Genomic DNA, 126,941 nt, shown 5'->3' with positions numbered 1-126,941 from the left:
TCTTGCTTTTTTCGGTTCAAGGCTTCATAAGCTCTTTTTATGTTGTATGGTGTACTTATCCCAAACCATCATCTTTGAATGTTGCAAGACTTTCGCCTTGTATGTAGATCGGGGTAATTACATTCATTGCATTCCTAGTCTGAATCACAATCTGATTGTATGGGTGGTTACCTGGCACTGTAGGGTTGCCACCCGTCCTTTAAAATACGGAATCGTGCCGCAGTTGAGAATGAAATTGCGCGTCCCGTTTTGAATCAATACGGGACGGGATTTGTCCCGTATTTTTTTTTATCATTTTTTTTAAGCAGCGTCTCATGCAAATCATCCCACACGCATTTTATGAAGATGCCTCCTTTCCTACTTATGATTGGGTAATACTTGATGTCATCGTTAGTTTGATTGGTCTTTTTAACTGTCCAGTGAGGAGGGCGGGTCTTTTAAGTACCAGTCTGCAAACTGTTGGCACTGAGATGTGTCACCCGCTGCAGTATGCGTCCTTATTTTTTTGTATTAAAAGTGGTAACCCTACATGGCAGGTAACACTTAAGTTTGGTCATGAAGTCGTCTAAAATCCGCTACGTGCCCTCTTTTAATTGCGAGAAGCAGATATATATAGCCAAATTCTCGCGGTTCGTTGCGGCGAAGTACGGCTTTTAATTTTTAATAAGAAAAGAAAACCTTTTTATACGGATCGAAAATATACCAATAACAATTTGTTAAGGATCTGTTTTTTTGTGAAACTCGCTTTTCACAGCTGTCGCGCTACGGCGTGTGTTTAGTTTATTTGACAGTATGTAGATCGTGGTAATTACATTCATGGCATTCGTTTTCTGAATCACAATCTGACTGTATGGGTGGTTACCTGCCAGGTAACGCTTTTGGTTGGTCAGGAAGTCGCCTTACATCCGCCACGTGCCCTCTTTCTGTTTCCAGAAGCTGATCATAGAATGGTTTTAATAGTTTACTTTCAAATAATGCAAAGAGTATGCGACATGTGTTTCTCCCTAATTCTGGGCTCACCAGGCATACACACTCACTGCATCACCTCTCGTGAATCGAATCTCTATCGTCAGCGCCAGAGTGAAGCCCCTAACGTTGCGGTCAGCAAGTCGGCTAACATCCGCCATGTGCCGTCTTTTCAGTTGCGAGAAGCAGATCATAGAATGGTTGAAACTGTTGCCCCTAACATTGCGCCACGGCGTGTGGTTCGTTTATACCTCGTGTCTTCTCATTAAACTTTTATCTCGCGAATATGTTATTGCAATCCGCAGCGGGAGCGTTTCTATAAACTTAATTTAAACTTACGTTTTACACCATGCTTTGTTCCCTTATGAACATGCTTGTATGCTTCACTCGCTCCCTTCTGAATTGTTTAATGAATTTTTTGCTCTTCGCTGTTTGCGGCTCTTCCGTCATTTCTCCCTACTTCGTTCTTTTATCTCGCGAATATGTTATTGCAATCCTTAACGGGAGCGTTTTCAATAAACTGATTGAAAATAGTTTTGCATTTACCTTTTAGTAAAAGGCGAGCTTTTAAGCCTGAGAAAATCACCCCGTAAATGCACACGTTTAATTGCACGTGTTAATATGTATGCTTACACAGTATTAAAAGACAGTCAAAAATTAACGTCATTTACCTTCGTTCCCCGCGTTTGACTCGTGCTGTAAATCTCTTCCTTGTTTTAGTTCACGTGATTACGTAGGAGGCGTGATGACGCGATACGTGACTCCGCCTCCTCCATTACAGTATATGGACAAAAAATATATTCCAGTTATGACCATTACGCGTAGAATTTCGAAATGAAACCTGCCTAACTTTTGTAAGTAAGCTGTAAGGAATGAGCCTGCCAAATTTCAGCCTTCCACCTACATGGGAAGTTCGAGAATTAGTGATGAGTGAGTCAGTCAGTCAGTGAGTCAGTGAGGGCTTTGCCTTTTATTAATATGTATAGATATATATATATATATATATACACATATACAGTACATATATTCACACATACATAAACTATAGAAACACACACCTATATAAGTGTACATTGTACGTTACTATCCATATTACCCATTCCACCTCCCAATTCTCATTTCCATAGCAGGCAAATAAAAAGAAATCCTATAGTAGAGTGCATACAAATTTAAATACTTTGTCTTTGAGATAGCGCTTATTAAGTAGTCGGGGTCAGTTATTGGACGTAATCTCGACACCCTGGAGGTAGTAGTGAAGGTGAGAATTAAAGTAAAACTGAGTGCCTTTATGAACAATGTTACACATACTCTCTCTGACACAATAACACTGAGGTCTTTCAATCTACAAATTATTCAGCAGAAGTGTGTCAGGAAATGTCTTTACAATGCCTCATGGTGACTGCTGTGTTTTCATTAGCCAAGTCAGAGGTTGTTGTTTGTTATAATATTTGTATATGTATTGAACTTCTGTAAAAAAGGACAGAGCCGCCTGTACTTCCTTAGAAGACTGGCATCCTTCAACATCTGCAGTAAGATGCTGCAGATGTTCTATCAGATGGTTGTGGCGAGTGCCCTCTTCTACGCAGTGGTGTGCTGGGGAGGCAGCATTAAGAAGAAGGATGCCTCACGCCTGGACAAACTGGTGAAGAAGGCAGGCTCTATTGTTGGCATAGAGCTGGACGGTTTGACATCCGTAGCAGAGCAACGGGCACTCAGCAGGCTCCTATCAATTATGGAGAATCCACTACATCCATTAAACAGTGTCATCTCCAGACAGAGGAGCAGTTTCAGTGACAGACTGCTGTCACTGTCCTGCTCCACTGACAGACTGAGAAGATCATTCCTCCCCCAAACTATGCGACTCTTCAATTCCACCAGAGGGGGTAAACGTTGAACATTATTCAAGTTATTGTCTTTTTTTTTCCTGCATTTTTTTATTACTCTTTAATTTAATATTTTTTGCTGCTGGAGTATGTGAATTTCCCCCTGGGATTAATAAAGTATCTATCTATCTATCTATCTATCTATCTATCTATCTATCTATCTAAAAAGCTATTTTCCCTTGGGCCAAATAAAGCCCTATCTACAGTATCTATTTCAATTTCCATTTACATCATATATAAAATAAGAGTGTAAGTGACTATATACAGACAACACAAACAATTATTGGACAATGATTAATATAATTCTGCAATGATTATTATATTATAAAGTAATGCATTTGAATTTCATGCTAACTTGCAGTATATGCATATTTGAATTATTCAATAGTAATAGGGCTGTCATTTCAAATGCATGTAATTGAAAGAATCTGCACTCCCCAAGGAAAGGTTAGTTCTTATAGTAACTGACATGAATGATTTATACTGCTAAAGATTCTTGCCTTATTTGGATGCTTTTCTCTTTGAGATTATTTTCCATGAAAGTACAGCCTTACATCTTACCATTGTTCTTCTCTGTTTAAAATGATTCAGTTGTATTACATCACCTAAGTATATACTGCATATCGGATAAACATAAGTTAAAAATAGTGCTATAAATTATAGACTACTCTTTCATTGCTGTACTTGTAAGCACTAATTTGATATACTTTACTTCTTAAAGTGTAAATATTTATAAACATATTACCTTTAATAGGAAATATAAATGTTCAACCATGACAGGTAGACAGAAAATGTTTTTTATACTAATCCATGTATTTACAGTATATTATAAATCTTATTTTCTCAGAATCACTGGCTCATTACCCTGTTAAATGTCTATTTTTTATTATTTATTTTACTTTAAAAGTTCTGTGATGTACTACTGAAAATTTAGCTAGAGACTTCCACAAATCCCAGTAAGCCTTCTACAAAATGGGTCTCAAACTGGGAGCCAAGAGACTGCACTGGTTGCGGTTTTTCTTCAAGTAGTTTTATTTTTTATTTTTATTGGTAGTCAATTACTGCCATGAATGGAACACACTTCTCTGCCTTAAATTTAAGTGCCTTACTTTTTTAAGATTTCAAACACATAACTGCTTTTTTCTATACTTAACTGCCAGTTAATACAAAGATGTAATGGTCACCAACAGCTAATGGGTCTGCTTGCACCCTATACTTTGGATTCCTATAAAATATGTGCAAAGAAAAAAGTGAAAGAACAAGAAATATTGTCCATAAACCATTTGAACAATACGCTCTGAACATGAAAATCGAAAATACTTGAAATTTCTGTTGTGTCAAAATGAGAGCACTAAAAACCATGGAATAAATATATTTTATTAATGGTAAATACTGGCTTCTATTTAAGAATGTGTTTGGAATGAAATTGTACAGCCTTGGCAACTCTGCAGGACCTGATTTTAAAACCCTTTTCTATAGAATACAGTAATAAGCACTAAGGTGTACTTAAATAACCTAATCTTCATTCAGTCTGTTTTATTAGTGACAAAGTGAAGACTGGCTCTGTTTTAGCCGGCCAACAAAGCTTTATTTTATTTAGTACCTTTCTATAATAAACACCATTTCAAGGTGAGGTACATTTAAAGAGGTTCAATACAATTACTTACATATATGTGCATTTTTGCTTTGAAAAATATCTAGGCAGTTGAAGTGTTACATAGTGAGCTGGATGGAAATCAGGACTGATGTGGCAACCTTACATTTGAAAATCTTAGCCACTAGACTTAATAGCTTAAAGGTGGAAATTGAAGAACTTATCCTCAAGAATGCATTGTCTAAAACCATGAACACAAAGCAAAACAAGACATTTACTGTAAAAATGAAAGAACACAGTGGCGGCTCTGCTGCCTCACAGTATGGAGACCAGGATTTGTCTCTTGGGACCTCCCTACATGGAGTTTGCATGTTCTCCCCGTGTCTGTGTGTGTTTCCTCACATAGTCCAAAGGCATGCACTGGCGTCCTGTCCAGGGTTGGTCCCTGCCTTGCGCCCTATGCAAGCTGAGATAGGCTCCTGCAACTCTCTAAGCAGGTTAACAAAATGATTGACTGACTGACTTTCATCATGAATTTGAGGTGTTGTCAAATATAACCTTGCTTGGATGATAAAGTATTAATGTAAATGCTTACACCTGTTCATACCAGTGTAACCCTGGATGGGATTCCAATTCACAGAAGTATTCATGTCCCTGTGTTGTTAAAGTAAACCAGATACTACTATTCAACATATAGTGTTAAGGGAAATACAATAAAGAATAACTTTATCATTACCATACATGATTCAGTCTTTATGAATTGTGTATGGAATTTCATTTATTTTGGCAAAAATGCTAAACTGTTTTGGTATTCTGCCAGATTTTTGGAAGATGACTTATTAAGAAATATTACCTATATACACATATTAATCATTTGAGGATACTATAGTCTGACAAATAAAGTATAATTACTGAGTTTAACAGATTTTTGCATAGAAATTTTGAAATTTTAATAAAACCAAATAGAATTGTACAAAAAACCCACTTTCCTTCAGATGGTATGTTCAGTTTTCTAAAACTAAATGACAACATGAACAGAGCATACTGTGACATGTATAGCCATCAATCTAAGACCTAGATTTCAGAAAGCAGAGAATTAATCCCTTTTGATCTGCTGCTCTCCCAGACATAACTAATCACAAAAAGCAGAGAGAGAAACAAAAAAAAACACATTAAAAAGCAACTGTTCTGAAAGAGAGGTACATACTGTAGATCTCTGTGTTTGTGTGAATGTGGAGCAATGAAAGTGAGGGTAATAAAAGCCCACACTGTTATGCACAAAGCCGATGCTATCTGAGTCAAAAGCTGCAGGGCTACAGTATGTGATGAAATGAAAAATCTGCAAAGTTTATAATATCTTTAAAAGAGGCCATACTGTTTAAAAATCATGAGTCATTTATTACAGAACACTTTAAAAGACATATGATACAGAATGAAAATAATGAATACATATATAATTAAATTCAACTTCACATTAGATCATCCATAGGTTAATGTCTTCTGTCATATTCTACTGTTCCCATAAAGACGCAGAAAATATTCTGTATAAGAATTTAATGTGCTACTTGACAGAGTAAAGAAAATAAAAATATAAAAACAATTATGATGAACAACAATTCCAAAATGCACAAAAAAGTATTGTTCCTTCCTTACTTTAATGGAAAATAATTAAGGCTGGGAATTGATAGAAAAAAATTAACTAATTAACTGCATAAATGTATGCAATTAATCACGGTTAATTGTATCTAACATTAAAACGTAATTATAAAATTAATACATAAATCATGAAATAAATACACACCAAATCACAAAATGAATGTAGAATCAACATAAGGGAATTAAAAAAAAATAATGGTATACTTTATACTAAAACAATGACCTTAAAGCTGAACTTTTAACAAAATATTACTTGACTAAGTAGAACCTGAATTTGAATGTCTTCCTAAAAGGCAAGTTGAAAAGAAGGCAATAAGAAAATGAGGCCAAAGCATTAATTCTCAGATTGGCATAGCATATGAGACACAGACATGTCAAAGTAAAAATTAAACAATCAAAACAACTGTTGACTTTGAATGTACTGCTAAAGACTGATTTAACTGAAAGAATACAAATCTCTTAAATAGGCATACATTAAAACTTGTGCTAAAACTCCGTAAATACTATCCTCAATTGTTCATCACTATCAAGGACTTGATAATTATAATCTACACAAGTGCTTTTCAACTGGTGCACCATGTAAATAACTGTGTAGTGCCCCTGGGTCCAGACCCAAGACAGACATGCTGCTCAGGTGGTCGGGACCTGTCCAAGGAGGATGGGACTTCCTGGAGAAGCCAACATAAAAGCAGCTCCATGATCACCGTTTTGCAAACACGGCACTTAGAGAGCACTTTACCAGCCAGGAGACGTGTTGGGGGTCCATCTGCCTAGGTGCAAATTCATCAGAGGGCCACTGGGCAAAGGAGTTGGGTCAGTAGAGTAAGGCAGGGAGAAGACTGCCTGTATGAGTGGCAAAGGGACAAAGCAGCAGGGTAATGCATCCAAAATCGTCATTTGGACAGTTTAGCACATCCAAGAGATTTAATGCTTTTTTGGTTGGTAGAATCGTGGTGTGCCTTGAGATTTTTTGGGTTACAAAAAGTGTGCCACCACAGAAAAATGCTTGGAAAACACTGCTCTGCCTAAACCTTTGCTCCTGGCAAACTAAAAAAAAAGATCACCATAGCTGCTATCTCACTTAAAAACTGACACCGTGCATTACTTGGATGGTTATGTTGCATTCTTTGCATAAATTAGCGAAGATACTGCAAACTGGAATCAAGGGCAGGGATAATCATTACACTTCTGTTTTTGTAGAATTTTGTCATTATAATAGGGCAGTCAGCATTGTAGGCTACCTGTTGAGTTAAATACAGAGGTACTAGAGACTTATTTTCATTTTAGTGCCACTCGACGTAAACGTATTTAGCACTTATGTGATATGACATTGATTCAATATTCTTAAAGAAAACTGAAATAAAAAACAAAAAAAGAGAGAGCATAATATTTACCTTCTCAACTTTTCTCTAGCACTGCACCAGGACTGCCATAACCCACCCAGTCCTCACCCCCTACCTACCACACCTCTGCACCTATAAATCAAAAAAATAAACTCCAGTGCTATGTATTGACATGTGGCGCATCTTTGGGAACTGCATAATATGAAATTTTAAACCTTTAAATTAAAAGTTTATGAATTTTTGAAGGTAGTATATAAATATTTTACTGGATGTGTAATTCTTTAGGTACACACTTAACTTGTATTATTGTTTTGTAATGTTAAAAAAAAAAATTACATAAAATTGACACCCTGACCAAAGCACTGCTTGAGGCATTTGCCACATTGCAGGCCTGGGATGCGATAGTATTTTTTAAAGCATTAAACAGGCCACATTAATCGCAAAAATGAACGTGTTAACTTTCCTGGGCCTAAAAATAATATATTTTAACATTTCGATGAGTAAATCCTAGGAACACTCACCAAGGCTTTCTAACATAACATGCATGTACAATAAATGACATTGGTCTTTATGGAGCTTTCACACACTCTCTTTGACTACATGACTACTTTGACTTGCATGTTAGCTTAAAAGGAGACTCTAAACTGCCCTGGTATGAACAAGTACTGGATGTGTATGTAATTCTTTAGGTACACATTTAACTTATTTGTATTATTGTTTCGTAATGTTAAAAAAAAAAATTACATAAAAATGCCACCCCGTTTTTCAGATTGATTCAGATAGATAGATAGATAGAACTATTCACTTGTTACAATAGTATGAGTTAATATTGCTCTGTCCAGTTTTTATTTAGTAGACAAGTTTAATGTATTATTGTTATGTTTAAGGAAACATATGTATTGGCTTTTAAAATGTCATTATGTTTCCTGTGTTTTACCAGTAGAACCCCAAGAGCCAGGACCACCCCTTCTATCACTACTAAGGATAGCCCAAAGCCCATAAAATGAGACTCAGCAGTAAGTTCCATGCGGTTCATTGTTGAGTGTAGTATTGAGTTTACTTCTATAAGTACTGCTTTTTTCTTTGATAGCTGGTTTTGTGATTGTTGCTCTGTCTCTGCATTTTGCCTCTGGTTTGTGGATTAGGACTTTTATGCAACTACTATTTTGCTCCTTGAGCTTTTGTGCTATTTTTCACTTTTTTTGCTTTTTGTTAAAGTAAAACCCTCTTTTATTAAAAAATCTGTCTTGAAATACCTTGTAGTTAAGAGTTTTAACGGTTTCACTCCCAGCTTCCCAAGGCCGTGCTCTCCTGGGATGAGACATATTTCTGTCCTGCATTATGTGGATATTTTTAGGGCCTCAACTGTTTTTCTTATTTTTGTGCCAGAATCACAAAAACCCAGACATGGTGAAAAGTTTGACTCCTCCAAAAAAGCCCTAAATGCCAGACTACGGTCCTCCCAAACCTACCCAGAAAAGGCCTCAACTGGGGCTACCTGACCCTAATACATTATTTGCTGGCTTCAGCCTAAATGGACCTATAAAGGGTTTTGAATTTAAAAGGTTCAAAAAAAGTAAAAAAAAAAAACCTACAAATGTCCCAAAATATGTCAATAAACATAAGCCACAGAATAAACTGTAATTTAACAGTAGTGTGTTGTTTACATACAGTACAGGGTCACTGGTACTCACAGCAGTAGATTTAAGGACAGATTCTGTCCACAAGTTGCAAGGTAGCTGAACAGTCAGTTGTAAGAATTCAGTTATTGTGTATATATATATATATATATATATATATATATATATATATATATATATATATATACAGTATGTATATAATTTTTATTTATTTACTTTTTTTGGGTATTTTTGTCAATTGTTGTGTGGAGATATGCAATTAAGAATTTCATTGTACTATATACACATGACAATAAATTTGATTTGATTTTTAGAAATATACATTGTATGCTGTATTTCAGTATGGTTCAATAAAGTTTAACATGACTACATTTAATGTTTTTTTTCACCAATTCAAGATAGATTCAAATTCAAGTCAACAGTTAATGAATCAAGTATCACTTTGAAACCTTGTAAATACTGTTTTACTTTACTTAAATATGATTAGTTTTGTCTGCTGGGTAACTGAGGACAGGGTAGAGATGTGTCTGTGCATGTGCCCTATTACAGACTGGCATCAGCTCCCGGCTTGATGCCAGTATTGCGCTGACTGCTATTGGGAAAGGTTCTGACTCTCTGGAACTCTGTAACAGAAAAACCAGGGTCAAGTAATACAAGAAGATAAACGGGAGAGTACCATTTAAGGTATCATTTTTATACCTTATAAGCTTCTCTATAATAAATATATTTAGATATTACTATTTAGTTTAATATGTTAATTGTGTTTTCCGGTAGCATTATACGGTATAATACAGACTGATTAGTCTTAAGATCAGCTGAGCTGACTAATTTCAGTTTTTACAGTGTATGTGACAGTACAGTAGCACCCTGAGCCAGTGACAGATCAAATGCATATATTTTTGGAGATATTAAGTGCTTGCCAAAAATATTACCCTGATTATTATGCAAAGGGTTTCCATCTGATACAACAAAGAGAGCTATAAGTGAATTACGATAACAAAATGCATTAAGAGTGTGAAAACACCAATTCAATAAGGTATTAAGCAGGAGCAAATCCAGAACATACACTAGGCTTTAGTGAGGCAAACACCTGTTTACATCTATCAAAGGTTAAATATAATGCTATATATTTGCATCTAGTATTAGGTACTATAAATTGTTCTATTATTACTTTAACAAAGCTTAAAAGTATGCAGGTATACCATGTTATAAAACAAATTTGTTTTGTTCCAGTTTGGACAGCACAGCTCGGGGATAACTGATTCATCGCCTAGTAGCTAAGCTTTTGAAAGAACATACAGAGAGCGCAGTTCACAATTTTAAGTGACATTTTTAACAAACTTGTGGGAAAATTTCAATTTTGCTTGTTCCATCAACAGCTGATTAGCAATACACCGTGGAGGAACATGGTTATTGGTAAAAAATATGCAGCGCACCACATAAAATATAGGATACATGCAATTATACTGTCATGTCCACTTTCAATGCACATACTGAGTAGTCAGTATAAATGAGTAACCTTCTTTGAATTTCTATTTCATACCAGTGCCAGAAATAAATTAGACTGTTATTAATAATAATAAAACACTCAACTGCCAAAGTGAAGTACATAATATTTAAAAAAAACATGTAAATAGCAATTGTTTTGAAAATACCAAGTACTGTATAATCCATGAAACACACATAAGTATTGATACAGCAAGTCCGAACAGATCGGAATTGTGTTGAGCAGTGGTTGTCCCCAAGAGTGAGTTAATTAAACAGGTTAGATCACTAACTAAAGTAAGTACAAAAGACAGATGGAAAAAATAAAACTACCAAAATTTGGTCTAAACATTGTATGAGCAATGCCCCTTAAGAATGTAAAGTAATTTTCTAACCCACTTAATCTAAATCAGTCTTGTGGGGTTGAGGCTATCCCATATAGCTTAGGGTGCAAGGCAGGGACAAATTCTGTACAGGGTGGCAGTCCATCACAGGGCAAACACACACTAACCACCCACCCACATTAGGGCCAATTCGGCACTGGCAATTCTCCTGCAGACATGGGGAGAACATGCAAACTATATGCCCGAAGGACCTGGGACACGAACCCTGGTCTCCTTGCTGTGAGGCCACATCGCTACCACAAAACTACCATTGCGCCGGTCCCCTTAATAATGTGCAAAAAAGAAAAAAAAAATCAAATGTACAATGCAGCCTAAACGTTTCTTTTGCTGGCATACAATTTACAGTACAGTACTTCTTTCTTCATCAACTTCAAAAAAACACCATAAAGTCAATGTGTTAAAGAAACCACATTAGTTTATTTTAATGTAGAAATCAGTCGTACGGCAAACCAAACCATGGACTACAGCCTTCAACAAAGGAATCTGTAACTTTAGCTGGACACTAGAAACCACTGACCAATGTTCACTGAAGAGCGTGCTGTCTTACTGAGCCCAGAATCCGGTTACTAAATGTAAGCATAAACTGAAACCAGCGTGTCGTCAGAAGTTCATGCGAACAGAACGAAGAAAGAATCGAACTCGCTCTTTAGCAAACGGGGAGGTGGGACCTCAGTTATTTGGCAGGGGTCCACTTCCAAACTCCTGTCACCAGTTAGGGCACCATCACGATTCGTCCCGTTCAGTCCGCCACAAAATTAACTAGTTCTCGTTTACATATTTTATTGTAAATCATCCGTATCGATACAGCAACCTAATGAGTGTACATTCTGGACATTTTAAAGATTGGTTTTCCGAAGTTAATCAGTTAATGAAAGCAAAACTCTCAGGCTCCCCTAATCACATACGCCCAGAAATTCCAATGTCAACACGGGTATGAGACACGTACGTACGTGTGTGCGGGCGCGCGCTCGCTCGCTCTCACTGTTTGCTCCGCGCGGCCGTCACATCGACGAAGCAGGTTCGATTCGAACGCCTGCATGAGTTTCTCATTGGAGCGGCTGAATGGGCTGATCGACGCTGGGCGGAGAGGAGTTTTTTTTTTTATTATTACTGCAAGCACGAGTTTGCTACCAAGAAGGAGGTGAAATAAGACAGAAGATTTAGGTGAGTAGACTATATTTTTACGTATATAATTGTTTCTGGGATGGTTTGGCTGTTAATAAACCATTAAAAGCCAGTGGGCTTGTGCGGTTTTTCTATTGTTAGTGTAGCGTTCATGGGAGCTTTTCCTAGAAGTATCATGGCAATATTGCCGGAGTGTAAGCTTAAGGTAGCGGGACCGTTTTACTGTTATTTGACAGCGGTTCACAAATCAACAAATGACAAGTCCACGTACATAATTCACATGTAATCTCTTGTTACAGTGGCCTCTGCCGTGGGCATCAGTCGGCGTTTTCATTGTTGATTTTGATGCAACATAATAAGAAAGGAGAAAAACGAAAACAGGTCGAGGATTCATGTCGCACGTTTGATAGCCTTCACGGCTGCTACGTTAACGGAAGCTAACAGGTTTTGCTTATTTTTGGGGGGGGGGGGGGGGGGGTGTCATCGACATCGCTCATGTGCCTGCAATGCAGTTTAATGAGTAATTTCACACGGCATGTACGTCACATTATATTTGTGAAGTCATTTATTATAGAAAAAGGTTTCTGCTGCACTATAGTTGGCTCCTCGGTACTGATGTTGCAAGCAGAATTCTGACTTTGCGAAGCTGCTTTTCGATTTAGGGGTCGAGATCTATGCACCCCTTTCTAATAGTCTGCTTCGTTAACTTCGTTTGTTCGTGAGTTCGCATGATGAACCACCAAAAGTGTAGTGTTATGTGGGCTTTTAAAAAATCCATTGCGAAAACCTTCATTCGAAATCGAACGGCTGAAATGCACAGGTATTTGTAAGCTTGTAATTATTCGCTCATTCAATCCCGCACAATGGTAATCAAAATTGTAAAAATACTAATAACATTGTATTTATCAGACATACAATAGACTACGATGTAAGTATTATACAATGCAGCAGTCATCACAGCTAAGGGATGTCATGAGGTTGCCGTTCAGTAGTCTTGCTGTGTAAGGAATTAACGCCTTTTCAAGTTAAGATATGTGTTTGATTGAAGGCAAGTTTACAAAAGAACGCGTTAAATATGTCCTTCTAAAGGCGGAGGTGTGAGGTTTTATAATAGTTTACTGGTTAGCAGAAGAGATGAGCGTCTGTATTTGAATCATTCTGCTTGAAGCTGCGGACTACGCAAATGTGGTGAAACTTCTTTTTCAGCACAGACATGCGCCGTGTTCAACTCTGTAAAGCCACACGTCTGTATAAATGGAGAAATGTACATTTCGTTGGTTTAGATTAATTATGTTCGACGTTGAAACTTGTGAAGCCTTTTTTTAAACACACTTTCGCCGTACACTTTAGCCAGTCCGGTGTGTTCTGCTACCTCACTCGAGTGGGATTTTGCGTTTTAACTTTTCATGTTCTCGTGTAGGTGGAGTTTCTCCCGTTTCCACCTGCATCATGAAGGCGTCTATGTTATGTTGGTTGTCTTTTTGACAAGATCTAATAGTATGCTATCGTGGACATCTGGTTGCTTCTTCTCGTGTCAAGTTCAGGCGGTGAGGTCCCAAGCTCCCTAGCAAGTGCAAGGACCAGTAATAACATGCACCATAACAAAACCGCTTACAAAGCAACCAGTGATTTTAAAACTGGTAGCGCCTTGAGTAAACTGTTAGTGTATTTGAAGTAGATTCAAAAATTGAGATTTGAGAGACGTGGCAGTAATACAAGACCTGACATCAAGAATTACCGTATAATGATGTTCTGTGCAAACACTAGTTTTGAGATCGATAGCTGTAGTAAATTAGAAGAACATGGCAGACCTCATTGTCAACGCCATTATGCCTCTCTGTACCCAGGTAGTAGAAGAGGTGGATTGAGTGGGTTTGTATGCCACATCAAACCAAAAGGGACACACTATATTAAGTAGCCAAGTTAAACAAATAGGTGCACATTTATTGTAATGTATAAATGCATACAATGAAAGGCTCACTTCCATGTATCGTCAGAATAGTAAAGAATAATAAATTGTAACGTATATTTTCAATTTTGTTATTTACACACCCTCTGAAAAAATAATGGTTCTTTAATGGCATTTTATGGTTCTTTACTGGTTATGGTTCCTTGTAAAACTATTGCTTGACAAAGAACCATTTCGATCTGGGAAGAGTTTTTTGCTTATGTTTGCTTAAAACATTTTGAATATATAGACAAAAAAAGAAAAATCTCTGTCTGGTAGGCTAAATAGCAGGATCCTGAAAGATTTAAGAAAACCTGGACTTAATCTGTGTTACGTGTGTGCAGCAAGATTACCTTTAAAACCGTCAACCTATTGGTATTTCACAAATGTGTTCCATCTATTTGTGGTTATTTACTGTATGGCACCTTTTACTGATCAAAATAAAGCTTCTTTATGGACCTTTCATGTGGAATGACCTTTTGGGAGCCAAAAATAGTTCCTCTATGGCTTCGCTCTGAAGATCTACTCTGGTACCTTTATTTTTAAGAGTCCATACACACTCACTGACAAGCCACAACATTAAAACCACCTGCCTAACATGTATAGGTCGCCCTTGTACTGCCAGAACAGCTCTGAACCCAGACCCATCAAAACATGGACTCCACAAGACCTCTGAAGTTGTCCTGTGGTATCAGGCATCAAGATTGTAACAACAGATTCTTTTAAGTTGCAAGGTGGGGTCTATATGGATTAGATTGAGATCTGGGGGATTTGGAGGCTAAGTGAACACTTCAAACTCTTTGCCATGTGACTTAAACCATTCCTGAGCAAGGGTGCATTATCCTGCTGAAAAAGGCTTCTGCAAACAAGGATTATCGTTGCCATGAAAGGGTGTTCGTGGCCTGCATCAATATTTAGGTAGGTGGTACATGTTTTCCTAGTAGAAAATTGCCAAGCGCATCACACTGCCTCTGCTGGCTTGCCTTTGTCCCTTAGTGTATCCTACTGACATCTTTTTTGCAGGTAAACAACACACATGCATATGGTCATCCACCTGATCTAAAAGAAAATGTGATTCATCAGACCAGGGCATCTTCTTCTATTAATTACTCCTTGGTATCCAGTTCTAACACATGCCCATTGTAGGCACTTTCAGCAATGGACAGGGTTCAACATGAGCACTCTGACTGGCCTGCAACTACACAACACCATATGCAACAAGCTGTGATGCACGAGGTGTTCTTATACCTTTCTCTCATGGCCAGCAATTTGTGCTGCAATAGCTCTTCTATGGGTTTGGACCGGATGGGCTAGCCATTGCACCTTATGTGCATCATTGAGCCTTGAACCAGTGGAAGGCACATGGGTGCTCAACAGTTGTCTTTCTGTGGACTACTTTTTGCATGTACAACCACCACTTCATACTGGGAACACCCCACAAGACTTGTTTTGGAGATGCTCTTACTCAGTTGTCTAACCATAACAATTTGGTCCTTATCAAAGTCACTCAGATCCTAACACTGGCCCATTTTTCTGGTTTCCAACATATCGCCTTCAAGAACTGACTGTTCACTCACTGCCTAATATGCCTCACTCCTTGAAAGGTACCATTGTAACAGGATAATCAAAGTGTTCACTTCACCTGTCTGTGCTTTTAATGTTGTGGCTTATTGGTGTGTGTAGGTAGGTATATAGATAGGTATATATAGAGGTACCAAACAAGAACACCTGTGGTATTTACTTTGACTCCCTATTCTTTAACCTCATGACCTGTGGAAAGAACCTGTCCTTGAATCTGTTGGTGCAAATGCCAATGGCCCTGTACCGTTTGCCAGAAGAGTGAAGTGAGAAAAGCAATTGTGTAGGATGGCTGAGGCCTTTGATGATAATGTTTGCAATAGTAAGGCAGAGTGTGTTATGTGCTAAATGTCCTGAACAGAATGCAGCTTGGTGCTCGTAACATTCTGTGCCACCTTCACTACCCTCTTCAGGGCCTACAGTCTTGAGCCCTACACAAATAGATGTTAGTGAGTACAGTTGGAGAAATATGGTCTTTCCTCATATACCTAAAAGTTGTGGCACTCCCTTTATTAATTGAGTTCAAGCTTTGTCTGATCACTTGTCAGTTGGTGAAGAAGTAGCACAGAAGGGGGTTTAACACACTTACCCTGTGGGCGCCTATGTTGAGGGTTAGTGGGGAGGAGGATACATGTTCATGTCCACACATGTTGAAGTCTGCCAGCTTGGAAGGTGATGCTCTCTTGTGTTACCAACAAATAAATACAAGTGACCAATCTGTATGCATCGATTAAGTTAACATTCATATCAGTGGACTATGACAACAAAACAATACCTGCCAACCAGGCAGATACAACAGGAACTATGCAAACTCCAGTAGCACATGTATAGAATGGGCACAGGATTTGAGCGTGGGATAGTGGATTTGTTAGGTAGCTTCAAAAACCACTGTGCCACAATGCTGCCATCTAATTATTATAATTAAAATTTTGTTTTATTTTCTTTAAAATGGGCAAAAATAAAACATTGTTTAGTCAATCACTGTGTATTTGTTAAAATGTCTTTGACAGTATACTTTGATCATGATGGAATTGGTGAACTGCTATGGGGGGTAGTATGTGCTGTTTGCCATCACTTTTAATGGAGAGAGGTTTAGTACTTGTTTGCTGTTCTCTCACTTTTGCAAACTATTAAGAGAAAAACCTGTAGAGACCAATGAAAAATGTTTAAATTGTTCATTGCCTAGTTATATCAAAATTTCCATGTCAAATGGTAGAAACTTAGTGTTTGTTACATGTTGTGCTAACCCAGTGCTTTTTGCTTTATCTTTTTACTTCAAATATGCCTTGAGTAAGAGCCGTTGTGTACGGGATGGTCCTGAATTCAGTATTGGCTTATTTAATTTAGACTTTCTGACATCGGTCACAAGGCAGGAATTTGACATGGACCAGATACCAGCCCATCACCATGCCCATACAAAGACACACCAGTGCTTACACTGGGCACTTGAAATTTAGCTAGTCAAAAACCATAATTAAGGATACATTATTTTATTTCACTAAAGAGAAGATCTATAAAATTAATCTTTTAATTCCCACATTAAAAGCCTGTAGATCTATTTTAGCGGACGTATTCAACTTATATGAGAACTGTACCGTTGCTTATAGAGCTACCATTGGAGCTGTCACATTTATTGATACACATATATTTTTTTTTCGGAATGTGACTTCATAAAATCAATTGTAACCTGCAACAGTATGAAAGTGTGATCTGCATACTGTCATTAGGGCTTTTAGCACTACCATGTTGGGGTAAATACAGTCCTCTTTATTAAAGTTTCTGTTAAATGCCAGATGCAAATTTAAATGCATGTTGTTTTTCTCATTTGATACATTACTGTCATCATGAATGTTTGTCTGACTGACTGACAACACAATGAAACCTTAGGAAACAAAGTTCCTAATTGGACATTTTTTTTACAATTTGATGCATATTCTTGAAACAAGATTGTCAGGAAAGTTTAGTTTTTGTTTGGGTCTGTGTATTTTACAAAGTTTTGACATCTTAAACATTCCCATTTTAAAAAGCATTGGCTAATGTCAAAATTGTCTTAATTATCAAACAAGTATTCTCAAGGATTACTGAATGATATCTTTGAAGTTTTTTTTTTTTTTTTTTTTTAAGTCTTAATTGTGAACAATACTTGTTCTCCACTTACTGGAGAGAAAATGTGACTGAATAAATTTAGAATATATACATTCTAACTTTAATCAGGTAGTCCATGAGGGTTGTATCATTTTGTATACACCCTACACCAGGCTATTCAATTACAAATTCAGTTGAGCCGATTTTCAAACCAACAAATTTAGCTGGGCTAGACATTTTCAGTGGCCTGTAAGAAGCAGGTGATTACAAATTTTAAACCAACACAAATGAATGTTTTGAGAAATGAGTTTTGTTTATTCATTGTTTCCCTTTTACTTTTGGTCACAAATGACACAGACACATAGAAAATCCATTAAAACAATAAAACTGTCTCGCTTAAAATTGTCCAAAATGTTTCCTGGGCAAGATCCAACCTGCGAACGCTGCAATCAAGTTCCAGCCTCACTGGTCACATGTTTTGGGCCTGCACCAAATTAACATCATTCTGGACCAAAAATTTTAAATGCCTTTCAGACAGCCTTGGTGTCACAATCCCTCCTAACCCATTAACAGCTGTGTTTGGTCTAACCCATTAACAGCTGTGTTTGGTGTACTTCCAGATGGGCTTAAAGTGGAGAAGGACAAACAAACTGTGATTGCCTTTACTACACTATTGGCACACAAACTTATCTTGCTAAACTGGAAGAATACTAACTTTCCTCTTTTAAGTCAGTGGGTAACTGATGTTATACAGTGCATCTGGAAAGTATTCACAGCGCATCACTTTTTCCACATTTTGTTATGTTACAGCCTTATTCCAAAATGGATTAAATTAATTTTTTTCCTCAGAATTCTACACACAACATCCCATAATGACAACGTGTAAAAAGTTACTTGAGGTTTTTGCAAATTTATTAAAAATAAAAATACTGAGAAATCACATGTACATAAGTATTCACAGCCTTTGCTCAATACTTTGTCGATGCACCTTTGGCAGCAATTACAACCTCAAATCTTTTTGAATATGATGCCACAAGCTTGGCACACCTATCCTTGGCCAGTTTCGCCCATTCCTCTTTGCAGCATCTCCCAAGCTCCATCAGGTTGGATGGGAGGCGTCGGTGCACAGCCTTTTTAAGATCTCTCCAGAGATGTTCAATCAGATTCAAGTCTGGGCTCTGGCTGGGCCACTCAAGGACATTCACAGAGTTGTCCTGAAGCCACGCCTTTGATATCTTGGCTGTATGCTTAGGGTCGTTGTCCTGCTGAAAGATGAACCGTCGCCCCAGTCTGAGGTCAAGAGCGCTCTGGAGCAGGTTTTCATCCAGGATGTCTCTGTACATTGCTGCAGTCATCTTTCCCTTTATCCTGACTAGTCTCCCAGTCCCTGCCGCTGAGAAACATCCCCACAGCATGATGCTGCCACCACCATGCTTCACTGTAGGGATGGTATTGGCCTGGTGATGAGCAGTGCCTGGTTTCCTCCAAATGTGATGCCTGGCATTCACACCAAAGAGTTCAATCTTTGTCTCATCAGACCAGAGAATTTTGTTTCTCATGGTCTGAGAGTCCTTCAGGTGCCTTTTGGCAAACTCCAGGCGGGCTGCCATGTGTCTTTTACTAAGAAGTGGCTTCCGTCTGGCCACTCTGCCATACAGGCCTGATTGGTGGATTGCTGCAGAGATGGTTGTCCTTCTGGAAGGTTCTCTTCTCTCCACAGAGGACCTCTGGAGCTCTGACAGTGTGACCATCGGGTTCTTGGTCACCTCCCTGACTAAGGCCCTTCTCCCTCGATCGCTCAGTTTAGATGGCCAGCTAGCTCTAGGAAAAGTCCTGGTGGTTTCGAACTTCTTCCACTTACGGATGATGGAGGCCACTGTGCTCATTGGGACCTTCAAAGCAGCAGAAATTTTTCTGTAACCTTCCCCAGATTTGTGCCTCGAGACAATCCTGTCTCGGAGGTCTACAGACAATTCCTTTGACTTCATGCTTGGTTTGTGCTCTGACATGAGCTGTCAACTGTGGGACCTTATATAGACAGGTGTGTGCCTTTCCAAATCCTGTCCAATCAACTGAATTTACCTCAGGTGGACTCCAATGAAGCTGCAGAAACATCTCAAGGATGATCAGGGGAAACAGGATGCACCTGAGCTCAATTTTGGACTTCATGGCAAAGGCTGTGAATACTTATGTACATGTGCTTTCTCAATTTTTTTATTTTTAATAAATTTGCAAAAACCTCAAGTAAACTTTTTTCACGTTGTCATTATGGGGTGTTGTGTGTAGAATTCGGAGGAAAAAAATGAATTGAATCCATTTTGGAATAAGGCTGTAACATAACAAAATGTGGAAAAAGTGATGCGCTGTGAATACTTTCCAGATGCACCGTATATTATTTGAAATTGGAAAAAATAAAATTCTCACTTGGAGGATCTGTGCAGAAATTTTTCAACACCTGACAGGATCTAATCAATAACATTCTAGAATAAGCATTTAAAGAACTGAGGAAGCAGATTCTCTCCCCATTTTCTTTTTCTTCTCCATTTATCTATATTCACTTATTAATTTATCTATTTACTTATTTTTACTAGATTTAAGTTTTATTCTGCTGCCCATGCTCTCTTTCTCAGGGGTGGGGTTTGATTTGTTTTCAATCCTATTCTTGTAAAATGGATCTATTTGTATGGAATGTTGTGTGATTTCAATAAAATCAATAATAAAAAAAAAAACATTAACTGAACAGAATCTGAGGGAGCAGCAATACTTTTTTTCACTTTTGAAATAAAAAAAAAAAAAAAAAACATTTTGGTCACATATGACCCAGGCAAATCACAAATTGCATTTTATAGAATACAAAAGAACTATCAGTGCACAAACCCATAAGAAGTGATAATAGTAACTAGCACACATGACTATAACATCTACTGCACACTGAGGGAACATAGGTTCGTTTTAAACTGGCACATGTGTGATTAGGCATTTGGTCACATATGACCCAGGCAAATCACAAATTGCATTTTATAGAATACAAAAGAACTATCGGTGCACAAACCCATAAGAAGTGATAATAGTAACTAGCACACATGACTATAACATCTACTGCACACTGAGGGAACATAGGTTCGTTTTAAACTGGCACATGTGTGATTAGGCATGGCTTTGTTACACATCCTACATTATGTTGATATTGTGATTTGTCTCGCTACTGCATGGGCTGTGTTTGGGGTGGGGTGAGGGTGGCTAGTATTGGGGGAAAACCCTTTGAGATGACTCAGGGCACCTCCCTAGGCAGTGCTGAGACAGGATCAGAGTGAGAAAGGAGCTAATGGTAAAAGAGCAAGAAGAGGCAGAAAAGTGGAACGCTACCTTTCAGAGTGGTAGGGCATCATTTAGAAGCTGCTCCTGTGTATCTTATTCAACACGCCGTCACAATATCCTAGACTAACTACTACCACCACTTCTAGACACATAACAAAGCTCTGCGTCGTGGGTTGATAGGCTTTATGGAGTGTTGCATTCTTGGTCTGTACTACTGTAAGAATTTATGTAGGAATTTCTGAAGGCTCGCAAAATGTGTGTGTTCTCAGTTTTTCTCTTTGTTTCTGGCAGGACTATGGGGTGGGCTTCTGGGCCTTTGAATAGGCTGGCCCTATGCTGAAATCCATTGTTGTGACAGTATATTGGGGACAAATCCCCCTCCGTGTCACGTGTGAATTTGAAGTCCTGCTGGGAATCTAAAATTATGTTTATAACATTCATGCAATAGGAGTGCAGTTTGGGGGGAAAAAGTGAAAGTTAAGATATATTTATATAGCTTTTAAACACCATCACAGTAAAAATGTCCTAAAGTGCTATTTATCAGACCTAGAGTCAAAAATGGCCTTCAGTAAACTATTTTTTAAAACTCCTTAAGGAACAGAGGCAGATCTACAGTACTTAGTTATCATTAGGTTCTCTTCTCTGTATGCACATAGTGATGAGCTGATTGTTAGTGCACACATTTCTAAACAAACTTTCCTTGGGTGAGCCTTACTTGTGTAACATAGAAAAGCTGGGCCATTAAGACTTTTTTTCTGTGTAGTAACCACAACAGTGCAATAGTAATTGGGAAGTTATCTTGAGAAAAATAAGAATAAGCATTTTTCTGAAGAACAATATTTATGAGTATTCAGGCAAAGCTGACTCGACTTTAGCATCTGTATGTTTTAGTTTTGGTGTATCCTGTGTAGATGTTTGGAGACCTGCAAGGACATTGCTGGCATACAGAATTTTTAAACAAACACATATACAAGTCTGCCAAGCATGAAAGATATTTCAGCTGGTGATGCTTACCTTTAGATGTTCTTGGATATGGAAAACTGTTGGCATTGATATCGTTTTTTTTTTTCTTTTTCTTTTTATTATTAAGTGGAGAATCCACATGAGTTTGGTAAATATGACTTTCCTTTTGTTAGTGCATGTCATACTGGACTTTATTTTCAACTCTTGTTTTTGATGCACAGTGCTGATTGCATTATATGTCGAGTGGTAATTCATTATGACGTTTTCATCTACAAGGAAAACATGGTCTAGCAGCATGCAGGCCCATGCACAGAAATTGTGCTTTTTTGCTTCCTCAAAGAATATACATGTAAAATGTACTTAATATTTTTGTTTTTAATACTGTACAGTCTACAAAGCCTTCCCTTTTGGTTCATGTGTCAAATGTATATTGGAGTGTAATTTTTAAATGTTATTTTTATGTTAAAATCTCTCAAATGGAAATTGGTAGTAAAGCTCATCCTCCCCTGTAGTATCTTGTAATAGTCTAACTTGTTAATGTGTTGTATCCAGGGAGCCCAGAATTAACAACCATCTGTTAATTTCTAAAGCTATATTTTCTATTCAAGGTGTGGAGGCGTCAAAGCTCCTCTTGACAGCAGTCCTCGCTGAACAGCCAACCAGCTTTTTGCTATGTACACTCAGTTGCTGCTCACTTGAACTTGTTAGTTTATGGTCATTTAGAAAAACTAGAAAAATAAAAAGCTGCCCCTTAGTAATTGCAAAGGGTGTAGATGTTAGAACACTAGGATACATTGTGGATTTTGAAAAGTACATAGAGCTATAACAGTTAACGGAATAAAGTTAAAGTACTTGGGTTGTAGAGCATGATGCAAGTGTCTAGAAACTTGAACTAAAGGTAAAAAAAAAAAAAAAAAATCACTAAATATTGTCATAAAATGTGACTGTGATCTTCCAGTATATTAGGGACGTGTCTGAATGTAACTTTGGGGATTATAGTATAGTACAGTGTTTTTCAAAGACTGTTATTGATTATGACTATGGCTGTAATTCTTTATCCTAAGAAATTCTTAATTTTAAATAGACTCCATTCTGAATAAAACAAACAATTGTTTATCTTATTGCTACTTTTAGGAATTACATTTGTATGAAACAATCAGTGTTTTGCTGGAGTTTAAGGTTGTGTCTTATTATTGGTTATTAGGTAGAATTAATGCTAAAATGCTTCTCTTCTTCATTTATTATTGTTTGCACATACATCTTTTCATTGTCGCCATATATGTTCAATTAAGGAAACAATTTTTTGTGCCTGTACTCATTATGTTGCATATATTTTAACCTTTGAAGCCATAAATAAGCAAGTGGGTTGGCCATATCAATTGTGATAATGCCCATTTTTCTTTTTGAATCTCCTATTTCTGAAAAAGTGGTTATTGTGGTATGGTCACAATAACACTGGGAATGAGCAAAGAACTCCCAGACTTTTTCAAAATACAATGCGTCCCCCACACAGCTTGCCATGCACAAAGAAGAATTTAAGTTTTGATCTGTCGGCTGGAGCTGAATTCAGCAAAGGGATCATGCAGTCCTTTACTAGTTGCACACAATTCAAAAAATTAATGGCCAAGTTCATGGAAGTCTTGATAAATATTATGGAACTACACAAATTGATAGATGGATATACTTAATCCAATAAAATTATTTAATGTATTATGATGCTTTTAGAGGTTAAGTGGGAAATTAATGGCGAAGCCCTGAAGCTCATCTTCACACAGTGGGTCATGAGAGCCTAGAAGTTATCACCCATTTATGTAGCTGAAGTGGGTGATATATCATCTTGTTTAAAGTGACCAACCATAACAAATGATAGTGAGCAAAAGGAAAGTACCATGTAGTTTGTCTCATTAACAATGCTGATGCTTGTATAAACATTCTCAAACTTATTCTAAAAATAGTGAAACTGTCTAGTTGAGCTACCGCAACCAATTTGATGGTGCTGATAATAACTTGTTTTTTTTATTGACTAAATAGCTTGTCATGTCCCACATACTGTACACCCATGTCCCTTCACTGAGAGGGATCATACAAATGGAAAAAGTGTAAGCCAGAACAAAGGCCGTGTATGACACAGATGCTCAAAAGTATTTGAACAGTTAAATATGAGGTCTTTTAGTTTGCGGCAAAATATGCAAAGCTGAACTCCTTTGTCATGTAAACACAACAGGGATGCAAGAGCAACTTAAGAGAAATCACTTTGGACCCATGAGGGCTCAGCATGCTGTAATAGTATTGCTAGAGGTGAAATGAAAAACAAGCAGTAAAACAAGCTTATCATTGTCTTAAAGTCCTACAAAGGTCCAGTTTTCAAGAATCTGATCTTACCCCATCACTGCCACAATAAAGCTTTTTGAGCCATAGACAATAGAATAATGTTAATTCTGCAATCTGAAATAACTTGGTTAATAACATTCATCATATTATTCAATTTATTAATGAACAAATTCAAAAGACTGCATTTAATTGAAAGTAACAGCATAAAATTACAAGATGCCGTGTACTACGAGTCTTATGAATACTGTATGTGATCAACTTGGGCCTTGTTCATTGTTAGCTTCTTTTAGACATCTATCTCCAAGCAAGAGGATGGGTGTTAAAAAAAACTTACTACCCCTGAGTATTAGGATGAGTATGAAGTTGCCTTGCTGAGTTCTGTGAATGTCTTTCTTTAAAACTTGGTGTTATTCACCAGGTAAAATTATCTTGGCGAAACAACACAGGCATAATATAGAGAACTATATAATTAAGAACCTTAAACTAATATTGTTCACACATATATTATAACACCATACATGGTTGTTTCAGTTTCAAATGTATTTAGAGACAGTCCTAGCTAATTAATATATTGCCTGCTTTTACTATGTAAGTGTTGACAGTTATTAATCCTTGTTAATGACCTCCGGTGCTCCGGTGAGTTAAAAACCTGGTATGTGCTTCTTTGTTTACTGCTACAAATTTCCCTTCATCTTTTTGTCGTCTTATTTCGCAAGGTTTCAAACACATAGATATCTTCAAGTTTTAGAATTTTTTCATTTGTAAGCCAGTGTGCAGATGCTAGTCCTCCAGAGCCTCATCTCTTTTTACTGCTTGTCTACACTTCCTATTTTCTTACATGGCTCTCTTTTCAATTTTGAAAGCAGCCGAGAGATGGAGTACACTGAGGATCCTTAGATAAACTTTGAGGAATGAAGTCCTTGCATAGAGCAGTCCATTTCGAAGAAAGAAAATTATTTATTAATTGAATGCCAGTAACGCTAGGTACCACCTTGGTCATGCTGTCAAAGTATTACATGTATAACTACCACCTTAACACAATCAGAACAGTGTATATTTTAGCCAGCCATATAACTTCCAAGATGAGAACCATTCTTAGCCTGGAGCATGTGGATATAATGAATTTTTGGCATTATAATTTAAAGCAAGAGTATTTTACCTCCATAGCCCAGTATTTGGGCCGTTTTTGAAGGTCATTTTTTAATATTTCTGTATTAAGAAAATATTTCTTTGGTTTTTAAGAGAGATTAAAAAACCTGTTATAGCAGCACCTCTATCAGACTTTGAAAGTAATTTCACCTCCTTGGAGTTAACCTTGAGGCACTTGTGTGCTTTGAACACTATAACAAAAATGGTTGCATCTGAGTATCTCTTGGAATAAGCTATTATGATCCAATGTACAGCTTTGAGCCCGATTAACACTCAAGACAGCATGCTCTTAATAGCTAGTAGATAAAATATCATTCTGGTACAAAAATTAAATCATGAAGATGTCTGTGTGATTTGCCACTTTATGGTAACTCACCCGTATTCATAATTAAGGTGGAGTCTTTAACCAGAATACACAGTAGCATGTAAACTACAAGCTGTAAATCCAGTTTTAGGACAAACTGAAGCTGAACAATTAGGTAAATCAAGTGCCAGTGATCACAATGTGAACATAGTTGGTAATGTTGACATAGATGATGAAACTGATGCATCCGGCGCTATATGCAACCTTATCATTGTGATATGCATGGTGAAATCGGACACTATCCATTGTCCTATGGTAGATAACACAAGGGCCGCATCGATTGTGTGGATCAGACACTGACCTTTTACCCTTTCATGTGGAATCAACTTTAAATGTAAGAAATGTGCACAAAGAAACACACTTTCTACTGTCCCAGTTAGTGTCGGGCCAAGCCTTGGTGACTGTTTCAAAATATGTCACACAAAGGATGTGCACTTAATCTTCATCAGTACAGCAATGCACACTAGATGTAACCTTTCCTACTGTATTTATGTTTATGTATTGGTATTTACATGCTTCTGTTAAGTAAAATATTTTTTCTTGTTGAAAAAAATTAATTGCTTTTGGTTTGTTTATTCCAAGGGAGGACATAACATTAAGGAGTTAATCTTATGCTTTTTAAAACAATCAAGTGAATCAAAATTAAACAACTAATTTGTAATCAACAAATTAAATGTATTAAAGTTCTACTGAAACCTATTATTGCACTATATACATTTTGACATTTGTTGACCAAAGAGACTAGATGGTTTGATTAGATTGTTGTTCATTTCTGATGTTCTTAATGAAACCTATTATTTATTCAAAACTACCTTTCACATAGTTGGACTTGTGCACTTTATTTTTTATGAGGTGGACATGTGCACTTTATTTTCTGTAATCATTTTAATTAAATCAAAATAAAAGTAATACATCCCAACTCACCTGATCCCAACCTAAGCTTATTCCTTAAAAATACTTTAGGATAACCCAGTTGCCCAAGATGAGAAGGAAAAATAAAGTATAGTCATACCACACCAGTAAAGTGAAAAGTATCAATAACAAAAGGTTTTAGGGTTGCAGCAAACCAGGATTTCAGAAATCGGACAACAGTAATACAACATTCAGTAAAATTGCTGTAGACACTGTTATTCTGTGATGTAGGTAATTCTACATGGATTCAAATATAAAAGGGGGAAACTGCCAGTTGTTAACAGTAAAACACTGGAACATTCCAGTGGCAGACAAGAATTAATTTAGCTGCCAACATTTACATTGATGGGTATTTGAGGTAACAGCAGATCTCAGTTTTACGTAGAAAAGGAAAAGTTGAATTAGGGAACTTTAAAAATTGTAGAGTGTAATGACACAAGTCCTGTGACATTAATCAGATTCCATAGTGCAATGCTTCTCAATACTGAAGCAATACATAGGGTTGGCCATCTATTGAGAAGCAGGCTTATGGAATGTGGGAGTGAGTGGGTGTGTGCAAGGACTGATCAGGACCGATTCATTTACTGTGACATTCTGTAAGCGATGAAGCAGAACTTCAGGTAAATAGTTTTATAGGGGGGTCTGTAACTCTTAAACAGTGCTGGATCTGGTCCTTGTCTTAAAAGTAAAGTAATTAATCTATGTTAATTCTAGGGTTTAAATTGCCAGAGGAAGTAGAGACAGATCATATGAAAGTGTGGTTGCTTCCAAAATTAGAAAATTGGCTTGGATGGGAGCCTATCCAGTCATGGGACCTTTTTAACGCTCCTAGAATCAATACTTTAAGTTTAGCCAAAGACATAAAGAGCATATAAAAGAGACTGCCCTTCCTCATTGAGACGGAAGGAATGATTTGATATTGGAGGTAGACGTATTAGGGGTGTCGGTAAATAGTTTATAGTCGTAATGTAAACTTTCCTTATTGATTATTTGAAATAGAGCTAGATTTCTTTTGGTTAGATGGTATTGGGGTGAAAGAAGAATTCTTCTTGATTCTGAAAGCACATTATTTGGCTTGGAACACTAAAACATACCAAGGAGTCATAGTATGGTGAATTAAGAACTCTGTTCCCTCGACCTAAAAAGCAGTTGATATCCAATCTTGTGTTGGTAATTAAAAGTTAATGACTTTTGTTGACCACTAGAGGGCATGCCATTTCCAGGAATGAGAGCTATGATTCCAGCTCCTTTAGTCTTTGGAGTTTACTATCTCTTTTTATTCACATTTAGCACACTCTACAATAAAATCCCAAATAAAACCCAGATAGCACTAGCATTATCTATTGCACCAATATTAAACACAAACTTTTCTAGTTCTAGTTTTTCACAAAATTCCTCCACCCCCTAACAAGTGTTAGGTTTTACCGCTGAGGATGGGACATTAGAAATGATACTTGCACATGTAAGTGATTAAATTTTTTGCCTCATAGTACAGATGAAACCAACAAAGCATCTAAAACGTATAGAGTAAATGTATATGAGATGAATATATAATCAATATGGATCAGTTAAATTAAGATCTTCAGCAAAATTACATAAAGCATATGTGGAGTAAGGAGTGCATTTGCCAATAGGTGGCAGGGCTCTGTCTAACAAAAAAAAATTATTGCAGCATCCATACCAACCAGAACCTCTCAATCGGAGAATTTAAGCTAATGGTTGGTGAGGTGGAGGACAAAAGAAGAGACAATACAGGGTTATAGCTCTATGCAGAGATGAAAAGTAATTTACAACCACTCGGCTTCACCTCCAGGTAACAAAGCAACCCAGGTCATTGCTGCCCAATTATAAGCCTTTAATTTCTAGGCTATGTTGTATGAGAATAAGAAGGCCACATTTTTTTAGAATGAGCAGAGGAAGTTCCTGCAATCAGGTGATGACGATGATGTAACAGAGGACATCAGCAGCTAATGTATGTGACTTCTATTTTATATGCTACAAAAGTATGATGGCTATGAAAAAGATGTAGCAGGCATATACACAATTTTGAAAGTATATGAAATCTAACAAGCAAATAACAGCATAAAAGTTGATGAAAAGGAATGCACACTGCAACTGTCCATCCACAGTGATGGTGATGATGCCATGAGGCTTCTACCCCTCACCCCAAGGACCCATTGAAACAGTAAGCATTGCAAAAGAACCCAGTTGAACAGAGTGTACATAAGATGGAATATAACACAGAAATGTATGACATCCTGTAAGAGATAGGAAAGTGTGCAGTCTGAGGCAGGCATTAAAGGCTGTAGAAATAACCAGGATAATTGTCTTCCTGTGCCAGCCATAATTGAACTAAAGTCAAAGGAGAAAGCAAAATCAAGACCCTTTCGAAAGTAACATTTTGTACCTAATAAGATGCCTTCCTAACAAAGCAGGCGGTTTGAAAACCTCAAAAATTTGATGATGCCACGAGCCCTCAGCTTCATTTACATGGTCAGTATATAAGCAATGAATCTGTGTAATTTTGGGGCTCTATTTGTCCTAGAGAAGAGCTCATATTATTGTTCTTAGCATCATCCATAAGGTCCACCGTTATTTAGTTGTTTTTTCTGGCTCTGGCCGCTTTCATTTTTAAGTTGGTAACCTCTTAATGGATTCATCTTTGAGTCATGACATGATTCAGTTGAGTACAGAGCTTGGATACCTCAAATACAGTTGAAGTCAGAATTTTACACACACTTGTGGTGAATTCTTTAAAACTCGCTTTATAACCCCTCCACAGATTTTATACTAACAAATATACATTTGGCATATCATTTAAGACATCTGCTTTGTGCAGGGGAAAAGTACTTTTCCCCCCCACAATATTCAGTTGTATTTTACTTTTTATTGATACATCACAGTTTCAGTGGGTCACAAGTTTACATACACTTTGTTAATATTTTGTTAGCATTGCATTTAAATTGTTTAAATTGAGCCAAACATTTTGGGTTGCCTTCCACAAGCTTCTTAAAATAAGTTGCTGGAATTTTGGCCCCTTCCTCCTGACAGAACTGGTATAACTGGGACTTGTTTGTAGGCCTCCTTGCTCATACACGCTTTTTCAGTTCTGCCCAGAAATTTTCAATTGGATTGAGGTCAGGGCTATGTGATGGCCATTCCAATACCTTGACCTTGTTGTCTTTAAGCCATTTGGAGGTATGCTTAGGGTCATTGTCCATACGGGAGACCCATTTGCGACAGAGCCTCGGCTCTTCAGATGTTGCTGCAGTATATCTACATACAGTGCATCCGGAAAGTATTCATAGCGCATCACTTTTTCCACATTTTGTTATGTTACAGCCTTATTCCAAAATGGATTAAATTAATTTTTTTCCTCCGAATTCTACACACAACACCCCATAATGACAACGTGAAAAAATGTTTACTTGAGGTTTTTGCAAATTTATTAAAAATAAAAAAAACTGAGAAATCACATGTACATAAGTATTCACAGCCTTTGCTCAATACTTTGTCGATGCACCTTTGGCAGCAATTACAGCCTCAAGTCTTTTTGAATATGATGCCACAAGCTTGGCACACCTATCCTTGGCCAGTTTCGCCCATTCCTCTTTGCAGCACCTCTCAAGCTCCATCAGGTTGGATGGGAAGCGTCGGTGCACAGCCATTTTAAGATCTCTCCAGAGATCCATATTACTAACCGAGAATGGTAAACCAGATATGGACGCAGGGACCTGCCTGTGGACGCAGGAGACATAGTGCGCAGGCGCCACACAAAGCCCCCCTCCCCAGAGTGAAACGGGAGAGACTACGAACCGTCTGACATGCCGCAAGCAGGATAAAGCGAGGTCAGAAATAAAAGACAGAGTAGGAAACAAAGTAAAACGTCATAAAGAGGTTAAACAACGGGGCCAAACACATGGAGAGCAGGTTACAGGAGTCAGACCCACGTCCCAGAGTGAAACGGGACAGACTACGGAGTACACACACTAACATAAATAAGAAATGAGGCAATGCGCCCATAAACTCAAAAACGAAACAGCGCGATCCACCATCAGGAGTAATGGCTGAAAAACAACACAGCTCAACTAACGCGCGATCCACCAAGAACGAAGGAGTTCCGGCTCAAAAACGAAACAGCTCCACTAACAGAAATAAGAAATGAGGCAATGTGCCCATAGCACACAAAAAAGAGGAGTCAGACCCACGCCCCAGAGTGAAATGGGACAGACTACGGAGTACACTCACTAACATAAATAAGAAATGAGGCAACGCGCCCATAGCACACAAAAAAAGAGGAGTCAGACCCACGCCCCCGAGTGAAACGGGACAGACTACGGAGTCCACAAAGGGTCACATATCAAGCCCGAGATTACGGCTTAAAACCGAAAGAGCTCCACTGACAGAAATAAGAAATGAGGCAATGCGCCCATAGGCAACGACACCACCATACAAAACACAGGAGTCAGCCCCCCGACCCAGAGTGAAACGGTACAGACTACGGACTCCACAAAGGTTGACAAATCAAGCCCGAGATAGTACGGAAATCGCCAGATACTACGAAAGGCGCCTTCTCCTACAACACGCAACTGAAATAAACGTCCACACTACACAGCAGAATCCACGCACTTCTGAAAAAAAACGCAAGCAAACACCCGACATCATACAGAAACCCCACAAATACGGACAGTACAACATATTTGAATCACATTATCCCCGCCCCAGAGTGAAACGGGACAGACTACGGAGTCCACAAAGGTTCACAAATCAAGCCCGACATAGTACGGAAAACGAATTGTACTACGGAAATCGCCAGATACTACGAAAGGCGTATTCGCCTACAGCGCGCAACTGAAATAAACGTACACACTACACAGCAGAATCCACGCACTTCTGAAAAAAACGCAAGCAAACACCCGACATCATACAGAAACCCCACAAATGCGGACAATACAACATATTTGAATCACATTATCCACGCCCCAGAGTGAAACGGGACAGACTACGGAGTCCACGTAGGTTCACAAATCAAGCCTGAGATACTAAGGAAAGCGAATTGTAGTACGGAAATCGCCAGATACTACGAAAGGCGTATTCGCCTACAACGCACAACTGAAATACAGTGATCCCTCGCTATATCGCGCTTCGCCTTTCGCGGCTTCACTATATCGCGGATTTTATATGTAAGCATATTTAAATATATATCGCAGATTTTTTGCTGGTTCGCGGATTTCTGAGGACAATGGGTCTTTTAATTTCTGGTACATGCTTCCTCAGTTGGTTTGCCCAGTTGATTTCATACAAGGGACGCTATTGGCAGATGGCTGAGAAGCTACCCAACTTACTTTTCTCTGTGTCTCTTGCGCTGACTTTCTCTGATCCTGACGTAGGGGGTGTGAGCAGGGGGGCTGTTCGCACACCTAGACGATACGGACGCTCGTCTAAAAATGCTGAAAGATTATCTTCACGTTGCTACCTTCTGTGTGCAGCCTGCTTCATGAAGCGACATGCTGCACGGTGCTTCACATACTTAAAAGCTCAAAGGGCACGTATTGATTTTTCACTGTTTCATTTTTCTCTGTCTCTCTCTCTCCCTGCTCCTGACGGAGGGGGTGTGAGCTGCCGCCTTCAACAGCTTTGTACCGGCGGTGCTTTGCATACTTAAAAACCAAACAGCCCTATTCATTTGTTTGCTTTGCTCTCTGTTTCTGACAGCCTGTGCTCCTGACACGCACTCCTTTGAAGGGAAAGATATGTTTGCATTCTTTTAATTGTGAGACAGAACTGTCATCTCTGTCTTGTCATGGAGCACAGTTTAAACTTTTGAAAAAGAGACAAATGTTTGTTTGCATTGTTTGAATAACGTTCCTGTCTCTCTACAACCTCCTGTGTTTCTGCGCAAATCTGTGACCCAAACATGACAATATAAAAATAACCATATAAACATATGGTTTCTATTTCGCGGATTTTCTTATTTCTCGGGTGGCTCTGGAACGCAACCCCCGCGATGGAGGAGGGATTACTGTAAACGTCCACACTACGCAGCAGAATCCACGCTCTTCTAAGAAACCGCAAGCAAACACCCGACATCATACAGAAACCCGACAAATACGGACAAAACAACATATTTGAATCACATTACAGTAATACAATATTAACAGTACAACCACAGATGACACAGGCGCAACACGTAATGGGTAATAAGAATAAACGAACGATCCGTATTACACGTACGTCATCCTCATATGTACAAACTACACAGCATAGGTGAATCTCATTACAGTGATGCATTATTAACAGTACAGCCACAGAAAACACTCCATATTAACAGTAAGTGCAATCATCCATATTACCCATATTACTAACGGTAAACAGCAGGCACGGGTTCAAAACACCGGGGGTAGGCGAAAGACAGAGTAGACAACAAAGTAAAACGTCATAAAGAGATTATAATGCAAGGAGACAAACACATGCAGAGCAGGTTACAGATAATGAAAACTGGAATTCAAAAGACTCAAACAAAAACGTGGGCACGAAACACATTAAGAGCAAGAAACAGAAAATGAAAGCAGAAATAAACGACAGTGTCAAACAAAGAACGTAAACATTGCATGAGCGCAAAAAAAGAGAAATTATTACTCTGAGAAATAACTAAACGGCGAATACTGATCGAATATATGGACACAGGTGATATGTCAGATGTATGTAAATATTGTAAGGCTGTTTTACCTCACATGCATTTATTGCTTACTTTCCAAAACAAATTAATAACTGCTGATGATGTGGATCGCTTTGTCTGTGCTGTAATTCCAAAACCTATCCTGAATTATGGTACACAGTCATTAAACACATGTCTCACGGACCTCATTTAAAGGATTCAGCACATTGGGACTCAAAGGATTCCAAATATTGTTTTTACGTAAGTTCTGAAATAAAAGTGAAATTAATGAAGTAGCAACAATCTTAAAGGTGTGTATCCGTAACACCAAACACAGGGGGTTGGCGAGCGAAGCCTGGTCTTTCAAGTCTGGGCTCTGGCTGGGCCACTCAAGGACATTCACAGAGTTGTTCTGAAGCCACTCCTTTGATATCTTGGCTGTGTGCTTAGGGTCGTTGTCCTGCTGAAAGATGAACCGTCGCCCCAGTCTGAGGTCAAGAGCACTCTGGAGCAGGTTTTCATCCAGGATGTCTCTGTACATTGCTGCAGTCATCTTTCCCTTTATCCTGACTAGTCTTCCAGTCCCTGCCGCTGAAAAACATCCTTCACTGCAGGGATGGTATTGGCCTGGTGATGAGCCTGGTTTCCTCCAAACATGACGCCTGGCATTCACACCAAAGAGTTCAATCTTTGTCTCATCAGACCAGAGAATTTTCTTTATCATGGTCTGAGAGTCCTTTAGGTGCTTTTTGGCAAACTCCAGGCGGGCTGCCATGTGCCTTTTAATTAGAAGTGGTTTCTGTCTGGCCATTCTACCATACAGGCCTGATTGGTGGATTGCTGCAGAGATGGTTGTCCTTCTGGAAGGTTCTCCTCTTTCCACAGAGGACCTCTGGAGCTCTGACAGTGACCATCGGGTTCTTGGTCACCTCCCTGACTAAGGCCCTTCTCCCCTGATCGCTCAGTTTAGATGGCCGGCCAGCTCTAGGAAGAGTCCTGGTGGTTTTGAACTTCTTCCACTTATGGATGATGGAGGCCACTGTGCTCATTGGGACCTTCAAAGCAGCAGAAATTTTTCTGTAACCTTCCCCAGATTTGTCCCTCGAGACAATCCTTTCTCAGAGGTCTACAGACCATTCCTTTGACTTCATGCTTGGTTTGTGCTCTGACATGAGCTGTCAACTGTGGGACCTTATATAGACCGGTGTGTGCCTTTCCAAATCATGTCCAATCAACTGAATTTACCACAGGTGGACTCCAATTAAGCTGCAGAAACATCTCAAGGATGATCAGGGGAAACGGGATGTACCTGAGCTCAATTTTGAGCTTCATGGCAAAGGCTGTGAATACTTATGTACATGTGCTTTCTCAATTTTTTTATTTTTAATCTGTAAAAATCTCAAGTAAACGTTTTTCACGTTGTCATTATGGGGTGTTGTGTGTAGAATTCTGAGGGAAAAAAATGAATTTATTCCATTTTGGAATAAGGCTGTAACATAACAAAATGTGGAAAAAGTGATGCGCTGTGAATACTTTCCGGATACACTGTAATTGTCCTTCCCCATAATACTATCTATTTTCTGAACTGCACCAGTTCCTCCTACAGTAAAGCATCCCCACAACATGATGCTTTAACCCTCATGCTTGACAATTGGGATGGTGATCTTTTCCTCCAAACATAACGATGATCATTATAGCCAAACAGTCCGATCTTGGATTCATCAGACCAGAGGACAGTTTCTCCGGAAGGTATGATCTTTGTCCCCATGTGCCAATGCAAACCACAGTCTGGCTTTTTTATGGCAATTGGGAGAAGTGGCCTCTTCCTTGCTAAGCTTCCTTTCTGGTTGTATGGATATAGGACTAGTTTTACTGTGCATATAGATACTTGGCTACCTGTTTCCTCCAGCATCTTAACGAGGTCCTTTGCTGCTGTTCTGGAATTGAGTTGTACTTTTCCTACCAAAGTACCGGTACATACTTCTCTGTGAGACAGGATGTGTCTCCTTCCTGAACGGTATGACGACTGTGTGGTCCAGTGCCGTTTATACTCGCGTATTAATGTTTGTGTAAATGAACCTTTTTCATCAAATTCTAGTATGCCTCCATGTTGTCACTAGATTTTGATGATGGTTGCTGTAGGTACTTTGGCAAATTAAGTAGTAGCTTATTTCAACTTAAGTTAGGTCAAAGAGTCAAATAATTGACCCAGTTTGTCATGGGAATGCAGAGTTCAGACTCTAGCCATCCATCATCATGCATACACAGTGATAACCTGATAGCACTACTTCATAATAAAATATATTAAGGAGCTATTACAACAACAACATTTATTTATATAGCACATTTTCATACAAATAATGTAGCTCAAAGTGCTTTACAGGATGAAGAAAGAAAAAGATAAAAATATTAAAATTAAGCAATACTAATTAACATAGAATAAAAGTAAGGTCCAATGGCCAGGGAGGACAGGGGGAAAAAAAAAAAAAAAACAATATGCTGGGGTTCCAGGCCATGAGACTGCCCAGCCCACACTAGGCATTCTACCTAACATAAATGATCTCAGTCAGTCCTCATGGTTTTCAGCCTCCATTTGGAAGAATTAGACAATTGTCATGTGGACTTCTAGCTTTCATTTCATGAATGTATGGACTGCATGGTGCTTTGATCGGGGGGTGGTGGCACAGATCACCACCACAGAAAAACGGAAAAAGAACAGCAGATAAAGTAGGGGTTAGTATGGATTTTGGAGCCACAAAAAATGCATATACAGAATATCAAGTTTAAATAAAATGACGGTTTGAGAAAGCCCTATTAAAATATGGGGTTTTAGCAGTTTTTTTTTTAAAGTGCTCCCCCGTATTAGCCTGGCCAGTTTCTATCGGTAAACTATTCCAGATTTTAGGTGCATAACAGCAGAAGGCTGCCTCACCACTTCTTTTAAGTTTAGCTCTTGGAATTAGAAGCAGACACTCATTTGAAGATCTAAGGTTATGATTTGGAGTGTAAAGTGAAAGGCATTACAAAATATAGGATGGAGCGAGATTATTTAAGGCTTTGTAAACCATAAGCAATTTTTTAAAGTCAATTCTAAATGACACGGGTAACTAATGCCATTGACTTCAAAACTGGAGACGTGCTTTTCCTAATTTAAGATTCTAGCAGCTGCATTCTGCACTAGTTGCAATCAATTGATGTTTTTTTTGGGGGGTATTGTCTTTTTTGGGTAGTCCTGAGAGGAGTGCGTTACAGCAATGCTGTCCTAGTAGTCTGATTAATATGTGATTTAAAATTTAGGTCAGAGTCAATAATTACCCCTAAATTCATTACCTCTGTCTTGACTTTTAAGCCTAATGGATAAAATCTTTCTAATACCCTCATTATATCCATTTTTACCAACCACTAAGATATCTGTTTTCTCCTTATTTAGTTTGAGAAAATTACTACTCACCCATTCAGAAACACAAGTAAGACATTGGGTCAGTGAACCAAGAGAGTCTGGTCATCAGGCACTCTTGATAAATACAGTTATGTGTCATCAGCATAGCTGTGGTAGAACTTTATTACTTGGTCTATATTCAGAGGTTGACTTTCAGCATGGAAATGCAGGAATAATACCCTTTATTTAAAAACCTGCTTGGTTTAACCTTAATAAAGCTGGGGAAATCCTACTGTCCTTTTAACTCAAAAGCAGACATAGTAAGGTTTTCATTATTACCAATTATTATAATTCGTAAGTTTAGAAAATAAAAAATGTATTCACTAATGGTTTGCGGACATAAAGTCTGATTAACTGTGTGTTGCATTTTATGTTAGAAATGATAGCAAGATCACAGCTATGATAAGAAAACTGCACATTCACATTCATACTCATACTTTGAAATGTAATTGAAATTGGTTTAGTTGTCCGTCCATCTATTTGTTTTTACCTGCTTATCCAATTCAAGGAGCCTATCTCTATGGCACTGCATTCAAAATGAAATAATTAGTTTTTAAATACAAATGTAAATTGCTGTAGCAAGTATTTATAGAAAAATAATTCGATCAATTGCATATAAATAATTTTTCAGTCATTAAAAGTAATAATTTTTTACAAACCGTTCATTTAGCCACAATTTCAGTCTTCAAAAGCAGAACAAATGCAAAGTGAACAATTGGCAACCAGTGAATTTTAGAAGTGGTGCACACCAGTCTCTCTAACTGATTGTTGTCAGAGAAATTGCCATACGAAATTGTAATAATGAAGGAGGTTAGGACACTTTATAATGGTTTTGCAGAAAAGGTCATTGTTTCTTAGGAGGCCATACATTTCAGAGATAGAACAGTCTCAGATGAACTTTGTCGACCATAATGTGTTGACTTCCTGTGTTAAGAGTGTTATAAATAGTGGTGATGTGACCTAATCCTGCCACCAACCCCCAAGTTTTCCCTGTAATTTGGAGGACTTGCTTGTAGTGCTGGATGCAGATTAATGTCATACCCAGGACGAAGCAAATGCAGGTTAAGGGCCATGCTCAATGGTCCAACTTAGAGTAGAGTCAATTCTGGCATTTACGGGATATCACAGTATAATTAAGTATGAATGCCAGCTGTGTATCAGGTTTTTTTTCCCCAATTTCAATAGAGTATAGTGAGTATTTAGTACCTGAAGTTGACTGTTAGGTTACTGTTATTTGTTAGGTATTGCATTGTTCCTACTTTAGTATTATTGAAATTTCACATTGAATTGTAGTTTTTTCCCCCAATAGTAAAAATTAAAACATGCCATTAACAAAATTCATTTTGTTAACTAAAATAGAAATTGCTGGTATATTCATATAAAGATCTTTGCCATACTGTTAGGTTGGGGTAATCTACATCCCCATAAGCTCTCATCACACCAATTAACAGTAAGCTTAGACAAGAGCTTTATTTTTGAGCCCCTACGTCAGTACATGTGTCTTGTTTGCCATCAGATCACTGATCCCCTCTGGCATCTTTATCTTGCAAAATTCAGCCATAAAAATTTAGATGTTAAGTAAATTATGCAGCCACATGTAATCCAGGAAAAAAATATTCACTGTGAACTGGCTGAATTGAAACAAAGTACTTGGCATTAGAATCATAAGACTTTGAAGTGATAGAAGACACCCTTCAATAATACAGTAGCAGAGGTGGATTGTGTTACATTTACTTTGTTTCTTGTGCTTAAGTAAGATAGTTTCTGGAAAAATGTTACTTTTCAGAATAGTTTTTGGCAAGAATAGTTTTTATTTTATCTTGAGCAAATTTGTAAATATGAAGTTTCACAAATTTTTTTAACTGTGTGTAATCTCTTTTACTGCAAAGGTCAATAGCTATTTTGCAAATTGCAGTTTTAACAAACTTAACTTAAAAAGCGCTAAAACTCATAAGCTTATCCTTTGAAGAGTCCATTTTAGTAGTTTGCAAATTAAAACCATGGAAGATTTGTCAAGTAGTTTCAGTAGAAACTGTGGCCTCAGATTCACTCAATATTTAGAGGGGCAGAGTTGTTACATTTGTATGCCAAAGGGTGTATGAGCATCAGCATCTGGGCAATATGAGCTGCACCTCTAGTTTATGAACACACTTGCCTTGCATATGCTTTTCTTTTGTAGTGTAGCTGGCCCTGAACTTCCTTAATTTTTTTTTTTTTTTTTTCGCGAAAAGTAAAGTTTTGAAGGCTTGACTTTGATTAGGACTGCTGTTCGATTTAAAAAATTTAACTGCATGATTAATCTGTGTAGCATCTACTTTATCAGACTGAGCATGCAGCATAACCTGTGGTCCATGTTTTGGTAGAGGACCAGCATATGCATGTACAGTAGGTTATATGTTAAAGTAAGGACATACAATTAATTAATTAAACAACAACATGTCTGCTTTGAGAGAAGTCTGAATGAGGTATAAGGAATTGAGTGATTACATTCTGTGAACATAAGTAACACTTCAAATAAAATTTTGATAAACTTAATATGCAACACCTCTAAATAAAGTTTACAAAAACGCATAACATTTTCAAGCATTTAAAGTAATGACTCCGAAGTATTCATACTGCTGCCTATGTGATGATATATTGCATTACAAACGTACCAATGCAAAGGTGAATCTTGAAGTCTTTTTCAGTTGTGAAACTGCTCAGCTTTGAAACATTTCTACCTTTGTCTGAGGTAGCACACTGTTCTCATTGTTCTTTTTGTCCCCACCAACCCTGCATTTCCCTCAGTTCACATACAGTATACCGTATATTAACGCTTTGCCACCATTTGCTGCATCTGTCAGCCAACAAAATGTGCAGGTTACTGTTTTCTGCTCGTGGTCTTACATTTTAAATCTAGACCAAAAAACTGATAAAGCACCCTTAATTTTAACAGTTTCATTATTTTCCCACCTTTCCTGTCTTGATCATTATATTCATATTTGTATTGACCTATTCGAAAAGGGAATAGAACGCCTTTGTGCTTTTATTGACTGCTGTAACCTCTTGACGTATCTGAAATGGATGTCTGAACCAACGAAAATCAATAACTCTGAACATCAAATTTCCATATGTAAGCAAGATGAACATTTTCAGAATTTTACAATATAATTGGAGCTTATAAATGGCAAAACTAATGCATATGCAGTATGTGTGTGTAATTAATAAATACCGCTTTTAAAACAGCTTTTTTAGTTAAGGTGTTTTTTTCCTTTGCTTATGGCATACATTTGTTTGCACCAGAAACCTATAGCTAATTTTGTAACAGTGTATTTTTTGTATATAAAAAAGCTCTCCCAATTTGACAACTGGGAAAAAACATGAATCAAAAACCTTTAAACTTTCCAGACATCTCGATTTCTAAGTAGCAAATGTTCAGGTTTCAGAAAATTTCCTCTATATTTCAGATTTAGATTTAAGACAATAATATTAATTTGAAAATATATATTTTTTTGTCTTGGCACTGTCTTTCCTGAGGGAAGGACATGTTCTCTGGTAGCAGTGACTGGTGTGATTCGGGATTTTATATAAACAACAGCCGGTGTAAGGAAACATTGTGTAGCATATTCCTAATAATTTGAACGGTAAACCATTTAGCACACCATTGCCTTTCAGGTATAATGTTGTAGAGGTGTGTATACTTGGAATATTACAATAAATGTGGGGCTAACATAAGATTCGATAGATTTTGTTGCTTTCAAATTATGACTGCAACTTTAGCATACTTGAGTAGCAACATCCCTAAGGTGAAAGGTTGTCACATTCAGTATGTAGACAAGGAGTGAATTGAAGTGATAAGCCAGACTTTGTCTGAGAAAGATTTTTGTAAAAACAATACTAATGTGCAGTTTTCTAAATATGTGCAATATCACGACTTGTATTGATACTGATATACATGAACATTCTGTGCTTCAGAGTGAATACATTTTTAAGGTTTAGAGCTTGCTTTTATATATATATATATATATATATATATATATATATATATATATATATATATAAATATGTGTGTGTGTGTGAAAACTATTGAAGGCTAGATGAAAACTATTGCTTACAATATAGGTTGTTTGATTTATTTTGTGTCCGTACAGTTGCAGATATTAAGGAAGAGAGGATAGGGTTAGAAAGCTTAAGCAGTACCATCTCTCTGTCTCCCTCTCCGCCCCCACCACCGAAGTCCACAATGAGTTCATTTGTTTTAGTGATGTTCAGGGCCAGAATATTGTCTTATTCTGCCACACTACACTTGTATGCTTCTGTGTACTGAGTTCAAGATCACAGTCCTAGTATATGTACACAATTCTTTTGACGTACATAAATTACTCTTATTTACCAGAGGCTGTTTACCCAGAAGAGCTGCTATGGATGTGCATGCTAATTAATTAAATGTGGGGTACAATGTCCATATATGCTTCAAATAATAATCTGGGCCTTCTGTTAGGGTGACTCCATTGTACATGTACATCAAACAGTTTTGATTTAGTATGAAGTATAAAGATCAAGCGCTTGCTATGCAGATACAAGGTTTTCATGACACACAACACAAGTGCGTTATCATAAGCCTTGTTTGAGATTGCATTAAACATGTACAATCTAGTTTGCTAGCCTAGGAGTGTCAGTTGATGGATGTATACAACTGCGATTTTTATTCCCTTCTGTTTAACTGTATATGCTTCTGTCAAGGAATTCTTTATTTCAGCCACCACAGAAACCAAGTTGTGACTATTTTCATTTTATTTAGTAAATTTTAGTAGTTTTTTTTTCCCTCCCCAGAAGGTAAATTTATATGAGTGAAGTATATGGTAATTAAAAAGAAACAAAAAGCTTTTTTGTTTACAGGTTTATGGATACATTTACTTTTGTCTGTGTTAATTAGTGTTTATTATATTGCAGAAATGTATGACTTGTCAGTGGGAGTCAGTGTTATTTGGAGCGACAAGGTAGAGGGCATGAGAGAGGGAGGACAGTGAGAGCAAGGTATATGAATTTACTTTGCTAGCACCATTGTGGTGGCAGGTTACAGTAGTGAAAAATATATAATTTTTGCAAAAAAAAAAACAAAGATTTTTTTTCTCCTCAAAACATGAATGTGTAGTACAAAGATTGTGTACTAAAATTATATAGTCTTCAGGCTCCTCTTCAATGTATTACTGATCGAGGCCTTTTACACTGAAGTCAGATATTGAGTTACAAAATTTTTCATTCTAATTTTGGTAAGAATGCTACAGGAGTGGGAATTTTGATTCACAAAGCAAAATTGCCTAGTGATACCATGCTACTGTATGTAATTCTGTAATTGCAAAAAAAAAATTTAATTTTTGGCCACACCAGAAACATGTCAACATGTCATGTCTAGAGTATTGCAAGAATGTCCATCTAGTATACTGTATGAGGTTTGCCAGATTTGTATTGAATGTACATATTGCTTTGAAAGTATCAGTTTATTTACATAGTGCTCTAATAGATGTTAACCTCAGCAAAATTTTGCCTGATGTATTAATGTAAACCCTGCGTCACATTGAAGATAAAAACAATAAGTATGATGATCTTTATGCTCCACTCTATTGTTTTTAGTAAATCGTACTCCTGCAGTGATTTTTTGCTTGTCATCAGTTTAATCACCTGTGTGCTGAACAGAATGACAAGCAAGTCTTTCTCTAGCCAGACATATTAATTCTTAAAGTTTGAAAAAAGCATACATGAGATTTTGTGCCTAATGGTTGTGAGAAAATCAGTACCAACAATCTCTGCAAACCCTCACCTGTTTCCAGTATGATTCAAACAACCATATATTTTCGAAGTGTATGTATTTTTGTTTGCCAAAAAAAAAAGACTTATCAGGAAAAAAAAAACAGTAAATCTATGCGTTTACATACAACCTTGATTTTTCTCAATATTTTCAGCACACAATGTGAATTTAACAAAATACTGTATATGCAAGCTACAATACTACGGAAATTTGTTTTTTCACACTTTACTCCACTTTAAAGGCAAATTTATTGAATTCAGTTTTTTACACAACTAAAATGAAAAAAAAAGATTTTCTTAGTGAATCTGTTCCAGTTGTATAATGTAACATTCTCAGTGACTCTGACCATCTACTCTGTGACTCGCTCTAACAAAATCAAATGGATTTGATTTTTGTCTTAAGTCATATGTGTGCGTGGTATTTTCAACAGAAGTAACAATCAACATACTGTATGTTTACCCGGAAGAGTAATGCAGCAAGGAGGAATAAGCAATGCAGGTGTTTTGGACCTCACTTCTGTTAGCATTTTGTGTTTTACCTACCATGGCAGTAGAAAAAGGAAAAAAAAAAAAAGTCCAAAATTATAGCTGAACTCAAATGTACCTTTAAACCCCTTACACAGGCTCCAGCATTTTCAGGCAGTATGTTATTAGCTGTCAGAGGAGGAGGCAAGCTCCTGATACTTTGGAAATGTGAAACTGTGCTGGAAAGTCATTATGCAGACCATAACTTGACATGTCCAGCAATTTCTAGTCATGTAAGCTGACATGGACTAGCAGTGTGATCAGAAACCGCAGTTGTTTCAGATCCTCTTAACTTGTGTATTGTGACGTCAGCTTAAGGTGGTCAGACATTTTCTGTTACTGTGGACAGAACCATAATAAAATGTAAACCTTTGCTTGTTATTGCAACATTAATATGTCATCCATTTGGGGTTCTTTGTGTGCTTTCCTTGCTTTCATCAAAATTTATGTGTATAACATAACACTCCAATGACTTCAAAAACAAAATTTGCACCACAAATTCAGTGTTTGCTAATGTATTTATAGCAGTGAAGCAGGCTGTTTTTAGCTGTTCTATTAATTGTGCATCCTTGTGTAGCTGAGCAGCTGCTAACCCATTTGATATATCATCGGTCTGCCTTGTGTTTTAATTTCAATTCAGATAAGCCACAATAGTCTTACCAGTATGTTTTAAAACGTAACATTCTCAAACCTGGCTAATCCAATTTGGTTTGCAGGGTGCTGAATCCTATCCTGGAAACATCACTTGCAAAGAAGGAATCAGCCCTCGAATGGCATTGGTCTATCATAGTTCATTTATCAATTAACTCATTAAGAAAATTGTAGTGAAATTATTAATTGGATTGTTTCTGCACATTGGCCTATATTTGGGATGTGAGTGAAGTGTGATAAGCAAATCTCCCAGCCCTTCCAACAAATTATAGTTATGAAGTTTATGTTGAGAAAAGTTTAAGTACCGTTTCAATTTCTTTCATTTTTCATCATCCACTCTTGCTGCCATTTTTCAAGATTGCATAGATATTTAGTGATAAATGCACCAACTGCACAAGTCTGTCATAGACTAGTGAACAAAGGCACACAGCTTTTGTTTTCCTGTCTCCATGAGAGCTTGGCATGGTTGTTTTCCTGTTAGCAATAGTGTGTTCCAGCCGAGCTGTTATTTTGCTGTTGTTGGCAGGGTTTGTTTATGGCTGAGGTAGCCAGTCTGACCAAATAATTGGGTGATGTTATGCATTTCATGGCAGAAGCTCTCGATTGAGATCAAGATCAAGATTCAGTGTAGAGTGGTTTGTGATTTTTTTTTTTTTTTTTTTTTTTTTTTTTTTTGCATGACAGACAATCCTATCATTTTATATACAGTATAGATTCCCTAAATTTCTGTTTAATTAATCCAAAACTTTGTTGCAATTCAGGCTTCAATGTACATAATTTTTACAGGGTCATCACATTAATAGGTGAACTTCAATGTTCAGTTTACTTTTGAATGTACAGTACATCCAACTGCAATCAATATTGTGTTACTCTGGATATTGCTGTTTAACCTTAGTTGGATAACTGCTTTGTTCATAAATAAAACATGTATTTCTGCCCATTGAGGAAAGTACCCTTTTTGTTTTCAAATGCTGGATGACCACAGAGCTACCCTTTTAATTGTGAAAGTTAATTGGTGCATAATTCTTTCAATATCTAAACCTTTGCTGTTAGTTGTGCTAGAAAACAGATTTTTTCTTCATGAGGAGGTAAATATTTTCTGTGCACGTAAGTTTAGGCGATCAGGTAACAAAGAGAACCAACTTTTTCAATGTGTTCTTGATATGCCTGTTGCACATTCTGGGAACTTTGCACAGAATTGAAAAAATAAATGTTTAACTTGCCTGTAATTGGTTAAAGAGAATGCATACATTGATACTGTCAAGAGCCCAAACACTGTCTTAGTGATTCCAACTGTATGTCCATGAGCCTGCTTAATCCACCACGGGGTAAAGGAGAATGAAAGTCCATCCTGTGTACATTGAATTCAAGGCAAAAATGATCTTTCTTTAATATGAACTGAAGCACTTGCAAGTATTTTATGTTTCACATATTGAACAATTAGAATGCACTATTTTATTGTGGTGATCACCAAGTGATTCAAAATAATTCATTAGCATGCAATTTTAATCAATGAGACTTGCAAAAAATCTTATCGAATACCTGTCATATTAATCCCAGAGCTGTGGTGTTGACACATATCTTTTCACAAACCTTTCAAATTTTATGAGTTAATTTTATTTGTTAATCTGAAAGGATTAAAAAATCCTTTTAGCATTTACCAATTGGAAAAGGGCAAGTCAAATTTGCAGTTTTGGGAAGATTAACTACTCAAATTAGTTTGCAACTTATTTAGTACAAACTAAACTATTGAGCCCATTTTATACAGAATAAAATACACAATGAGAATGTCTAATAAACACTTAATGTATACGTTGCGCAATAGATGCATTATTACTGTTCCCTCTGGGAGAGCCTGCCTGTTTACCATTTCTGGTGCAAAGTTATTAATAAGATGAGGCAGTTTTTGAGTTTCTACCCCTGTGCCTTTTTAGTAAGCGTTTGCCATTTAACCCACTACCCTCAACTCTTGTTAGTTTGGTTACTGCCAAAAATAAAAAATCTTAAAACTGAAACTTGAAAATAAACTTAATATTGCAGAAAAATTAAGTTTTTTTTTTTTTTTTTAAATTTCATTTGATATACTTTAATTCCAGAAGGGAAATGTCTTTTCGTATAAACTTTGGAGGTCCGAGTGCAGGGTTAGCTGTATTTATTTATTAAACATTGTTACTGAAACAATAAATCATATTCATATGATTTTTTTTTAAGTTACATGAATTAGTATACTGCATTAAAAATTTTTAACATCACTTTACTATTTCCTATAATTTAAAACCTAGTCCAAATAGGCTTATGGTGGCTCAATAGCTTTAATAGATGGCAGAGAACAATACATAAATGGCATTGATTGATATATTGTGTTAATTGTGGTGGGACTTTGACTGACTATTGTTTAAATTCTTCATATGGAAAGCAGATCTGGACCTTTTATTAATGTTTTACTGTTATTTCACTGAAGTGATGCTGCTGTCCATGCAGGCCTGAGCACCAGACCCTTGCAGCTGTTTTTTTTGACAAGTTGCGAATATGAAAATTGTCACATGGTGAGAATAAAGACTCTGATGGCTACCTACATCTGTAACATCTGAGAATGTAGGAGACTCTGAAGGATATATTAAATATTCTCATATTCTCTGTAGCACGACAATCACTGCCACATTAAGAGCTCCATTATGCTCTATTGAAAGAGCTGCCCATCCGAAAATGAAAATGGAGATGGTCAAAGATCAAGAGTGAGAATAATATTTACAAACTCCTCCGAGAATTGAAGGGACAATGATCAAGAGCATGATTAAAAGTAAGGTGGAAATGTTTCAAACTGAATTGTGAACTGGATTTGTACATTCTACTGCTCAGGGAAATAAGTTTTACATCATCCTGCCCGACTCCGCAACAGATATGATTGACTCTGTACCAGTATCTTAATGATGAATTATTTTCAATGCTGGTGACTTAAAATGAGAAAACACACTTCTGTCTGCAAGTCCCATTCATGAACACTACAAGCTGAACCTGCTTTATTCACATGTTAATCACTTTAAATCTAAACCTACAATCTGAGCAAGTCTCGCCTTATTTTAATAATCTCTTATTCAAATCCAAGCCAAAAGTTCTTATGTGTCTTTGTTTGTTTGGGTGTGGTAGTTGTTTTTTATTATAATATTATATATCATTTTAATTTTTTTTTTTTGAGTTTTTGTAAAATTTTAATTTCTCCCTGGGGATAAATACAGTATAGTATAATCCAGTAGTTCCCAAACTCAGTCCTGGGGACTCCCTGAGGCTGCAGGTTTTTTGCTTCAACCAACTTCCATTGTTCTTTGGACTCCTAGCCTAATTAAGTGAGTCATTATTTCCCAGATTCTGTGTTTTGAAATTAATGTAGAAATTACAAAACTAAGTTTGCTAGATGTTTATTAAAATGTACTAAGCAGTTCCAGGGGGAATATGTAGGTTTTTTTTTATTTGTTAACAGTATTTTCATCCCAATTTTCATTCTGCTTTTCCAGGTGTTCTGGTTATGTAATTGAATATTTACTAATTAGTGGGTCTGACTCCAAAGTAGTTGCAGGTTTCATCATCCTGGGTGTCTGCTGTTCTTGTTGGTAATTGTCACTATTCGTGTTAAATGAAGGGAGCAAACTACACAGGCAAAGGAGAAAAAATTAGGAAAACAACAAAAGAGAGTTAAGCATTAATAGCTTTAGAATGCAGAATATGAGGATTGAAAAAAGACCAGCTAATTGAATAAGATCAACTGTTATCAGTTATTATTATTGATTGTGAATCTGGTTGTAATAAAGACCTGCAGCCACAGGAGGTCCCCGGGACCAGGTTTGGGAACCACTCATGTAATCTAAATATAGTCTCCTCCTTTTCAACTGTAGTAACAATGCCACACTAGTCAGTTCACCACTAACTGCCAACATATCAAAAATAAAGTGAAATTGCATTTATGGTTTTTTATGGCAAAATGACCAATATTAGCAAAAAATACAATCGGTATTAGTCCATAAAAGGGGAAAAGAAAATGTGCTAAGTTCTTCACCTAGCAATTAATATTAGTAAAAACACAAATAATTCATTTCAATTATCCAAATAAGTAAGAACTTGAAATAGAACTAATTCATTGTACAGTATAATGAGAACACCAAAGGTGACACTAATTTCAATTTTAAGATGCACAGAAGCAAAAGTGGCTCTTCAGGCACAAGTAAACTATAACATCAACTCAGTCTTTGTCGTACATTTTAGCACTAAACAATTCTTTGACAACAGCACAAGCTGTAGTTTTGCTCTTTATTTGCTATTTGCAGCACAGTCATCCTCATTGCACACTATAGAAACAATAAACCTTAGTCCTTATTACTTGTCCTGTGGCTTCGATATTCTGCCCATATGTCAACTGCAGTTCCACTTCTTAACTCATCCTGCGTTTATGTTAATTTGGGTAGCTGCACCTTTCTGCTCTTTATGATAATGTTCAGATAATGCAGCAGTGAGGTTGTTTTAAGTGTAATGTAAATATAGAGTACATATTTTTTCACTTTGTGCTTATAGAGAATCCATTACATAATTCTGTTCCTGTTCTATTCAGACTTGTTTTACTTGTAAAAATTAAAAACAAAGAGTTTGAGCAGAAGACATAAAATGGTGCATAAGCGGCTTGCCTCCACTGGAGTTTTGACTAATTTTTACTGGGGATCTGAGCAGTTGTCGGACTAGTATTAAAGTAATCTCACTCAAGGTAAATTGATCCATAATTGAAGTTGCACAGAATGTTTTTCTGTTTTAAAGATAGACTAGTTTAAACTTTTCACCAGTGCTTTTCAAAAGGAGATCTTAAAATTTCTGAACTTTTGTACAGTTATGGCCAATAGTTTTGAGAATGACACAAGTATTGGTTTTCAACAATTTGCTGCTTCAGTGTTTTTAGATCTTTAGAACATTTTGGTGACTAACAATGCCTTTTGCAGCATGATGGAGCACCGTGTCATAAGGCAAAAGTGATAACTAAGTGGGAACAAAACATCGAAATTTTAGGTTCATGGCCAGGAAACTCCCCAGACCTTAATCCCAATGGGAACTTGTGGTCAGTCCTCAAGAGGCAGGTGATCAAACAAAAACCCACAAATTCTGACAAACTCCAAGCATTGATTATGCAAGAATGCGCTGCCATCAGTCAGGATTAGGCCCAGAAGTTGATTGACAGCATGCCAGGGAGAATTGCAAAGATCTTGAAAAAGAAGGGCCAACAGTGCAAATATTGACTCTTTGCATAAACTTATAAATGTAATTGTCAATAAAAGCCTCAGTTTTTTCATATAGATAGATGGACAAATAGACAGATGGACAGAACCATCACAGCTGGCATTTTTCACAATATTATGTGCAATTGCACATAACAAGACAAAATAATATTGATAATATTACAAGTTCATACCAGTGGAAAATTATATAACTAATGAACAAAGGAATGGTAGGGAATGCAATGGGAGGATAGTGTATAAATCACCACTACCAGTCAGTACTTGGGTAGATTCAATCTCATATGTAAACAACGCAAGACTTACAGCTGAAGTCAGAGGTTTATGTACACTGGGGTGATTTCTTCAAATCTTACTTTATAACCCCTCCATAGATTTTATACTAACAAAATATAAATTTGGCATATCATTTAAGGTATCTACTTTGTGCAGGTCAAAATATTTTTTTCCATCACTGTTCCCAGACAGATTACTTAACTTTTTTTTGACTATATCATAATTTCAGTGGGTCACAAGTTTAAATACACTTTGTAAACTGTGCCTTTTAAACAGCTTGGAAAATTCCAAAAAATTACATCAAGCCTTTGAGCAATTAGACAATTAGCTCCTGGTAGCCGGTTAGCATAAATGGAGTCAACATGTGGAAGTTTAAGACTACTATCAAACTCTCCACGTCTTTGCTTGACATAATAGGAAAATCAAAAGAATTCAGCCAAGACCTCAGAAAAATAAATTGTGGACCTCCACATATCTGGTTCATCCTCAGGAACAATTTCCAAATGCTGCAAGGTTGGGGCGGAGTGGTGGCTCTGAGGCTAAGGATCTGCACTGGTATCCCGAAGGTTGCCGGTTCGAATCCCCGTCAATGCCAAAAAGAAATTCTACTCTGCTGGGCCCTTGAGCAAGGCCCTTAACCTTCAATTGCTCCAGGGGAGCTGTACAATGGGTAATCCTGCGCTCAGACCCCAAGGGGTATGCGAAAACTAACAAATTCCTAATAAAAGAAATTGTATAAGGCGAAATAAAGAACAAAAAAACAAGGTTCCACATTCCTCTCTAAAAGCACCACACAGCCGTTATACCACTTAGTAAGGAGGAGAATTCTGTCTCCTAGAGAAGAATATACTTTGGCAGGAAAAGTTCAAATCAATCCCAGAACAACAGCAAAGGACCTTGTGAAGATGCTGGAGGAAATAGGTAGACAAGTATCTAATTCCACAGTAAAACTAACCATGTATCCACAGGACCAGAGAGGCTGTTTAGCAAGGAAGAAGCCACTTCTGCCAAGCTGCCATAAAAAAGCCAGACTGCAGTTGGCAATGGCACATGGGGACAAAGACCTTACCTTCTGGGGAAATATCGCCTGGTCTGATGAATACAAGATTTGATTGTTTGGCCATTGTTATGTTTGGAGGAAAAGGGGCAAAGCTTGCAAGCTAGAGGACACCATTTCAATCTTCAAACATGGGTGTGGGAGCTTTGTTTTGTTTCGGTGCTTTGCTGCAGGAGGGATTGCTGCACTTCACAAAATAGATGGAGTCATGAGGAAAAATTATGTAGATATAATGCAGCAACATCTCAAGAGCTCAGCAAGGAAGTTGAAGCTCATTCACAAATGGGTCTTCAAGATGGAGAATGATTCCAAGCATACCTTCAAAGCTGTGGCAATATAGCTTAAAGACAACAAGGTCAAGATATTGGAGTTTCATCACAAAGCCCTGACTTCAATCTGAATGAAAATTTCTGGGCAGAACCGAAAAAGCATGTGTGAGCATGGAGGCCTACAAACCTGTTCCAGTTACACCAGTTTTCTGTGGAGGAATGGGCCGACAACTTGCTGTAAGAAGCTTGTGGAAGGCTACCCAAAATGTTTGGCTCATTTTAAACAATTTAAAGGCAATGCTAACAAATATTAACAAAGTGTATGTAAACTTGTGACCCACTGGAATTGTGATGTAGTCAATAAAAAGTGAAATACTCAGACTGTGAACATTGTTGGAAAAAGTACTTTTGCCCTGGACCAAGTAGATGTCTTAAACGGTATGCCAAATTTATAGTTTATTAGTATAAAATCTGTGGCGGGATTATAAACTGATTTTTTTTTTTTAAATTCATCCTGAGTATGTAAACTTTCTTTCATTTAAAAAAAAAAAAAAAAAAGAATGTATTCAGTTGGCTGACCTCATCAATTTAGGGAGGTTGTTCCAAAATCTGGGTGCTGTGGATATGAAGGCTCTGTCACTTATAGAACCTTCTTTTAGGTCATCCACATTGCACTCTGTGGGTTATCTCTGAACCTTGATTGTTTATCTTGGGCTGCCACTGATCCTAGATATTTAAACTTTCTCTTTTCTGGTGCTACAAAACATAATATTATTATCAAAAAACCATGCATCAGGGAAATTGGTCTTTTATCCCACAAGTCAACATATCCATTACTGCATCAAAGCAAAAGATCCCAGGTGCAGAATTACTTTAACTGTCGATCTTAACTCTTACCCTAACAATGCTTTTCACTGAAATCCACCCTCCCTCATACATATGTCATGGACCTCCAGAACTCTATGTGGCATTCTATCAGATCATAAAATTGGTCTGAGCAACAAATCCTAAACTAAAAAAGTGTGTGGGTTACAAAGGTTGACAGAGTTTTTTGCTGGATCGCGAACATTGAAGTTTAATTTGTATTGAGAACCAAACCTCTCTGTATCAAAGGTAATGTAGTTATGCTTTAAACGACTTGTTAATTGTCTCATTGCTGGCCATTTGTACCTTATATGCAATTTAACAGAATTTAACTTGCATTCAGATTTTTAATGTGAAACACTTCAATCCAAATTGTTGCTGATCCCTCAAATTTTGTTACATATTTCTTACATTTGCAGAAGTAATTATGTTTTACATTTGTTTTCTCAGCCTTACAATTTTGGTTAAGTTTATTCAAGTGATTGCCTTTAGTCCCCTTTTCCAGATGTCAACTACTAAACCACTTATGTTCATTTACTACCACAGAAGAACAATATATAGGTTGCAGTAAACTGGTAGTGGATCTTTAATTTATTTTTAATTTCATTTGTTGTGTGGAAGAAACAAAGCCTTACTCTTTGGTTGTCCTGGAGAAAATCTACAGAGGTCATGCACTCCAGAAAAGTGTGGATGAGATAATGCACAGAGTGTTACAGGTGGCGTTTATAGCCCACAAGGGAGTCTTCATATATACCTGAAGCTCATAGTTTTGCAAGGGTTGCACTTGATATTTACGCATCCTTAAAATGTCCCTTAGCTGTTTGTTTACAACACTGCAAGGTGTGCCGGAAAAGAAAAAGGTAAATAACTGACCAAATCCATATTACTAACCAAGAATAAACCGGATATGGACGCAGGGACATGGCGATGGGACCATGAGACGTACCCATAGACCCGCAAGCGAAGTCGTATCCACCGCGAACGAAGGAGTCACGGACCAAGAACGAAAGAGCTTAACTAACGTGAATGAGAAATGAAGCAACAAATTGTGAGTGGCCATATTGTGAGTGGCACTACTGCGGAGTGAAGTTAGGAATAATGTGCTGCTTGGGATTGTACAAACCGCTGAACGCTTTACACCAAATTCAAACACAATACAGCTCAACGATACAAACACGAGCCCACCTGGATAAGATCAATGAACGCAGGCGCCTACAATGCGCGTCTGAAACTGCGTAAGCAAAGCAGGCACGTGTTCAAAACAAACGAGCTCGACTGACGGATATACAAACACGAGCCCGCCTGGATAAAATCAATGAACGCAGGCGCCTACAACGCGCATCTGAAATGCCGCGGGCAAAGCGGGCACGGATCCAAAACGAACAAGCTCGACTAATGTATTTCAGGATACCCAACGCCGGGGGTAGGCGAGCAGGGGGCGGAGCCCCCTTGTAATTGAGATTACACAAAAAAACTTGCACAAAAAGATTCAAATGATTTACTTAAAAATAAAAAAATGAGATTTCAGTATGCAACCAATTTTGATTAAACATGTACACAAACACCTGCCCTGCACATAGGCTTAGTTTGCTAATGTCCATCATATTCTCTGATATTTCATATGCAGGACAATTCTGATATATCGGTAATTACCATATATGTAAAAGATCTGCCTTATACTCAAGGGATTATGCAATCTGGTTTTATTCTTTGCAGTGGATACATTTTTGAAGAACTGTGTATTTACAGACTGAGAAAGGTGATCTGGTCTTCCCCTAAGACCTTGCAGTTCATAACAAAAGCAAGCTTCAAACCACAAGATGTAGACATGATTAAGAGATTGTATAAAAATTGATCCAGAAAATAACTAAAATAAGTAGCTCAATGCTTGTGTATCAAATTGCCTTTTCAGTTTACCATGCTTTGTTCCCTTTTTCAGGTATCTGTTTCCTATAAAGACCAAGGCTATTATGATTTCCATCCCGAAGTATTATGAGGGGAAGAATGTCCTCATTACTGGGGCTACAGGTTTTATGGGCAAAGTTCTTCTGGAAAAGCTACTCCGATCGTGTCCTAATGTGAAAGCAGTTTATGTGCTGGTCAGACCGAAGGCGGGACAGGACCCTGAGCAACGTATACAAGAGATGGTGACTTGCAAGGTACAAGTTCATGTTTCACAGAAACCAAGAATTTTCTTGTTTTCCATATACTAGGAATATAATACATATAAATTGAGCAGCAAGGCTTCCTCTACTAAAAGTAACAGTTTATTCTGCATCAGATTTGTAACTTTATTTTCTTTTTATTGAAAAGTGTAGTATTAAATACAACTTTTATCACTTACTTGGGTGCTAGTAGTAGTACTTTTTATTTTCATAGTTGTTTTAAATAGTTGTATTTTTCTTGACACTATCTATAAAAATTGTCCATATTTCAATGTAATGTTTTAAATAACAGGCATTTTCTAGGGCATTTTATTCACTTTTTCTAGACACTAAGTATTTTTATAGAGTCTTTCATTTTGAACACTAAGTTGTTTTAAAAAATGTAATAAGAATGCAATATAAAGAAACGCATAACAACAAGACATGCTACAGTGCAAGTGAAATTAGTTAAAAAGTTGGTAGATTATGCAGTCATCCTGGTTTCAAATAAGTTACTGAATTTATTGAGAAAGCTGTTTCTCTGCAAGCACTGAACAAACAGCACCTCAGACCTGGCATCAGTATGCTGGTATAAAAGATCCAGGTTTAAACCAAATAAATTCCAATTCATGGAACAAGTGTGTACTTTCAGGGTTATTAAAGCCACTTTTTAGATGGAACTAGGTGATTTCATAAAATACAGAAACGGCGAGGAATAATGCATGCCAAAATTAAGACTCTCAATTCAGACAAGCTCATTCGGCACAAAGATTTGAAAGTCCTCTTTCGTTTACAAGTGTTTTAGTGGAAACCAACTCCCATAATGCATCATACACAAAAAAGTGGTGAGAGAAGGGTGCATGAGTGTTTGTGTCATTACCAGTTTACACATTTTATAACAATCATTGCAGTGTATTGTCCTATCCTGAAGTACATGACGCATGTCATTAGTAAACTTGGAGTATTCCACTTTTTATCTATGTTGATTTTTAAGATGAAAAAACAAACATAATTATTACCAATAATGACTGTTTAACTTATATTTCATGTGAATAGTTTTTAATATTGTCATAGAAATTTAACCATTGTAATAATCTGAATTATTCATTGATTTAATTAAAAGCTAACTGTTAATTAAAAAAAGACAATCACATATTACCAGTTTAGTTAAAGAGAAACACATTTATTTGTATATTTTGAGTGTTTTAACTTCAATGAGGTAATATGACCTTGTTACTGTTTTCAAGTGTTACTCTGAATTTTCTGAATTATATTGCAGATGTCTTGGAAAATGTAGCTTGACACCTGCAGAATATAAATTTTCAACAACAGAGTAACAATGATTTTACTAATTTCAGAATAGAGCAGATGTTGAACCACTTGGTAAGATGTTTCTAAAATATCATGATTGAATTGATTTAGCCATACAGAATCTTGAAAGAGCCCTTGAGTTACTGTATTCCCAGCCCAGAACTTTCACTATTGAGTTTGACCCCAGAATAATTTGCAGTGGTAGCAAAGACTACCCCAATGTAAATGTGACTATAGACCAGCTTGAATTCCTTTTAGAATATGATTTTACTGTTCCTCAAATAGCACAGATGCTGGGAGTAAGTGTTAAAAGAATCCACAAAAGAACGGGAGAGTATGGGCTTTCAATCAGCAACACGTACAGTCATATATCCAATAATTAATTATTTGAGAAAGTTAAAGTCTTTGTCATAGAATATCCAGATTCATGCTATAAAAAAATACCAGGCTTCCTTCGAAGTGTTAGAATAAGGTCATTGTTTTTACTCGGAATGTTTTTTTTTATTATTATTATTTACACTAGTTAATGAAAAATACATGCATTTTTGTGGGGTCTCAGCATTAAATACGGTTCAGCAAAAGTATTATAGTTTCCCATCACCTTTAGCACTGTGGCACATTGATGATAAACATAAATGAATTCAGTAAGTAGCCTGTATTCTTAATGTTTAGTGTTGTACGGCATTTATTGAATCATAGGCTATGTAATTTTAATAATACTATGTTATCAGAATAAAATTTTAGAATATGGCATTATCAAATGGTTGTTATCTTTGTGCTGGGTGGAGGATTATAATCCATGGATGTATCGATGGATCCAGTAAAAAAATAATTTATTTTGAAGCCATCAATAACGAGGCTTCTATAGTTCTAATTTTATTGAGGCTGTGAACACATTTGCTTTCCCATCTAGTGTCAGAAGTGACGAAGGTTTAGACAATGTCGAAGTTGCTAGGTTTATGGTAAAGCACCCTCTTTGTGGCCCAAGTAGTTTAACATTTCTTACTTACTATAAATTGTTTTGATTTTCAGTTTGTTCTGTTAAAAAAGTGGCCGTCATATTGCAGGCAGAAGTGTTCACAATCGGAGGATAGAGCATTTATATAGAGAGACGTGGTGTACAATTACCAGTTTACTATTCAGCATTCCAGTACCTCCAAAAAATGCAAGCTCTCTAGACCCTGCTGATAAGCTTCATCTCATGTGCCTGAACAATGTCATTATCCCAAGACTCACTCTACACCATGTGATCTTTGCTAGGGGTTGGGATAAGCAACCCCCCTTTCCTCAGAGCAAATGTAATCAGCAGAGCAGCTTTGGGTTAAAGGCCTTCTTTCCAATTACAATAACCATGCAACCACAACTGAAATGTTGGAACCTGGAATTTTTTTTTCACAATTGCATGTAAAACTAATACCATTTGAATTTTTTTTTTAACTGCAGAAAACATAAAAAGTGTAGTTACTTTTTTCTTTCACTTTTTTTAAAGATGGATTTCACATAATATGGAATGTTTCACAATTCCTTGTCAGGAAATAGATGCAGCAGTAGAAATCCCAAAATGTCGTGTTTCTCCCCTCTCACAGACCGTAGACCCAATGAGAGGGAGCACCTGTTTTGGTGTTATTTTTCTTGAAGCAGGTAGTGTTGTTAAAAAATATATATTAAAAGCAAAAATTAATTCAAGAAACAAAATGTGTTTATTCCAGTTTTGTAACTTGTCCAAATATGCAAATTCATAAGAAACCTGTCCTTGCGGGACGGGCCGCTTGCACCTGACGGGTCTCTGCTGGCGGAGGGGCAGTGTGGCAGGAGGCTGGGGGCCAGACCCAGCTGGGACACCTGGAGGGACCGGGAGGCAGTCTGTACGTCCACCGGGCCTCAAGGGAGCAAACGCCATGGATAAGGAGAGGACCACGGGGACGGAGCAAGGAGGCTCAAACCCAGTGGGGCCTGTGGCCACCGCCAGGGGCACCCCGAGCATCATGGAGCCCGGGAGATCTGCACTTCCATCACACCTGGGCAGGTGGAGGAAGGACCTTCCAGGGAAGCCTGGAGTGCTTCCGGGTGCTAGTGCGGCACTTCTGCCACACCAGGAAGTGCCGCCGGAAGATCATCAACAAGTACCTTGAGCACATCCGGGTGAATATAAAAGGGGCCATCTTCCTACAGTCTGGGGCTATAGTCGGGAGCTGGAGGTGGACGAGCTCCAGCGACAGGAGGAAGAGAGGCGGCCCACAGACATTAGAGAAGCCCATGTGTAGGGGTGTTTGGTGCAGGAGCACTGTGTGTTGTGTGGGACTTTTGAGTTTATTAAACGTGTGTTTTATAAAGTGCTGGTGTTTGTCTAATGGTGTTCAGGCGACCTCTCACAAATATATATGTATATATAACTAGGGGGTTTCACCCCCTGCTCGCTTCGCTTGCCAGCCCCCGTGTTTGGTTTTCCGGATACACACTTTTAAGATTTTGTTTTCTTTGAATTGTTGCAATTTCATTAGTTTTCAGAACTTCTGTAAAAACAATATTTGTAATCTTGCAAGTCCCAATATGCTGAATCTTTTTAATGAGGTCAGGATAGGTTTCTCTGGTTGGAATTTCAGCGCAGACAAAACGATCTATATCATCAGCAGTTAATAATTTTTTTTTTTTACAAAGTAAAAAAAGTAAGTAGAGTTCTGCATTGGACTCCTGTCTGTAAAGTCGTGCTATTTTCCTCTCACAGTTCCAAAAGTACATGGGGTTACCAAGGTGATACCCCAGCTTTTGTCTAGGTTTTTGTATAAGGGCCAGACATAACGTTTTTGACTCCTGGGGTAAATTGAGCTTTTTGAATAAGCAGACAGATAAATATATATACACTAACAAAGTAACCAATAAATGCATGTGCGGTATACTCCGTTTTTGAAATTCTCAAGATTCTTTATTTGTCACATGCATAGTTATACAGGACAACACGCAGTGAAATGCATCCTGATCCGCTTATCAAAAACTGTGCAAAGTTAGAAGAATATCAGTTAAATTAACAAAAAGTCATAGATCGAAAGATAGCAGTATAGTAGAACATAATAAATAAGTAAAATTATGTGAATAAAGTAGAATTCAGTGTTAAGGTGCAATAGTGTAGTAATTATTGGGCAAAGCCAAAGTTAAAGTTAGACTGGTGCATAGTTAAATGAGTCAGTTTGTTTGTTTGTGCCACTGCAATCTTTACTTTCTTTTTTTTGTATTTTCTAATTTTCCTACTTTCATATCCTTTAATTTTCTCCACATGTGTATAGCGCCGTTTTTTTTTTTTTTAGCCTTTCTAATTTCACTGGTTTCATAGTCTCTAACCTGCTCTGCATGTGTTTAGCGTCAACGTTTGTACACATCATGAAGTTCTACTTTGTCATTTTACTCATTGTCTTTTAATTCTGAGCCGTACAGTACAATACATAGAACAGAATAAATCCTCAATACAGTATAAAAATAAAAATTCTAGAAGTACGGAGTAGAATTTCACATTAGATGATATCACATAATATGATCTGGATTTGTTTTAAGTCCTGGAGACCTCATTCATCAAGCTGCCTCCCCCATTGTGCCATTCCACGTCTGAAATAGCGCTAATCCGATGAAAGGACCCCTCATTCCCACCCATTACCTTAGGCAGGCAATCTACAATTTAAAGAGATTGTTATTTTCTTGTGAATTGTTACATATGCATTATTTTCACTTTTACTTTAAAAACTTTTGTAAAAAAAATACTTGTTCCTCTATTTCCTGCCCCGCACGAGGATACATCTCTTTCTTCCCGGACGTATAATACTGCTCGTGTTGTGAAGGGTGTTGCGGCTGAATGAACGCTAAGGATATGCCTTTGGATCATTTACTGTCTTTTTGCTGCTTGCTAGCTGCCTCTTCTGCCTGTTGCATGTCGTTGTTTTAAGAGCTCTGAGCACACGATGTTTGCCTGCCAAAAGCAATCCAACAACTGCTAGCATAGAGGTCTGTTGACTTGTTTTAAATGATAGCTCACTGCCTGGTCTCGCGTGACATTGTAAAAGCAATACCTGTCTTTTATTTCTGGCCATGGGCGTGGTTGAATTCTTTCTTGCAGGATGTATAACGCTGCTCGCGTTCGGTTGGGGTAACTGCTATCGCAGCTTTCTCCGCATGTGTATTGCGCCGTTTTTTTTTTTTTTTAAGCCTTTCTAATTTCCCTGGTTTCATAGTCTCTAACCTGCTCTGCATGTGTTTAGTGTCAATGTTTGTAAACGTCTTTATGAAGTTCCACTTTCTTTTACTCATTGTCTTTTAATTCTGAGCTGGATTGGACATGCTTTTTTTCAATTCCACTTGTTCCGGGCTGATAATTTCTTTCCGTATTTTCCGAATTTGCACCTCGATTATTCTTTTTTGCTCTTTTTTTCTGTCCAACGCATTTGAGTCTCTTTTCACCGCGCCCGATTGGACGTGCTTTTTTTTCCATTTCACTTGTTCCGGGCTGATCATCACGTTCCTTATTTTCTAAATTTGCACCTAGATTATTTTTCTTTTTAGCATTTTTTTCTCTCCATCGCTTTTGGGTCTCTGTTCTCCACGCTTTTCTTTCTTCTTCGTTTAATCGTCGACGTTTTATTTCTACCCTATTCATTTCTACCGTATTGACCTTATACACTTTATATGCACTGAGAGCCCTGGAGCTGTGTGTGCTGCGTGACTGCCTTTACACTACTGATTTGTTTTTTTTTTTGATATTGCTTGTAAGTAAGGTGTGTCTTGCAAGACTCTCGTTCTATGTTTTCGTGAGAGACACCGTTGCAGGTCTCTTTCGTCTCGCGGGTCTTTAAATTATCTTTCGAGAAGATCACGTATTGTAGACTATCAGGACAGGGGACAGGATTTCTTTTTATAATAGAGATATATATAATATAATATATAAAGTACGTTTCATCAGGTGTACACACCTTTTCTTGCTTCTCCTTACGGGGTAATCGGACCTCAGATATCGGCACATGAAACAAAGCCTCTGACGTTACACCACAGCGGCTGGTTCGCTTACTTGACAAGTTGAAGGTTGGAGTATTATATCCATAAACCTGATCACAATCTTATTATTTGGGAGGTTACCTACCAGGTAATGCTTGTGGTTGGTCAGCCAGTCAGCAAACATCTCACACTCCCTCTCAGTTGCGAGAAGCAGATCATAGACATGTTGTACAGTATTTGCCAAATAATACAAGAGTATGTTACACTTGTTTCACCCTAATTGGGGCTCACCAGGAAGAAAAAAAAAAAAAAAAACAACTGACTTGGCAGTCACAGTGAGGCATTATTCAGGCACATTTCTTTTGGTATAAAGGATCACCAGTAGCATATTATGACACTTTTGCTAAATAATTTGTTTGCTGACAGTACTCAGTGTTAGTGTGTCAAGAGAGAAGATGTGCGGCATTGTTCATAATGTCACTTAGTTTTGTTTTAATTCTCCCCTTTGCTACTACCTCTAGCGGCTCCAGAGATCCATAACTGAGCCTGCCCTTTGAATTAACTTGTTAATTTGGTGGGCTAAGTTCAAATCGAGCATCAGAATGAGTAAGAGAGGTGATTTAAGTGACTTTGAATGTGGCATGGCGATTGGTGCCGTTAGAGCTGATCTGAGTATTTCAGAAACTGATGATCTACTGAGATTTTCATGATAAGCCATTTCTAGGGTTTACAGAGGATGGTCAGTAAAAAGGAACATATCCAGTGAGTGGCAGTTCTCTGGGCGAAAGTGCCTTGTTGATGGCAGAGATCAGAGGAAAAGGCCAAAGTGGTTCAAGCGGAAAGAAAGGCAACAGTAACGCAGATAACTAATTGTTAGGTAGAGGTATGCAAAAGAGCACCTCTTAACACAGAATACCACAAACCTGGAAGCAGATGGTCTACAGCAGTTGGAGGCCATACCTCGTGCCCCTCCTTTCAGCTAAGAATAGGCAAGTGAGGCAACAGTTTGCATGGACTCAACAAAATTGGGCAATAGAAGATTGGAAACCATTGACTCTTTATTTTTGCTGCTGGAAACCTTTGACTCTTTATTTTTGCTGCGACATTCGAATGGTAGGTTCAGAATTTGGTGTCAACAACATGAAAGCATGGATCTGTCCTGCCCTGTAGCAACGATTCAGGCTGGTAGTTGTGTGGGGGATATTTTCTTGGCACAGTTTGGGCTCCTTTAGTACTAATTGAGAATTATTTAAATTCCACAGCCTATCTGACCATGTCCATCTATCTTAATGCAGTAAACCCATCTTTTGATGTGTACTTCTAGCAGAATAACGTGCCATGTCACAAAGCTCAAATCATCTCAAACTGTTTTCTTGAACATAACATTGAGTTCACTGTACTTAAATGGCCTCCACAGTCACCAGATCTCAGACCAATGGAGTACTTTTTGGATGTGGTGGAATGTGAGATTTGCATCATGGATCTGCAACCAACAAATCTGCAGCAACTGGGTGATACTATCATGTCAGTGTGGACCAAAATCCCTGAGAAATGTTTTCAGCACCTTGTTGAAACTATGACACAAGGAATTACGGTACTTCTGAAGCAAAAGGGGGTCCAACCCGGTACGAGCAAGAAGTATCTAACAAAGTGGCCAGTGAGTGTTTGTGAAGAAACAACAAAACCCAGATAAAGCTTTGGGGATCCACCCCATTTACTTGAAAAAATGGCAAAAACAAAACATTTCAGAGTAGTCTTAACAGTCCAAAATATAACTGAATGATGAAGTGGGATGATTTGGCGATTTTGTAGTGGTTTGGCAGGAAGGGGCGTGTTTTGAGAACCGTAACCAGAAGTGAGATGAGGCAGGTTTTCCTTCTGAGGGTCTGTAGAGGAAAGAGAGAAGCTGTTAGTGTACATCGCCACCCCCTGATTCAGTGTATCAGTACATTAATTTAAGCCCATTGATAGTGTGTGACTATGTATATGTGTATATGTACAATGAGTGAATATCCATATTACTAACCAAGAATGGTAAACCGGAAGGCACGGACGCAGGTACACGGCGATGGACCCAGGAGACATAGTGCGCAGGCGCCTACAGCGCGCGTCTCATAAACCGCAAGCGAAGTCTGATCCACCGCGAACGAAGGAGTCACGGCTCAAAAACGAAAGAGCTCAACTGACGTAAATAAGACGTGAAGCAACAACGCGCCCATAGCTAATGACTAATGACACACCCACACAGAAAAGAGGATTCTGCACTGCACCCCAGAGTCAAACGGAAGACACTACGGAGTCCGCAAAGGTCCACAAAGATAGTACAGAAGGCGCGAGAAAGTACAGAAGCGTGTTGTAGGCGCCTGCGCCTTTTGAACTAAACGTCCAGGACCCAGGAGACATAGTGCGCAGGCGCCTACAGAGCGTGTCTCATAAACCGCAAGCGAAGTCTGATCCACCGCGAACGAAGGAGTCATGGCTCAAAAACGAAAGAGCTCAACTAACGTAAATAAGACATGAAGCAACAACGCGCCCATAGCTAACGACTAACGACACAGCCACACAGAAAAGAGGATTCTGCACTGCACCCCAGAGTCAAACGGAAGACACTACGGAGTCCGCAAAGGTCCACAAAGATAGTACGGAAGGCGCGAGAAAGTACAAAAGGCGCAGGCGCCTACAACGCGCTTCTGAACTAAACGTCCAGGACCCAGGAGACATAGTGTGCAGGCGCCTACAGCGCGCGTCTCATAAACCGCAAGCGAAGTCTGATCCACCGCGAACGAAGGAGTCATGGCTCAAAAACGAAAGAGCTCAACTAACATAAATAAGACATGAAGCATCAACGCGCCCATAGCTAACAGCCACACAGAGAAGAGGATTCTGCACTGCACCCCAGAGTCAAACGGAAGACACTACGGTGTCCGCAAAGGTCCACAAAGATAGTACGAAAGGCACAGGCGCCTACAACGCGCTTCTGAACTAAACGTCCACACTACACAGCATGGTCCGGGTAATAAGAATAAACGAACTCTCCGTATTAAACGTACAGCATCCTCACACATCCAAACCATATAGCATATGTGAATCACATTACAGTGATGCATTATTAACAGTAAAACCACAGAAAACGCTCCGTATTAACAGTAAGTGCAATTATCCATATTACTAACGGTAGACAACGGATAACTAATGGAGTCACGGTCACGGCTCCAAAACAATCCAGCTCAACTAACGGAGCTACAAAAACAAACAAACAAGGAATGATAGAGGACATATGGATATAAGCTACATGGAAACGATGATTCCTGCATCAACTGTGAAGCCTATGCACTTAAAGACATTCAGTTGGCTAATGCTACTTGGATATACGTTAGATAACTTCAATTTACCAAATGTTCCAGATTTATTACCAACTCTACATTCAACACCAATAAATCTGCAAGAAGAACAACATATTGCGCAAACTATGCTTTCCAGTTTAAATGCCTTACAATCTGCTGCTTTTAATAAGATTGTTCTTTCCACAGAAGACGACAGCCCGATACCCAAATGCTACTTTCTTGACGGCCCTGGGGGAAGCGGAAAGACATACCTTTATGAAACACTTATACTTATATTTCTTTACTGCAAAACAACAGTTAATTATCGCATCAGCTACAACCGGAGTAGCAGCTAATTTGTTGATAAATGGTCGCACATGTCACTCCTTATTCAAACTTCCAGTCCCAATCACGGAAACCTCGGTATCAACTATGAAAATGAACAGTAACAATGCACAACAAATCCGTCTTGCAAAACTGTTGATTTTAGACGAATGTACAATGGCATCCAGTCATTTACTCAACACCATTGATAAACTTCTCCAAATGTTAATGAATAATAATATTCCATTTGGAGGAAAAGTACTGTTATTAGGAGGAGATTTTCGATAATGATTAGCTATTGTTCCACATGCCATGCGTTCAGCTATTGTTCAGTCCAGTTTGAAATACGCAGACAATTGGCATTACTTTGAGACAATACATTTGGTACAAAACATGCGATGTCCAGATCCAGAATATACCAATTGGTTATTGCAACTAGGAGATGGAAACCTTACCAATACATATGGACTTCACCCAGATATTATTCAGATCCCTCAAGCCTTTATCTGCGACGACTTAGTGACGGAGGTGTTTGGAACAGCAATCACATTAGACCAGATACCACTGTTAACACAACGGGCTATATTATGTCCAAAGAATATTGACGTTGATCGCATAAATAACCAGGTCATTGCGTTACTTCCTGGAGAAAGCCGCCTCTTTCTAAGTAATGACAATGTTGATTCTGAAGACGAGAATGAGCATCTTAATTTCCCCTTAGAATATTTAAACACTATTAACCCAGCCGGATTACCACAACACAGTCTTAACCTTAAAATTGGGACAATAGGCATGCTATTAAGAAACCTTAATACTAAACAAGGTTTATGCAACGGTACACGTTTAGTCCTCAACACCATGACGGACAATGTTATTGAAGCAAAAGTACTTACAGGATCACATTCTAACAATACTGTTTTGATTCCTAGAGTTGACCTTACAAGTTCTGACCTGGAATTACCTTTTACACTTAAATGACGCCAATTTCCCATTAAACCTGCATTTGCCATGACAATCAAAAAATCCCAAGGACAAACCATGGACAGAGTTGGCATATACCTCTCTGAGCCTGTATTTGGACATGGACAACTTTATGTAGCCTTCTCAAGAGTTCGGCGTTCATCTGACATTAAAGTTAAAGTTATAGATACTCCATACCAAGGAAAACTCATTCAAGGACAACACACCATCTTTACTACAAATGTTGTGTATAAAGAAATATTCCAATAAATCTTTCTAATGTGCCATGCTATGGGTTCTTTACTTCCTTTGTTCGTCATGTACACCTTTACACTCCAATATATCTCATACATACATCAATGTATTTCGGGTTACCCAAGACCAGGGGTTGGCGATACTGTATAGAGAGTGAGTGTGTGTTTGTGTTTTGATCATTGAGTATATGGTTAATTCAATCTGTAGTCACAAAAACAGGGAATGCAAGATAAAGGTATTTGAGTTTGCTTCAGTGAGGAAAATGCCCATGTTAAGTTTTCCTCCGGAGAAATAATAATGTATAAGGATTGTTAAATAACCAAGTAACCAAGAACCAGTTACTTCATGACATTTTAACCATCCATATGTCTCCAAAGTTTCATGATCATTCAACAGCCTAGAGATATTTTGTACATATAAATGATAGGTATTGTTTAGCAGAAATTATTTTTATGTGGTGAATGAAATGAAATTTACAAATTTTCAATATTTAGAAAATTTTAAGGTCAAGATGGTAACTTCACACATCCATTAATTGTTGTAAGTACTGTTGTGAAATTCTGTCCTCCTTCTTGGAGTTCTGCTCTTGGCAGAGATCGCTTACTAGGTGGATGGTGAATAGAGTGTATGTGGGGATTGGGGGTACAACAAGTTGAGTATAATTTTAATGGCTTTATTTTTCTGTCAGTAGAGTAGAAAAGTGGAGTGAAACCACTGTGGAGAGTTATTAAATATTGATTTTTAGGATCGGTGCACATCAGTGTCTTACCTGTTTTTTATCCCCAGTAGAGAGAATGTTTTATGAAATCCTGATGAAGATGATCAAAACACCCTTCATTAGTACTAATGTTTTCTTGCAGGCCCTCACCATGCCAGGAAATAACATTCCTTGTTTTAGTTATTAAACTGAACTTTACTTTCTCCCCAAAATTCTATCTTCAACTCCTAAAAGCAGAACATCCATCCATCCATCCATCCATTTTCCAACCCGCTGAATCCGAACACAGGGTCACGGGGGTCTGCTGGAGCCAATCCCAGCCAACACAGGGCACAAGGCAGGAAACAATCCTGGGCAGGGTGCCAACCCACCACAGGACACACACAAACACACCCACACACCAAGCACACACTAGGGCCAATTTAGAATCGCCAATCCACCTAACCTGCATGTCTTTGGACGGTGGAGGAAACCGGAGCGCCCGGAGGAAACCCACGCAGACACGGGGAGAACATGCAAACTCCACGCAGGGAGGACCCGGGAATTGAACCCAGGTCCCCAGATCTCCCAACTGCGAGGCAGCAGCGCTACCCACTGCGCCACCGTGCCGCCCAGCAGAACATCCAAAAGCATACAAATACAATGTATTCACTTTTTTTTTTTTTTTTTTTTTTTTTACACCTTTTTGTTACTACTTATCTACTTGTTTAACCATCTGCTAAGGACTATGAGCCATTAGTTTACACATGCATTTTTTATGCTATGTTACATGATATTTTTACTGTAGCCTTCATATCCATTATCATGAAGGTGAAAAGGGCTAACGATTAGCTGAATAAGATTAAAACTCCTTCACCATGGACTTGCACTTGGTATTTTTCTTTCTTGCTACACACAGTTTGCTTGGACATCCAAGGTAGTAAGACTGCATTACTATTTGTTTTTCAAATCTTATGCAATCATCATCATACTGTTACAAATGAAAGGTGGACATTGTGCACTTCAAATTTGAAGGTTTTTCAGTGGAAGATTTCAGTAGTTTGTGGAAGATGAGTAGCTGGGATCAAAATTTGGTGTGTGTTCTTATTGGTCATTTGGAGACGAGAGTGTAGTGATGTTTATTGATACATAGTTTCCTCTTGAATTTATAAACAAATAAAACATTTGTTGTTTAAATAGGTGCTCAAAACACTACACCCATAATATTTTTTTACACTATGAACTTGTTTTGGATATGGTATTGTGGCAAATTTCATTGTACTGCTGTTTTTAAATTGTAATTGTGAACACTGTCTGTGAGGCACACTTTTGCTGAAACAGTGCAGCTCTGCATAGTGCAAGGGGTTGTGAATTTGGTAATTGGGGAGTACGTTTTTGTAGTAGGGAATAATTTATTTTAAAAATGCATTACTTGGGATTTCACAAAAAAAAAAAAGCAGAAGCCGCTAACGATTTATGCAGATGAAGCATATGTAGCAGGCACGACTGCTGTTCTTTGTCTAGGTGGCCTAAAAATTTAGGTATATTTGTCCAACAAGTCAAGTTGTGGATCAAAGAGAGTATTCATTACAGCTGGCATAATTGTAAACCCATTACTTTACTATGCTGTTTTCCTTGCTAGTAAAGAGAGAGCTTTTCCTGAGAGAGACTGAGTTCTGAACTTTTATAATGGCTCAAGGATGCACAACACTGATTTAGAGGGAATCAGAATATATAGAAATTCAAATATAACAAGTATTGCAAAGTTGATGGTATGTGAAGGCATCTCATTATCCACTCAAATCTCACCATGCAAGTTTGCATCAACATGCAGATATAATAGTGTTACTACTTTTTTAATTAATATATGTTTACTTCTCTGACACTGTCATTATATATTGCACACATTATAGATAGATACTTTATTAATCCCAAGGGGAAATTCACATACTCCGTCAGCAGCATACTGATAAAAAAAACAATTATTAAATTAAAGAGTGATAAAAATGCAGGTATAACAGACAGTAACTTTGTATAATATTGACGTTTACCCCTCATCCCCCAGGTGGAATTGAAGAGTCGCATAGTGGGGGGGGGGGGAAACGATCTCCTCAGTCTGTCAGTGGAGTAGGACAATGACAGCAGTCTGTTGCTGAAGCTGCTCCTCCGTCTGGAGATGATACTGTTCAGTGGATGCAGTGGATTCTCCATGATTGACAGGAGCCTGCTCAGCACCCGTCTTTCAGCCATGGATGTCAAACTGTTAAGCTCCGTGCCTACAATAGAGCCTGCCTTCCTCACCAGTTTGTCCATTATGGTACTATTATGCTACTGTAGCTACTTAGGGCTGCAACTAATGATTATTTTGGTAGTCGACTAATCGTTCAGTTTTTTTTCCCGATTAGTCTCAATTATTTCATGACTGACTATTTTGATGCCTTTAACCTGTGGTTGCACATCCTGTTCTGGGCTCCAGTGCATGTCTTACCTCATCTGCTCACTTCTGTCCACCTGTGAATGTCACCCTGATGTCTCTGCATTAACACGATTAAAATTAATAATAATCAAATTAAAATAACAACCAGTGAAACATGAATTTGAAAATACAGTAATCCCTCCTCCATCGCGGGGGTTGCGTTCCAGAGCCACCCGCGAAATAAGAAAATCCGCGAAGTAGAAACCATATGTTTATATGGTTATTTTTATATTGTCATGCTTGGATCACAGATTTGTGCAGAAACACAGGAGGTTGTAGAGAGACAGGAACATTATTCAAACACTGCAAACAAACATTTGTCTCTTTTTCAAAAGTTTAAACTGTGCTCCATGACAAGACAGAGATGACAGTTCTGTCTCACAATTAAAAGAATGCAAACATATCTTCCTTTTCAAAGGAGTGCGCGTCAGGAGAGAGAGAGAAAACAAAGCAAGCAGTCAAAAAAAAATCAATAGGGCTGTTTGGCTTTTAAGTATGCGAAGCACCGCCGGTACAAAGCTGTTGAAGGCGGCAGCTCACACCCCCTCCGTCAGGAGCAGGGAGAGAGAGAGAGCCAGAGAAAAACAAAGTCAAAAATCAATACGTGCCCTTTGAGCTTTTAAGTATGCGAAGCACCGTGCAGCATGTCCTTCAGGAAGCAGCTGCACACAGAAGGTAGCAACGTCCCTATCGTGTAGGTGTGCGAACAGCCCCCCTGCTCACAACCCCCTACGTCAGCGCAAGAGAGAGAGAGAGAGAGAAAGTAAGTTGGGTAGCTTCTCAGCCATCTGCCAATAGCGTCCCTTGTATGAAATCAACTGGGCAAACCAACTGAGGAAGCATGTACCAGAAATTAAAAGACCCATTGTCCGCAGAAACCCGCGAAGCAGCGAAAAATCCGCGATATATATTTAAATATGCTTACATATAAAATCCGCGATGGAGTGAAGCCGCGAAAGGCGAAGCGCGATATAACGAGGGATCACTGTAATCAGATTTGTATATTAGTGTGACCATCACAATAAAAAAGAAATACATTAAACAATACAAATTAAAGGGCACATAGTCTTTAAACAAAAAGAATGCTGTTAACTTAACCAAAAATGGCCACTGGTGTGTCGTAAAGTCCACAAGTTTAAATAAAGCTTCAATTCAAATAAAATAAAACAATAATGTACAGTTTATAAAAGATTCAGTTCATATATTCCTGATTGCAGTGCAGGAACGTGAGCATTTCGACATGCTCTGGTGTGAGGCTGGCTCTCTTATTTGAGACAATGTTCCCAGCTACTGAGAAGAGACGCTCAGAGAGAGTAGAGGTAGCAGGAATACACAAGAATGATTTTGCAGACAGAGAAAGATGTTTTAATCATCACACTCTGAAGGAAAAGTGTTGTAGTTTATCACATCATGTACTATATTATGCCAAAATAACAGACTAAAATATGTAACAAGCTAATTACTGATATACTCCAAAACACAAGTTACCTAACGTTAGTTAGAGATGGTTTACTATTCCTATGATCTCAAATATTATACGAAAAAAACTAGGACAGCTCAGCTACTCCTATTCACTCGTTTACTATAGCTCCAAACTAGTTAGCAAACATAACTGAAATTATATTCACTTAACCCTTAAACAGCCGGAAGCGGCTATAGTCTGTTCCCAATGCAATTTGCCAGCATGCTGGAGCCGAGTATATTTGGAAAAGTACATTCGTTGAACGCCGCAACCGGCTAGAGTCGGTTTCCAGTGCAATTTGGAAGCACGCCGAAGCCAAGTATATGTGGCAACGTACATTCATTGAATTTCACAACTGGCCAAAGTTGTTTCTTAGTGCAATTTGCCAGCATGCCGGAGCCAAGTATATTCAGCGATGTATATTCATTGAATACTGCAACCGGCTATAGTTGTTTCTCAGTGCAATTTGCCAGCACACAGGGGGCGAGTATATTTGGTGATGTACATTCATTGAACCCCGCAACTGGCTATATTTGCTTCACAGAGCAATTTGCCAGCACAACGGAGCTGATCAGTCAGTGCCGTATATTCGTTGAACAGCCAGCTCAAGACCACTGCTGGCCCTGGCAGAACTGTAGCACCACTGTCTCTGGGATAGCATTTACCATCATCAGCATTTACCGCTGTGTGTTTGCGTGCAGCCAGTTCAAGCGCAGTTGGCTCGGTGATTTACTGAATTTCATCAATGGTTTCAGTTGCACCTTGAACATATAATAATAGATTGTTGCAGTACTTTTTTTTTTTTTTAATATAGTTTTTACAGTTCATTTGCAGTGTGTAAAATGATCAGTGTTGCAGTAATTATGATGCTCTTTGCATTTAAAAAAAATTGTGTTCCATTAAAATTTCATATTTTCTTTGTGAATTGTGACATTTACTTAAAGTGCAGTTAAAAAGTATTTGGCATCCAGGGGTGCCTTAAGGGTTAACTATCATTGTCGAAACCTTGATATACACATTATAGTACAAGCATCAACGTTAACACATGACACTAACTTTACTCGCTAATACTTACCTTTCAAGAGACGGCGGCATCACAACTCCAGGATGCTTGCGTTTCAGATGCTCATGCATCGTGGTGGTGCTGCCGTGAAAAGAAAGCTCCGCTTTGCATACTCTGCATTCAGCTTTTTTTTTCTTTTTCGGTGAAGTGCTCCCACACTTTAGAATGTTTCTGTCTCATTCTCCTTCCCCCTCCTCTATCTAACTTGCCATTGCAACCACGTTTATTTTCCTCTACATTCTTCTCCTCAGACGTTCTTCTTCGTTGGTAGTACTGTGTGCAGTCTTGACAAACAATAACAAACAATACTGCCCCCAGACGTTCATGTAGTGAATTGCAGTTACAAAAACCAATGTGATTATTTGTGACTGGAGCCTCTATTGAAGGGTTCTGTTTATGATATGTGAACAATAAAAAATCTGTGTCAACGATTTTTTGTAGTCGACATCGTCGATTACGTTGACTAATCGTTGCAGCCTTATAGCTACTATCAAGCTTTTCTGTAGCTGTCTGGTACGGTAATACATTCATATGCAGGCACTGTAATGCTAAAAATAGACCATTAATGTTAAATAGACTGGGTTTTTAAAGATATAATGTAGGGCTGGGCGGTATGACCAATATTATATCCATCCATCCTCTTCCGCTTATCCGAGATCAGGTCGCGGGGGCAGCAGCTTGGCAGAGATGCCCAGACTTCCCTCTCACTTCTTCTAGCTCTTCCGGGGGAATCCCGAGGCGTTCCCAGGCCAGCCAGGAGACATAGTCCCTCCAGTGTGTCCTGGGTCTTCCCCAGGGCCTCCTCCCAGTTAGACGTGCCCGGAACACCTCACCAGGGAGGCGTCCTGATCAAATGCCTGAGCCACCTCATCTGACTCCTCTCGATGCAAAGGAGCAGCAGCTCTTCTCTGAGACCCTCCCGGATGACTGAGCTTCTCACTCTATCTTTAAGGGAAAGCCCAGACACCCTGTGGAGGAAACTCATGTTAGGCGCTTGTATTTGCGATCTTGTTCTTTCGGTCACTACCCATAGCTCATGACCATAGGTGAGGGTAGGAACGTAGATCGACTGGTAAATTGAGAGCTTTGCCTTACGGCTCAGCTCCTTTTTCACCACGACAGACCAATGCAGAGCCCGCATCACTGCCGACGCCGCACCGATCCGCCTGTCGATCTCACACTCCATTCTTCCCTCAGTCGTGGACAAGACCCCGAGATACTTGAACTCCTCCACTTTGGGCAGGATCTCGCCCCCAACCCTGAGAGGGCACTCCACCCTTTTCCAGCTGAGGACCATGGTCTCGGATTTGGAGGTGCTGATTCCCATCCCAGCCGCTTCACACTCAGCTGTGAACTGATCCAGAGAGAGCTGAAGATCACGGCCTAATGAAGGAAACAGGACAACATCATCTGCAAAAAGCAGTGACCCAATCCTGAGTCCACCAAACCAGATCCCCTCAACACCCTGGCTGCATCTAGAAATTCTGTCCATAAAAGTTATGAACAGATTCGGTGACACAGGGCAGCCCTGGTGGAGTCCAACTCTCACTGGAAATGGGTTCGACTTACTGCTGGCAATGCGGACCAAGCTCTGACATTATCAGGGGGTCCGGTACCCCATACTCCCGGAGCACCCCCCACAAGATTCCCGGAGGGACACGGTTGAACACCTTTTCCAAGTCCACAAAACACATGTAGACTGGTTGGGCAAACTCCCATGCATCCTCCTGGACCCTGCTAAGGGTGTAGAGCTGGTCCACTGGTCCGCAACCAGGACGAAAACCACACTGTTCCTCCTGAATCCGAGGTTCGACTATCTGACGGACCCTCCTCTCCAGGACCCCCGAATAGACTTTTCCAGGGAGGCTGAGGAGTGTGATCCCTCTGTAGTTGGAGCACACCCTCCAAAATTATATATATTTTCAGAATTATATCAGTTTCACGGTATTCAACGGTATTTTTTTCCCCCATGCATGAGTGGATGTTAAACACATTTTCCACTGTAATTATTGCAGTAGACTGGCTAAGAATAACCTGTTCCACAGTCATAAGAATTGTACATTGTACAAAAAAAAATTTTAATGTGCACAAAATAAAGTGATAGTTTTCATGGGGGTGGCACTAGTAAAGAGAAGGAATCACCTTGCAGCTCGAACCTTTTTATTGAACAAATTTTGCAAACAACTTAAACTATAATTTTGACAACATATTTTAACCATCCAAAGAAGCATTTAGACTTAGTAAAATATCCAGAGGTGCTTATCAAAAGTTGTATTGCACTGAACATGTCTTAGAAAAGGAATAATGAGTAAATATTTTTTGTAAACCAACTACACTTTCTGTTAATGTTACCAATCTCTGTCCACTGACACGTTAGCTATATGGATTGTAATGGCGTTGGTTATCTCGATCCACCACCTGCATTTTTTGTTGTAGGCAGTACCTCTAGCAAATGCGTCTACAAGTAACATCTGACTTGAGTGTCCTCTAGCTTTTTCAGTTTTACCTGAGGCCGTGGAGGGTGCCAATCTTAGTTCCATACATTTATGGTACTCCAAAGCATGTTTGCGGCTAAGGTGGTGCAGCAAATTGCTTGTGTTTCCGCCTCCAGTGACAACTTTAGCTCCACAGCATTTGCAGTAGATAGTTGTTTGGTCCACATCCGACCTTTTAAAACCAAAATCTCCAGACAACAGCCATGGCTCCTTTTTTCGGCAAAAGTTCTTCTGTGTCATCATGTTCAACTTTATCGTGTGCTACAGCTTCAGTTTCAGAATGTTCTCTGCCCATTTTCACCGCTCAATACCTCCACTAACACATGTACTCCGTTGCATGCGTGTTTAGCGGTGTAGCAGTGAAAAAGGTCCCCCCTTAAACATTTTCCCGCTACACCACGTTCTGAACGTTGTTTAGGCTATTTAAACTGGTATTGCGGTATCATCATAAAAATAAAAAACGATTTTTGGTATGAACTGGTATACCTCCCAGCACTAATATAATGTATACTTATTGTGAGATTTACTTAAGTTTAAATAATGCTCATTTACAAAACATTGTTTATATTAGTGACTTTGCTTGGGGGGGGGGGGGGGGTGCTGAATGGTTATCAGAATGACACCATGCCTCCTCATATGTAACAGTACATTTGTTTGCGTAATACTGTATTTAACAAGTTTAAGGCATGGATAACCCTATCCTGGCCATGGTGCAACTGTGATAAATACCTCTCCTGAGCCCGTGTTGTCATCCGAAATAAATTTTTTGAATTAAGAGTAACTACCAGCCCATTTTTGTCAAGCAAACACCATATCAGTTTTGCACCACATACTTCTTCTATTAATTGGCAATGTTGTTTGTTTGTTTTTTTTTTTGGTAATTAACAATTCATGCTGGTTACATATCAGTAGTTAATTTAACAGATGATTCAAGCCACTACATCTTCCATTCAGTGGATCACCTGCTATTTCCTCTTGCTGTGGACCAAGACTTGCATGTCTCTTTACTGTTAATCACACTCCTGATTCATGGAAAAAAAAGCAGACTGAAGCCATATACAGTAATATTTGATCATTTTACTCAATAATTAAATGACCAAGTGTAATATTTTTGTCTCATTTGTTTAACTGGTTTCTCTTTATCTACTTTTAGGACTTGAGTGAAAATCTGATGATGTTTTAGGGCATATTTGTGCAGAAATATAGAAAATTCTAAAGGGTTCACAAGCTTTCAAGCACAACTGTAGTTGAACACTGTACTACTCTCCCAAAACTACTAACTCTGTCTGTTATAATATCAAACTTAAAGCCTTCATTAAATTTCCTCAGTGTAATTTCTGGTTGTTTAAGAATTAATCTTAGTGTTGTTAATGAAGGATACATGATATCTTATTTTACAGTAGCAATTGGCAGAGATTTACTGTATGTTTTAATTTTATTTTGTAGTGCTTTATAATTCAAAGGTATTTTTATTTTTTGAAAACTATATTATTTGAAACTTATATATGTCCATTGATATTTCATAGCTGTTTGACAGACTGAGAGAGGAGCAGCTATGTTTTAAGGAGAAGATCATACCTGTCAGCAGTGAGTTGACACAATCAGAACTGGGCTTAAGCAGAGAGGATCAAGAACAATTAGGGGAGCATATAAACATTGTCTTCCACTGTGCAGCTACTGTGAGATTCAATGAACCACTCAAGTAAGTAACTTTTGTAGCTATCTTCAATTGACCTACTTTAGAGATACAGTAGTCTGTATGACTTTATTGTTGCTCTGATAGCACAGGTCATTCTCAAAATATTGCAGCTATAAAAAGATCACTAAACAAGTTTTTGTCAGGTCTGGCCAGCGTCCAAGAAAAACTGCTTTAATAGCTTTAAAACCATGCTAAAAAATAAACTATCAACAGTTGCACTAGCACCAAGAAAACAGCCTGAGAGATCAGCATGCTCAGCTCTAGAGTTAATTAGATTTGAATCTCGGGTACTGCTAATAACCAGCACTGTTGAGGTGGGAGAACTGTGTTTGGATGATGACAGTGGCCTAGCTTCCGTGTGCCATATCGGAGTTGGACTAGATGTGAGCATTATTTTGCAATGTTAGTGAGTGCAAATGGAATAAAAGAACCTCTAATGGAAGATTGTCTAATTGTTCTAATCTAGACGAGAACAGGCCATTCTGCCCAACAAAGCTTGCCCGTCCAGTCCATTTATTTCTTCCAAAAATAAAGATCAAGGCCAGTTTTGAAAGTCCCAAAAGTCTTACTGTCTGTCACACTACTTTATAGCTTATTCCAAGTGTCTATCATTCTTTTTTGTAAAGAAAAACTTCCTAATGTTTGTGCAAAATTTACCCTTAACAAGTTTCTTGATGAACTCATTTTAAAAATCTTTCCTCATAATTCAACCAATGTAGCCCTGGAATCTCCAGTGCGCAGTGACTTCCTAAAAATATATGGAAGGGTATATATATATGTACCCGCTAGCCTCCTTATGAACTTGAGGGTAAATGTCTGGTCCTGGTGATTTGTTTGATTCCAGCCTATTTACTCTGAACAGCACTTCTCCCTGTACAATTTCCAAATCCCTCAATACCTCCTTAGTAGTCCCATTTACCACTGGGAGGTTACCCACTTGCTCACTTGTGAAGACCTCAGAAAAATATAAGCTATGGGGATCCACTATTTCATTGTCTGTATCTTTTAATTCCCCTTTACTATTTCTGATGTATTTCATTTACTCCTTGACTGTTCTTTTACTACTAAAATACTGAAAGAATCCCTTAGGGTCTTCTTTTGCCTTATCTGCTATATTCATCTCCAACTGTCTTTTAGCCTTCTGGATGGTTGCTCTCATGTTCTTAAACGCTCTATATTTCACTTTGCAGTGATTAGTCTTATATGCCTTATAAAACAGTTTCTTCCTTTGCAGCTTCTTTTTTAAATCTTTATTAATCCACTGTGGAGTTAGTATTTGTTTTTTTTTTTTTGTTTTTTTTTTAATTTCCTATTAATTCCAAATTTAGGTATGTACAGTGGTGTGAAAAACTATTTGCCCCCTTCCTGATTTCTTATTCTTTTGCATGTTTGTCACACAAAATGTTTCTGATCATCAAACACATTTAACCATTAGTCAAATATAACACAAGTAAACACAAAATGCAGTTTTTAAATGATGGTGTTTATTATTTAGGGAGAAAAAAAATCCAAACTTACATGGCCCTGTGTGAAAAAGTAATTGCCCCCTTGTTAAAAAATAACCTAACTGTGGTGTATCACACCTGAGTTCAACTTCCGTAGCCACCCCCAGGCCTGATTACTGCCACACCTGTTTCAATCAAGAAATCACTTAAATAGGAGCTGCCTGACACAGAGAAGTAGACCAAAAGCACCTCAAAAGCTAGACATCATGCCAAGATCCAAAAAAATTCAGGAACAAATGAGAACAGAAGTAATTGAGATCTATCAGTCTGGTAAAGGTTATAAAGCCATTTCTAAAGCTTTGGGACTCCAGTGAACCACAGTGAGAGCCATTATCCACAAATGGCAAAAACATGGAACAGTGGTGAACCTTCCCAGGAGTGGCCGGTCCGACCAAAATTACCCCAAGAGCGCAGAGACGACTCATCCGAGAGGTCACAAAAGACCCCAGGACAACGTCTAAAGAACTGCAGGCCTCACTTGCCTCAATTAAGGTCAGTGTTCACGACTCCACCATAAGAAAGAGACTGGGCAAAAAACGGCCTGCATGGCAGATTTCCAAGACGCAAACCACTGTTAAGCAAAAAGAACATTAGGGCTCGTCTCAATTTTGCTAAGAAACATCTCAATGATTGCCAAGACTTTTGGGAAAATACCTTGTGGACTGATGAGTCAAAAGTTGAACTTTTTGGAAGGCAAATGTCCCGTTACATCTGGCGTAAAAGGAACACAGCATTTCAGAAAAAGAACATCATACCAACAGTAAAATATGGTGGTGGTAGTGTGATGGTCTGGGGTTGTTTTGCTGCTTCAGGACCTGGAAGGCTTGCTGTGATAGATGGAACCATGAATTCTACTGTCTACCAAAAAATCCTGAAGGAGAATGTCCGGCCATCTGTTCGTCAACTCAAGCTGAAGCGATCTTGAGTGCTGCAACAGGACAATGACCCAAAACACACCAGCAAATCCACCTCTGAATGGCTGAAGAAAAACAAAATGAAGACTTTGGAGTGGCCTAGTCAAAGTCCTGACCTGAATCCAATTGAGATGCTATGGCATGACCTTAAAAAGGCGGTTCATGCTAGAAAACCCTCAAATAAAGCTGAATTACAACAATTTTGCAAAGATGAGTGGGCCAAAATTCCTCCAGAGCGCTGTAAAAGACTCATTGCAAGTTATCGCAAACGCTTGATTGCAATTATTGCTGCTAAGGGTGGCCCAACCAGTTATTAGGTTCAGGGGGCAATTACTTTTTCACACAGGGCCATGTAGGTTTGGATTTTTTTTTCTCCCTAAATAATAAAAACCACCATTTACAAACTGCATTTTGTGTTTACTTGTGTTATATTTGACTAATGGTTAAATGTGTTTGATGATCAGAAACATTTTGTGTGACAAACATGCAAAAAAATAAGAAATCAGGAAGGGGGCAAATAGTTTTTCACACCACCATCTGTTCTGCATTACATGTAAAACATGTTTAAACCTATTCCATTGCTCCTCGACTGTCTCCACAATTAAAAGTTTATCCCAGTATATCCTCCTTAGACTTAGAAAAGTGATTTTGAACTCCTTACATGGACTTGCAATGCTAATAGTTGTGATTCTAAGATTATTTTTAATAATGGGAGATTATTAGTAACATTCTTGTTTGAGTATAATAAAGAGTCTATTGTCTTTAATTTTAATGTTGTTTTAATGTATTTTTGATTCAGGGATGCAGTGCAACTAAATGTTCTCGCCACACAGCAGCTTCTAGCACTGGCTCACAGAATGAAAAATCTTGAGGTGTTCATACATGTTTCAACTGCATATGCAAACTGCAATCGTAGTCTTATTGAAGAAGTTGTTTACCCTCCACCAGTGGACCATAAGAAGCTCATTGACTCTTTAGAGTAAGTTGTTTAGTGAATGTTTATTTTTATTTATCTCTTTTGATTCTAAATAATTTTGTCAGTAGTATTCAGAGTATTGAAATAGTGTGAGATCAAAAAGATGATAAGATCACAAAATTTACTTTTTTATTTTATTACTTTGAAAACTCTTAATTTCACTAGGCTTGTGAGCATTCTTAGCTTAATAAGAAGTGGTTTTGATTAACTTTACCTCAGGGAAAGTGGACAAAATTTGTTTAGTAAGAGGCACACTAGTACAGCTATTTGATATGACCGGGCAAACTTCACAAGGTCAAATTGGCACCCAAATAATATAAAATCTAACCACACTGAAAAAGATCACAGAGAAACATGGATCATTTGTAGGGTAACCAATTATTTCACACTTCTAGTGGCATATTTTGATCAACAACACATCAGGGTCACCGTGGACTGGAACTTCTATGTTTTGGACATCCAAACCTGAATTTCAGCACAGGAGGAAATGTTGTACCATGTAATTGTGTTGCTCCGGCTCTTAATGCTGTGGATAGAGTAGTGTTTTTGTCACACAACTTGGAAGTTTCCTCAGTAGAATTTTACAATTGTTTTATTTTTTTCTGATATCTTTGTGCAATATTGGACAGAACTTGAAGTTAGTCATTTCTATAGGTTTGAGTTTTTTTTTGTATATTTTTGCAATATTTAACAATTTGTTTAGAAATACTGCATTTTTTACCTGTGCAGTATTTAACCAGAACTTAGGATTTTTACAGTATAGTGCAGTATGTTAAGTGTTGATTGTATGCTGCATAATTCACCTTACAGTAGAGCAGTTCATGCCAATATCCATTTCAAACTAGGGCTGTGTGATATGTTGAGTCTTAACTGTGTCCTGTTAGCATTCCCTACTAAATTACTGGAGATAGCTAGAGATATAATAATCTAACAAACATTTTACAATTAAAGATAGCTGATGTGACTATTAGTATACTAGCTAGTACTTGCCAAATGTGTGTATGAATGTAGCAAGACTATTCTTGTATCCTCCTGAAAACTATTGATCCCAGTGTTTGGTTATTTTACTACCAAGTGCTTATCTATGCAATGTATATGTTTAAAAGCTTAACAATTCCACACCCTGGAAAGTTTAAACAATTTAACAGAGATACATTTGAACTGGTACTTTGTTCAGGGTTAGTTCTTGCTTTGTGCCTGATACTGCTGAGATTGTCTCCGAGATCAACAACTGTGGTTTAGACAAAGCTGGTACAGGTGATGACCTTATTGATAAATTAGCAAATGAAGTATTATGAAAAACTATTGCCAATTTTTAATTTATTTAACTGAGGAAAAGAGGAGGTGCTATAATGTGTGGGATTAACAATAACATTCCTTATGTCTTCTGCAGAGGTGAAATACTGTAGCCAAACGTGTAATAATTTCTTGGTTTAACTGTCTGGCATGTGTACAAGTAATAAAGTTCTGACTTTATAAAACTACATTAGTGCCTCGTCCATTTGTCCATGCATTTTCTAAACCCATGTATTGTACTAGGTCATGGAAAGTTGAATCCCATTGCAGATGCAATGAGTACATGCCTCAAAATTCTGGTTTAAATTACTATTCTCATCCTCCTTGATTTGAGTGCAGCCTTTGACACTATTTGTCACACTACTCTTTTCAATAGATTATCTTCGATTGGCATTACCCACACTAAACTAGATTGGTTCAGATCCTACCTCTCAGGCCGCACTCAGTTTGTTCAGCTTAAAACGTTCACATCCCAAACCACCGCTGTTACTTCAGGTGTGCCCCATGGCTCTGTCCTGGGGCCCCTCCTTTTCATTATTTACCTCCTTCCCCTTGGAAATATCTTTCGTAAATGTAAAATTAGCTTCCACTGTTATGCTGATGACACCCAGCCCTATCTCACTAGCAAACCTACTGTTTCCTTTCCACCCTCCTCGCTTATTGATTGCATAGCAGAAATCAAATCCTAGTTTTCTTCAAATTTTCTTAAATAGTGACAAAACTGAGGTTCTTCTCATTGGTACAAAATCAACATTATCCAAAACTGATAATTTTTCATTTATTATTGATAATTCCTCCCCTTCCCCACAGGTTAAGAGTCTGGGTGTCATCCTTGATAATACTTTATCCTTTCAGTCCCACATCAATAACATCTCCCGGTCTGCATATTTCCACTTGCGTAACATTAATCGTATTCGCCCCTCCCTCACTCCCCACACCACTGCTATCCTCGTTCATAGCCTTGTCACTTCTCGTCTGTAGATAGATAGATAGATAGATAGATAGATAGATAGATAGATAGATAGATAGATAGATAGATAGATACTTTATTAATCCCAATGGGAAATTCACATTCTTCAGCAGCAGCATACTGATACAATAAATAATATTAAATTAAAGAATGATAATAATGCAGGTGAAAAACAGACAATAACTATGTATAATGTTAAATATTAACGTTTACCCCCCCTGGTGGAATTAAAGAGTCGCATAGTTTGGGGGAGGAACGATCTCCTCAATCTGTCAGTGGAGGAGGACAGTGACAGCAGTCTGTCGCTGAAGCTGCTCTTCTGTCTGGAGATGATACTATTAAGTGGATGCAGTGGATTTTCCATAATTGATAGGAGCCTGCTGAGCGCCCTTCGCTCTGCCACAGATGTTAAACTGTCCAGCTCCATGCCAACAATAGAGCTTGCCTTCCTCACCAGTTTGTCCAGACGTGAGGCATCTTTCCTCTTAATGCTGCCTCCCCAGCACACCACTGCGTAGAAGAGGGCGCTCGCCACAACTGTCTTATAGAACATCTGCAGCATCTTATTGCAGATGTTGAAGGACGCCAGCCTTCTAAGGTAGTATTATTGCAGTTCCCTTTTCTTTGGTCTTTCTCTCAAATCTCTTTATAAGTTTCTATTGGTCTAGAATTCAGCTGCTCGCATCATTACTAGAACCCCCTCTATTCACCATATCACTGTCGTTTTGCAGCAGCTTCACTGGCTTCCAGTTAAGTTCCGCATTCAATTCAAAATTCTTAAAGCTATCCACAACCTTGCCCCTCCATAACTGTCTGACCTCCTCCATGTTGCCATTCCCTCCCGCACCCTTAGATCCTCTTCCTCCATCCATTTGACTGTCCCCTTCATCCGTCTTACCACCAGCTTTGGAACTCCCTACCATCTGAGCTTAGAAATATTGAATCATTTTCACTTTTCAAATCTAAACTTAAATCTCATTTGTTTATGACTGTTTTTTCTCTTTGATTACAATTGCTCTGTCTGATTTAAATTTTTGTATTTTAGCTTTGTTTATAATCTGTGTTTTATCTATTGACTGTGGAAGATTGTGGGTTTGCTTCCCATTTCCTCCCCGTGTGGATAGCGCTTTGAGTACTGAGAAAAGCGCTATATAAATGTAATGAATTATTATTGTTCGGTGCCCTTGAGTGTTTAGAAAGGCGACTACAAATAAATAAAATGTATTATTATTAAAAAAAAATCTCTGGATGAGGCAATTCTACTCTAGAGCACAAGTATGCTGTGGCACCCGGATGGGGCTCATGCCCAGCCGGGACGCACAGGAAGACAGGAGGAGGGCTCATTCCTTCTCCAGACCGCGATGGGGTGTCCGCCCTGGTTGTATTGGGGGCCACGGGTACAGGGCTTAGAAGCCCAACCCTGTAGGGGCCCGTGGTCACCGCCAGGGACATCCCCCTGCCTGAAGGACCCTGGACCCCAGTACTTCCGCCACATCAGGAAGTGCTGGGGGGAAGAAGAGAGGGAACACCCGGAGTGCTTCCGGGAGGACAGCCGGCATTTCCGCCACACTGGGGCGTGTCCGCGGGATTGCCGGTGCACACCTGGAACACATCCGGGTATGGATAAAAGGGGCCACCTCCCTCCATTCAATGGCTGGAGTCAGGTGGAAGCAGGACAAGGTGCAAGAAAGAGAGAAGGAGGCGGTCCGAAGAGACAGAGTGGTTGGCCTGGACTTTGGGGAAGACTGGGGTTTGTGGCACTTGGACTTTGTAAATAGTAGTATAAATAAACGTGTGTTGGGTGACATGAGCGTGTCTGCCTGTCTGTATCCGAGCCAGTCTCCACAATGCACACATCCATTTGTCTCAAACATTGCCTATAAAGAGGTGAAAATCAACATAAAATGTCATATTTTCCCTTCAGCCTTCTCCTAGTCATCTATACATTGTAAAACTCCTGAAGGAGGCAACCAAGGGGCACCATAACTACCCTGCCAGACCAACTCAGCTTGTTCTTAACCCATCCAGGGAAGCCACAGTACTCGCCTTGTCATGGAGAGTGAACCAAACAGTCCATGCAAAGGAAACTTTTGATTGCTTATATTCATGGTCCTATTGTTTTTTTGTCACTACACAATGCTCATGGCCATAGGTGAGGATGGAAATATCGACTAAGCAGTCAGTCAACAGCTTTGACTTAGCTCCCACTTTACCACCATAGTCCAGGACAACCTTCATAAAACAGCTGTTGCTGCCACAATTTATCAGTCTCCTGATCACCTGTACCCTCACTTATGAAGGAGACCTTTTGTTGTTGGAATTTGTCCACTTGGAGCTGCTGCTTCCATACTTGCTAGGAACATTCCCTTACTTTACAGGATAGGACCATAACTTCCAACTTAGTGGTGCTGATTCTCATAGCAACAGCTTTACACTCCACTGTGTTCCAGCGTGCATTGGAGATTGCATTCTGATGTGGCCAAGTTAGTAACCTCTGCAGAGAGCAAAGAAGGTAACACTTGTGATATCAAACTACAGAACCACTAAATTTTGTTTCTACCTTTCTTGCCTCTAATATCGCATTACACTTGACCCTCACCCTTTGCCTTGTGGAAGGTCAGCTAAGATGAATGTAACATAGCTTTTTTTGGGTAAACTGATGAAGCTATCGAGGTCCACTAGCCAAAGAGCACTTTCCCAAGAAGACTTCCCCCAGCATCTCTGTTGCTGCTGAGGGTTTTCTTCTGAAGATAAAACCCTGTGATTTGATGTTTAAATAAGCTTACTATCTCCACTACATGTCATGAAAGGTGGGCATCCAGTTTTAAAAATTTCTGCTCCAATACTCAGGGGAAAAAAATGTAAGTTACAAAGAATAACCAGGATACAGCTCATAGTACTTTATGGCTGCCTCCATGTAGCTATATCAAACATAAAATTGGGGGATACAACCAAACCACCATTGGGAAAACCCAGTGTATGATGGTCCTAATGGAAAGTCTGGTTAGGTAGTAGGAAAGATAAAGCAGAGGATAAGAAAAGTGAAGGAGAGAGTATGAAGTTTGTGACTTGGGAGTATAACAGGAAAGATGGATGAAGTGATAGAAGTGCTGAATAAGAGGAGAGTAGATGTGTGCTGTGTATGTACTGTTGGCTGAAGAAGTGGGGGGAGACGTGTCCGGAGGCAGGAGGAGAGGAAAGAGAGTGGAACTGAGGGTAGGAACTTTGAATGTTGGCAGTATGACAGGTAAGGGGAGAGAGTTAGCAGATATGATGGAGAGAAGGAAGGTTGATATATTGTGTGTGCAAGAGACAAAATGGAAGGGGAGTAAGGCCAGGTGGACCGGAGGTGGATTCAAATTGTTCTATCATGGTGTGGATCGGAAGAGAAATGGAGTAGGGTTTATTCTGAAGGAACAGTATGTCAAGAGAGTTTTGGAGGTGAAAAGAGTATCAGACAGAATAATGATTGTGAAGCTGGAAATTGGAGGTGTGATGATGAATGCTGTTAGTGCACAGTGTTCTCCCTAGCGTCTTTTAGCCGGGCGCTCCGCCCGGCCAATTTAGCTGAGCGCCCGGCTGTCATCTCGCATGATATTGTGAGATGACAGCTGCAAATCTAAAGGCACAGGCAGATCTAATGATCTGCAGAGATGGCAAGGGATGAGCAGGCAGGTGTGCAAATATTTTAGAAGCACGATTGTAAGTGACGAGGGGAGAGGCGCAGGACGGGATGTTGCCGATCACTCGATGCTAAAGCTAATAATGGGGATGAAGCAGAGCAGAATTCACAAGCAAAGAGTATGGGGAGGTGAGCTTTCGAGAAGGGGGTGTAGATGGTAATAGTGGCGGCAGAGCAGCTTAATACAGTAGCAAGGAGTATGGAGAGGTGGGCGGGCAAGAGGGGGCTTGAGAAAGGAAAAAAAACATTAACTGTAATGATTATAAGTATTTAAACCACAATACCAAGTACTGTACTTTGCATTAATCATGCTGCAGAGAGCTATATGATTTTTACTTCTATATGATTTGTTTTTCATATATGTAGAAAAACAATTAAGGTTGTGCACAGTTTAAGGGACTAATTTGCATTCTTTATGAGAAAATGCTGATCTCTTGATACTAACAGAGAACACCCTGTGATATTATAAATCAATGTGATAGTTTTATGAATTCTTGCTTAAAATTATAAGAAACATGTCCCTTATGGATTAATAAATAAGGATTTATTAATCTAACCAGACTAAATCTAATGAAGATATTAAAGCTATAAGAATGTAATTTCTTTATAACTAATGTACTGAACTATAAGAAACTGCATTAAACTGGTCTTGTGTGTGTGAGCTGATATGGGTGTATTCCTTAGGAATGCAAGTGCCTGATAACTCTTTATTTTGCAAAGAAACTGTGCACTCCTCCATGTAATAAATCAGGATGTAACCCTAACATACAGCAATCTATGTATGACCTCAAAATGAACTGCCATGTTTTTTCTCTTTGGCTAATGAACAAGCCAGGTAATAATTTTTTCTTTTAAGCAGACTCTGTTCTAACCTATCAGTGGCACTGAGTGGGGGGGGGGGCTGGGGATTGTGGGAGTCAGTCTCTTTGATTCACCAGGAATAAAGAAATTGCTTTTTATTTTAAATTGGTGTTTGTCTCTCGTTGTTTTCTGATTTCAGCATCCACAGGCTGTACATGCTAATAGCGGGAACAGAGCAGCAGTTCACATGCAAAGAGGTTGTGGAGGTGGGCAGGCGAGAGTAGGACTGATAAAATAAAAAAAGACTAGTGGAACCAGCCCGTCAGATATCAGATCAAGGGTGTCAGGAAGTGACGTCTCTGTTCTCAGTGTCAGTACAGTCTGTGTAGTGCTGCTAAGCATACAGCTGCTCTGTTCTTGTTCAGTACATAGAAAACCAATATATATATACATATATATATATATATATATATATATATATATATATATATATATATATATATATATATATATATATATATATAAATATTTGGACCTGCGTCCATATTGCAAAAAGTGGATTTAATAAAAATTTAATAAAAATATTCTGGCACAAGTGTCAAACCTTAAAAAAGGAAGTCATATTGAGCATTGGAAAATAATAATAATTAACTAATAAAAATAGTGCACATTTAATTTTCCCCACCACCAAATTTCCCTGTCCTGCCCCACCCAGCTACTTTTTCATGCAACCTGTTTGGGGAAAAAAATTCTGGGGAGAACACTGGTGCATATACCCCTCAAGTTGGATGTGCAATGGATGAGAAAGATTTTTGTAGTGAGTTGGATGAAGTGATGAACAGTGTACCCAAGGGACAGAAAGTGGTGATTAGAGCGGATTTCAGTGGACATGTTGGTGAAGGGAACCGAGGAGACGAGGAGGAGATGGGTAGGTATGGTGTCAAGGAGAGGAATGAAGAAGGTCAGAGGATAGTGGATTTTGCCAAAAGGATGGACATGGCTGTGGTAATTACGTAATTTAAGAAGGGGGAGGAATATAGGGTGACGTACAAGAGTGGAGGAAGATGCACACAGGTTGATTACATCGTATGCAGAAGAGTCAATCTGAAGGAGATTGAAGACTGCAAAGTGGTGGCAGGGGAAAGTGTAGTTAAGCAGCTTAGGGTGGTGGTCTGTAGGATGACATTGAAGATCAAGAAGAGGAAGAGAGTAAGGGCAGAGCCAAGGATCAAATGGTGGAAGTTGAAAAAAGTTGAGTTTAGGGAGAAGGTGAGACAGGCACTGGGTGGTAGTGAAGAATTACCAGACAGTTGGGCAACTGCAGCAGAAGCAGTAAGGGTGACAGCAAGAAGGGTGTTTGGCGTGACATCTGGACAGAGGAAGGAGGAAAAGGAAACCTGGTGGTGGATTGGGGAAGTACAGGAGAGTATACAGAGGAAGAGGATGGCAAAGAAGAAGTGGGATAGTCAGAGAGATGCAGAAAGTAGACAAGAGGAGAAGGAGATCAGACACAAGGTGAAGAGAGAGGTGGCGAAGGCTAAAGAAAAGGCTTATCATGAGTTGTATGAGAGGTTAGACACTAAGGAGGGAGAATAGGACCTGTACCTATTGGCTGGACAGAGGCAGCGAGCTGGGAAAGATGTGCAGCAGGCTAGGGTGATAAAGTATAAAGATGGAAATGTACTCACAAGCGAGGAGAGTGTGTTGAGCAAATGGAAAGAGTACTTTGAGTGGCTGATGAATGAAGAGAACGAGAGAGAGAAGAGGTTGGATGATGTGGAGATAGTGAATCAGGAAGTGCAACGGATTAGCAAGGAGGAAGTGAGGACAGCTATGAAGAGGATGAAGAATGGAAAAGCCGTTGGTCCAGATGACATACCTGTGGAAGCATGGAGGTGTTTAGGAGAGATGGCAGTGGAGTTTTTAACCAGATTGTTTAATAGAATCTTGGAAAGTGAGAGGATGCCTGAAGAGTGGAGAAGTATACTTGTGCCAATATTTAAGAATAAGGGGGATGTGCAGGACTGTAATAACTACAGGGGGATAAAATTGATGAGCCACAGCATGATGTTATGGGAAAGAGTAGTGGAAGCTAGGTTAAGAAGTGAGGTGATGATTAGTGAGCAGCAGTATGGTTTCATACCAAGGAAGAGCACTGCAGATGCAATGTTTGCTCAGAGGATGTTGATGGAGAAGTTTAGAGAAAGCCAGAGGGAGTTGCATTGCGTTTTTGTGGACCTGGAGAAAGCGTATGACCGGGTGCCTCGAGAGGATCTGTGGTATTGTATGAGGAAGTCAGCAGAGAAGTATGTAAGAGTTGTACATAGAGTAGTATGACCGTGGTGAGGTCTGCGGTAGGAGTGACGGATGCATTCAAGCTGGAGGTGGGATTATATCAGGGATCTGCTCTGAGCCCTTTCTTATTTGCAGTGGTGATGGACAGGTTGACAGACGAGATTAGACAGGAGTCCCCGTGGACTATGATGTTTGCTGAAGACATTGTGATCTGTAGCGAGAGTAGGGAATGGGTTGAGGAGATCCTAGAGAGGTGGAGATATGCTCTAGAAGGGAGAGGAATGAAGGTCAGTAGGAACAAGACAGAATACATGTGTGTAAATGAGAGGGAGGTCAGTGGAATGGTGAGGAGCCAAGGAGTAGAGTTGGCGAAGATGGATGAGTTTAAATACTTGGTATCAACAGTACAGAGGATTGTGGAAGAGAGGTGAAAAAGAGAGTGCAGGCAGGGTGGAATGGATGGAGAGGAAGAGTGTCAGGAGTGATATGTGACAGACAGATATCAGCAAGAGTGAAAGGGAAGGTCTACAGGATGGTAGTGAGACCAGGTATGTTATATGGGTTGGAGACGGTGGCACTGACCAGAAAGCAGGTGACAGAGCTGGAGGTAGAAGAGTTAAAGATGCTAAGATTTGCATTGGGTATGACAGGGTGAATAGGATTAGAATTGAGTACATTAGAGGGTCAGCTGAAGTTGGAAGGTTGGGAAACAGTCAGAGAGTCGATATTGCAATGGTTTGAACATGTGCAGAGTAGAGATGCTGAGTATATTGGGAGAAGGATGCTAAGGATAGAGCTGCCAGGCAAGAGAAAAAGAGTAAGGCCTAAGAGAAGGGTTATGGATGTGGTGAGAGAGGACATGCAGGTGATGGGTGTAACAGAACAAGATACAGAGAACAGAAAGATATGGAAGACGATGATCCACTGTGGCGGCCCCTAATGGGAGCAGCCTAAAGAAGAAGAGGAGTGAAGATGCATGCTGTGTGTAGCAGACAAGGTGCTACTGGAATTTACCTGTCTGTTTGAGATACTGATCTGGATTAATTGATTACCATTTTTATTATGTTAGGGAACTATTAGTAACTTTAGCAAAAGAAACTAACTACTACTGGTTTTTATTTTCTAGGTGGATGGATGACAAGTTAATTAATGAAATTACACCAAAGCTCATTGGCGATAGACCCAACACCTATACATACACAAAAGCTTTGGCAGAGCATGTTGTCCAGCAGGAATGTGGAAACCTAAATGTTGCCATTATAAGGCCTTCCATTGTTGGGGCAAGTTGGAAGGAACCATTTCCTGTGAGTTGCATATTTTAATTGTGACAGGGGAAGTTTTACAGGTATTTTACATTATAAAAGAGATTAAAATGTCTAGAATTCTTCAGCCGTTTACAGGTGTTTTTATTCCTCTACTTATTACTGGAAAGATGATGGTTTACCAAAGGAAAGTGTCAAATATAAGAATATAAGGAAGTTGTTAATCAAATAATTGCATTGTGCATAAGCACAATTTATTTAAGTAATGAGAGTAATGTCTTATTTTTCATCTTCATATAATTTTAAAGACAGAATTATTGTTCTAGACTAATTTGCATTGTTCTGTGGCTCAAGATAAAAAAACTTTCTTTGAGCCGTTGAATGATTAGTGTTTCACTGTTTATTCAGTTGTTTCTGTTGCACAAAACTGTTCAATAAACTGGAATAATTTAATTTGTATAAGAGATTATTAAAACTGCTTTGTATTAGAAATTAATCACCGAGTTATTTCTTGTTTATAGAAAAATTATTATGCTTGAAGGAAATGCACAAAATATTGCTTGATATGTAGTTAATTCTGATTGAAAACTTTAATCATGCAATTTATTGCAATTGCAATTTTTTAATCGAATAGCAGTCCTAGAATATATGCATGTTTGTTTGTGCCCTATGCATTGCCAACAACAGTCTTAAAATTAATTCCCATTTATTTTTATTCTTGTACATGCAGGGCTGGATTGATAATTTTAATGGACCCAGTGGAATCTTCATTGCTGTGAGTTTTTTTAAATGTATTGTAAGTTTCTAATACAGGATAAAGATTTATGAACTGGTTAACCAAAAGAATACATAAGCATAAAAAAAGCAATAAATACTATTTAGAATGTGAAATTGAAAAAATACAGTACTGTGGAAAAGTTTGATTTTTAGTAATCAATAAACTTTATGGAAAATGCAGTAAGAAGAAAAACCTTAATAAATATTTGGTGTGATCAACCTTTGCCTTAGAAGTAGCTGCAAGTCTCTTAGATCCACTTACTTGCAGCTTCTGAAGGTACTCACAAGGTCGGTTGTTTCAAGCTTCATGGAGAACTTTGCCACAGTCCCACTGTAGACTTTGGCTTTGGTCTTATTAAAATTTTAGTTTTGTTTTGAGTGAACAGTGGAAATTAACACAGTATTTTAGTGTGTACAGAAATGGTCACCAGCACAAATTGCATGGAGATATTGTTGTCTTCCCTTGCTGAAATTGTCATGTTAGAACGATTTATTAAGTGAGGTCCTTCCAGTCATGCAGCAAATAATTTCTGCCATACCTATTTAACATACAGTGCATCCAGAAAGTATTCACAGCGCATCACTTTTTCCACATTTTGTTATGTTACAGCCTTATTCCAAAATTGATTAAATTCATTTTTTTCCTCAGAATTCTACACACAACACCCCATAATGACAACGTGAAAAAAGTTTACTTGAGGTTTTTTCAAATTTATTAAAAATAAAAAAATTGAGAAAGCACATGTACATAAGTATTCACAGCCTTTGCCATGAAGCTCAAAATTGAGCTCAGGTGCATCCTGTTTCCCCTGATCATCCCTGAGATGTTTCTGCAGCTTAATTGGAGTCAACCTGTGGTAAATTCAGTTGATTGGACATGATTTGGAAAGGCACACACCTGTCTATATAAGGTCCCACAGTTGACAGTTCATGTCAGAGCACAAACCAAGCATGAAGTCAAAGGAATTGTCTGTAGACCTCTGAGACAGGATTGTCTCTAGGCACATATCTGGGGAAGGTTACAGAAAAATGTCTGCTGCTTTGAAGGTCCCAATGGCCTCCATCATCCGTAAGTGGAAGAAGTTCGAAACCACCAGGGCTCTTCCTAGAGCTGGACGGCCATCTAAACTGAGCGATCGGGGGAGAAGGGCCTTAGTCAGGGAGGTGACCTAGAACCCGATGGTCACTCTGTCAGAGCTCCAGAGGTCCTCTGTGGAGAGAAGAGAACCTTCCAGAAGGACAACCATCTCTGCAGCAATCCACCAATCAGGCCTGTATGGTAGAGTGGCCAGATGGAAGCCACTCCTTAGTAAAAGGCACATGGCAGCCCGCCTGGAGTCTGCCAAAAGGCACCTGAAGGACTCTCAGACCATGAGAAAGAAAATTCTCTGGTCTGATGAGACAAAGATTGAACTCTTTGATGTGAATACCAGGTGTCACGTTTGGAGGAAACCTGGCACCATCTCTACAGTGAAGCATGGTGGTGGCAGCATCATGCTGTGGGGATGTTTTTCAGCGGCAGGAACTGGGAGACTAGTCAGGATAAAGGGAAAGATGACTGCAGCAATGTACAGAGACATCCTGGATGAAAACCTGCTCCAGAGCGCTCTTGACCTCAGACTGGGGCGACGGTTCATTTTTCAGCAGGACAACGACCCTAAGCACACAGCCAAGATATCAAAGGAGTGGCTTCAGGACAACTCTGTGAATGTCTTTGAGTGGCCCAGCCAGAGCCCAGACTTAAATGCAATTGAACATCTCTGGAGAGATCTTAAAATGGCTGTGTACCGACGCTTCCCATCCAACCTGATGGAGCTTGAGAGGTGCTGCAAAGAGGAATGGGCGAAACTGGCCAAGAATAGGTGTGCCAAGCTTGTGGCATCATATTCAACAAGACTTGAGGCTGTAATTGCTGCCAAAGGTGCATCGACAAAGTATTGAGCAAAGGCTGTGAATACTTATGTACATGTGATTTCTCAGTTTTTTTATTTTTAATAAATTTGCAAAAACCTCAAGTAAACTTTTTTCACGTTGTCATTATGGGGTGTTGTGTGCAGAATTCTGAGGAAAAAAATGAATTTAATCCATTTTGGAATAAGGCTGTAACATAACAAAAGGTGGAAAAAGTGATGCGCTGTGAATACTTTCTGGATGCACTGTATGAATATCAGCGTTGGCATCATATACTTCCCCTAAGTAAGCACAATACAGCAAAATTCTCATGAAATTATGTAGTGTATGATGGGAAATATTTAAAAATATAAGCGCCTGTAGAGTTCTGATTTAATTTTGTTTAATTATGCAATTGTTTTCTTAAAATGTTTAATGAAATAGCAGATTAATATATCTTTGTTTGCAGGCTGGAAAAGGAATCCTGCGTACAATGCGAGCTTCCAATAATGCTGTGGCCGACTTGGTTCCAGTTGATGTTGTTGTTAATACTACACTTGCAGCAGCCTGGTATTCAGGAGTTCATCGATACACAAGGTGACCAACAGCTTTTACTTTTTTGGTCCTAGACAAAGCTGTTTACATTTGTAAATAAATGTAACTGTTTGTGGTATTTGCCCTCCATGAACTTGAGATGCAGTCCCAGGCTACTTTCAGACTGAAGCAGGATATCTGTACAATTGTTCAATTAATTTTATATTATATCTTCACATATCGTTTTGCCCCCCTCCCACCATGCTGTGCCCACTATGTTTCACTGTTATCAAAGGTTTTCCATATTTTTCCAGTTTCTTCATAACTGTGCCCTACTATGCATTGGACATTTTTACATTTACAGACATCATACTAGTCACTTGTATACTTGCTCTTATTTGTACTCATGCTATAAGCAATCTAGGCTATTGCCACACAGTCTTTTGTTAATGAGGACCTCGTACAATAGGGCTTGTCTCTTTGAGGGGCTTGGTCTTTAAAGGCATACCTGTTAGGTGTGGAGAGTGAGGTCTATTGTACACAGTAGCACGCGTGGTCAGTATTTGCCAAATAGATAAGCACTGGAATTGCTAACAGATGAGGTAGCACAATAACCACCTCTCTGTGGTTAATATGGAGTTGTTTTCTGAAGTAACAAGAGCTCCTATGCCTTGTTTTAGGAATTTGTTTCTTTTTTTGCCGACCTTGTTTAGAAGCATCACTGAACAATCTTTCACTGTCTATGCTTCTGTACAAGACTTACAGGAACTGGTGTGCTGCTTTAGGAATTGTATGGAACTGACTATAGTTGTTCCAGTACTGCACTGGGTTTTCATTCTTTGGTATTTGTACTTTTGTCAGAAATCCCTGCACCTACCAAATAATTAAACATGCTTATATATCATATCTAAAATATAGACCTTACATTTTGGATTTTGCCAGGGCTGTCAAATTAAGATTAGAATATTCATATTTAAGTATATAAATATTAAAATATTTTATTATTTTTACTTTTTTGTTGTAAAAACATTAAGTGCTTAGAGTCGTGAATTATTGCTTAAGAGACTCCAATGAAAACCGTGGCTTTAATGAAAGTGACTCACTCATGGAAAAGCAATGCAATCAAAGATACATTGGAAACAAACCAAACCATGTCTAAGCACAATGCTCATAAGGAAAACAGAAAAAAATGGCCGGTGTTGCTTGAACAAGGTAAATGCAGTTAATCAAATTATTTTCCCAGTTATTCTTCCTTTTTCCTAGAGCCAAGAGGACCTTATGTTCTTGTGCATCTTTTTGTATTAAATATTGCTTTATGATGGTCTTCAAGTATTATCTGTGCATTGCAATTACAGTGATACCTTGGAATCCGAACTTCATCTGTTCCAGAACCCTATTCGAGTTCCAAATCGTTCGAGTTCCAAGACAATTTTTCCCCTTTAAAATAATAGAAACTGGATTAATCCGTTTCTGGGTCCCACAAACTCGAATTTTCAAAATGATTTTAACAGTAAATACACTGGATTTTAAGGTAAAATATTAAGAAATAATAATATTTGAATGAAAATATAAATTAATAAAATTAAAAATATAAAAACTTGTATTTACCTTAAAAAGGAATGATGATGGCACATGTGGAAGCTGGAAGAGGAGGAGAGAGATTATTGCTTGGAAGGTGAGTCACCTTCCATGATAACATCAGGTAACCGAGTTTCTGATGCTTTCAGTACAGCTTCCGACAACGAACTGAACGACAAAGCATATGGGTGGCCCGAGCACTGGGGAAACGTACATGCAAACACATAACGTGCTGGGCATTCGGTTTCCGTGGCAAAATTTGCACAAATTTTTCGTTTGGATTCCAAGTTGTTGGATTTATCGGTCGTTTAGATTCTGGGAGCAGTACTGTATTTATTTAGCAGACAAGATTATTCCAAGGAACTTATAAAAAGTCCTGTGAAATGAGTTTAAATGTTTTTTATGAAACAGGTAAGTTAACATGCACCAAACATTTTTAGGCAAGGAAATGAGATGCAGTGTGTTTTACCAATGAGTAATAATAATATACAGTGCATCCGGAAAGTATTCACAGCGCATCACTTTTTCCACATTTGTTATGTTGCAGCCTTATTCCAGAATGGATTAAATTCTTTTTTTTCCTCAGAATTCTACACACAACATCCCATATTTACAACGTGAAAAAAGTTTACTTGAGGTTTTTGCAAATTTATTAAAAATAAAAAAAAAAACGGAGAAATCGCATGTACGTAAGTATTCACAGCCTTTGCCATGAAGCTCAAAATTGAGCTCAGGTGCATCCTGTTTCCCACAGTTGGTCCCACAGTTGACAGTTCATGTCAGCACAAACCAAGCATGAAGTCAAAGGAATTGTCTGTAGACCTCCAAGACAGGATTGTCTCGAGGCACAAATCTGGGGAAGGTTACTGAAAAATTTCTGCTGCTTTGAAGGTCCCAGTGAGCACAGTGACCTCCATCATCCGTAAGTGGAAGAAGTTCGAAACCACCAGGATTCTTCCTAGAGCTGGCTGGCCATCTAAACTGAGCGATCAGGGGAGAAGGGCCTTAGTCAGGGAGGTGACCAAGAACCCGATGGTCACTCTGTCAGAGCTCCAGAGGTCCTCTGTGGAGAGAGGAGAACCTTCCAGAAGGACAACCATCTCTGCAGCATTCCACCAATCAGGCCCGTATGGTAGAATGGCCAGACGGAAGCCACTCCTTAGTAAAAGGCACGTGGCAGCCCACCTGGAGTTTGCCAAAAGGCACCTGAAGGACTCTCAGACCATGAGAAACAAAATTCTCTGGTCTGATGAGACAAAGATTGAACTCTTTGATGTGAATACCAGGTGTCACATTTGGAGGAAACCAGGCACCGCTCATCACCAGGCCAATACCATCCCTACAGTGAAGCATGGTGGTAGCAGCATCATGCTGTGGAGATGTTTTTCAACGGCAGGGGCTGGGAGACTAGTCAGGATAAAGGGAAAGATGACTGCACCAATATACAGTGACATCCTGGATGAAAACCTGCTCCAGAGTGCTCTTGATCTCAGACTGGGGTGACGGTTCATCTTTCAGCAGGACAACGACCCTAAGCACACAGCCAAGATATCAAAGGAGTGGCTTCAGGACAACTCTGTGAATGTCCTTGAGTGGCCCAGCCAGAGCCCAGACTTGAATCCGATTGAACATCTCTGGAGAGATCTTAAAATGGCTGTGCACCGACGCCTCCCATCCAACCTGATGGAGCTTGAGAGGTGCTGCAAAGAGGAATGGGTGAAACTGGCCAAGGATAGGTGTGCCAAGCTTGTGGCATCATATTCAAAAAGACTTGAGGCTGTAATTGCTGCCAAAGGTGCATCGACAAAGTATTGAGCAAAGGCTGTGAATACTTATGTACATGTGATTTCTCAGTTTTTTTTTTATTTTTAATAAATTTGCAAAAACCTCAAGTAAACTTTTTTTCACGTTGTCATTATGGGGTGTTGTGTGTAGAATTCTGAGGAAAAAATTAATTTAATCCATTTTGGAATAAGGCTGTAACATAACAAAATGTGGAAAAAGTGATGCGCTGTGAATACTTTCCGGATGCACTGTAGATTAACAATTTAGCAATACATTATTGGCTGATCCTAAAAGAAAGTTCTGTAAAATCCCACTGTTAATACATAGTATGTCTTAAGTAACAACATGTTGAAGTTAGTGCCAAGTAAAACCAGTAACTCTTCTTTTATATTCAAGTGTCATTTTGTTTATTGCCTTCCAAGATTATTTTTGACACATCCATCCATTTTCTAACCCGCTGAATCCGAACACAGGGTCACGGGGGTCTGCTGGAGCCAATCCCAGCCAACACAGGGCACAAGGCAGGAACCAATCCCGGGCAGGGTGCCAACCCACCGCAGAATTTTTGACACATTTAAATTTTATTAAGAATAGTTGTATGCAATCCAACAGCAGTAGTTATTACTGTCAAAGACTCAGAAGTTATTACTTACAATAATGTTGTAAAAGTAGCCCTAGTGCTTTTTACCTCTGTTTTTTACTCACCTTTGTTGCCATCTGTTTTTTTTCCTCCAACATGTCATAGTGTTCTCTTCTAGAAGTGCATTGTACATACTGTATCAAAGAAAGTGCACATCCCTCCATCAATTATCTTGTCCCTTTTCTGGTGTGAACAATCAATCTGAGATTTGCTTGTTTGCTGTCTGTTCGATGCTTGTTCCACCAGACCTTGCAAAATTTAGAGTGCTGGTTATTCTACCTCAGCGCTGAATTAATGGTCCTTGTATCTGGCAACATAGTTCACGGATTCTTTTTAAAATTCACTAAAACAATTCTTCACAGCCTCCAAGAGAGTACTTTTACTGGTTTTGACTCAGCAGTATGGGCACTGTTAGTCAGCAGTTGTTTTACTGAATTGAATGGGAATCGTACTAGAATCCAAGGCTTCAGATTGGCAAATTTTTCTGTCACTTGTTTAAATGATGTGAAGAGTGTGAATATATTCTTGATTAAACCCCACTGATTGGATGTTAGACTTGCAAGTAACTTAAAAGTAATACCATATGCACTGCGGGCTTTCTTCTACTCCAGGAAATTTTGCAACATGTAGAGTATGCCATCTAGTAGTAATGTCTTGTTCTGACATTTTTGGCTGCATACCAAGCTTCATTTTATATCGTTTTGAGATGAGAGTTGGTTAATCGTGAATGTTTAAAATGGCCAGAAATGATCTTTCTGCTGATTGCTATTATTTTTAGGATACTGTGCTTACATAGTACACAGTCATTACAGCAAGCTGTCATGTATGAGCCATACTTGGCAAGCTTGGGATCCTTTATTCTTCTGTAATGTTTGCAATGTTACATTCAGTGTCTTAGAGAATTTTCATGTAGTACTCTGAGTATTTTCCAGGTTCTGAGGATTCTTGGGAGTGCAAGGTTGCTTTCTGTAATTTAAAGTTGTTGTTGATCCACTGAGCAGTTAAACTAAGCATACTCAAAAGACTCTTATCCGATGTCCATATTTCAGAGGTAAAGCCTATGTCTGTGACATTGTCAGCAAGGAATTTGTGCACATGACCTGCCAGCATATTTATGTAGCTTTGGAAGGATTACTTCAGAGAAATAATGACTGTATATTGTGTAACAGGGCCCGAGATGTTCAACCAGCCTTCAAAATCCTATATTACCTACAACAGAAAAAGGTTTATCATCAAGATTAATAAACTCAATTACCATTTTCTTTTTGTGTCTTTGTTAGATTTATTTCATTTTTCAAGAAAATTGTCAACATATGGAACATCTGCAGTTTTTGATTTTGTACATGGTGGTATAAGATTCTCCTCTTTTGCTCTGAGGAGTTTTGCATGTTTGCCTTTAAGTGTGCAATTAAATTGGTGGCATTGAACTCTCTCATACTTTGGTTTGTCCGCAAGACATTAGGTGACGAATTGTAACAAATGGCATATTTTATCTCACAAGGAGATTTTTGGTTTAGAGATCATGTTCTCTCATTTTCATTTTGAACTTCTTTATATAACGGTCAGGTCAGGAAGCATGTACTGGTACAGCGTGCTGCCGCAATCACCACACAATGAAACAGCTCGGGATCCTGGTTGGCAACTCCCCAGGCAGACACACCGTCCAGTCCCACCCTTCCGAAATGAACATGTATCTGCCGCAGCCAGGTGTTTTGTGGGCATTCCCTTGGCTTGGTCCAGCCACTCCAGTCATCCGCAATGAGGATCCTGCGAGCCGGTTCACCCTCAGGGAATTGTGCCACATGGCTGTAGTGCCGTAACTGGTGTTCCCTCACAGTGCAGGTAGTGTGACTCCGTGAGCAACTGCTCGTTCAACACAAAATCAAACCAGTGGTTCCCAAGGATTCTCCGAAGAGACACAGTACCGAAGGAGTCCAGTCTTCATCTCTGGTCACTGGATAGCATCCATGTCTCGCAACCATATAGCAAAACAGTGAGCACCAGGACTCTAAAGACTTGGACTTTCGTCCTTTTACATAGATAACGGGAGCGCCACACACCTCTTTCTAGTGACCTCATGACTCCTCCATGTTCTCCCAATTCGCCTAGTGACTTCATAGGAAGAGTAACCAGTGACATAAATGTCGCTGCCGAGCTAAGTAAACCTCTCAATGAGGTCAACATTCTCTTCGCAAACAGACACACTGCTGATGGCTGTGCCCAAGAGGTCATTAAATGGCCTAGATCTTGTTTTTTGTTTTTTTTTTTATCCAGGACACTCACAAGCACAGACACTTAGAATCCTTGCTCCGTCTGTTGAGAGCCCTGACCAAAGCCTGCATTGACTCCGTGAAGATCACAGCATTGTCAGCAAAGTCAATATCAATGAATCTCTCTTCACCAACTGATTGCCCACAACCCTGCCCAACATCCAGTCCATGTAAACACTGAACACACTAGGAGCAAGAACACACCCCAGTGAAATCCAGAATCAACTGGGGAAAAAAAGAGGTTCTCCCTCCATTCTACACAATACTCACAGTACCAATTTACAGGCCGGCCATGATATCCAACAGCTGCAGGGGTAATCCCGCAAAGTCTCAGGAAGCCCCACAGGGCAGTTTGATCAACTGAGTTGAATGCTTTATGAAAATCGACAAAAGCTACAAAGAAACTCTGGCAATATTCATGTTTTCACTTACTGAGAACCCTCATTGCCAGGATGCAGTCGATGGTAGTCTTCTCAGGTGTAAAACCAAACTGATCCGGTCACTGGTAGGTGAGCAATTGATCATGGATCCTATTGACGATGACTCTAGCAAGGATCCTACTAGGCACTGAGATCAGTGATAATATCCCTGTAGTTACTGCAATCTAGGTGATCACCCTTCCCTTTCCGGAAAGGGACAATAAGTCCCATTTTCCAGTCATTTGGAATGATGCCAGTCTCCCAAATTGAAGCAAAGATTCCTTACAATGCCAGGAGGACAGCCTGGAGAAGTTCATCCTGGATACCACAGATCTCTGCAGCTTTCCCTACCCTCAGCTGGTTCACCACCTGTGCAGTCTCAGTGAGATAATGTGGTTTACAGCTAATTGGAGGATCAGCCTCAAGAACAGTAGACCCAAAGATGTCTAGAGGGTCAACTTTACACAGCTGCTCAAAGTAGCCAGCCCAGTCAGTCGCAACTGCAGCATCATCCATGAGGACCGTTCCATCACCCACCCTGACTGAGACCCTCCAGTGAACAGGTTCGGATGTGCGTAATGCTTTGATTCCTCTGTAAGCGGGATATGGGTCATTAGACCATAGGTGGTATGTCACTTGCTCACAGATTCCTCCAACAAATGCCTCCTTATCTGCCCTTGGAGCCATCCTTCGTAGTTCCCAGTACAGACCAGAGTTGCCATCAAGCCATGTGCTGCAACTCTTCTCATTGATATCCACGGTGCTCTGTGAGATGAAATACCTCCTTCTGGGAACACCAGCAAACAGACAGAACCCTCAGCAACCTTCAGGGTCTTGTCACAAAAGATCTCCCACATCACATTAGGATCAGCAGTTACGCCTAAGTCTGCAAGATCCTCACACAGACTCTGTACAAACTCATTAGAAACCGCCTGATCTTGAATGTGGCCAGGTCCAGCGTCATTCCCCTAGTAGATGGTAGCCTACTTGACCTAAGCTGTATCTTCAGAGTAGCAACAACAAGTCTGTGGTCAGAATTCACAAACTGGACACTTCTGTAGACCCTGCATTTCTGTAGCAGCTTCCAGCATCTGCCCATGAGGATGTGATCGATCTTCTTCACCGCACTACCAGTATTAGAGTACCTAATCCAATGGTGCGGCTCAGGGCGCTAGAACCAGGATCCAGCACTCCGCAGCCCCTGACATTTTTCAAAGCCAAGGAACATGGAGCCACTTTCATCACAGTCACCAGATCCATGGGGGGGGCGACACAATCTTCACAGCCAGCCCTGTCAGTGCCAGTGGTCGCATTGAAGTCCCCCATGACAAGAGGAGCGTCACCTTGTGGGCACCCTTCAACCACTGATTGAAGTTGCGAATAAAATTCAGGCCTCACAGAGACTTCACTCACTGTGGTTAGGGCATACACTGAGACAACAGCCAAGATGTCCAGAGAGTGCCTTAATCTAAGTCTCATAATACGCTCATTGAAAGGAGTGACATTAGACACCATCAGAATGAGCCAATCCACCATAGCAACAGCTACTCCCTGTGTGTGAAAGCCATGAGAGAGACGAGAGCAGACCAAACACTAAAATACGGAGTTTACGGAGTGCCTCCGACAACAGAGAGAGATGATCATTATGCCGGAGAGACAAGATGTTCCACATGCCTACACGGATAGGTTGCCTCAAATTGGGACCCGAGTGCTACCGTGCAGTGGGTGATACCTCAGAACCACACCAGTTCCAATCCCCAACAGGCCTGACCACGCTGGCTCTCCGGCGGTATTGAATCATCCAGGGGATGAGGCTTCAGAGAGTTTTCTCCTATCCCCTTCATAATGCATTCAGCCTGTACCTCTTTACCTTACCAGTTTATCACAACCTTTATGGCCCCATGACTCAGTTTTTACTTTTTTAGTTTTAGTTGCAAACTGCCCTCTATATGAAAATCAAGCTCATTTTGAAACTGGGAAACATACCCTGCAGCGCTGCAGATCACTTAGGCGACCCAGACACAAACCAACAACAGCAAATTGAGACCCAGTGGTTAAGAAACATTGGCTTAGGTGACCCTGTGTGACCCATTCACAAACCAGTAATGGCAACTCGTGATCCACCAGTGGCATGATAGTGGTTGAGAAACATTGCCTTACTCTAAACCAGCATGCGAATGCTGAAACTCCCAAGAACATTTTGGGGTACTCTTTGAGCAGCTAAAGTATACCTACCAGTGACCTACACCAGACTCATAGAGCCTCAATTGCAATGATACTTTCTGACCAACATATGGCTAAATGGCCAGTCCTAGGTGGAGCCGTAAGTCAGTGCATGACTGCATATTAAGTGTAGATTTATTTTAATTGCAGTCTTTTCTGAATACACCAAGGTGCTAAGCTAGTCATTCACATTTTCTTTCCTGATTTTTAGTTCTCTTTTCTATTCTGTTTTTATCTACTATTTTGTCTTTTTTACCATTTTGTTTTCTTTCATGTTCTGAGTAGATGTTGGCTGTTAACAGGAAAAGCATTCCTTGAGATGACTTCAATTTGTCACGCCATGTATTGTTTGTTTGCATGTCTGCTCAGGCACACATATGAACTGTTATGAGTGTCATCTATGACAAAGAACTTGCAACGACAGCATTCATGAATGAGAAGGATGGCAATGAAAGGGGGAAATTGGACATTTCCTCAAAGGCCTTCCCATCTGTGGCACCATGCCACCTCCATGCTCTAAAACAGACCCCACATGCCAATCACATGCTCAGGTTTACATTCACACCCTTCTCCATCATCCATATCCTTCTCTTTGCCCCCACACCTAAATTGTTAAAACTGTTCAGTTAGACTTTAAAAAAAGCTTAAAATTTATTTGATGTTTGTAGTTTCATTTGTGGTTGCAGTAAATTTTCAGGGGAGACCATTAATCACACCCTACATAATTGACACTTTTACCTGCACACCTGTTTTCTGGCTAGCCCAGTTTATCTGAAATCCCACACATCTGACAACCCGCAGTGGTAGTGCTGCTGCTTTGCAGTAAGGAGACTGTGGAAGATTGTGGGTTCAGTTCCTCCCTGTGTGGATAGCGCTTTGAGTACTGAGAAAAGCGCTATATAAATGTAATGAATTATTATTATTATTATAACATGCTCCCTTAAGCTGTCTGGCAGCCAGTGGATTGGCTGCATGCTCTTTGCCCCATCGTTGCTATAGCTAAGAAGATGTGATTGACAGTTCCAGTATATTCTTCTCCCCACCCCAAACAAGATGGTGCTGCCTTAATAATGTAATTACAGTGTCAAGTGGCATACAAATAGCATTTTGTACAGTGTGCGTTGGAAAGGGTAGGACAATAATCTAGGGCTGTCCATTTGGCAGGGAAAACAGTGCCCAGCCAAACTAAAATGCAGTGAATTGTGAAATCAGCAGGGTGGCATGCTCAGTGATAAGGCTCTTGCCAACCATGCACTGTGTGAATAAATGCATGCCAACACCTTATGATAAGAAACCCATAGATTATTAGTGAAATCCATAATTTAAAACTCCGGAAAGCAATTTGCTAAAAGTCAGTACCAGGATTAGGTAGAAATTGAGCACAAAAAGCACTCACCAGGATGTGTCAGAGCATACAAATGCATATGGATTACAAGATAAATTCTTATCCAGTGGATCACGTACCTCAGTCCTGGGGACCCATATGGCTGCTGGTTTTTGTTACAACCATCATCTGTTTTAATTGGACCCCTAGCTTAATTTAAGTAAGCTGCAATTTCCCAGTTTCTGTGTTTTGAATCAGTATAGAAATCACAAATCTAACTTTGGTCATTTTTATTTTTAAAAATATACCTTCCATTTATGTAACTTAATTTGTTTTTTCCATCATCATCATGATTTTTACTCTGCTTTTCCATGTGTTAGTTATTTAATCAATTATTTACTAAAGAGCAGGTTAGTGACTCTGATGTTGAAGGTGTTGCAACCTTTTGAGCTTTCAGTGTTATTTGCCCAGGTGCTTTGGAGAGTGTTATTTCCTTCATAGACATGCAAGTGACAGAAAGTGATATGTTGATTTTATACAAGATTTAATAAAACCACTGGGATTTTATTTTGTTTTAAGATCTAACCACAGAGCTCTCTTATGTTTTTCCCTTTTGAACCACATAAAATGGAAAATCCTTTTACACTTCATTTGTCTTTTCCTATGCCGTTTTTGTGGCCCACTTAATTTTGTAAAATAGTTACTTTCCGTAGCAGATATAGAGTCACTGATGCATCTAATCGGGTGTCATGAAGCCCTTGATCCTTGAGCAATAATGGTGCATAATAACCACATCCCTATTCAGAATAAACAGTACCCTGTCATATGAGTATTTGTTATTGTTTAACATTTTATAGCAATTGAAATATCTTTATTTTATTCATTATACTAAAGCTACAGTTCCACTGTTTAGTCAACATTTGACTGTAAATACGGTCTTAAAATTTTTGTTATGGTGTGCTGTATGGATAAGTGATGCTGATTATTTTTTTATTATTATTAAATATACTTTATGTTCTTTTCCAGGCCAAGATCTGTTTTGGTATATAACTGTACAACTGGAGGAGTTAATCCATTTCATTGGGGAGAAGTTGGTATGTATACATTTTTGAGTAAGATTTGAATATTCAAGTAAGCATAGATCAGCAGTCATGAAAGCGAGGATTCAGATGAAGCATTTTAATTTTACTTAAAAAGAAATGTTTATGTGCACTATTAGTAGATTTGAGAAGGTACAAGACAAGAAGAAAGTTTAAAAAAAATGTAAATCTTAATGGAGTTTGTAGTTTTTAAACCTTTTTCATTATGAGGTATGCTTTTAGATGTGTGATAGTTTTGTATTGTCAGGTTTAATAAAGAATATAATTACAAATATCTGCTAATTACAGTTGATACCATATTACAAATAGTACACAATACTGTACTACACATTAAAAGTTTAAAAACATTTTAAACTTTTATTCTAACTGTAAGCACTATATAAACACATTTGTGTACAGTGTTGCTTTTATAAATTTATACATTTTCAGTATAAAATTTTTATGTTTTTGCCATATTTATTCCAATAATCTCTCCGCTTTTGAGCTGAAACAAGTCCGACTTAAATTTACTATTTTTTTTGTTGCTGTTACATGTGCATTGTGGTCTTTTTTCACACAAACCCAGAATAACTTGTATTTTCTGGCATCTATATTTACAGTTACAGCTGCTACATTTTTTAAGTGGTAAATCAGATTGTGATATGTTGTGGTGTGTTTTTTATTTTTAAAAGAATGCATAATTTTTATTGTCTGCAGTGCTGATTATCTTAAGAGTAGCATCTTTTTTAACTGATAATATAACACGGGAATGAATAAAAATACTTACATACTTTTTTATCTTGCCTAAGGTAGAAAACTTTATAGAAACCATTTTTTTCAAGTAGGAGCACAGTAATATAATAACTGATAAGGAGCGAGCCACTGTTAATATTTCAAAATTAATGTGCAAGCACTTCACCTTTTTAATTGTTTTTGTAACATTTATGTCACTGCCATATGAAAAACATATTTCTTCACAAAAAAGCTTGAAGTATCATGGTACACTTTAAAGTCCATTTTTTAAATAAGCCAGTTTTATTAAATAAGCTTTAGAAATACAAAAAAAGTACAGATGTTCCTACGCAAATATTAAAGTGTCATTAGAAGTTAATAGCATATTGTAAATAAATGCTTTTTTTGTAATTTGCACCAACATTAAGCTCAAATTAAAAATTAATTTACCAGTGTATTTGTGATGTATTTTGTGATTTACATTAAATTGAACAGTGTAATTTGGCACACTGAATATACTTTCATTTATGAGTAGATACAGTACACAGTTTGCATTTTGAATCCTAATGTACTCATTAAATTCCTAATTTTGCTGTGCAAACTTTAAAATTGAATAGTATGTTTTATATATGGGGGAAAGTGCTGATTATTTGTCAAAAATGCTTGAGGAATTGTGTAGTTTGCCTTAAGATATTAGAAAATGTATTTTTCATAATGTGTGCAACACGCAACTCACTATAGGTTTGTCTTTTTTTTTTTTCTGTTTTTACATGGTCATTTTACACTTTTTTCCCACCCCTTATTTGCCTGATGCCCTTGGTAATAAAAGTTCATATGTCTTAAAAGAGCAAGAAAATATATTATTTTTTAACAAATTGTACATGTTCTGTAGTAACTGAATAGGCACCATCTGCCAATATTCTTTCCTATATACATTTGGACCCAACCTCTTTCAACTCTGATCATAATAAGAAGGAAGAAACATTCTTTTAGGAATAACAGACCCAGGCCAAGAGACAGAGAAAAGTAAACTTATAATGACCATGCATGCCTCATATTGGGCAATGCAAACATAAGGATGTCTTTTTCAAATTGAAAAATGTATAAAATGGGCAATAGTCCACAATGCTTTTTCAAATGCAGCACTGCAATAAACATTTGGAAGTAGAGTTGAGCTGGTAGGGTTCGATCATACATGTTTTGACATCAGCTCAGATTTGTTTTTAGTCATGGCAACAAGAATTTTTGAACAGTAGATGAAGTCAATTTTGCACAGTTATTCTGTTTTGTAAATGTACTGGATGCAGTACTAAAATTTAGAATAATTTGTGTATATGTGTAAATATTTACATACTGTGATTTGAAAAACTAGTCCATCCATTTTAACTTGAGTGTCAAACCATTGTATTTTGATACATCATACTAAGAAATGTTTTTTCAGTTATGCAGGCTATCCCGAAAAAGGATCAATAACACATTAATACTTTTGAAAAGTCTCTATTACTAATGAAATACAGTACACCCCCAAAATTCACAGGGTTATGTTCCTAGAGCACCCGCGAATTGTAAAAAACCGCAAATTTTGGATGTGGTTAAAAAAAATGCCTATTTTTATAGTTTAAGCCCTAAATATTCCCCCAAATCACTTTAATTTAATTTCAAATTCAGCTTAATACATTACCTAAAAAAAGAATGTAAAAGTAAACCTGCATACTGTGCTGCTATGTCTCCCACAGTGCTAGAATGTAAAATACCAATGTTACCGCTATATGCGCAGTAGTTCATGCAAGCGCGTTTTCATTGCCAGAAGCCTTAGAAGGTGCAGGGCGTTTCGAAGCAATCTTGGGGCTTTAACCCTTAAACTGCCACATACTTTGGGGTTAATGCATCCCTGGACGCCAAATACTTTTTTGCTACACTTTAAGTAAACATCACAACTCACAAAGAAAAAGTGAAATTTAAATAGAACACTTTTTTTTTTCATGCAAAGAGCATCACAGTTACTGCAACACTGATCATTTTACACACTGCTAATGAACTGTAAAAACTATTTGAAAAAAACAACAATATGTACAAAGTGCAACTGACACCATGGAAGAAATTAAGTAAATCACTGAGCCAACAACGCTTGAACTGGCAGCACGCAAACACAGAGGTAAACACTGACGCTGTCTCAATCCCAGAGACAGTGAGGCTGCAGTGTGTCACGCTTGGGTCACATAATTGCACAGAAACATAGGAGATTGTAGAGACAGGAACTTTATTCAAACACTTCAAACAAACAAACATGTCTCTTTCAGAAATAAAACGAGCTCAGTATGCAGTTAGTTATCGATTAAAGAATAGACAAACATCATAGGGGAGCACAACCCCCAACAGGAGCCAAAAAAAGAACAGGTGCTGTTCAGGCTTTTAAGTCGGTTCCTGCGTGCTTGCAAATGGCACTGGGAAACGACTATAGCTGGTTGTGCCGGTTTAAGGGTTAAGAGGAACAAAACGAAAAACACAAGAACACTCAGCTGGCGATGCATCACAGTCAATCAGCAGCAAGGAGAAATGAATAATGCTGTAGTGGTCCAGTGCCGCTAAGATTCACACCGTCGAGAAGACGGCGATTTATTTATTTTTATGGTGGAGATTCCAGGGACGCACCCAGCCTTGACCCGACCCGCATGCACTCACAAACAGACAAAAACAAAGCAATCCGGTAATCAAACAGCAAATAAAGAATGTAATGAAAACAAATGAAATAAATGAAAACAACGATATCACCCCTGTTCCCCTTACAGTGATAACACATTAAATACAACAAAGCACCAACAAAAAACACACAGTAAATTGTGAAAAACGGCAACGGATGAAATGTAATGATGAAAATAGATAGTCCAGAGATCCACACGTTGAATGGGAATGTAAAGATAGTCCTACCGCTAGTTCCTGAAATGGTGAAGACAGGTTCAGGAGCGCTTCTTTCTTTGCAGGATGGCCATGAATCCATTTACAGTCCTCATGTACACAGGCAGACTTGCAGACAATGCAGACGCCAAACATTAAACGATCCAGGACAAACAAACAAGTACAGGTAACCCAACAGAAGGCAGGCAGAGAGACAGGAACTTGAAACACAAATTACAAAAACTTTTTTTTGCTTTTGGTCACCTGCACCCTTTGTAAAAGCCGCGCTGACATCCTTTGACCCCAATAGCCCCAGCACCCTCAGCAGAAGACCAATTGGAGCCACTGCAGGGACTCCTGGGAGTCGCAGTTTCAAATTCTATTGGCTACTTTCACCATCTCAAGCCGCGTTTCTGCTACAGTTGCTTCCTGTTCTCTCTACATTACAGTATTGCCATGAAAAAAATCATAAAAATTGCAGAGGATATTTACGTTTTCCGCTAATAATTATTAGATAGGTTCTAAGGAAAAATCTGCAAATGACTGAGGCCGCGAACTCTGAACCGTGACTTTGCGGGGGTCTACTGTATATAATCTAGAAGTACTCTGCCATTCCTACTTGCAAAAGTGCACCACGTTTGTTAGGGAATGATAATGTACATAGTCTTAATGTGCCAAATCTGATCAGGACCTTTAGTAAATTCCAGTGATGCTGCTGCTGTCATATAGTTACATTGGGAACAGACATGCCATAAAATTTCCTTCTAGAGTTTCTTGTTGATCCCCAGACATAATCTTGATAAGTGTAACTCATTCAGAATCATAACTGGTTTCCAGTTGATTCCCTGGGAAATTCTTTGAACCATTGTGCAGATGTACTTCTGTTGGTGTAAAGGAGCCCGAGTAGCATTTCTTGGCACACTTCTGCCAAATAATTGTTGGTTGAAAGTACTCAGTGTTAGCATGTTAGAGAGTGGATATGCAACATTGTTTATAAGGACACTCAGTTTTGTTTTAATAACCTCCTTCACATCTATCTCCAGGGTGTCCAGAGTGTGCCATAACTGAGCCTGCCCTTTTAATTAGCTTGCTGATTCAGTGGCCTCTCTTGAACTGATGTTACCAGCCCAGCACACCATAACGTAGAAAATTGCACTGGCTATCACAGAGTTGTAGAATATGTGAAGGATGTCACTTCGAACATTTAAGGAACACAGTCACCTAAGAAAAAAAAAAAGCCTCCTCTGCTCTTTCTTATATACTGTAGTTACTTTGTGCTACGAAACCAATCCAACCTGTCATAGATGTGGATCCCCAGGTACTTGTAGGAGTGCACCACCTCCGCATCTACTCCCTGTATAGTGCCAGGCATAGAGGCAGTTTGGTGCTTCGAAAGTCAATAACCAGTTACTTGGTTTTGCTGATGTTAAGATGCTGGCTTCTCTCTTCCCCTTTATCAATCAATAATCCCCTTAAATACAGAGTGAAGAGAAAAGGAGACAGTTATACTACTGATCTCTCACATTGTGTAGATATACGTTGTAAAAAATAGTCTCTAATGATCACCCAGTGATCATTTAAATGAAAGTGTGTTAATTGTAAGTGCATCAACAATTATTGGAATAAATATGGTATTTTTTTTCAAAGATCCATTTGATTGTATGAATAGTAATAAGAATTTGTCAAAGCTCAGACAGTATTAGAAATTTTAAGAAACTAGTGATTAGTGAACATAGACATAAATACTAAATGGTTAACATTTTGTCTGTTAATTTTTTTTCTTATTGATTGATGCTTTCTGTTCTACAAAATAATTGCTTGAACACAAATGCTTAAAAAAACCGCTTTAATGTTACATGGAATCTTTTTTTAAGTATGTTTAGTTTAAATGTTTTCAAAGAATAAGGAAATATGGGGATAGGTCTTCATGTCCATCTCTGACGAGCTTTTAGTTAAAAGTAATACCATCTTGATGAATTACTTGTTTATAAACATTAGACCTAAACAATATTATGAGCACTGCTTAAATTTTATACATAAACAAATAACCTCTGTTTTTGTTCAATTAATGTATTTTATAACTAAATTATTTTTTCTTCTTGTATTCTATGTTTGCTTGACATATGTTAGTAATTTGAGTGATCTAGGAAACTCCTTTCACAGTTGTATAGTAGTTCATTAACAAAACTGAATTGACCCTAGATGCATTAATATAAATATAGTATTAACCATCAAACATATGTACATAAGGCTTCAAATTCACTTTTGAATCTCAAATTATATTCTCCCTGGCTAGCTGAAGAAGTTTAGCAACACTGAAATATATATGATGACCATTTGGACAAGGCTTAACCTTGTTTAATTAAGCAGTGAATTAATAACTCAAAGTAGATAAATAACTGATAGTTGCATGTTTTTCAAATAACCTAAAAATCCTCTTCGAACTGGATATATTAAAAACATACACCTTTTTGAGACTGTTGACTGTCTCATTTATTATTGCAGTTTATAAAAGCAACATCTATCATTGCTTTCCATTTATATATGTACTGTGTTTTTGGTTCTATACTTCTACACATTTAAAAATGTATGCAGTAGTATTTTATTTTGAAAAACTTGGGCTGGTGCAGAAAGTCAGAGTTGCTTTTATTAGACTAGATGCTAAATGGGATCATTCTGAACAAACTAAATAATCAAGACATGTTAATATTTGTATCAAATTAAAAATTTTACCATGGGGAACTGCATTGAGTTTCATATTATTTCTTTTAACCCCTGATCACATTTTCTATTTCTGCAAGGAAAATGACCTTCAAAAACATACTGCACTTTCAAACAGAGTGGCATGTTTTACTACTAAACACTTAAGCTGTATAATGAGCACAGTACTGGTACTTTTCCTTTTGTTCAGGTAAAAGCAGTAGTTGTGACATTTTATTATTCTATATTTAACAAATTTTAACTCTAACTTGAGTTGTTGCTTACAACGAGACATTCTTATTCCATTCCTTAGAGTTGTAAAGCAAATTATTTTTTTCTTAAATTGGATTTTAAAGTTAGTTAGTCTCCAGAGATCAAAATGTTGGAAGAAAAAGGGGACTGCTTTAAAATTTGCAGTTGGTTTCATTCAACTGTAGCCTCTCAAAACACATTTTTCATGCCTCAATAACAGATATGTTATCTCTTTAGAGTATCTTTGTGCAGGAAGAGAAAGGGACACATCTGTAACTTTTGTACATTAAGCATCCATCGGACATGTCTGTTTGAATTGATATGCTGTGCTGCTGTTCATATTCACTCTGTACCACCTTAGGTCAGTTTACTAATTCTTGACACCAGCGATTACAGGTTTTAGTTTGAGCTAGTGTACAGTCAACAGCCACTTTGAGCTCATGGTAGAGTACTCTTGCCTGATTGTACAATTTGTTTTCTTGTTCGTATATTTAAACTGCCTGTTGTGATGTGCTTTTTCAGTAATATTCACACAAATGTTTACTGTTTTTGAGAGAAACATAACTGTAATTAGACTTTTCAGTTTTGATTAATTCACTGATTTGCTAGAAGGTAGGTCTATTCTGATGCACAGACAAGTGGCACACACAAGATTTTACTCCCACAAATTTACCTACTTGTCATGAATTTGCTGCTTTGTAGGAACCTTTTAGAAAAATGTGGCACAAAATAGTGAGTCAGGTTGATCCTTGGTAACAATAACAAGAGAAACTTAATTTAATATGTAGTAAAAGGTCCAAACAAAAAATTACAGTACATAGACTAGTTAAGCAAGAGGTTCATTTATAGTCGACAGTTGGCCTATGAAATTGAAATTGGCTGGAATGACAAGGTGCAGCCTTCTAGGACTGAGTTACTTGCCTTCTCTGCTAGACATACAGTAAGTGCTAAAATCATATAGTAGTATGATTTAATAAACGAGCAGTAAAATATTTGTTCAATATAAAAAAAATAGATCTTTAATTGCTGCATGTTTACTATTTAAACATTTAAAATCTCTATTGGGATCTAACACTTGTAAGTGATATTCCTTAATTGTCATATACACAGTTATTCAGGGCAGTTAAGAAAAGGCATCATAATCTCTGGAAGAATTAGGAATTTTATTTTAATAAGGTTCATTTGTACACTTTCTCATTTTTTTTTATCATTATTAACACAATTATTTTGCAGTAGATTGATAAGAAGATTATTTGACTTTGATCTTGAATGATAAAATTTTCTTATTTTTTAAAAATATATAAACCATATTGTGTAATTGAAATAGATGCGATTGAAATCAGTTTAATAAAGCTATAATAAGATTAGTATATTTATGGAAACAAGGTCTTTAGGGTAGATTTTACAGCACTTAAGAAATGGTGAATCTTTATGATATGACACTTTTCTTTCTTAGAGTACCATGTAATATCCACATTCAAGAGGAACCCTCTCGAGCAGGCCTTCCGACGGCCCAATGTTAATCTCACCTCCAATCACCTTATCTATCAGTACTGGATTGCTGTTAGCCATAAGGCACCAGCATTCCTATATGATATCTACCTCAGGATAACAGGAAGAACACCAAGGTAATCTGAGCTTGATCAGCTCTCTGTTGTATTGCAATATCCAGCAATCATGACATATCTACGGATTTAAAGGTGGTGCTATGTTCATACGTCCATCAAAGTATTCTTAGAGTGACTATTATGTCTCAGGTGAGGATGCATAATCTCCAGACTGAACAGAATATACTGCACAAGTCTCTTTTATTTGGTATTTAAATTGACAGCTGGCAATGGTATGCATCCTTTCAGTGAGATCTTAAAGTTATGTGGTGTTGTTTTTTTTTTTTTTTTCTTTAATACATATTTTTTTACAGAGAATTGTGTAAATGTGTCCTTCAAGATGAATCCCTTAGAACAGGCAATCAGGCGCCCCAATGTTAATCTCCGTTCCAATCCTTTTATGAATCAGTACTGGAGAGCTGTCAGTCATGTAGTACCTGCACTGCTGTATGATGGGTATCTCATGTTGACAGGTCAGAAACCCCGGTAAGATGTTCAGTGGAAATAACCCACCGGGTGATGGTAATGCTTTGGTGGAGGAGGCGAGCAAAGAAAATACAGACTTCATGGCACTGGGTTTGGAGCTCTTTTATTAACACTGTTTTTGTTATGTGCATGTGAAAATAAGCTTTTTAACAACTTTTTTAAAAAGCTGTGCTGCCAAGCATGCTTCAGAAATTATTTATCTCATTTTCTACTTGTAAATGCATTGTGAAGAATCAACTGTTAGTATGAGTGGAGAATTTTTAAACTTCATATCTGCTTTTATATTATTTGTGACCTAACAGCCCATGCCATCAAGTCTTTTGGTGTATTGGTAAATTAAATGACCTACATGTATCTAATTGGCACCCTCTTCGAACCAATCTTTTCCATTCTAAGTAAACCATATTACTCAGGTCTTTCAGCCAATTATTATTAGCACCTACAGTAATGTGATTTCAAGAAGATACATCTGTTATAAACAAAAGAGAAGAAACTGAGAAATGTGATATTGCACATCTTTAATTTTGTGATTAGTCTAAGAAAACTTTGCTGGCCTGAAAAACCTGATAAAACACTGACAGGTTTTGCTTAATTTTGAAAAACTTGTCTTAGGTGTTTCTTTTAACAACCTTTTGAGTAAATACTTAAATGATGAAGGAATAACAACTTGGTGAGAAAAGGATGGCCACACAACCTTGTTTATTTAGTGTGAACACCTATGATTCTATGGGTAAACATTTGGGGTGCACCGAGACCATTTTCTGACGACATGTACTTAGTATCAATGCCAATACATTTAATAGAAGGAGAAGAGTGATGCCACATTTTTACAAAAAAATTTGTAAATTAATCTTATTTTTTTTGTAAGAATATCCATTCATTATTAATAACATTTAACAAAGCTAAAGTAACTCTTGTAAAATGTTTAGCATTTAGCCAACACACTTTTAAATTGGAATTTGTATGGCAACTGACTGACACTGGAACATCATGCTATACCAACAAAAGCAGACAAGAAAGGGAATCTGACTAAGTTGCTTGCTTAGTAACGGAGAACAGTCTGTGATTTTGGAATGTTAGGTTCAGGTAGGAGTTTCTGCATCTTAACAATTTCACATGAGCACATTGTTTCTAATTACATGTACAGACTCCTATAGGCTCCTCTCTTTAACATTCTTTTCAACAGCAATGCATATGGTTTTCTTTCCTTTAGCTCACCTGTAGTTCAGGTAGCCATATCTGACAACTTCTCTGCCTTTATAATAGCAGCTTCCTTGGTTTCTCACAGAGTGGTTTCAAGAGTGAATTGATAATCCTTGTACTCATTTTTATATAAGAAATACGCACAAGAATGCAATTAGTAATAACCCCAATGACTAATAAAACTAATTAAAATAGGTTATTAAGCAGCCTGGACCGCTTCACATATAAAAATAAAAGCACAAATAAAAGTGTAAAAAAAAAGTTCTTCACATTATTATCGGTGTGTTAATTAATTTGATAATGTTATATTGAGTAAATATGAATATAATTGATGAAGGAGCTCAGGTCTCTTATAATATAGCTGGTTGAATTTTCTTTAATATATTGCAACTGACAGCCAATTTAAAAGTGCTATTTTATTAATAATAATCCCTAATCTTGGGATTCTGTTAGTGACATAGTACTGAAGTGAATATTTGGTTGTTTAACATTAAAATGTGGCTCTTCAAAGAGCCCCAGTCCTGGTATCAGCTGCACCATAGCTGAAAAGACTAAGTAGCTGATGAAAAAGCAAAGTCAGAGGTTATTAAAAAGTGACAGACCTCTGAGTGCTTATTTGCACAAAGAGCCATTTATTGTAATAATATTGTGCGTAACAATAACTTTATGCAGAAATATTTAGGTTAAATTTTGCTGTAACTCATCTTACATTGGATACAAACATATGGTCTCTAAGAACAAGGGCTGTGACTTTTCGTTATTGAATCATTGTGGTGTTGTGTCAAATAGAGTGCTTTTTATACTTCTCATTCTGGTGTCAGACTTACTTTCTTTATAAATAAAAATTTAAAAAGCACAAACTTGAGACAAACATGGAAAAAGGCAAGAATATTGCTATTTTGTCCTTTGTTCAATTAAAAGCAACAGTTGCCACATTTCATTATTCTGTATTTAACATTTTAATTTTATCTGTGATGTCACTACCAACCATAAAATGCAAGGAACATAACAGAATACACAATAAGTAAATACTGAATAATAAACATAACAGTATTAACAAAATGTACTTAATAAAACAAATTCAATGCCAACAATAAAAGGAAAATACACATAAGCCAGGAAGCAAACCCTGGATGTAACATAGCAATTGATAGGCTGAATATCTGCTAAGCAGCTAAGTGTTCTGTTGCATTGCGGTTTTACTGTAACTCTGATAGGCACAAGGTATGATACAACAACAGAAAAAAAGCAGAATACTGGTCCTGCAGCAAATAAGTGTGTCAACTGCATTAGCATAAAGCAGAGTGGAGAGGTTTAAAACTTTGAATTTAATCTCCGCAAAAGAAATTCAAATATATTCTAATTATCAAATTTAAATGTGAAAACAGTAGTAAAAATAAATGTGGTTTCCAGAATAACACCACAGGTACACAAAGATCATACATATAACAAAATCAGGCTGACATTTTAGCATATACAGTATATGTGTTTAATGGGGATTGTTTTGTGCAGCAGACATTTTCATTTGTCCAGTGAAAACCCATCATCTGAAATGTTTCCACTGTTAAATGTAATAAATTATTATTAATTATTATTATTACATAATCTTCTGTTTTTTGTATGAGGAGAAAATACCATTCATCCAGTGATTTATTTCTAGCCTCCTTATAGTTGTTTTCCTTTAAATCCCATCCATGTTTACATTTTTTTCCCCAATTCAACTTGGTGTTCCAGCACTGCTTTAGTACTTGAAGGAAGCCATAAGACAAAAAGTACGACTACCCAGAGGATGGTCAGACCAATGCAACTACCAACAAATAGTATCGGTGCATCCCTTATAAAAAAAACACTTAACTTTTTGAACATAAACTGTAAGTGCATTTGTCAGTATTAAATGATATTCCTTCTCCCACCAAGTCAAATGGGGCACCTCTGTTGCAGTTGCAACAATAAACTAGTTTAAGATCTGATTTATTGTCTTATTAAATTTAAAGACCAATCATTTGGTTTGATTTGGCTAGCACCAGTGAACCAGTAATTCAAAATTAATTGGCATAACATTTAAAATCTTTTTTTGTTCTTATTTCCAGCAAGCATGTTTTTATTGTATTATAAGATTTCCAGTTTTAAAATCTAATGCTCACTGCTCTTTCTAATTGTTCATTTAGGGATATACAAGTAAATGTTTGCTAATTACCGTCACACTTTGAAAGCTGCAAAATTCAATTCATAGTCACGCGGGGCCATAGTCTGTCCTGGTAAACGGCAGGACCTGCCTATAGGTAGCTTGCCTGTCCATAATGGAATTTAAATATTGCCATTATCAAATAAATTATTTCCTTTAGGCTGACCATAAATCACACCTTCAAAAATAGATCATCTTTTACTACAGCAAAGTCCCATTTGCTTTTAATCTTACGCTTGCCATCTTTCTCTGTTTTGAATCACCTGCCTATTGTACTGGTTTTTGCAGTTATTAATAAAATAAGGAAATACAGTTGTGACCAAAAGTTGACATACCCTGGTAGAATTTGTGAAATATTGGCCATTGTTTGGAAAACATAAGTAATCATGCTGAAAGCTTTTCTTTCAATTAGGAAGTGTGGTCAGATTAAGCAGTTTATTGTCACATAATTTCATGTGCCTTTTTTAAGTCATAATGATAACTGAAATCACTCCAATGGGCCTCATCTAAAGTTTACATACCTTGAATGTTGGGGCTGATAATATACACACAAGTTGACACACACAGCTTCATATTAAAGGTATTTAAGGGTGAGTGTCCACACTTCTAACCTTTTTTGATTGTAGTCAGTGTCAGTGCATAAACAGTTTAAATTCATAGCAGAGCTGCACTGACTTTGCTGGATACCAAGCCAAAGGAAAAGCAAACGAACTGTCAAAGAACCAGCAAGAAAAGGTTTTTGATTTGTTTAAATCACTGAAAGAATATAAAAATATATTCAGAGATCTAAAAATGCCTGTCCGTAGTTTTCAAACTCTGATTTAAAAGAAGTGGAAAGTTAGGGGTTCTGTTACCAGGCCACAGTCAGGTAGACCAAGTGAGATTTCAGCCACAACTGCCAGGATCATTTGTTGAGATGCCAAGAAAAAAACTACAAGCCACTTCAGCTGAAATACAAGCTTTTCTGCAAACAAGTGGTGCTGCTTCAAAATGCACAATAAGGATGTACTTGAACAAAAATTAACTACACAATCAAGCTGCAAGTAAAAAGCCTTTACTGTGCCCACACCTCGCTAACTACTTCCCACTATGTTATTACTATGTTTTGGTTAATGGTTGTGCTATTCTGTGATGCCTTATAGTTTAATTTGGATTTCATTAAAAGTAGATGAAATGTGCTTTGCCTGATCAGTCATCTTTTCTTTGAAGTATGGTACCCATCTTACAAACCCTGCCAGGGTATGTAAACTTAAGGGCACAAATGTATATATTATCAGCCATTTTGACCTTGGACTCTAAAAATGTAACCGGTGTAGCTCTGATGTATACCTATCCACATCTTACTTTGCCTTTGAACAACATTATATCTTTTAAATGTACAATCAACTGGAACATATGTCCTTTATCATGTAATGAAGTATAGTATAGTGCTTCATGGACAATTGCGTCTTTAGATACCATCTGGGTACAAATAAATTGTTGCTGCTCACCCTTCAGCATGCTTTGGGAAAAGCAGTTTAAACATAAATTGACATCTGCTATTCTCAAAGTTTGGTTGTTCATCAGGTACTAGTAGCCTTGACAAAGCAGATGCTGACATGGAGAGCTGGTGACATTCGACCTTGAATGGGTAATCAGATGGTGTTAAGGGACACAATTTTAGAGCGGTTCAATGGTGGGTATTGTATGCACAGGAGGTCCAGGTACGGTGGTTTGATGTAAAAACCTGCATTCTCTGGATTCATCATGATATTAGTTAGGCGTTCTTTGTGGATTTTAAATTGGCAAGTAAGACATGTTAAATGCTTTCTAGGATCAGTATGGAGTTAATTTTATTACAGTGCAGCAAATTTAATGCAGCACATACAAAATTAATTCTTATCGTATACAAGTAAGATTTTTAAATTCAGTGTCATTTGGGGGCAATCCAAGTGTCGTCCTAATTTCATTAAAAATCCAACTATTTTTGTATGATGTAATAACAGGCACATTTTTATTTTATTAAAACTTAATATTTTGTTACATTTTTTCCTAGTGGCTAAAATAAAACTTCCATTTAGAGATGAACTTGCTTCTGTTCAAAATACTGTTTGGCAGGATATAATTAGTACTACTTAAATAGTTAAAAAAAAAAAAAATTAGCTAAGGTGCTTTCTGTGATACTAATGACTAATAGAAAAATGTCTTAATACCACAAAGCAAAAATGTTTTTAGTTTAATTGCAAACATTTAATGAGTAACTGTGCAAAATGTCTATTAAAAGACAAATTTAAAACTCTGTAAGTAGGATTTTTCTAGGCTGTGGTTCTCAAAATGATTTTCTGTGGGTTTCTCTTTAAATTTTTTCCTTAGTTAGGATTTAGTTATTTATCTTGAAGTGCTTTTCTCCCAATTACATTGATCATTTTTATGCATAATCACATTTTCTTAAATGAAGTAAACTGGGATTTAGTTATTTATCTTGAAGTGCTTTTCTCCCAATTACATTGATAATTTTTATGCATAATCATATTTTCTTAAATGAAGTAAACTGAACTATTTAGAGCTATGTAAGTAAAAGTGAAACACTTACTTGGTCTATTATGCACCTGTGTTTGTTCTTTGTTATGATATTTGGACAGAAAAATGAATCATGCATAGAGACTGATAGGTTCTTTTCAAGGTTCTTTTCAGTTGTGTTTTGCATTTTGTGCATTTTTAATCAAAAGTAGAATATACTGCCATAAATGTCTATAGTCTCATTATTCCAAATCAGAAAAGCTACTTAAAAAATAAAGAAGAAATCAAATAAAATGAACATAAAATCATCACTCATTTTACTGCAATAAATGAGTACAGTATATATTTTGTCAGTTTTTACTTGCTAAACATCCTTAAAATATGTCCTTGAAAGAGACTGACACTCCCACCCATTTTTTTCTTTGCTTCTGGCATCATGTGTTTTTTTCAGTATGAGAGTCGCATTTTAAAAATGGAACTATCTTTTTGCAGGCACTGTGGTCTCATCATCAAATATCCCTGTGTGCAAACTGTTTCAAGCCAGAATTGATCAGTTTAGCTTGTTTATTTTTTTAGAGGCAATTAGTTGATTATGATGTGTCTTTAAAATTAATAGCAGAACAGTTCTATTCTGTTAATTTACAAGTTAACTACAAATGCTATTTCAAACACATCATCTTGCAATGGTGTGATAGCTTTTATTCTAAATACATTGTATATATCCCTAGCACAAAAAACAAGTAATATCCAACAGCAGAGTTCATATTATTTTTGTATTATATTGTAAAATGATTGCGTGCAATGAGAAAATGAAAACAGTTTCTCAGATATAATCTACAATTTTCACTGCCTAAATTCTTTGAAAATATATTTTTTTCAGGCTAACCATATGGAGACCTAAAGGAAACTTAGCAAAAGTATACTCAATAATGGAGGCATTATAAAACATTAATGATTAAAATGGCATCAAATACTGTACATAATATGATAGCTGGAAGCACAAAAATATTTTTTTGAGTTGGTAAAAAATCGCTAACAAGTTTTTTTTGTTTTTTTTTTGTCTTTTTGACTGGGTATAACACTTGGAGTCTCTGTGGTTCATTACTATTCTAGAAATAAGCCCATTGCGGCACTTCCTGTGTGATTTTGGGCTATACAAAAATAAACTGTATTGTATTGTATTGTATTGTATTGTATTGTATTGTATTGTATTGTATTGTAAATACTAGACAGTCATTGAAAAGATGAATTTCCAAATGTCGTCATCAAACACATCGCACTGTAGCTTGCTTGGTCAGTTGATAAAATGTATTTTAAAAAGAATTATAGCAATTTGCCTTTCTTGATCAATGTAGAAATTTATTAATGATCTTTTCATTAATGCTCTGAACAAAATAGATCCTAAATCCTTAAGTTATTTTGCTTTTTAATTAGAAGTTGCTCTCAAATCAGATAAATGTGTGAAATTTTGCTATGCTCGCTTCACTTTACACTCTTATGTATTAGTTTGTTTCTTTTTTCCCCCCTTAAAAGATGACCATGTTTGTGTAAACTCTTTTTTTCCTTTGTGAATAAATGCTAAAAAGACACCACTGATGGACAGATAATTACTCATATTGTAGCAGTAGTAAGACAGTTTAACTCCTAATTTTATACTTTGTCTTCTGTTGCAACTAATGATTGATTGACCTGAGTATTAGCTGTAAAAGACATGATTAAGTGAGATTATATATTTGAAATTTAAAACCTAATGATAAATGATTGAAATGCAATGCAAGTCCTGTTTGTAATTTGGACCCTGCTTAGACAAATAGACTTCAATGAAACCATTTTGTTTGGATTGCTGGAATTTCTTGCAAAAATATTTGAATTTAGTAATTCAAAACCATTTGTTTTGTCTTATAAATTGAAATTATTTTATACTGGTGAACTTGGTGCTAGTTGCATTTTACTTTTTGCAGTTTATTTGTGCTTTATGTAATGGTGTCTTCTATTTACTAATGAATTGTGCAGAATGATGAAAACCATAACAAGACTTCATAAAGCTATGATGCTACTGGAATATTTCACCAGTCACTCCTGGGTTTGGAGTACTGACAACACTAATATGCTAATGAACCAGTTGAGTGCTGAAGATAAGAAGGTATGGCTTTTTGTGCTGCCTTATTTTTCTGTTCTGTCAAAGTCATCTTAAAATCTCTTTTGCACACATTTGATTAATAATTTATTTTGTTGTTGAACTTTTCGATGGTATTAATATAGATAGAGATAGATAGATAGATAGATAGATATAAGAACATAGTTCAGATTAACATTTTGATACTTCATACCATAACTTTGTTCTTCAATTCCTTTTTTGATTGAATGATTTTTAAAGTCGAGTTCAAAAACACTAATATATTCAGATTCATTCTATTGTAAAATTTAATACGTTGTGCTTTTTCCTTTAATAGTTTAAAACCATAGAAACAATGTATGAAATAGAAAACCTAGTAATATGAGTATAGTGCTTATTTTGTATATCTCTTTCAGCTTTTTATCTGATGTTAAGAAATACTTTTTAAAAGCATTCGTGAATACTGTTTATCTCATATCTTCACATACTTGCCACCATGTAAAATATCAAATGTGTCATTCTGTTTGTGCAAGTCCTGTCTAATTGATCATTCTATACCATGCCAAACTGGTCACCTGAATGTGTCATTTTAAACACAAAATTCAATAGCTTTGTCTAAACATTTCGAAAATACAACTTTGCCATTGTGTAGGGCCTTTTAATGAGTTTTTTCTTGGTAATTTATTTTAATGTTTCAGGTGTTTAATTTTGATGTAAGACAGCTACATTGGGCTGAGTATATGGAAAATTACTGTATGGGAACCAAGAAATATGTCCTGAACGAGGAGCTCTCTGGACTTCCAGCAGCAAGAAAACATCTCAATAAGTGAGGGCATATACCATTTCTGAGTTGTTTTTCAATTGAAATTTATTTAGGGAATGTTATTTTTCATACCTCAACATGGAATCCTATGGCAATCTAAATGTAGATTTTCGTTTTAAGTAGAAATTTCACCTGTTATCTTAACCAAATTGTTTAAATTCAATTAAAAATTCCTGGCTTATCAGATTGAAAAAGGTTTACTAAATTGATTTTAAAACAGATATTTAAATTCAGTGAGTTTATGTAGAGGTTATCTAATTCATACTTCTACTGTTACAAGAATGCCTGCTTTTACTGTCACCTTTCTATATATTTAAAATGTTGATAGCAGAGATAGTAGAGGTGACACAGAAAAGAGATTTTTTCTGCATGCCTCTATGTTCATAGCCTTGAAAAAATATTCAGTCCCAAAACTATTTTCACATTTTTTCTCTGATCCTAAACTTACAGTATATTCACAAAGCAGAGAGAATCATGCCAACTCAAAGGATACAAATTAAATACTTTTCAACACTAAAAGGAAAAAATCATATTTGAGAATTTTAAAAAGTATTTGTACTCAGCTGCAATGTATGACCTTACCAACTCACCCAAGTCATTGGTGGGCTCCACCTGTTCTGGAAATGGGTGGCTCTCCTGCTTTCAGTTAATTTAGTAGGATAAATGCAGTATTCTTTGTTTTTAACATCCAACAGTATGCTGAAGATAAGTACAAAGTGATGAGAAAGGAGCATTTCAAACAAATCAAGGATGTGATTTACAGAGAGGCATAGATTTAGGAAAGGGTAGTTGCCAAAAAAGAATAGCATTTGTCAGAGAAGCTACTGTGACTCCCAACTGTCTGTTTGAGTCATAGAATTTAATGACTGCAAGTGGGGAGGATATTCCCGACTGAACAGTCTCAAGTGCATTGCACATAAGTTCTTTATGGAAGAGAGGCAAGAAGTATGCCCCATAAAATATTTGCAAAACATCACTCGGAATATAGTGCAGAGATGTGGCAGAATGGGACTAAAGTGGAATTTTTTTTCTTAAACACCAAGCAGTATGTGGTATAAATATTAACACCAGCCAGGTAACATCACCCCCCACTGTAAAATGTGGTGGTGACAGCAGCATCACATTATGAGGATACTTTTTGGCTGTAGGAATGACAGTCTGGTCAAAATTATACTGGAAACCTTTATATGGGGAAGACTTTCTGGACAAACAGGACAATAGTCCAAAGCACGCTGCCAGAGCAGCAATGGAGTGCCTTAGAAATGAAGAGAAGTGATGTCCTTGACTGGTATTTGCATTGTATTTATGTTAGCTGTGAGGCAGAGAAAGAAGAAAAAAAGTTTCGGCTACACTATAGAAAAATGAAAAAAGTATAGGAATACAGTAATCCCTCCTCCATCGCGGGGGTTGCGTTCCAGAGCCACCCGCGAAATAGGAAAATCCGCGAAGTAGAAACCATATGTTTATATGGTTATTTTTATATTGTCATGCTTGGGTCACAGATTTGCGCAGAAACACAGGAGGTTGTAGAGAGACAGGAACGTTATTCAAACACTGCAAACAAACATTTGTCTCTTTTTCAAAAGTTTAAACTGTGCTCCATGACAAGACAGAGATGACAGTTCTGTCTCACAATTAAAAGAATGCAAACATATCTTCCTTTTCAAAGGAGTGCAAAGCAAGCAGTCAAAAAAAAAATCAATAGGGTTTTTTGGCTTTTAAGTATGCGAAGCACCGCCGGTACAAAGCTGTTGAAGGCGGCAGCTCACACCCCCTCTGTCAGGAGCAGGAAGAGAGAGACAGATAAAAAAAATCAATACGTGCCCTTTGAGCTTTTAAGTATGCGAAGCTCCGTGCAGCATGTCCTTCAGGAAGCAGCTGCACACAGCCCCCCTGCTCACACCCCCCTACGTCAGCGCAAGAGAGAGAGAGAGAGAAAGTAAGCTGGATAGCTTCTCAGCCATCTGCCAATAGCGCCCCTTGTATGAAATCAACTGGGCAAACCAACTGAGTAAGCATTTACCAGAAATTAAAAGACCTATTGTCCGCAGAAACCCGCGAAGCAGCGAAAAATCCGCGATATATATTTAAATATGCTTACATATAAAATCCGCGATGGAGTGAAGCCGCGAAAGGCGAAGCGCGATATAGCGAGGGATCACTGTACTGTAATTCAGATGGCTATCCACAGTTTTGCTACTCTTACATTTGAGAGGAGACTGAAAAATACAGACATGCATTCTTTCAGAGAATATGTTTATATTAATAAGGTTAGAGAAAAGCCAAGCAAAATGACACCTTTTATTGGCTAACTAAAAAGATTACAATGTTAATTGTGATTACAATTAACATTGTAATCTTTTTAGTTAACCAATAAAAGGTGTCATTTTGCTTGGCTTTTCTCTACATTCATAATGGCTAACACGGTACAACACCCTAGTACTATTAATAAGGTTAGGAGCGTCTTTTTTTTTTTTTTTTGGAAGATCTATTTAACATGGATTTTTCATAAATTTTGTATTATTTACATTTTTTTAAATTTGCATTTGATTATTTTTAGGACTCTTCTATTGTAATAAGGAGGATACCCAAGGGAATAAAATTCTTTGTAACTTTGACAAACAATATTTTAAGAAATGTAGAATAAAATAGTCATCAGATAAATATTTTTAAGATGTCATTTTATAGACTTTATTCCTTTTTAATTGTCCAAATTTAATGTAAATAGATATTTAACCTTGAAAGTAATTGGCTGATCATTTGTATACCCCTGCCTGAATGATGGTTAAATATGTGATTTTAGCATTGCTGCTTTTTCTTCCAGATTAAGGAATATCCGATATGCTTTCAACACAATCCTTGTCGTCTTGATTTGGCGTGTTTTCATAGCAAGATCACAGATGGCTCGAAATATCTGGTACTTTGTAGTCAGCTTGTGCTACAAGTTCCTGTCCTACTTCAGAGCCTCCAGTACAATGAGATACTGAGAAACACAAATTCCTGGAATTTGAAGCTCTATGCATTTGAAGGAATGCTTTCCGAAGACTGGACAGTACTGTCTGCATTACATGTTTATGCTGACAAAACTAAAAACATTCTACATGTTGTGTGTTGTGTATCTGTATGTAATTTATTTGAAACGACTGAAAGGTTAAGTACAAAAAAGAGTGGAGATCCTGTACCTAATAGCCTTTGGCAATTTTTAAAAATAACTGTTAAGCAAACAATATGCTGTTTAGTAAATCTGCCACCTTGTAACAGCATATGTCCACAATTTATCAATCTAAGATTGTTTTTTCAGGGACAGCAAAGAAAATTAGGGAGACTTCACTGTTGCCGATTGTTCCTGGGCTTTACGGTTTCTTTTAATATTCAGTTGTTTTCTTTGGCACTTCTTCCCGTTTTCCATACAGTGCATTTTTTCTCTCCACATTTTGTTTAAACTTGTAGTTACCCAAAACGGTGTTTCTGAAAATATCCAATGCTGTTTATAATTTTCACTCTCAATTTTGTCCCTTCATGTAAAATTAAGATATATCCTACTTCATGTGCTAATGAGTGAAAAAAGGCATTTTTGATGTTTGTTATATTTTTTGGATGGATGGCATTTATTTTTGTAGTTCATTACAGTGCCTAATGTCAGTCTGACTTTGTTACTAGTGAAAAACGTGAGAAAAGCAAGTATGTTCCAGAGGATTGGGCATATGGCAAAGACAGTGGTATATTGTGTGGTGATTCTCACAAAAATTTGAAAAATTCAACTTTAAGTGCTTGTCCACTTGAATGGTGTGTCGAAATAGTGTATGGAAATGTCTATATTTATATGAAGGAATTAACCTTGTGTGTAATTCACATGATTTTGTGTGTTTTTTTCCTGAAGAAATTAATCAAAGTAGATATATCCTAGTTGCACTTACTATAATTGAAAGTTTGTCAGTCATATATTTAATAGTGAATGTATTTTGGAGAGTACTGTTTTTTTCCAGCAACAGTTTAACCTTAGTTTCTTCAGTGAAATGTGTACACTTTTCCTTTTCTGAAGGGCTGAGACTTGAATTTAGTTTCTGGTATAACAGTGAGGTTGTATGTCTTTTCTCTTCCCTATTTCAGTTTAGAAACTAATAGACTTTTAACAATTCTTGCTAATGGCAAAGAAGTGAAATTTTCATCATCTGAATGAAAAGTGGCATTCAACTAATAGTTTGATATTTTTTGAATATATAAATATTATATGTATATAAAAAAACTTGAAAATAGAAAATGGTGCCTGAATTTTCACATGCTGTTTGCAAAGCAAGGCAAAAACTATTTTGTAATCTGTTATTGTAAAATTATATTTAGAAAGTTGATTTAAAAAAGGAACTTCAAGAACAAGTTTGGTTAAAAAAACAAAAGCAAAATAGAAGAAACCATTTTATTTTTGTGATTAGAAAAAATGTGATGTATTTATTTACAAAAAAAGCTGTTATCTTTTGAAAACTATTGTCTGGCGTGTTTCAATGACATCTATAAAGCTGAAGTGGCAGGAGAACCATTCAAAATATTTGAATCTGTTTTAGTCTTTTTGGGATGCTGTTACTTGTATGATCATTTCTCAGACTGTTTCTTGCTGCTGTTTTTCACAATGATTTCATTGGACGCTAGAAGAGTAATCAGATAAACAAGGTTCAGATATATTTTTAATTTTTTTGTGTGGTAGGTTTGAATTTTTCTCCATATTCAACTTCCATTATAATAGTTCATACTCTAGCAGTAAATACGCTGCCAGCATATGTAAATATTAAGTTATTTTTACATCAAAAAATTGGTCATTTCTGGTTTTGTATTGAGCTTCCAGGGAAAATGAGGGTGGCTGCACAATTGGCCTGAAGGGATTTAACAATTCCCAAAATGATAAATTATAAGATATTTTGTTGCCTTTTATCCTATTTACTCACTTAGGAACATTGCTTGATATAATAGAAAATAATACTGTGTTTTTTGTTTTTTTTTTTTTCTTTTTCATGACAAGCTCAGTGCAATGCATTCTTTAATTGGTTATGTGAACAAAGCTCACGACAGTTTATTTACAGTTGGGGGACTTTGGAGTTCCATGTACTGACAGTTTTTGTTATAAGTTAATTATTTTCCATTTGCCGTCATATATAAAAACTGAATGAAAGTCTAAAGTAAATTAGTAAATAGTACAACAGCCAAATTTCCCAATCTATGTAGAGGTTTACTTTTACACTAAGTAACTAACTTGAAGCTTATTAGATTCTGGGTTTCCTCTTTAAATTACACTGTATTATATTTTCCATATTTATGTCACTTCTTCCAGATCTTTCATGTGAAATGTCCCTTGTAGCATTTGTGGCATGTACAGTATACCTAATGACCAATACGTTTTAACTTCTCCTTCGTATCTAATATTTGAAGAGTTAAAAGACAAAAAGTAAATGTTAATAGAAACATTATGGGTGCCTTTGTTTGTAAACCAAAAAGGAAAAATAAATCAAAGAGAAGGAATTTTTGACTTTTTTTTTCTAGTGTTAAATTACCAATATATATAGATAGATAGTGGTTTATCTGCCATTTTCAGGGTCTACTAGTGAGAAGGTTGAAACATAAATATTTACGGTCCACATGCCTTTTCTTATGCCTACCTCCTTTAGTCAATTTTTACGATATACAAGAGGGATGGTAACCTTATTTTATCCCCTTGGTACAGAGGTAATCTAGCTGCTACTTAAAAGCTGTTTGTGAACGACATGGAATAATGGTTAGCACTGCTGCCTCATGGAGCTGCCAATCTGGGCCTGAATGTAAAACCAGCCTGTTGTGCATGTGGAGTCTACATATTCACCATTGTTGCTTTTTCCTCCATCTGTCCAAATATATGCAGGTATTTTAACAGACTCATCTAATTAGCCGTGTGTGTGTGTGCGCATGCGTGTGCACACATGTGCATGTGTGAGTGAACCCTGTGGTAGACCAGGGCTGGCCTAGGGTTCATTCCAGCTTTGCACCCACTGTTACTGGACCAGACTCCTGCTATGACCCCCCTGTGACCCTCAATGGGGTTAGGTTTGATGAACTTTATTACTCATAGTGGAATTCAGATACATACAGCAGCAGAAGCCAATCAATTGATAAGTAAATAAACTTCTTAAGGAGTACATTGGGTGGTAGCATTGAATTGCCTGAGAATGTTATCAAAGTACTGTATGTCCTTTTTTTTCGCCCAAGAGTGAAATGTTTTGCTGTGTAAGCAGTCACTTGCTGTAAAACACTTAACAAATGACTTCACCTTGATGGCCAGTATTCAGCAGATCTTTTCATCTTTGAAGTTGCAATTCAGGCAGTCCATTTGGTAAAATGTCCAGCCTTTTCATTTTGTTATTTCTTTTGCGAATGCTTTCGTTACATATTTAAATGTGTTTACATAGCACAAAACTCTCATTTTGTCCATGTTGTTTGAGATCCCGCCATTTAATAGGTGTCTTGTTTTTCACAATACT

At 37.8% G+C, this 126,941-nt stretch overlaps 1 protein-coding gene and 1 long non-coding RNA gene across 3 annotated transcripts; both read left to right on the top strand.

The window, feature by feature from the left end:
* The first annotated feature begins 11,969 nt into the window (after positions 1 to 11,969).
* Positions 11,970 to 125,949, top strand: far1 (fatty acyl CoA reductase 1). Of its 2 annotated transcripts, none has more exons than XM_051922777.1 (12): positions 11,970 to 12,135; positions 53,480 to 53,699; positions 74,551 to 74,726; positions 77,942 to 78,121; positions 88,289 to 88,466; positions 89,155 to 89,199; positions 91,561 to 91,688; positions 102,891 to 102,958; positions 111,444 to 111,615; positions 119,516 to 119,645; positions 120,317 to 120,444; positions 123,266 to 125,949. In XM_051922777.1, the coding sequence occupies exons 2-12, from the start codon at positions 53,511 to 53,513 to the stop codon at positions 123,426 to 123,428; spliced, it is 1,557 nt and encodes a 518-aa protein (XP_051778737.1). In that variant the 5' UTR covers positions 11,970 to 12,135; positions 53,480 to 53,510; the 3' UTR covers positions 123,429 to 125,949. The 2 variants fall into 2 exon arrangements, with proteins under 2 accessions (XP_051778737.1, XP_028649743.1); XM_028793910.2 differs by lacking the exon at positions 111,444 to 111,615 and adding an exon at positions 110,979 to 111,150 and having other exon boundaries at positions 11,974 to 12,135.
* Positions 93,967 to 94,408, top strand: LOC127526681 (uncharacterized). Its single transcript, XR_007934113.1, has 2 exons — positions 93,967 to 94,100; positions 94,168 to 94,408. It is a non-coding gene; the product is annotated as an uncharacterized LOC127526681 (long non-coding RNA).
* Positions 125,950 to 126,941: the final 992 nt, after the last annotated feature.

The sequence above is a fragment of the Erpetoichthys calabaricus genome, chromosome 2, assembly GCF_900747795.2.
Source record: "Erpetoichthys calabaricus chromosome 2, fErpCal1.3, whole genome shotgun sequence".
Taxonomy (NCBI): domain Eukaryota; kingdom Metazoa; phylum Chordata; class Cladistia; order Polypteriformes; family Polypteridae; genus Erpetoichthys; species Erpetoichthys calabaricus.
Note: the sequence above shows the minus strand (reverse complement) of the source record. Positions and strands in the feature narration are given on the sequence as shown.

Excerpts from the sequence above, each read along its gene's own strand:
- far1 (XM_051922777.1), top strand. The coding sequence starts at position 53,511 with ATGATTTCCATCCCGAAGTATTATGAGGGGAAGAATGTCCTCATTACT. Across the intron at positions 53,700-74,550 it reads AAGAGATGGTGACTTGCAAG|CTGTTTGACAGACTGAGAGA; the intron begins GTACAAGTTCAT and ends GATATTTCATAG. Across the intron at positions 89,200-91,560 it reads CCAGTGGAATCTTCATTGCT|GCTGGAAAAGGAATCCTGCG; the intron begins GTGAGTTTTTTT and ends CTTTGTTTGCAG.